This window comes from Schistocerca piceifrons, chromosome 2 (assembly GCF_021461385.2).
Source record: "Schistocerca piceifrons isolate TAMUIC-IGC-003096 chromosome 2, iqSchPice1.1, whole genome shotgun sequence".
Taxonomy (NCBI): domain Eukaryota; kingdom Metazoa; phylum Arthropoda; class Insecta; order Orthoptera; family Acrididae; genus Schistocerca; species Schistocerca piceifrons.
Genome location: NC_060139.1, coordinates 467168524 through 467312702, shown reverse-complemented (window position 1 = coordinate 467312702; position 144179 = coordinate 467168524). Strand labels below are relative to the sequence as shown.

At 43.5% G+C, this 144179-nt stretch overlaps 1 protein-coding gene across 1 annotated transcript; it reads left to right on the top strand.

The window, feature by feature from the left end:
• The first annotated feature begins 36000 nt into the window (after nucleotides 1–36000).
• Nucleotides 36001–143928, top strand: LOC124775491 (homeobox protein OTX1). The gene is made up of 9 exons (XM_047250324.1): nucleotides 36001–36572; nucleotides 65233–65518; nucleotides 76860–76962; nucleotides 95790–95989; nucleotides 101004–101069; nucleotides 101133–101341; nucleotides 116281–116397; nucleotides 116458–116610; nucleotides 140488–143928. The coding sequence occupies exons 1-9, from the start codon at nucleotides 36450–36452 to the stop codon at nucleotides 140839–140841; spliced, it is 1611 nt and encodes a 536-aa protein (XP_047106280.1). The 5' UTR covers nucleotides 36001–36449; the 3' UTR covers nucleotides 140842–143928.
• The last annotated feature ends 251 nt before the right edge of the window (nucleotides 143929–144179 follow it).

The window sequence follows — 144179 nt, the reverse complement described above, 5'->3', positions numbered from 1 at the left end:
GCTTGTAGAGGTGAACACGGGCCCCAAGGCGAGATGCTCCACTGTGCCTTCCACAATCACGAGATCACCCAGGGAATGCCTCGAAAACATTCCACTGACCATAACGCTCCCTCCTCCAGCCTCGCCCATGTCCGACGACTGTTGCAGGGTGTTTAATTTCAGACGTTTCGCACCATACTCGCCAAAGGCTATCCGTCCGAAGCCGTACATATCTCTGGAGCCGTCGTTCGACGCTGTCATCTATAGCCCATGATGCACCACAGATGACTTGGCGCCGGTTTTCGATAGCATCATTTTGCTACGCTTACTATGCTTTAACCCCGGCGGCTGGCAAACTGTTTACAAACTTAGCCGTTTCGGAAATTCTTCTAACCTTGGCCGGAAAGCCAATGTTCATGACCTTTTGGACGTCAGACAGATCGCTTTGTTTCCTCATTACAATGACGACTGTACTGTTTTTCCGAGTCTCGTCTCCCCCTCCCCCTCCCCCCCCCCCCCCCACACACACAAATACCCTCCGATGTTATTGCACGCTGACGTCGATGACTGGATAGTGTACAAATAGTGCACAAATTTCAGAAGGCCTGTCTATATTACTCCATGATCAACATTTCGTTTTATTTATTTGATCATCAGCCCTACAAACGGAACCAAAATATTCCGTGATCCTCAGTGCCCCAAATTCTTCGCAGTTTGGAAACATATAGATCTAAAAGTAATGGTTTTTTCGTTTCACTTATAGGTACGCAGGAGGTATGAGACAAAAACTGAGTGCGTCGCACAAGGCCTGAATTACGAGGATGACGGCAGTGGATATATCTTGGCGACTGTTTCAGAGGCAGACTATCAGATGCATTAAAAGTACATTGCATTGTTAAGGTCTATTTTGTGCTTTTGTTATCTACAAACAATTGGAGTATCGTTTTCTGATGATCCTCATAAATAAGTGTACAAAAAGGAGGGTGGGGACTGAAGCTTTCACCTCCGAAACGTCACACAATTGTTCAAATACTTCTATTTCAGGCACCTTTCCTTCTTATTGATAGGTAAAGATTTCGACGATACGTCCTTCAGTGTAAGGCCATTGGAACTGTCTGCCAGAATTATCGATGATATTATAAATAATCTTTTCGACAGAACAGCGGGAATATTCTGTCTGAATGAATAAGGAAAGTAACGAAGTTATTTTAAAAAAATGTTGTGAACGCTACTGATGCGTCAGCTCAGTCGGTTCAAGGATGAATGATGAGTGTGGGTGTGGGAACGTTCCCATACCGTCGACATGACTGGACTGTCGCACTGCTACGAATCGGCCCACGGCGTGGTTCCATGGAAGAGCGAGTAGGCCTGCGCTGCTGGTGCAGTGATTAATGGCCGGCCAGCTTTAGTTTAGTCACCGGCTGCGCACAAAGGCGGAAGCTGGCCGCTGACACCACCGGCTGCTCCGTACTCTGTCTTAATAGAAGCTGTTGCGCTTCACCACGCGGTTCTCCAACGCAGGCCTTCTTTTTCCACTGTAATGGCCTCTGTACCTCCACCAAGAATAATAATCCACGCCCCCTTTCATGCGTAGGGAGTCTAACTAATCGTACTTCCCGCCGTATTAGTTGCTTCAACGCTGAGGACAGATGGTAGGTCGTAGCCTAACAGTTTCCGCTAAGTTAATACACGAAATATTAATCACGCTTTTTCTCGGCTACATACTTGTACCATGTCAAAAACATAACACGTGGAGCGCTGGCTTGTTACATGGGGAGGAACACCAGACTCGGACCGAATCTTCAAAAATGGTTCAAATGGCTCTGAGCACTATGGGACTTAACATCTCAGGTCATCAGTCCCCTAGAACCTAGAACTACTTAAACCTAACTAACCTAAGGACATCACACACATCCATGCCCGAAGCAGGATTGGAACCTGCGACCGTAGCGATCGCGCGGTTCCAGACTGAAGCGCCTAGAACCGCTCGGCCACTCCGGCCGTCGGACCGAATGCTGCGACCGATTAGTGACGTATCTGTTGTGAAGCCGTAGTGCAACTATATCACGAAGTCGCAACGGAAATTATGACGCACACGTTGTCAGAATGTCTCGTTTATTTAATATGAGAAACACAACATATTTCGAGATGACATGATCCCTTAGTTCCATAAACAGGAAAACATTTTTCATTATTTCGCATTATTTCACGTGTCTGTCTACATTGTACATTAATAGTATTACGCTATTAGACAAAGTCAAACATTTGTAAGGTGCAAAAATGTGTTGTCAAACTCAACAAGACACTCCAGTTTTACTTGTAACATGGTATAACGATCTGAATTAATGGTGGCATTTAACATACAAAAACTCTGTCCACGGACACGAAAATGTGTTTCCAGTCACCTACCAAAGATTGTAACACCCTGTTTGATATATAAGGGGTGTTCAAAGAGAAAAGAGCCAGAGGCATAATTACAGAAACCAGGAGTTGTACGCTAGAAGTATTGACCCTGGCTGTTGAGACGCTTATCCCAGTGTGACACAAGGCGGTGAATGGCTGTCTCACAAAATTCTCGGAACTGCGATGTTAACCAGTTCGCACGTCCGAGGTGTGTGTGTATTCATATATAGCCAAAATTACGACACGTACTTCACGAGATATGATGTCATAAACAATGAGATGCGTGAAAAACTACCAGATTCTCCATGACGTTTAAATTTATTCGCAATAAATTTCACAGACGATGTCTACAGATGCCGCTGAATGTACCTGTGATATTATATCATTGTATGACACATATTTCAGGAGATATAACGCCATAAGGATGAATCTCAAGGCCAGACGATGCATGGTACGGGAGTGAACGCACATCTATAAATAAATACCTGGGCAACGTCGGGTTTCTCCGCTGGTTACACACACTGATCAGCCAAAACATTACGATCACCGACCTGCTGTCGATATAAACCCGTCCAGGCGCTAAAATTGCCACCTGGTGAGGAATGACCGCTAGTCAGGCACACGCACAGTACACGTAGTATCAGTGAGTGTGCTGTCCGTGTGCAGAATGGGGAAGGCGCGCGATCTGTCTGAGTTTGACCGAGGGCAGATCGTGGTGTCCCGGAGGCTCGGGACGAGCATTTCGGAAACTGCACTTGTCCGGTGTTCGAGGAGTGCTGTGATGAGTGTCTCCAGTACGTGACGAAACCACATCCAGACATGGGAGGGGGCGAATCCATCGTCTTCCAGGGGTACAGTTTCTTGGCAGCTGTACTGCAGGACGGAGACAAGTTGGCGGCCGCTCCATTATGCTCTGGAGAACATTCAAGTGATCATCCGCGGGTGCAGTGGAGCTCGTGCAAGGCACTATGACGGCCAAGGAATATCGTACATTATTTGTAGACCACGTACACCCTTTCATGACGATCGAGTTTCCCGACGGCAGTGGCATTTTTCAGCAAGACAATGCGCCATATCACAAGGGCAGGGGTTTGATGGAGAGGTTCGAGGAACACAGTGGCGAGTTCCAATTGATGTGCTGGACCCCCCAACTTGCCAGATCTGAACCCAATCGAATACATATGGGATGCGATTGAGCATGCCGTCAGAGCTCATCACCTCCCTCCCAGGAATTAACGGGAATTAGGTGACTTGTGCGTGCAGATGTGGTGCCAACTCCCTCCAGTGACCTACCAAGACCTCACACCTTCCATGCTATGACGCGTCGCCGCTGTTATCCGTACGAAAGGTGGACATACCGGCTATTAGGTAGGTGGTCGTAATGTTCTGGCTGATCAGTGTATTAGTGTAGCTGTTATGGTCGAATTTATAAGATAAATTTTTTATAAAAGCTCTAAAAATTTTTAAGCAACTTATTTTACAAAACTATGATTTAATGACTAACTGGTTAATTTTTCGCGTACTTCATTCGAGGGATCGTGAGAGTTATGTTGCATACGAACGAGTACTGTCTGTTTCCTTGAAATCTGCATCGCCCTGTAGTCGTTACTGAATGACCAGTCGAGGCTTACGAGTAACAGAAAGGAAAACCATGGCGGACGCTTTGATAGGCTCGACAGACAGCGAGCAGTTGTGAAGGAAAGGAAGAAATATTACGGTTTAAAGTCCTGTCGACGAGGAGGTCATTAGAGACGCAGTACACACTGGGATTGATGAAGGACGATGAAGAGAATTGGCCGTACTCTTTTCAAAGGAACCATCGCTACATTCGCCTTAAGCGATTTAGGGATGACCGGGCTGAAATGTGAACCGCTGTTCCCTCACTTGCGAGCCCAGTGTGTGACTAGTGCGTCACCTCGCTCGGTACCTATCAACAGCGACGCTAGGGGTAATGTCTGCACGTCTGATGTGTAACTCTCGGAAACAATAGTGCGCAAATGCCATTTTATTTGTGGCGAGATTTAGAGATAACCTGATTGCTTTTTCCTCAGTGTGCTTATTCTACAGGATATCCCAAACCTATATGCTCAAAATCGTACAGATGGTACACGATGCTAAACTGAGTATTTTTAAATGAGGAAGGTAATGGTCGGAAATGATTAATTTCGTCGGCACGAAGTCTCGAATGAACAACGCGTATCGAGCACTTCACGCGGTAAGTGTATAAGCGGAGCAGAGAAGAATGTGGAAGCATCCACCTACCGTCCTCAACTCTCATACTGTACCAACTCATCCAGTTTCCAGACCTCCTTCTCTTCTTCTAGCACCTACTGATGCGATACATTTATCGCAAAACCCAGTCCCGGCACCCGATTTCCCACCCACTAGTCATCCACCCAGGTACCCTGACGCACCGTTAGATCCCTATTCCAGTTTCCATGCGCCTTCGCGCCTTATGCATCCTCTCCCACCAGACTTTCAACCGACTCCTAGTCCCGCTCTCGAGATACAGTCCTCTCTCCAACCCTAGACACTACGGTACACCTCACACCATCCATTTCTTTTCCTCTCTCCACCTGCCTCCTCGTTGCTGACTTTTAGTCACTACCTGCAGTTCCACAGGGCCCCTTAGTCATACTCGTTATTCCGCCTTCGTTATAACCATGAGCATTTTCATGGACGACCAGTATCACCATCGCATCATAACATCACTCACATTGTTAGCCGTGATTTATTTAAAAATGTAATATAAAGTCATCTATAAAGTTTTAAACATGATCAATATTGACAACCAATGTGGTTTTAAATCTTCATTTTGTCATCCGTTTTTCAGTAAAAATCGTAAATACTGGCCACGTGTGCTTTTTATTAAACCATCACTTATTGGCCGGCCGGAGTGGCCGAGCGGTTCTAGGGGCTACAGCCTGGAACAGCGCCACCGCTACGGACGCAGGTTCGAATCCTGCCTCGGGCTTGGATGTGTGTGATGTCCTTAGGTTAGTTAGGTTTAATTAGTTCTAAGTTCTAGGGGACTGATGACCTCAGAAGTTAAGTCTCATAGTGCTCAGAGCCATCTGAACCATTTGAAATGGCTCTGAGCACTATGAGACTTAACTTCTGAGGTCATCAGTCCCCTAGAACTTAGAACTACTTAAACCTAACATAACCTAAGGACATCACACACATCCAAGCCCGAGTCAGGATTCGAACCTGCGACCGTAGCGGACGCTCGGCTCCAGACTGTAGCGCCTAGAACCGCTCGGCCACTCCGGCCGGCGAACCATTTGAACCATCACTTATTGTCATCTGTTTTTATGTATATGAGACCATGTTTTCATTTTGTGTAGACTATGGCTGAAAAGTGGTTTTATCCGCTTCTAGTCCGTCGCCTCGTGCGGAACTGAAATAAAAATAAAGGGAAAATATTAATGATATGGGCTGCATACTGGGAACGTGGAGGTCGGACGATTATCCACTCTGTACAGTGACGACTGTGGTAGATATGACGACAAAATACAGTGCTGATGCATTCACCGTTCAGTGCACATTGTTCAACATGGAGCTTTGCAGCAAACGACCCCCATGCGAACCCATATTGACTCAACGATAACATCACTTACGATTGCGGTGGGTCTGGAAGCAGAAGCATCGAAACTGGACCGTGAATCAATGGAAACGTGCGACCTGGTCGGATGACTCGCTACTCTTGTTTCACCGGGTTGATATTCGTTTCCAGATACGCCGTCATTCAGGAGACCGGCTGCTCGAAAAATGCACCGCGCCACGGACGCCTGGCGGTGGAAGCAGTATTACGTTATGGGGAACATTCACGTGGGCTCCGTCGCACCTGCGATAGTAATCTAAGCCACCATGACAGCTCTGGTCTACGTGAGCACTATCATGCTTGGTGATTTCCCCGACGGCGCTGGCATCTTTCAACAGGATAAATGCGTGTGTTACAAGGCCTGAACCACGTTACAGTGGTTTGTGGAGCACGATAGTGAACTGACATTGATATCTTTGCCACACAGTACGAGACGAAAGGAACACCTCTGGGACGTTATCGAAAAAAATGGTTCAGATGGCTCTGAGCACTATGGAACTTAACTTCTGCTCGCGCGGTTCCAGACTGTAGCGCCTAGAACCGCTCGGCCACCCCGGCCGACGACGTTATCGAGCGCCAGCTCTTCCGCCACAGGCCACCGGCCCTTATCTAACGAGAATTTTAAGACCTGTGCTTAGATACTGGTGCCACATACCCCTTCAAACGTGCCAAGGACTTTTCGAATCCATGCCTAGCAGAATCGCTAGTGTATTGCGTTCCAAAAGTGGACCATAACACTATTAAGCAAGTGGGCACAGTGGTTTGCGTATCAGTGTACAATGCTGACCATTAAAATTCCAACATCCAAAAAGGGAAGAAAATAACGAAATTTTACTTATTGTGTGCGTATAGTGGGACGAATAAGTGATTAGATTTGTAGGTGATTTGGGGTATACAGAGTACGGAGCTCAGTTGGCAGAGTTGCCGCCTGTGGCAGCAACAATGGCTATAACCTGGCTGGCATCGAGTCGAACTGAGCTTTGATGTCGGGATACGAGTACGTCATCACATGTCGCTTAAACCATGTGACAGGGTTCACCAGTAGAGATAGCTGGCGATTCCATTACCTCTTAATGAAATGTATAAACTCTATGCCAGCGTTCATCACTCGAGATAGCTGGCGATTCCATTATCTCTTAATAACACATCGGCATGTTTTCTGTGGGTGACAGTTTTCGAAACGTTCTGGTGAAGGCCACAGCCGAAAACTCCCTTATCCAGATAGGACTGGACGTTTTGGATAACAAGCGTTCTTGCGTGTGCTCGTTGAAAGGTAACGTCAGAGTTAGGCCTTGAAGACAGGGCACAGCCACCGCCCTTTACACATCAGAAATGTAAAGGCAGCTTGTAGTGCCTAGGAAGCCTGCATGCTCGGTTCGCTAGACAAACAATCAAACAAGTCGTATTAATGAGTTTTATTACAATAAGAAAAGATACAATACTTAACTTTGGCGATTAGACAGATGTGTCGCAAGCAAAGGACGACGTGCAAAATAATCAGTCTTCTTCAGTATAGACAGCCCCAAGTCTGTGCTACACAGAGAGTGCAAGCGAAGTGGTCTATCGTTGACGCCGCTATTGACGTTGCTAATGGCTCTGAGCACTATGGGACTTAACATCTGAGGTCATCAATCCCCTAGAACTTAGAACTACTTAAACTTAACTAACCTAAGGACATCACACATATCCATGCCCGAGGCAGGATTCGAACCTGCGACCGTAGCAGTCGCGCGGTTCCGGACTGAGCGCCTAGATGACGTTGCTAATCTTGAAGCGGCTACTGAACTGGGTATCACCAGTCGGTCGCGGCACTTAAGTCCTCTTCACACAGAGGCCGCTGCTGTCACGTTGTCCTCCTAGAGGGAGGTCCGGTCAGTGTGCGATTGGCTGACTTGTTCTCACAGCCTTCTCCTCTCTGTCGTCCCCGAATGGCGTGCCGGCACTTGACTTTACGCCGTAACACAACTGTTCAGTTATCGGCTAAGCGAACCATACATTACCGTTTTGTCTACCCAGTGGCACTGCATACCACCACGCCAGGTTTTGAGCCACTATCATGATTACGAAATCAATCGTAATGTTCGTCGTCCTCGGAGCCTCGGCACATGCACATACGAGGGTGAGTCAAATGAAAACCTTAAATTTCTTAAAAATATTATCTATTGTGCAGAAGTGGTACAAAGCTGTATCACTTTTCAACATAATCTCCCCCAAGCTCAATGCTAGTCCTCCAGCGCTTACAAAGTGCATAAATTCCTTTAGAAAAAAATTCTTTTGGCAGTCCGCGCAACAACTCATGCACCGCGTGGCGTACCTCCTCATCAGAACGGAACTTCTTTCCTCCCATTGCGTCTTTGAGTGGTCCAAACGTATGGAAATCACTTGATTGCAAAGTCTGGTGAGTATGGTGGATGAGGAAGACACTCAAAATGCGGGTCTGTGATTGTTGAAACTGTTGTACGGGCAGTGTGGGGCCTTGCATTGTCATGTTGCAAATGGACACCTGCTGGCAGCAATCCACGTCGCTTTGATTTGATTGCAGGCCGCAGATGATATTTTAGGAGATCTGTGTATGTTGCACTGGTGACAGTGGTCCCTCTAGGCATGTAATGCTCCAAAATGACGCCTTTTTCGTCCCAAAAGAGAGTCAGCATAACCTTCCCGGCTGATGGTCCTGTTCGAAATTTATTTGGTTATGGTGATGAGGAATGACGCCATTCCTTGCTCGCTCTCTTCGTTTCCGGTTGGTGGAAGTAAACCCAGGTTTCGTCCCCAGTAACGATTCTTGCAAGGAAGCCATCACCTTCTCGTTCAAAGCGCCGAAGAAGTTCTTCACAAGCATCAACACGTCGTTCTCTCATTTCAGGAGTCAGCTGCCGCGGCACCCATCTTGCAGACACTTTGTGAAACTGGAGCACATCATGCACAGTGTGGTGTGCTGACCCATGACTAATCTGTAAACGTGCTGCAGCGTCATTCAGTATCACTCGGCGGTTTTCCTCCACTATGGCTTCAACTGCTGTAGTGTTCTGTGGAGTCACAACTCGTTGTGCCTGACCTGGACGAGCAGCATCTTCCACTGAAGTCACACCATTTCCGAACTTGTTACTGCATTCGCAGACTTGCTGCTGTGACAAACATGCATCATCGTACTGAACCTTCATTCGTCGATGAATTTCAATAGGTTTCACGCCTTCACTATGCAAAAATCGAATAACAGAACGCTGTTCTTCCCTGGTGCAAGTCGCAGGTGGGGCGACCATCTTTATACTGATACTGCGACGGTATGTGTTCATTTGTACTATGCTGCCACCTACACGCTATTCTGCACGCTGTTTGTAGCACGCTTACCACCTTACAGGATAATGGCGCGATATTTCGATTTGTTATTACAAATTTAATGTTTTCATTTGACTCACTCTCGTACATTCATCGAGATGCGGTACCCAGAAAGAGAATTCTTCTGAATAGACGATGCGGTGGCATTCCCGTGTCCAGAGCTATAGTTGGACGCACCACTACCTGCACGCCCCTCTCCGCTACGACGTCAAATGAAACAGCATCAATTGTCACCGTCCTGATTGTCTATGGCTCCTCGGAGGTCGTTGCACGTCCGAGAGATGGTAAGATCAGTACCAACGTGAAAGACTATGTACCAATTACAAAGAGATTACTATTCAGTTTTACTATTCAGTTTTTACTATTCAGTTTTTGGCTACTGGTGATGCATAAGCAAGTTTAAAGAGCACTGCTCATCGATATGCCTCTTTGTATCAGACGTTTACAACGCTCTGACAGAAGGTTGCGAGGAATTCTTTAAGCCAATTTGAAATAAAAATCAGATGTTTACCTCAATACCTTATTACGGTTGACTAGTACAGTGAAAGAACTATGAATTTTATTTAGTTCTAAGCGTTTCATTTTACAACAACGATGACTTAATTATTGATTAATAAGTTAATTATTCGCATAATTATTTAGAGAGGTAACTGAGAGCTGTGTTGCAAATAAACAGTTAGTGTCTGTTTCGTTGAAATTTGCACCGTCCTGTAGTCGCTAGCGAATGATCCAGCTGAGTCTTAGCAGGAGGTGGCGGACGCTTTGAGTGGCTCGACAGACGGCGACCAACTGAGAAGGAAAGGAAGCAGGATCAGGGTTCAAAGTCCTGACTAAAGGTACGTGACGTGGCTGAACGATACTGCGTACTGGAGCGAACAGTATGTCCTTTCGAGCGCTATTCGTGTTGGTACATTGAGATCCAGCATGATGTTGAGAATGGCCCTCCTGAACGCATCAGTTCCGTACTTGCTTGACAATCGTCGGATGCCGAACAAAGCTAACAGCAATATCGCTGAACGATAAGCCACAGTCTCTATAAGCTACGACCATGTCACTGCCGACTTACGAGACATCCTGGTAGTTGTTTCTTTCTTCATTCACCAGCCGTAACACCGTCATATTACAAAATCCAACACTCAAATGCGATTTCTGATTGAAAAATCCGCTGCGTGATCTTTTCTTACATATGAGGATTTTTTCATTTTTTTTTCACCACGGTGAACATAAAATTGCTTTACTCAAATAAAAATATGTGGTTCCAAAACCTTTTCAAGTCTCAAACGTGTATGATGTGCATATGCAGACTGAAGCGACAAATGAAATTTGTACCAAGACCGGAATTCGAGTCCAGTTCTCCTGCTCACTACGCAAATACGCTAACCACTACTCCAGCCTAGCACAGTGGCTTTCCACAACTGCACAGACTATCCTAGCATGCCTGCCTCCTCAGTCATATTCCCATTTTTGAGATTTGAAACTCGTCTGCTACTTCTCTAATTAGTCGCCACTCCGACCTGGACATTTGTTGTAACGTTCTACTAACTTTCCAATACCGTCATCACACAAGGTAGCCACCTGTCATTTACTCCAATTCTCTACATTCGTCTGCAGCTGGTTGTCTGTGCCAAAATGCTCCCAACTGCAGTGCGCGGCCGAGTGTTGTCATGAAGAGGGACACTGTTTCCTCGTCGCTTGTTCTGAATTTGCTCTTCGGGGACTATCTTCCGGAATCGCCTGATCCACTTGTTGAACAAGATCATCTGTTGACACGCGCTTCCTTCCCTGACTGCCTGCGTGATAAACGTCTGTATGTCCTGCTTCGAAGTTCCTGCACCATTGCCGCACTTCATTGTCACGCATGACAGTTACGTTATATGGGTTGCATGAAATCAGGGGGAAACCCTCATCTTGAAGGACTAGAGTGGCAACACGCGCTTCACACTTGGCGGGAGACTGTTGTTCCTTAGGTGTTAAACCACTTTTAGTTCCGCTTCAGTATGGTCATAACTTGTGTTGCATGTGCGTAAGCTGGGCAGTGTTTCACGTAAGTGGTCGCAAAAAAAGATCATCATTACAGATAAAAATGAAATGATCGAATGGCATTAGGCCCCATTCGGCGAGTTCGGCCGCCGTATTGCAAGTCCTTTTTAGTTGACGCCACTTCGTTGACTTGCGAGTCAATGATGATGAAGGACATACAACACCCAGTCCCCTGCCAGGAATCGAACCCGGGCCCCTTGCGTAGTAGGCGGTAACGCTACCGCTACGCTACGGAGGCGGACATCATTACAAGTGTTTGGCTGATTACGCAGTTGATATTGTCGTGAGGAGAGACCATATTTACGACTTACTGACAGAAGGAAATCTTGTCGAGCAATTCCGATATGTTTTTGAAGAAGCAGCATCGCGGGTACAGAGCATGTGCCCAGCGGGCTCTGCACGGTCACAGATCAGTGACCTGGCTGGGGGCGGGGATGCGCACCGGCGAACATTTGGTAATAACCGAGCCGAAGGGCCACGTGGGCAGCGGCCAGAGTAGATGAAGGATCGTAGCGGCACAGGCGGTGCCGTGAACGGACTGTCGTCACGTCCGTACCGTAACAGCTGAATACTTTCTTCTTGATCAAATACCTTCCGGTCCTCACAGTGACTGAATGAGGCGCTATGGTTTCGCAAACAGTTACGTAAGATTTTTATTTAGCGTGAACTGCAGTAAAAACCGCAAGTAGTCACTGTGTTGTTTCATTGTTTGATTATTCCGAATGATCTCCAGTTTAGTGTGATTAACCTTTCTTACTCAGATAGCTATAAATGGGTCTTCATCGTCACCTAAATCATGGATTGGGTCCTTTGGTCTGTCTGTCTCATCCAAAATTGGTCAAGTCGTCTCTTTATTGGTTTTCCTGAAGATCTGGGTTTCTATTGTTTTGATAACTCTTGCATTTCGAATATAGTTTATGCGAACTTTCCATCTTGTCCGATACTTTTTTTATTGTGCCAGTTACGTTTTGCATATTCAGTTTATCACGAATGCCATCATTAACCTATTTCTCCATTAAAACATACACAGCCATGTATCTCAGGAACTTGAGGGTGCAGTTTTCACATCCGTAGAGTAGCCCAGGTATAGCCATAGCCTTGTACAACTTCAGTAGAGTATCTCTGTCTACTTTCTTTCCCAACTTTCTGCGTGTTGTTCCGCAGAAATACTTAAATAGGTCTAACTTATTTTATTTTTCGTCATTTGCCCCATAGCTAATATTGCACCCCGAATATTTCATTATAGCAATTTTCTCTATGATCTGCTTGTCAATTTCGATCTTAACTCACGTAGGCTGGTATCTTAAAAATGCCAATGATTTTGTCTTCGCAATGGAGATATTCAGTCTATATTCTCTGGCTATTTAAATTAAAATAAAAACAATTTCTTGTAGGTCATTTCATGAGTCTTTCCACAGCATATTTTTTAAATAGATCGTTATGAATACAGTTCCCATTGGTGTGAGAAGACACATTATTAAAACGACGATTCAATTTCGCTGAAAAGATGTAAAAGAACCAACTCACGTAAGTGCACTTACATGTCCCAGTTTGGCACAATTGTGGCTTGAAGTAATTATCATGTAGTCGTTTTCCTCCTGGGAACATTGCGGAATGCGTAGTACACTTCTTAGACGCAATCAGCAGAGCCTACAATTAGAAAAAAAAAAAAAAAAAAAAAAAAAAAGCGTGGTTATTCTTTTTTTTTCTTTCTTTCTTTTTTTTTTAAGGCCTTCGGTCTTCTGACCGGTTTGATGCGCTCCGCCACGAATTTCTCTCCTGTGCCAACCTCTTCACCTCAAAGTAGCACTTCCAAACTACATCCTCAACTATTTCTGGATGTATTCCAATCTATGTCTTCCTCTACAGTTTTTGCCCTCTACAGCACCCTCTAGTACCATGGAAGTCATTCCTTGATGTCTTAACAGATGTCCTATCATCCTGTCCCTTCTCCTTGTCAGTGTTTTCCACATATTCCTTTCCTCTCCGATTCTGCGCAGAATCCCCTCATTCGTTACCTTATCGGTCCACCTAATTACCGACATTCGCCTGTAGCTCCGCATCCCAAATGCTTCGATTCTCCTCTTCTCTGATTTTCCCACAGTACATGTTTCACTACCATACAATGCTATGTTCCAGACCTACATTCTCATAAACTTCTTCCTCAAATCAAGTCTCCTCTTGGCCAGGAATACCCTTTTGGCCAGTGCTAGTCTGCTTTTGATGTCCTTCTTTTTCCGTCCGTCATTGGTTATTTTACTCCTTAGTACCAAAATTCCTTAACTTTATCTACTTCGTGAACCTCGATCCTAAGTTTCTCACTGTTCTCGTTTCTGCTACTTCTCATTCATTTCGTCTTTCTTCGATTTATTCTCAGTCCATATTATGTACTCATTAGATTGTTCATTCCATTCAGCGTGTCATGTAATTCTCCTTCACTTTCACTCAGGATAGCAATGTCATCAGCGAATCGTATCATTGATACCTTTTCACCTTGAATTTTAATTCCACTCCTGAACCTTTCTTTTATTTTCATCACTGCTTCTTCGATGTACAGATTGAACAGTAAGGGTGAAAGACTACATTCCTGTCTTACACCCTCTTTAATCCGAGCATTTCGGTCTTGGTCGTTCACTCGTATTATTCCCTCTTGGTTCTTGTACATATTGTATATTACCCGTCTCTCCCATAGCTTACCGCTATTTTTCTCAGAATTTCGAACATCTTGCACCATTTTACATTGTTGAACGCTTCTTCTAGGCCGGCAAATCCTATGAACGTGTCTTGATTTTTCTTTAGTCTTGCTTCCATTATCAACCACAACGTCAGAATTTCATCTCTGGTGCCTTTACCTTTCCTAAAGCCAAACTGATCGTCACCTAACACATCCTCAATGTTATTTTCCATTCTACACTAGTGTAGTAGCATATTAAGAAAATTAAATAATGAGCTCCAACTACACAAGGTATTTACAATAAACAGACAGGCAAATCTTGAACGCTAGACAGTGCGGTTAGCCCGGCGGAGGTTCGAGTCCTCCCTCGGGCATGGGTCTGTGTGTTTGTCCTTAGGATAATTTTGGTTAAGTAGTGTGTAAGCTTAGGAACTGATGACCTTAGCAGTTAAGTCCCATAAGATTTCACACACATTTGAACAAATCTTGAAAGCACAGGCTAATTGTTGAACCAAGATGTTTGAATATAAACTTGATTTCAGCATTAGAAAAAAAGATCAATCTATTTAAGAAAATCATCATTCTATTTTTTTTTAATACGACAGGATATGTCCTGTAACGCTGTTCATCCATATTGGGTTTGAGGTATAAAATAACAGATAATGCATTCCTTTTTGCGTTGATTAAATGGCGATAAAGAAACAAATATTACTTCTTAATTGAACGCCAACGACCGTAGGTTGTGAATATTGAAGCATACACTACCAATATAACTACTAAAATTAACATTTAATCTTAATTGGTTTCTATAATTACTACTCATATTTTCCCTCAGAATCATTATGAAGTCAGTGCAGCTTAGCTGAGATAAGAGAATATACAGCTAGAAATATTTAACAAGAACCTCCTAATATAATAATTGTGGCAGACAACAAGCGATCAGCACCGAGGTTATTCAATGCCCGTGTTTTATTTTATAAAATTAGTTAGCATTAAACGAACGAAAGCACAGTTTCAGATAAGTAACTTCTTCAAACGACTAATACTGTCAATCAAAGAAAAATATAGATAACATACACTCCTGGAAATTGAAATAAGAACACCGTGAATTCATTGTCCCAGGAAGGGGAAACTTTATTGACACATTCCTGGGGTCAGATACATCACATGATCACACTGACAGAACCACAGGCACATAGACACAGGCAACAGAGCATGCACAATGTCGGCACTAGTACAGTGTATATCCCACCTTTCGCAGCAATGCAGGCTGCTATTCTCCCATGGAGACGATCGTAGAGATGCTGGATGTAGTCCTGTGGAACGGCTTGCCATGCCATTTCCACCTGGCGCCTCAGTTGGACCAGCGTTCGTGCTGGACGTGCAGACCGCGTGAGACGACGCTTCGTCCAGTCCCAAACATGCTCAATGGGGGACAGATCCGGAGATCTTGCTGGCCAGGGTAGTTGACTTACACCTTCTAGAGCACGTTGGGTGGCACGGGATACATGCGGACGTGCATTGTCCTGTTGGAACAGCAAGTTCCCTTGCCGGTCTAGGAATGGTAGAACGATGGGTTCGATGACGGTTTGGATGTACCGTGCACTATTCAGTGTCCCCTCGACGATCACCAGTGGTGTACGGCCAGTGTAGGAGATCGCTCCCCACACCATGATGCCGGGTGTTGGCCCTGTGTGCCTCGGTCGTATGCAGTCCTGATTGTGGCGCTCACCTGCATGGCGCCAAACACGCATACGACAATCATTGGCACCAAGGCAGAAGCGACTCTCATCGCTGAAGACGACACGTCTCCATTCGTCCCTCCATTCACGCCTGTCGCGACACCACTGGAGGCGGGCTGCACGATGTTGGGGCGTGAGCGGAAGACGGCCTAACGGTGTGCGGGACCGTAGCCCAGCTTCATGGAGACGGTTGCGAATGGTCCTCGCCGATACCCCAGGAGCAACAGTGTCCCTAATTTGCTGGGAAGTGGCGGTGCGGTCCCCTACGGCACTGCGTAGGATCCTACGGTCTTGGCGTCCATCCGTGCGTCGCTGCGGTCCGGTCCCAGGTCGACGGGCACGTGCACCTTCCGCCGACCACTGGCGACAACATCGATGTACTGTGGAGACCTCACGCCCCACGTGTTGAGCAATTCGGCGGTACGTCCACCCGGCCTCCCGCATGCCCACTATACGCCTTCGCTCAAAGTCCGTCAACTGCACATACGGTTCACGTCCACGCTGTAGCGGCATGCTACCAGTGTTAAAGACTGCGATGGAGCTCCGTATGCCACGGCAAACTGGCTGACACTGACGGCGGCGGTGCACAAATGCTGCGCAGCTAGCGCCATTCGACGGCCAACACCGCGGTTCCTGGTGTGTCCGCTGTGCCGTGCGTGTGATCATTGCTTGTACAGCCCTCTCGCAGTGTCCGGAGCAAGTATGGTGGGTTCTGACACACCGGTGCCAATGTGTTCTTTTTTCCATTTCCAGGAGTGTATATGAAGTAGTCGTTCGGATATCATACTACAATCTCCGCCAGAAATATCAGGAACATCCCACTTAAATAAATAGTTGTCCCGTAGTGACGAGTGAAGCACAGTCTATGATAAAAAATGATTTGACGTTGTCATAGTGTCTGAAATGAAGTAAGCAAGCCAAAGCTGACTAGAGAAGTACATTTCTATTCTTTCGCACACTTCTGGAGCTTATAAACAAGAAAATGACACATCAATTTACATTGCCCATGATTTAGATAAATCGAATCAAGCGCTTCCTTAAACATAGGACAATTACTCCCCTCCCATCTTCTCCTTACCTGAGCTACGTTCTGTCTGTGACGATTTCCTGATAGACGGGTGCTAAATATTACCCTCTCTTATTTCTAACCTTCTCGACAACATCAATGTCAAGGAACGACAGCTAAATTTTCCCAAAGATGACCAGAAGTGTTCTGGAACCAAAAACAGGGAAGACTAACAACTACAGATATTGCTTGCAAATATTAAAAATCGTGATGACCTACTTAGAAACCACGTGGAAGAAGATTACGTCAACTGTTTCGCTGGCAATGTCAGGAATGATATTCTCACTTATCTTCTTTAGTTCTTGACAAATGCAGTTGCCGGCCGGTGTGGCCGAGCGGTTCTAGGCTCTTCAGTCTGGAACTGCGCGACCGCTACGGTCGCAGATTCGAATCCTGCCTCGGGCATGGATGTGTGTGATGTCCTTAGGTTAGTTAGGTTTACGTAGTTCTAAGTTCTAGGGGACTGATGACCTAAGTCCCATAGTGTTCAGAGCCATTTGAATCATTTTTGAACAAATGCAGTTAAATGCCATAACACACTAGAGCCATTACCGAATTAAGTACAAAAGGAAAAGAATTACGTATTGGCCACTATTGACGAATTAGCTCCACTTCAACCTTGTAGAACATTAATTTCTTCTCGGTGATATCAAACTGCCAGTAACTATTTTAATAACACAAGTAAACTAAATTGGGGAAAAAGTCCGTTTTTCTCTTGATTTCTTGGGCAACCAAAGGGGCCCAATCATCAAAATGAGTGTTGTTTCAAACAATATGCGTACTATATACTTTGTTTAAAGAATACATCTTGAAATGTAGATCAATATGCATTAATGCTCTAGCAACTGTAAAGGCTTCCATCAGTTCAGTAAATTTAAAAGTCTATCTTACATCGATTTCTCTGTTTATTGTAATATCTCAGAAGGTTCGTAAAGAAAACCAATCAATCGTCTTCAGTGTATTACTTTCTACATCTCTATGAAACGGATTCCAATAGTTCCACATTATTAGAATACTCTAGCTCAAGAACCATAATAATTTTTTTTCATGAAGTTTCATCGTTAATATGAAGCTTCCTGGCAGATTAAAACTGCGCGTCGGATCGGAACTCGAACCGAGGACCCTTGCCTTTCGCAGGCCAGTGGAAGTGAACGGGTGGTGAGTCGTGCTCGGATAGTTCAGTTGGTAGAGCACTTCCCCGCGAAAAACGAAGTTCCTGGATTCGAGCCCCAGTCCGGCAGAAGTTTTAATCTGCCAGGAAAATTTACGAGTATATGAGCTCACACTCCATTGTGGAATGAAAAATTCATTGTTCATCATTAGTAAATATCATAAGAAACGTAAATACTACAGTCTGCTAACGAGACTAACATTTGTGACGTAAAATTTTTGCATGAAGCATTTGAATAAAACGAGACTGTTCACAGCTTCGATGTCTAACTTTTCGATGAAGTATCTCAATGACCATCTTTGGGTTTGCTGTTTGGTAGTCTTGTCTTTGCAAATTTTGTCCAGCACGTCCAAGCTACCTTTTTTTAGGTTATAGAATCCAACAATTTCTGGCTTACTTGACTCCTTGCTTATTACAAAATTGTTAAGGCTTTCGTGAACACTTGTTGACAAACTGCCTTTTGGCTTCTGTCTCGGGTTCTTCGACCGACGTTCGTCTGATGATCATCAGACGAGCGTTGGCCGAAGAACCCGAGACAGAAGCCAATAGGCAGTTTGTCATCACTTACTGTTCCACTGTGGTGCATCGTTGAAACTAGGATAACTTTTTTATTCTTTTTACGGATGAAAGAAACTAACATATTGTTGTTTTGGTAGATGAACTTTACAGTACTAGCTGGGGCTATTGACAACATGGATAGTGGTATCTCATGCTTATTTTTACGTAGTGTACAGATTAACGTAAATTTTTTCTCAGCCGGTTTCTGTGCCAACTCAGATGAAGTGAACAAGTTATCAGTTACTCCCTGTCATCACTGAGTCAGTAAGTCTAAGAGTATAGTCAGTGTGGATAAATCATCCTTCTTACTTGTTTGTTCTTTTCCAATATATGGTATGCCTGAAATAAAATAGAACGTTCTGGCATCACACAGTGAAACTATTTTTACACTATACTTATCAGGTTTCGATAGTATAAACATTCTGAAGGGACGCCGACCACGGACACTCAGTAATACTTCATCCACCGTTAAATACTCTGATGGACAATAATACTGCAAACAATTACTTACAAAAGTATCCTATATTTTATGAAACGCAGCAAATTTACCTGTAGCCTTCCTCAAGTCTTTAGTATTTTTACCATCGAATCTCCAATTTCGTGTATAGAATGTAAATCTTTTCTGCGACATACGACAACGGAAGTTCGGTGATCCATACGTCTCGGAAAACATATCATCTTGGTATAAGCCTGAATTTTTCATGACACCATTTATGAACAAAAGACCAATGAAATCTTTTATCTCAGTTACGTCTGTCGGAGGTAAAAATGAATTGCTAGGGACACTGTACTTAAGCTTTGAGTGTTCTATGTTGTTATTAGTATGACGAACAATGTTTTCTATCATTTCATCGGCCATAAAAAGTGAAAATAATGTTATTTCATCTGCAATCCCTCGCGCCTTCCCTTCGGATCCAGGCAGGGAAGTAATCACATTTGAAGATGAGGTTCGTGAATATTTTGAACGTAAAGGTTTGTCGGCGCGGACTGTTGCTCGTCCATACCTAATTCAGAATTTCTATCTTCTGTTCCTTCTTCTTCACTCCTGTACCTCTCACCTAGGTCATTACAGCCGAAAACATCTTCTCCTACACTCCTGGAAATGGAAAAAAGAACACATTGACACCGGTGTGTCAGACCCACCATACTTGCTCCGGACACTGCGAGAGGGCTGTACAAGCAATGGTCACACGCACGGCACAGCGGACACACCAGGAACCGCGGTGTTGGCCGTCGAATGGCGCTAGCTGCGCAGCATTTGTGCACCGCCACCGTCAGTGTCAGCCAGTTTGCCGTGGCATACGGAGCTCCATCGCAGTCTTTAACACTGGTAGCATGCCGCGACAGCGTGGACGTGAACCGTATGTGCAGTTGACGGACTTTGAGCGAAGGCGTATAGTGGGCATGCGGGAGGCCGGGTGGACGTACCACCGAATTGCTCAATACGTGGGGCGTGAGGTGGTCTCCACAGTACATCGATGTTGTCGCCAGTGGTCGGCGGAAGGTGCACGTGCCCGTCGACCTGGGACCGGACCGCAGCGACGCACGGATGCACGCCAAGACCGTAGGATCCTACGCAGTGCCGTAGGGGACCGCACCACCACTTCCCAGCAAATTAGGGACACTGTTGCTCCTGGGGTATCGGCGAGGACCAATTCGCAACCGTCTCCATGAAGCTGGGCTACGGTCCCGCACACCGTTAGGCCGTCTTCCGCTCACGCCCCAACATCGTGCAGCCCGCCTCCAGTGGTGTCGCGACAGGCGTGAATGGAGGGACGAATGGAGACGTGTCGTCTTCAGCGATGAGAGTCGCTTCTGCCTTGGTGCCAATGATGGTCGTATGCGTGTTTGGCGCCGTGCAGGTGAGCGCCACAATCAGGACTGCATACGACCGAGGCACACAGGGCCAACACCCGGCATCATGGTGTGGGGAGCGATCTCCTACACTGGCCGTACACCACTGGTGATCGTCGAGGGGACACTGAATAGTGCACGGTACATCCAAACCGTCATCGAACCAACCCATCGTTCTACCATTCCTAGACCGGCAAGGGAACTTGCTGTTCCAACAGGACAATGCACGTCCGCATGTATCCCGTGCCACCCAACGTGTTCTAGAAGGTGTAAGTCAACTACCCTGGCCAGCAAGATCTCCGGATCTGTCCCCGATTGAGCATGTTTGGGACTGGATGAAGCGTCGTCTCACGCGGTCTGCGCGTCCAGCACGAACGCTGGTCCAACTGAGGCGCCAGGTGGAAATGGCATGGCAAGCCGTTCCACAGGACTACATCCAGCATCTCTACGATCGTCTCCATGGGAGAATAGCAGCCTGCATTGCTGCGAAAGGTGGATATACACTGTACTAGTGCCGACATTGTGCATGCTCTGTTGCCTGTGTCTATGTGCCTGTGGTTCTGTCAGTGTGATCATGTGATGTATCTGACCCCAGGAATGTGTCAATAAAGTTTCCCCTTCCTGGGACAATGAATTCACGGTGTTCTTATTTCAATTTTCAGGAGTGTATATATCACTGTTCATAAAGCTTCTATCGTCAGATTCTGAGGCAGATTCTTTGAGGTCAGGGGTCACTGTCCTCTTAGTCTGCAGGATCCTCCTGGCAATAAAATTCAGCTAGAACTGCCTCAGGTGTGTGCAACAGTTATTTCCAAGCCATTTTCATGTCAAAACTGTGAAAAAGATTCATAGTAAAATTAGTAACATTACTGGTACGGTCGGGTCGGATACGAACCGGAATACACGTAGCAAGTCAGGGTCACTCGTTCGATAATTACAGTTACGCCAATAGCCATCGGACGACTGGCTAGCAGGGATCCTAGCAGGCTAGACTTCCTGCACTGAGCGGGTACGGTGGTGTAGAGGAAAAATTAACCGTTGGGTCGGATCCGACCCGCACCGTACCGTTTGAGGGATAAGACTTGGTTTAGGTCTCAGTAGAGCGTTATTTTCTCCAAGACTTAACAGAATGTTTAGAAGTTTTCCATCTACACTTTTCCTCAACGAGTTACGTCAAGGCTATTAGATCAAGGCTATTAGATAAGTGACGTGACCTGAATTGTGGAAAAATAGCCGCAGAAACCCTACATGACCTACCTACGGGATCCACTATGTCCTTGAAGTCATTTGTTTTGCGGAAGCAAGCCGGCCTCGCTGGTCTTTGGTTAGCATCATTGGTTACAGCCACGCCTGGGGCGTGTGTGCTTTTTAAATGTGCCGTCACTGTAAGTGACCTCTGCAGTCCAAGGATTCAAGATATGTGCGATGATTTGAAATTAAATGGCAAGGAAAATACATGGATGAATTAAAATAAGAATGGCTTAGTGGAAGAAGGGCCCATCGTAAGTGACAACAGAAAATAAGTTACATACGACATTCATCTTGGTTCCATTTCTCATAAGTTTACACAATGTAATGTTACAGCTGACGTTTCATTTGAAGCGCGCGAATCCAATGTTCCGATGCTTGAGTGAAAGAAGACCCAGAGCACGTATTCGCACTGTTGCAGCAGTGACAGGCAGCTTTTGTAGATTTGACAGTGGCCTAAGTGTGGCTGATTTACCAAGTGTTCAAGCTGATGTAATAGTGATGATTGTAATGGAAATAAATCCAACAAGAGAAAACAGAATTTCTATGAATGTAACAAATTTAAGAATAAAATTTTTCACAATGGCGAAAAGGAAAATATTTTCCTCCCTGGAAAAGTGATTCTTACGAGGAAGCTCGGGGACACTGGGCAATATCGAAAGGTGAATAGCCAAACTAAAAAATTCACGGTGATACAGCTATGTCTGCAGATGATTGATGCGAATGATTTGAAAGTTTCTTGTGACAGAACATATACATCTTCAGTGTGGTGCAGAGTTCGCTGTATTAAAAAACTGAAAAATGAACTAACTCATAAAGAAAAGCAGATTAAAAATTTATACAGAGTCATTGAAATGAGGTCTGAAGGTTTTAAAGATTTGGCAAGAGCAGGTATTGCCCTCAGGAGTGACTTTAGAAACTAAGTTTTTCAAAACTTGTATATTCAAACTACAACTTGTGGCTGTTTTCAGAGATTTAATTTAAAAAAATTTATCAGTGTAAACTAAATTCCAGTAAAAAGAAGTGTGGCGGTAGACAGCCAGAAAGTGCGCATTAGGCAAACGTTGCAGTAACTATTTTACACAGATGAGTGTGATGTGTATCAAAAATTTTCTTTCAGTAATATAGTTAAAGAAGAAACATTAGTTTGCCAAAATGAGATTGGACAATATCATGTGCCGTATGATACTACCTCCCTAACGAAATAGTTAAAAAATCATAACACGGTGATATTATGTTTCTCGTGAAATTTATACATCGAGGGTATCAGATGTTCTACTGAAAGCTCAAAGCAGAAACTGAACACACTTGTAGCTTTGAGAATTTTGGTAGAGACAAAGACCTAAAAACTATCGTTTGAAACAAATACATGTTTCCTAGTTTTCATTTTCATAATGTCCTTATCTCATGTGCCTTCTTTGTGTAATAAATTCATGAGGAAAAGTTTTTAGTCGATAAATCATCGTTTATGGTTTGTGTCCATTTACCCCAGAGAGATTTAAAAGGTCAATACAATAAATAATGAGTAATTTCACAAATAACTCACGTAGCCTCTTGTACATTTGTAAGAAGAGGCCTGTTTAATTTTGTCGTAGTGTGGCAAAAAGTAATACTCTAAAACGTACGAGACTGCCAAAAACTCGAATTTCGTAAAACTCAGTTTCTCCCGTAACTAACTAACGTCATTTAGGGTGGGCTTTTCTTCTGCTGAGCTATTTGTATCTGTTACGACACCTGCATCTGTATTCCACAAAGAGCCTTAAAGTGTGTGGTGTAGAGTACTTCGTGGGTCACTGTCACCTCCCCCTCTCCTTTCCCTGTCGCGAATGGGCCACTCGAAGAACGATTGTTGGTAAACCTCTGCGTGAGCTCGAATCTCTCTCATTTTACCTTCATGGCGTTTTTGTGAGATATGAGTAAATGCAAGCAATACAGAGAACGCTCACGGAATACTGATGTTTGCCGCGTTCGCATGTCCCCGAACAAGACCACGACCCTAGGACAAATGGAGTAACGGCACTTGGGCCTGAAAGCGTCCCGATGGAGGAGAACAGGGTCGGTACATAGCGACACCGACGGAAAGAGATCTGTAATATGAGGTATGTCTATTTTCTGCATTCCTTTTAGGTTACGTGTAGTCATCTTCTGAAATCCCAGAGGTACTTAACAATAACCACCTATTGTGAACAGCAATGGTACTTGTAACGCTCCCTTGGATTATGACCGAACTTACTTTGTGTTACAGGACTTCTTACCATTAAGAGTGAGACGCTGTATTCTATTTGCCAGGAACTCTTCAGTCCAAACACATAGCTGGTCTACCTACAGTAGACCGCTAATAGAAGGTGAGCAAGTTCTTTCAGATACTCTATGTAGAATCGTACTAGTACCTCATCGAGTCCAATTGCCTGTTCTATGATGAACGATTTTTAACTGATTTTCTGTCTCGTAGTCACTTATTTCGGTATACAGCGTATGTCAAACGTTTTGCATAAAACCGAAACAGGTGATTGTGGATCCACAACCGATTATATTGAGACAGGGAACTAATGGTCGGAAATGCATGTTTATTGTGTTATGAACATACACTGGGTACACCTTGTTACTACAATGTAGCTCATACTAACTGTTCAAAGTGACGACCACCAATCCCAATGGATGAATGGCAACGGTGCATGAAGTTCTGCCGTACTCTCTCGAAGATCCCTGGTGTCTGTTGTAGCAGGAAACAGGCAGCTTGGACCCTAGCAAGCAAGTCTTCATCTGTTTCTACGGGATTTCATACACCAACAGTTTGACGTAAACCGAGAGGAAAAAATAGAGATGTTTGAGATCCGGCGATCGCGCTTGGTCATGGGACAGGCCTCCCCTTCCAGTCCAGTGATGAAGGTACTTGTTGAAGCCACATCCTGTCGTGGACAACAAGCGGTAGTCTCCGAGAACTGTGGTACCACATGTCGCCATTGCAGTACATGCGCTGAGACTTGCAATCGTCGCTTTGAATAATTACTATGAGCTAAGTTGTTTTTAAGCGGTATACGGTGTGTATATCCGTAACACAATAAATACGCATTTCCCGCCATTCGTTCCCTAACTGAATATAATCGGTTGTGACCCCACTATCACCTGTTCAATTTGACCCAAAATGTTTCAGACAACATGCATGTGATTTCGACGTTCGGGTGATGATTGAAAGGAACAACCACAGTATGATGTGGCAATAACAGTTGGTGTGCGACTTCAAAATACACTGAAGAGCCAAAGGAACTGATACACCTGCCTAATATCGTGTAGGGCCCCCGCGAGCACGCAGAAGTGCCGCAGTGCGACGTGGCATGGACTCGACTAATGTCTGAAGTAGTGCTGGAGGGAACTGTCACCATAAATCCTGCATGGCTGTCTGTAAATCCGTGAGAGTACGAGGGGTGGAGATCTCTTCTGAACAGCACGTTGCAAGGCATCACAGATATACTCAATAGTGTTCATGTCTGGGGAGTTTAGTGGCCAGCGGAAGTGTTTAAACTCAGAAGAGCGTTCCTGGAGCCAGTCTGTAGCAATTCTGGACGCATTGTCCTGCTGAAATTGCCCAAGTCCGTCGGAATGCACTATGAACATGAATGGATGCAAGTGCTCATACAGTATGCTTACGTACGTGTCACATGTCAGATTCGTATCTAGACATATCAGGGGTCCCATATCACTCCACCTGCACACGTCCCACACTATTACACAGCCTCCATCAGTTTGAACATACCCCTGCTGAAATTCAGGGTCCATCCGCTCGATACAATTCGAATAAAGACTCTTCCGACTAGGCAACATATTTCCAGTCATCAACAATCCAATGTTGGTGTTGACGAGCCCAGGCGAGGCGTAAAGCTTCGTGTCGTGCAGTCATCAAGGGTACACGAGTGGGCCTTCAACTCCGAAAGCCCATATCGATTAAATTTCGTTGAATGGTTTACACGCTGACACTTGTTGATGTTCCAGCACTGAAATCTGCTGCAATTTACAGAAGGGTTGCACTTCTGACACGTCGAACGATTCTCTGCAGTCGTCATTGGTCCCGTTCTTGCAGGATATTTTTCCGGCGGCAGCGATGTCGGAGATTTGATATTTTTCCGGATTCCTGATATTCACAGTACACTCGTGGAATGGTCGTACGGGAAAATCTCCACTTCATCGCTACCTCGGAGATGCTGTGCGCCGGCTATAACACCACTTTCAAACTCACTTAAATCTTGATAACCTGGCACTGTAGCAGCAGTAACCGATCTAACAACTCCGCCGAACACCTGTTGTCGTACATAGGCGTTGCCGAACGCAGCGCCGTATTCTGCCTGTTTGAATACGCATGCCTATACCAGTTTCTTTGGCTCTACAGTGTAAATGACCTGGACGTAAAACCTAGCAGCAATATTCCATTGCAAAACAAACCAAAATAATTAGAGAAGCGCCGGAAAGTCTATACCAGGAAGGCCGAATAGGGATTTTACGGGCACTACTAGTGAACAGGAGTGTAGTGGCCCACTTGGCCACGGGAAGCAGTCTGTGTAGGCAGCAGGTGGGCTAGGTCACCGTCACCCTGCAGATGGCAGTGTGTGACCGGTGTGGACAAACGCTGACATTCGAACCGAACACTCGTAAACCATTTAACGCAGCCACTGCCTTCTCTAAACTGAAACGAATGGGCGCAGGGGTTAAGCCGCTGAACGAGCATCCGGGAGCAGAGGCGTACAAACTACTGATTTAGGTTTTTGTGCGGTTTCCCTGTTTCACTTACAAGGGGATCATACGAACTTCCCCTCACTAATCTGTATCATATTGACAGGGTCTGTGCGGCACTAAATAGGACATCATAATATGTAAATAGGGAGAAAAATGGTTCAAATGGCTCTGAGCACTACGGGACTTCACTTCTGCGGTCATCAGTCCCCTAGAACTTAGAACTAATTAAACCTAACTAACCTAAGGATTCGGACCTGCGACCGTAGCGGTCACGCGGTTCCGGACTGTAGCGCCTAGAACAGCTCGGCCACCCCGGCCGGCAAAATAGGGAGACGCAACTCACAACCGTTAACGAGAAAATCGAGTTTGAACATTTTAAGCGTGCTTATGCATTTAGTTTGATGTTTACTATTACTCAAGGCGTTCGTAGACGAGCGAGTAAAAGCTTAATTTCGCAATCGCTAGGTCTCTGTGTGGAATCTCTTCGGTATTTTTTTTATTCTAACAACAGATATGCGTGACGTGACGAAATTGTGTGATGACTGAGAACCGTTTATGAATGGAAACCAAGTTTGCTTTGCAATAAACACGTTGAAAAAAAACATGCACATGCAAAAATTCGGCTTTTATTAAATGTGCTGTATATCACAATAATTATTGTTTTGCATGTTTCTATGAGCATTATCATCCTGATACTTGCTCCATATGTTACACATTATTTTTTTCACAAATGTATATACGATAATATAAAAAAATTGCTATACTGATTTGACGGAAAGTTCTTCTGACCCGATTTTTTTGTCCAATCTCCTTCCAAAAACAAATTGTCCTATTTTCAAGATAAAGAGTATGAAAAAAGTAAATGTATCATTAAATATTGATAGTTTATGCAGTCAAAAAATCTGTCGTTAGAATTACGGGGGGATTACAAAAAGATGTATCTACAGTGAGATTCGATCCAGAGATTTCGCGCTTATGAACCTAAGCGCTTACTCTTTTTTTTTTTTTTAAATCATGAGCTGTCCTCTTATCTTTTTTTCAGAATAACATCATTTTTATTGGAAATAATTATTCGAAATTTGTCTGTTATAATTTCCATTTGAAAAAAAAGTATATAGTTTAAATGAAAGTAAAAAAGAAAAAATTGCTCTTAAAAGGATACGAAACACACTTTTTCATTACCAAACTACGGCGCTAAGCATTTTTTTTGTGACAATACTGTATTTTATTAGCAAACTGAGGCCACACTTCCAGTAGTACAATATAAGAATCACGACCACTCTAAAATATCATAAAATAAACGCTGTTTCGTCCAACTCTTCACAATGGGGACTCGGGTATGTCTTCTCAGAATACATCTCCTTCAATTGTCCAAGACTGACCAGAAAAAGATAGTGCACAGAAAGACTTTTGGGCCAGTTTATCGCACGTATCTTTGATTTGGGGAAAGGAGGTCTTACCCGGGAGAAGAAGCATTCCGGGCTCGATCGTCTGCGACGGGCCTCAGAGATAGAATTTGAATTTTGAATTAGAAGTCACACATCCGCAGGAAGTCCACATTCCAGGAGCTATTTATCCATGTCTATCACACGACACCGCCTGCACACTCGGGAGTCAGCTAGAGCAATGTTGGACAGTTGTCGGAAACTTATCGTTGACAACGATGTACCAGGTAGTGGGGGTCTCCGTCATAAAGTATCTTTGGTGCATCGATCGCCACACCGCAGGCCACGCGTCTTTCAACCAACACATTCGTCATCAGCTAACCGTACATACCACGCGCCCGTACAGGGGAGATTCGCATGCACATAGCAATAATCGAGGAAGCATGTTTTGATGTGGGGGAGTGCAGGTGCGATGTGAGCTTCAATATGTTGAAGTGCTGCACACCCTGTGAATATTAATCAAATGTGTGAGGGGATGTTCGTACCGTCCTTTTATTAGCATGAACTGCGGGATGGCTCCTACAACGAAGGCAGAGCAGATTTCCTTCCCGTCTCCATCCAGTTCAAACATTTGTTCCGACTCTGAAAACCTGATCTTCGATGTCACGTTCAATTCTATTTTTTCTTTCGCCTTCCACCAAAAAAGGAACAGCGTGATTCGTCACGAGTTCGTTTGATTATCACGATAACATTACGGAAATAGTCACAGAGTTCCAGAGGCAGGAACCTGAAACAGGAACGCCATGCATCACGGATAGGTTTACTGCTAAAATCCCGAGACTGTGTAGTCCAATAACAGTTGGGCAACATAATACTTCATCACAAATTTATCTCGCAAATCTCTCTTGACAGAAAAACCACAGAAATTCGATCTCTAGCGGAGACTAAACGACAACTATTCTAGCAAATAACCGCATTCGCAAATGGAACAAGGAGAGGGGGAATTCCAGTGATACACGTATTATCCTCCACCACAGACAATAAGGTGACATGTGGATTACAGATGTAGATGTAGATTATGAAGAGACATTGCTCTTCCGGAACGTGAATCCACTATTTAACTACCACACAATCGCGGCCCACAGATACAATTACATCCTCGCGCGGAGGTGTATATCTAAATGGGTCTCAGAGAAGCTGCACCATGATTTTTTGGTTAGTTTGTAGGGATGTGTTGGTTTTGGAATTCCTTTAGTGATGACGTCTCACTAACTAAAAAAGAAGATCCTATACTTCTGTGGGGAATTTCTGAGTCTGTAACGCCTGACATGAGAGTGACTGGTGAATGTGCTAGCAGAAGAATCGATTGTAAATCGAGGATGCTGTAAGGCGACTTTAAAAACCTAAGGTCGTGGACTGATGCTGAGTTTCATTTATTCGCTTAGTACCCTCACACCAGCTCATTTCTATGCTCTGTCTGACCGAGCGAGGTGGAGCAGTAGTCAGCACAGTGGACTCATACTTGGGTGAAAGGTGGTCCAGATCCTTGTTCCACACACAGACTTCTGATGGTCTTCCTAAATCGCTTAATGCTTGTTTTAAAAAGGAGGCGGCCGATTTCTTTTCCTACTGCTTTCTCATCCCAAGCTCGTGGTCCGTCTCTAACAGCCACGCCATAGACGTGGTCATTAAACTCTAATCTTCCTGCCTTTCTTAGACATCTATGTTTTCAATAACATGACTCATGTCTTCCTGTCTGTGACGTTGCTGATGCTTAGATACTGCCCTCAGACTTTTATATTCATCGTTCTACAGTACTGGCCATTACAATTGCTACACCATGAAGAAATGCAGATGATAAACGGGTGTTCATTAGACAAATATATTATACTAGAACTGACATGTAATTACATTTGCACGCAATTTGGGTGCATAGATCCTGAGAAATCAGTACCCAGAACAACCAACTCTGGCCGTAGTAACGGCCTTGATACGCCTGGGTATTGAGTCAAACAGAGCTTGGATGGCGTGTACAGGTACAGCTGCCCATGCAGCTTCAACACGATACCACAGTTCATCAAGAGTAGTGACTGGCGTATTGTGACGAGCCAGTTGCTCGGCCACCATTGACCAGACGTTTTCAATTGGTGAGAGATTTGGAGAATGTGCTGGCCAGGGCAGCAGTCGAACATTTTCGCAGATATTTGCCAAGTGTGGATGCAATTCCGTACTTAATATGGTTCGATTCAGTCCATTATCATCGATAAGGTTACGACGTGTAGCTTACATCTACAAATAGAAATAGATCCCACTGTAGACCAGCGAACTAGCGGTTCACATAAGTAGCTTACAACTTTCTCAAGTCGCGGCGACTCTCTCTTTTCAGCTGCAGTGAGAAGTACTGTTGATAAAGTTCATAGGGATATTTCAAGTGGTATCTTGTGCCACCTAATTGGAAACGTTTTGTTGCATCGAGAAAATTGTGTTTTCGTGCAGATAATTTAGGCGACCGTGAGGGGCATGAAACATGGACGCAGGCACGTCCTCTCGGATAGCGCCAAAGAGAACGCCAGGTTTAACATTTCTCCAAAGAATAGGTTGCCATCAACAGTTTCACATACCGTCGCTCCACGAGACAAACCGGATTTAACCCAGGACATATGGAGCTTTTCTCTACAGAAGAGGAACACTATCACCGGCATGAGTGTAGGCGCACTGCCGTGCTTTGGCGACCTTGGCTACTTAAAAAACGCGGACGGCAGCGCCGTTCGTAAGTAGATTTGTGCTTGCACTACAAGTCATCTCTCTTGGCAATTTTCTGTAGAATTTAAACTTAAGCACTGATTCTTTTATAAAATGCTATCAATTTACTATTTCCCGTGGAGTCACTTGAAAGGTAATTAAAATGAAGCAACTAAATTATTCTCTAATAAGTTCTAATGATATTATTCTTTGTAATACTTTCGCTTATTTTCGATTATAATTCTAGAAACTGCGGTACCCCGAATTAAACAGACAGCAACTGTCGCCAAATAAACAGTTACGCTTAACCGACGTTTCCCATTTTCTGCACGTCGGTCAGTTAGCATACCTGACGCAGCCCACCAGCTGGTTACTTCGGGGATGATGAATTTCGAATTTCTTACGACGAAAATGAAACTGACAGAAAATTGCGCAAGTCAGCTGAAGTAAGAAAAGGTGAAAACTCTGCGTAACTGAAAAAGAATGAAACATCCCGTAATCAGAGCGTCGAAAGCTCCGTAAGGCTGTTCTCGGAAGATGAAGTTGTCTACAGGGAGGTTGCAACGTAAGAGGAATCCAGCGAAATGGGGGAACCCCTACACAGTATCGACGATTGGTGCGGTAGTTGGCAGCTGTCATCATTGACAAAACAATCCTCACTTTCATACTCTGTTTTTAAGTGATCGATGATTTCTTTCTAGGGCTGGCCGGAATGGCCGAGCGGTTCTAGGCGCTACAGTCTGGAACCGCGCGACCGCTACGGTCGCAGGTTCGAATCCTGCCTCGGGCATGGATGTGTGTGATGTCCTTAGGTTAGTTAGGTTTAAGTAGTTCTAAGCTCTAGGCGACTGATGACCTGAGCAGTTAAGTCCCATAGTGCTCAGAGCCATTTGAACCATTTCTTTCTAGGTGAAAACAATGCCTTGTTAAATGCCGTCCATCTGCATCAAAGCAAGCCTTGTCATAACAACTGCTTTGCAACACGGAGAGATACGTGACAAATAATAACAGTGTGCTGTGTCTGTGCACGCTTATGATTTACACGGCAAATCGACCGCGTCAGTTACGTAGTATTGTTTCTTCAGCGACGAAATGTCGCGAGAAGGAAATATAACAATTGGTGCAATAAAAAGTACCTACTGTCTCTGGCGTGTTTCGTACCTACGAGCTGAAATTTCTGCAACAGGCATCTTGTCACTTACGTACAATGCACTAATATCCTCATTCCATCACCTTCTCTTCGGTACTGGCAGGTAGGAGCGAAAGCAGATTTTTCATTTACTTACTTCAATGCCAATGATACCTTCATCGCTGGCTGCGTCAGCAAAAGGACAAGTTCGGCAGATTCTCTTCGTCGAGATCTAGAGCTTACTAATTGGAGCGACCTGAAAGTGTTAACACTTCTTCTCTGGATATCATTAGATAATCCGGTCTTACGGACCACTACTAAAACCCTGGATTCGTATTCGGTTCAAATTCTGGCACGGCTGCCAAGATTTACGTTTGTTCCTCCCTCTTCGAAACGTGGTAAAGTAACGCCGGTGTACTGGGGTAGTGGAATCCACAGTTAAATACGGTAATTTCCCTCGCCTGAAACCTTACCAGAGGAGGCTAAAAATTACGATAGCTAAAGATGTTTAAAGGCGGTGGAAATAGTTTCTGTTTTAGCAGCTGTGTAAACTGAATCGTGAATTACCACAAGCAAAGTTGAGGAAAGGCTAGCAGCTGCTAAAAAAAAAACTTCAATATGTACATAAATGTGTTCCATTCACTGTAAATTATCAATCTGTGTTTGTAATTATAAAAAAAATGACATCTGCTAAGCCAATACTAAGCATCTGAACAGGACAGATTAAACTGTTGAAACAGGTAAAGCGAAATAAATTTTCTAATTGTGCAACTGACGACTGAATTTTATTCTGAAGTATATAGCACAGTCAGTGGAAAAATAAGAGTTATCAAAAAATATACATATTAAATAACTATGTGGGTACAAAAGCACATGAACGAGCTTGCTTCTGGTGGATGTCGCAGGTTGGTGGAGAATCAGAATAATATTCAAACTTTATTTCATCTTTGACGCGTCTGTTGGTGTCAGGTGGGATCAAAGTGACGCCTAAACTACCTCCAGTGTAGCTACTAAGTACGTAGGGTAGTTTCATTGTAGATTATCCACATCCACAATTTCTGTCTCCCCCTTCTGGCTCTATAAATATAACTTGCCATTACCCCAAGTCTTAACGTGGCACAGACTCCTAGGATTTTAATTGTGATAAGAATAAAAATGAGGTATGTAAATTGTTTTAATATAACAGTTTAGTTCCGTTAGTGATTTTTTGCATCGCTATAACATCATTTGAAAAGTGTTCGTACAAAATTTGCAGCATACTTACACAACTTTGGCCATTTCATAATTTGAGCGACATAAAATCGGAATGTACACTCACCGTTATCGACATTTCCCTTAGCACAACGATTCTGAATATAGGTATGTAGACAGTGGCTGTTAAAGGTTCTAAATGCTGTTTGTTTTCGTTATTTCAGCCTATGTTGCCTTGCTCAGCTTCTTTGTGCTGACGAACATATCGGATATGTTGTTGACAGCAGGTACGAACAACCTGTCTACGTGCTCTTTTCAACTCACTGGAATGTTTACTGCAATCGGTCCCGCAAACCCATCCCCATAGGCCAGCAACTAGAAAGGACAATTCTTTACCATTACCAAAACCCTTAGTTTTTATCCTGTGTTATTCTCCATAAGTTATCGAAAAGTTTGAGAATCGCAACATGAATTAGTAAACCGCTCGTTGGACGGGAGTCATAATCGCCATGACCGACGCATTGTAACCGTGCTGTCTGAAGGCATAAACGGCGTCTTTTCGTGCGCATTAAAACAAAATGTTCATGTAATAGCTTCAGTAGCGACAATGAACAAAATAAGTGTCTTAAAACGTTTAAGACAACTATAAAGAAGACAACACTAGAAACTGCGACGAACTGTAGGGCAACGGCGGTTAGTGTGGGGTGTTTGGTCCACTTGCTGTTTCGCTGGTTTTCTGCAAAAAAGCGGACACACGCAGTGCTTGGAATAAAGCAGAGAAATAATTTCGTAATTCGCTAGAACCTGAGTGATGTAACTATTAAGTTTATGTTACAAGCAAATTTTACTTATTTTTGAGGATCGGAGCTGGTGAACGGTGCAATTTTAAGTATCGATTTATACTTTTAAAGGTAAGAAGTAGTAGTATCGTACTGGTACTGATATTTACGTAATCTAATGTAGATTGCATTATAATAATGAAATTCCGATCACTCAAGCCGGTTTCTATTTCCGTCGTGTTTTAATGTGTAATATCAGTTGAGTATGTGGGAGGTGGTATACACCATACAAGTATTTTGTTTCATGTTTTTAGGACACTGTGGCATGGTTGAAGGAGAAGAATGCCAGTGAGGGTCGAGGGGAGTGGTCCGAGACTCCAAGGAAGCAAGCGGTTTCAAGTGTTTTGCAAGACGAAGTGGCCACTGTTGCCGATCGTTTTAATGTTCCTAGAAATGCACTGCGAAGGAGATTAAAATTATCGTAGGGAATCAAGAAACATCTATGACACCTCCATGGTGTTTCAAATCAACTTTTACAGAAAGCCGGTCGGAGTGGCCGAGCGGTTCTAAGCGCTACAGTCTGGGACCACTATGGTCGCAGGTTCGAATCCTGCCTCGGGAATTGATGTGTGTGATGTCCTTAGGTTAGTTATGTTTAAGTAGTTCTAAATGCTAGGGGACTGATGACCTCAGAAGTTAAGTCCCATAGTGCTCAGAGCCATTTGAACCATTTTTGAAGAAAATTACAAACAAATATTTGTAGCACACATCAGAGATGTAGAGTCCAGGTTAATGCCGCTACGTAAAATTCAGTTTCAAAAGTTTGGCTTATGATTTGCCAGAAAACATATTTGACAGAGACAATAAATTTCTAGTTAAAAAAAATGGTTCAAATGGCTCTGAGCACTATGGGACTTAGCTTCTGAGGTCATCAGTCCCCTAGAACTTAGAACTAATTAAACCTAACTAACCTAAGGACATCACACACATCCATGCCCGAGGCAGGATTCGAACCTGCGACCGTAGCGGTCGCGCGGTTCCAGACTGTAGCGCCTAGAACCGCTCGGCCACTCCGGCCGGCTTCTAGTTAAAGATTTATACCAAAACTTTACAAAGAAGCACAAAGACCTCAACTGCACAAAACCTCAGTGCAGAAGTTTAATGCGTTGTGTCAGTTTCAGTACATACAAGTTCAATGGTTTTTTAACCAACTGTTTTGTTGTTATCTTGTATTTTTGAAACATAAACAGATTGATTTATTTGTGAACTACAAATACACCTTTTTTATTTAAAAACCTATATTTTGTTGTATGGCCAATAGTAGCCAACACTTTTCTTGACATTTCGAATGCATGTCTTCGAAAATATTTTTTTCTTTTGTCTGCATGTCGTTTCGGTTTTAAATCTTTTGTTCCCCATTGGCGCCAAAACAAATGTTGAAGTAAAGTTTTATTGCAGTTCCACCTCGTTTCAGAGCAACAACGAGAGTTTTATACAAAGCCGGCCGGGGTGGCCGAGCGGTTCTAGGCCCTACAGTCTGGAACCGCTTGACCGCTACGGTCGCAGGTTCGAATCCTGCCTCAGGCATGGATGCGTGTGATGTCCTTAGATTAGTTAGGTTTGAGTAGTTTTAAGTTCTAGGGGACTGATAACCTCAGAAGTTAAGTCCCGTAGTGCTCAGAGCCATTTGAACCATTTTTTTTATACAAATTTTGGCTAAAGTGAGGCATATTAGCCGCCGTTCTCCCTATTAAATATATTATACTCTACGCTGCCAGCAAAGACTAACTGATAGCGTTACGTGAGGCGTAATAATAAGCAAGTGCTGAAACACGTATGCATAAAAGAAAAATAAATTACTTGTATCATGCATAGGGCGGGAATTCTCTCCAGTTTGTTCGTGATTATTCGCCAACTGGAAAGTGTAAACTGTCGCGGGTCGAGATGTCAAGAACTTGCGGATGACACATTCTTTAGGCTGTCGTGTGTCCACGACACGGTAGTGAGCTCGTGAAACTTTGTGAGAGCGTAAAGTTGCAGGTCACAAAAAAAAAAGAAAAGGAGGAGAGCGTCCGGTTAATTGAGTGCCCGCAGCGCGGCAGAGATGCCGGCTGTGGGGCTGGGGGTGGCTGAGTCACTGGCGGGGCCGGCGGAGCAGACACCCCACGACACACGCGCGCCGCGCATCTCGCGCCCTTCATTTGTTCTTTTTTTACGCCGCCCGCCGCCATTGGTCGACGCGCTCGCCTCGCCACGCCCTGCCGCCCGCCTGCCATTGGCCGAGCCGGTCGCGCGGTGGGGGGAAGGCCCCGAGGCTGGGATTATTACTTAATATAAATTGAGTATGAACTTGGGAGACTAACTTCACTAGAATCACTTTATTAAGCGAGTCAACGTTATATATGTAATCTGCTTTTGTTTAAATTCTGTTAAAAACCGCGCGAAGCCGCCGCCGCCGTTTTCGTGGCCTGGCGCCGACAATTGCGTTCGGGGTTGCGGGCTGCGCGAACCGCTTCTTTTAACCGGCGCCGAGGCTGCTCGTGAAACGGAAAAAAGATTATTTGTCGGGCCGAGTACGGAATATTAGGGCTCATTGTGAACAATCGCGTTTCATCAGTAAAAATCAAGGCTTAACTGCGTCTAATAAGGATCAATTCACGAATAGTTGCCGCCGTAATAGCGGCGCGCGCTCGCCTGCCGGAACGGGCGTAAGTGGCGGGCGGAACGGAGTGTTTTGGCGGTGGGCGGCGGGCAGGTAGCCAGGTAGGCAGGCAGCCAGGTAGGCGCTAATTGGACGACACCTGCGGCACCTGAACCATGGAGGGCGGGCCCTTCGACGACAACCTCTTCTCCGACTTCGGCGGCTGCGTGTCGGGCTCCAGCACGCTGCTCAGCGCGAGGGCGCACGCCGAGTCCCGCGGCAATGTCCACTCCATTCAGGTAAGTCGCACTCACTTCACTAGCGAACGGTTTAACCAATCCTGCGAGATAATACCCTGTATCTACGGTAAGTCACACCTTCTGCTGGATTGCCAGGTATCCCGACTCATGAGGGATTGTACTGAATTTATTGTTGAAATTCCTTGTCGGGAATTTAAAAAAAATCCCAATTACACCAAACCGTATAATTTTTACCTCACGTGGAGCTTTTGGTGAGCTGAGATTACCGTTTGTCAGTGGCCACGTTAGAAGCTGAATTAATTATGAAAACGAAGTGATCATTTACGTACCTAATGTTGTAGTACTGTCGTCAGGAAAGAAGAGAAGGGTTCTACCTAGGTGTTGGAAAGCGAGTAGAAATACCAGTAAGGTAAAATGCAGTGCTTTGCATCAGTTCAAACACGATTATATTGTGTTATCCGTGTCACTGTAAAACTTAAACCATTTAAAATAACAAACCACTAATTGTAGACTATGTAAGTTACATTTGAATTTTGGATGTGGATATGTTAATCCTAGCTTCAGAGATTTAGAAAAAAAATTTAGTTTTAAAGTGCCAGATTCGTAAAGAATTCTGACATTGTGTAGAAAAAAAACTGGAAACCCTTATTTCCTGTGCGGTAAACTGAGTTTATTAGTGAATACGTATAGCGAATGATTAAAGTGATGCTGAGAGGTAATATCTACAGTGCCATTGATGTTTGCTCATGTCTGTAAGTTCAGCCATCAGTGACACGAAACATGCTGTCAGCCACTAATAGAATATTGAGGAAAAGTTCTGTACCTGTTGATATTTCGTCACATGTACAGCAAAAGCTGACATCGTCAGGTGAAGAATACACAATATTATTTATAACAAATTTTCATAATTCTGATTGCGATATAATCAAGTAGTAACTAGATAACCAATTTCGTTTCACAAACAATCATCTTCAGATCGTACTTTCTCAATGTTAACACGCACAAAATTGTGAAAATATCCAAAGACTGACCAGTGCCTGTCTGTCGGTGCGTAGAGCGTCTCGAGATGCACATTAAGCGCTGAAATATGTGTGAAAAAAGGAAAATAAATTACGATAACTGTGTCTTGCATATGGCGGAAAATCTCTCCTTTTTGTCTATGAATATTCGCCAGCTGGGAAATGTAATCAGTGGTTGAGATGTCAGGAACCCGCGGCTGAGGTACGGGTTTCTATCTGGTTATACGTGCAGAGGACATTTTCTGGTCAGATTCTGCATATTTTAACAATTTATTCATAGAAACCATTTGAGGTATTTAATTTTGTCTCTCTCAGCTACAAATCACGATGAAAGTACAAGATGACTGGTCGACAGAAGCTGGATATCTAGTTAGTACTGGACTGTTTTGCGATAAAGACTATTAAAATTTGTAATCAGTTGTATGGCCTTCAGTCATCAAGAGATTCATAAGCTTGTTGGGTGTTGTCAAGCTCTTAATCGTTAAAAACAAAACGTCAGTTTCCTTGTACGTCAGGTTCGTTTTTTCGACTTAAAATATAATCTTGACCGTACGTGATTAATTTGTTCGTATAATGGTGGCTGCGTTCCGTGACTGCGAATTAAATTACTTGAAGAAGTACGGCATGCAGCCACTTTTTATAGAGCTTTATTTATGCCAAAGTGTGTTCTGGTTTTTCCACAGTCTTCAGCATGAGTTATAAATTTATCTCTTCATCAACACTGCTAGTTTGTCGAGTTTCTTTTGGACGCTGCAAGTGCTTTTCATTCTATAACTTGTGTGTTACTTCTTTTCATTATATATATATATATATATATATATATATATATATATATATATATATATATATATGATGTATCGTAATATTCGCCATGCGGCCAATAAATACACCAAGGCGTCTACGCGCAGATACAGTTATATAAAAAATGTCATATTGCTGTATATCTTCAAGAAATGTGTGGGTACGTGTTTCACTCCATTTATTTCTGAACCGTTCTCAGTGACGCGTAATACATAATTGAGGAGTAATATATTCATTATACAAACATGAAAACATAATTGTCTGTCTGGATTTTGACGTCAGCCCCTAATTGTGCCTTAAGCGCACATAGTTCTCGGTTTTTAAATTGCTAAGTCTACTAACAAATTCCCGTGACCTTTTGTCGCATCAGTGATGTATCGGACCTGTTCCTAACTTGTTTTGTCTGTAAGGCTATTTTTGAAGCCTTTTAAGGATCACAGAACAACATTTTGAAAATAAATGAAGACAATTTCACATGCATAACGCTAACACGAAAGGAAAAACACCCGAATAGAATGCTCAGGAATCATAATAACACACATTTCATGTAATATGTTGCACTTTTAATATTAGAAAGCGCGGGACAGCTTCCAAGTTGTTGAAAAACCGTGAGGTTACTCTTTATTAAGAATATTTTTTGCCTTTATAATGACGAGAGAAGAAAAAGTAAAACCAGTGTGGATTCGCCGAATGAATAATTAATTTATGTTAAAGAACTTTCAGACCAGTAATTTTATCTTAAAACGGTGGATTGTAACTTACCTATCCCGGAAATTACACTTAGTTTCTCTTATACAGGCATTTTATATGCACCCTAAAGATAAACTGCATGTTACCTGTAGCGTCTTAAATACTGCTGCGCTCAGAAGGACTGGCATAGTATTGCGAAAATGCTTCCGCTTCTGAGTAGAAAATACTTTCCGATGCTCAGTGCATTTATCGGTACTGTCTCAAACCCTTTTACCAACAAATTTATTTGGCAAATCACTGTTACATTTCGAACGAGCCATGGTTGTACAGTATTAACCACCCTTGCAGTTTAAGAATTGGAGAAGTAGACTGACCGTAATCCTTCGCACGCGCTCTCGCTTACCTTTACTGCTTATCGTTGCGACGCTTACCGGTCAGGAAATATGCTTTGGGTGGAGAATTTCTGGACGTTGTTGAGTATGCTGTACCTTTCAGATGGCTATCGATACCATTTTGCCATTCTTCCTGTTACATTTATCTATGTCTGGTTGAGAATGTTACATGCATCTAGTCTGCGCAGTTACAGACGAATCGTTCCAGCCCTTAATAGTACGTGCATCACTGAAGGAGACTCGCGCAACTCGTAGTTTGTTATGTTATGACATACTTTATTTTTTAAATCATTTTTGTAATAGTTTCCATCCTTCTGGCCATGACAAGAGTGAAACTCAAGTCTAACGTATCATACGCACAATCATTAAGACTCCGCTTGCAAATTAGTGTCTTTAGGACACATTTTTTTGCAAGTGGGCTGTCACTATAAGAAAAACAATATCTAATTTGTTGGACAGAAAGCTGATATGTGCTTGTGTGAAGAAATAGCAACACTACAAACTATAAAAGCACCTCGAAGCTGTAAAGGCAACCTAAGCGAAATTAGTAAAGAGGGTACATAAAAATGTAGAAGCTTGTTTGCACATTAATGACGCGAAACTGAGACCCATGAGGCTGGATGTTCCCGTTGTACGTGGAATCGTTGTTTCAATCGTCAGTAATGCCCCGAACTATCCCTAAGGTACCAACAAAAAGCAGTAGTGACCGACCGGTGTCGACTGGGTGACTAAGCCACACTTTCTGTCCACACTAGGCAGGATGGTTGAGTGCTTCATTTCAACATAGTTCTCTACTCTCCTTGCCTCAAGAAAGCTACAGCGAACTGAGGGGCTCTTCCCTTTGGGTGCTGCAAGGACTGGGCTATAAAGCGAGATGGTTGGTTGGTGGTTGGTTTAGGTGAGGGGACCAAACATCGAGGTCATCGGTCCCATTGGATTAGGGAAGGATGGGGAAGGAAGTCGGTCGTGCCCTTTCAAAGGAACCATCCCGGCATTTGCCTGAAGCGATTTAGGAAAATCTCGGAACACCTAAATCAGGATGGCCGGACCGCGGGTTTGAACCGCCGTCCTCCCGAATGCGAGTCCAGTGTGCTAGCCACTGCGCCACCTCTCTCGGTGTAAAACCAGATATATGCATATTATTCATCTATGTATACTAAAATTTAACGGGAAGTTAGAAATTATTAAAACCTGCTGTCGGTAACTACGAGTTTTGTCAGACCCTACTTTACATCCTGAGTATACCGAATTTGAGTGCGATGGAGACATTACAGAACAGTGCATATTTCACTCAGGTAAATATTATTCATCATTATTCCCTAGCGTTTAGGGAAACTGCCGTCTCGGATGCTCAACACGGCATCGACTGCAGTACGGAAATAATGTTCACACAGAAAGGGACTGCATAGCTTCTCCAGCTTAAAAATGAGGTGTCTTGCGGCGACGGAAAAGACGTCCAGCCACATAGGGGATAACTGCAAAATTGTTATATAGCCCAGATCTAATCAGGTGTGACGCTTCGGAGAATTTTCGGGTAACAGAAGAAAGAGGAACACGCCACCACCCAGTAGAGATACTATTATGAAAGTAACAGTACAACGCAATTCGCTGGAGAAGAACAGGAAAACTGTAGCATATTTTTAAATATCCTGTTATCGACAGTTTTTCTGTGGTTCAGTTTAGAGAGATGGTGGTCCGTGAATGTAGGTCTGTACAAAATATTACCCGCCTCTAACTAGCACGTAATCGCGAGGGCGAATCAACAAATAACTCGCAAACTTGGATAGAGATATCAGAGACGCGTGGACAAGCCTGAAATTTATTTTTCTTCTCAAAATAGTCCCCCTGAGAAACTTAAACAATTATCCCATCGTTCGACAAGACGTTAAAAGTTGCAGCATAATATTCTTGTGGCAGAGTACGCATCTAACAAGTGAGCCCACGGGAGATAATAAATTTACTTGGTTCCTTAAATTGCTGCAATCCACAAGATCGATGTGTCCTGGAGGCATATAAATACCCCTAGACGGGGAAGCAATGTGCCATCACAGGTTAACCAGGGCGGCTAGGACGCTCCTTGTTTGCGACCTTTTCTTGTCACTTGAAGAATTACCGTATCCAATTGAACACAAATTTTCATTAAATTCGATTCTAAGTATATACAGGACAAATTTCGCTTGTGGACAGTCCCCTGGCTCACAAAAATCGCATTGACCTAGTCGGTATACACTTATACATTGATGCGCCAAAGAAACTGGTACAGGCATGCGTATTCAAATACAGAGAGATGTGAACAGGCACAAAGACTACAAGTGCCTGTCGCAGTTGTTAGATAGGTTACTGCTGATACAAGGCAGGTTACCAAGATGAGTTTCAACGTAGTGTTATAGTCGGCGCACGAGCGATGGGACGCAGCATGCCCGGGGTAGCGATGAAGTGAGGATTTTCCAGTACGACCATTTCACGAGTGTACCGTAAATATCAGGAATCCGGTAAATCATCAAATCTCCGACATCGCTGTGGCCGGAAAGAGATCTTGCAAGAACGGGACCAACGACGACTGAAGAGAATCGTTCAACGAGACAGAAGTGCAACTCTTCGGCAAATTGCTGCAGATTTCAATGCTGGTCCATCAACAAGTGTCAGCGTGCGAACCATTCAACGAAACATCGCCGATATGGGCTTTCGGAGCCGAAAGCCCACTCATGTACCCTTGATGACTGCATGACACGACGCTTTAGGCCTCGCCTGGGCCCGTCAACACCGACATTGGACTGTTGATGACTGGGAACATGTTGCCTGGTCGGACGAGTCTCGTTTCAAATTGTATCGAGCAGATGGACGTGTACTGGTATGGAGACAACCTCATGAATCCATGGACCCCGAATGTTAGCAGGGGACTCTTCAAGCTGGTGGACGCTCTGTAATCGTGTGGGGCGTGTGCAGTTGGAGTGATATGGGACGCCTGATACGTCTAGACACAACTCTGACACGTGACACGTACGTAAGCATCCTGTCTGATCACCTGCATCTATTCATGTCCATTGTGCATTCCGACGGACGTGGGCAATTCCAGCAGGACAATGCGACATTCCACACGTCCAGAATTGCTACAGGGTGGCTCCAGGAACACTCTTCTGAGTTTAAACACTTCCGCTGGCCACCGAACTCCCCAGACATGAACGTTCTTGAGCATATTTGAGATGCCTTGCAGCGTGCTGTTCAGAAGAGATCTCCACCCCCTCGTAAACTCGTGGCTTTATGGACAGCCCTGCAGGGTACACGGCGTCAGTTCCCTCCAGCACTGCTTCAGACATTAGTCGTGTCCATGCCACGACGTGTTGCTGCACTTCTGCGTGCTCGCGTGGGCCCTACACGATATTAGGCAGGTATACCAGTTTCTTTGGCTCTTCGGTGTAGCACACCAGCACACCTATCATCTCGGTCTGACTGTATGTCATTCAGCATTGGCCGCGGAATACTGTGTATCTGCTACCTTCGAAGATACATATGGTGCCACCTTCTGGATACGTACTGGCGCGAAACTTAAAACGATATCCGGTATTCTGGCGTTTACAACTTATTTATTGACCACTCTCATACGTAATAAATCTTCAACGAGAGGAGATTTATCGCAGCACATGCGGCGTAACTCTTTTTAGGGTACGCCAAGGAATAACAGGCAGGTTTGAATGCCTTAACGTAGTAGAGAGAAGAAAAGTTAGAAAAGACTTTATTGATTAGCATCGTCACTTACGAGAGTGCAATAAAACAGTAATTTTATATATGGGTTTCAGATACACCAAGAAACGATAAGAAATTCCAGGAAGATTGATAGACTTCGGAAATACCTAATGATTGCTCACATTTTACTGAACTGCCGTCAGTAAGCGCTATTAGATTCTAGAGCTGTCCATGGGGCGCTAAAGGAGTGTCCAATACTATCCCAGTCTATTTACACATCAGTATTTCACGGAGCGCAACAAAACATGAGTATTGTGTCTCCCACCAGTCCCGGTCACAAGTTGGTCCCTGAGCTGGTTGAAATGCACATCTCAAGTTCGGAAACCTTATAACGCAGCTTTTCAAAGGAAGATGTTTTTAGCATTGGTTACGTACGTTGTGAAACATCGTTCACTGTTGGATGATGAAATAACACGTTCTTCTTTCATATGATGGCTGAGACATAGGCGGTTGCAAATTATGCTTTTGATCAGTCCAACACACATGTTGTCCCATCACGAGTGGCCAAAAAAAGTATGTTTTCGGGTGGTTTACAAAGATGACATCCTTACGATACGAATGGTCTTCATATACCCTATATTTTCATCATTTCTGAATCACTGTAACAGATAAATAATTGAAGGGCTCGGAGAGATATAGTCATAAGCCACAACTTTCACAAAATTAAGTTTTTCATGTTGCGGCGTTCTTACCTATGTCTTCTTCACAATGCGTTGAAAAAGTTCCGTGTTACTGCAACAGATGCCAGGCTATGACGGAGTGCAGTTCTATGCTGTGCCATATCGTGGTATTTTCAGAAGATACATAGTCACAAGCCACGGCAAAATGTCAGGTGGGTCAGGAACGTCTGAAGCGTCTTCGGGTCTTCAACGCATATTTGACACAGACAGTAGTGGAAGTGAAGAGCTTTACCCTTTGGATCCTGACAGTGATGAATCTTGGCATCCATCGACCAGCAGTTCCAGCTCAGATGATGTTTCGGTAAGTATATAAAACGGTTTATTCTGGTGATTAATTTCCTGTGGCTTGTGACTTTGTTTCTCTCAACATTGCCAACGCATTTGAAAGCCATCCTGTGTGTTAACGATGAAACTTGATGGGCACATTTATATTACTGCTTAATAGTGCAATAATGTAGTTTCAAAGGCAAAAGACGTGTAAAAAATATTTTCTCATTAATGTGATTTTAGCGGAATTTAATGTTTTGTGTGGCTTATGACTATATCTCACGCAAATTCTTGGACTATTTTGCTCTTCATATTACAGCTTGAAATAAGTAGAATAAATGAAGAATCACCCAGAAAACCAAAGCCTTCACGGAAAAGAAAGCGAAATATTGATCAGTGGAAGAAAAATAAAGCAAAACGTCGACGAAATCTTGGTCAGCAGTATAAATCTTTAAAAACCCACAAGACTGTTTAGGCTGCTACTGTAGGAAGTCCCTGTACTTGTTTAAATAAATGCTTCACAAAACTGCTTGGAGAGGATGAAAACATTTTTCATTCATTTTGGGACATAGGAAACATGGTAGGTATACAGATATTTCTATTAGGAAGTGGATATAAGCTCATCTTTTTTTTCTTTCAGTAAAACATGGAAACTACCCACATAAATTTCAAGACGAAGCTGTACAAAGTGTTAGAGAATTTCTCAACGCCATACCGAAATATAACAGTCATTACAGTAAGCAACAGAACCCCAATAAAATGTATTTGGATTGTGATCTCACAATTGCTTCCTTATTTCGAGATAAATACTCGGAATACTGCAAGGAAAAGCAGGTTCCTGCAGTATCTGAAAGTAAATTCAGAGAAATTTTTGTATCTGAATTTAACACAGGCTTCAAACTACCAAAAAGTGACACCTGTTCAAAATGTGATGGATTTCTAATTGCAATAAATAACCCAGAATTATATGCAGAAGAAGTCACAGAAAAGAAACAACAATATGAACTGCATCTCAATAAGGCTGACAGAGGACACAATATGATTGCGTCTTTAACTGCTCTGGCTAAAGAAAATTCGAAAGAGCATCATTTGATAGCAATGGACATGCAGCAAACGTTCCCCACACCTAAACTAACAGCTGGTCCAGCATTTTACAAGAAGAAAATGTGGACATACAACTATGGTATCCACGACGGTGGATCAAATACGGGTTATATGTTTCTGTGGAGCGAGAAAGATGGAGGACGGGGTTCAGATGAGGTTGGGAGCTGCTTATTAAAGTACTTGGAGATAACTAATCCTCAGACAAAACATCTCCACATAATCACAGACAACTGCAAGGGTCAGGCAAAGAATTGGACTATTATTGCTTTGGAAAGGTCCCTTGGTGCTACCAAAAGATTTGATTATGTCCAGCATTACTTCCCTGTGGTAGGTCACACCATGCTACCTTGCGATCGTGATTTTGGTCGCATTGAACGGTATGCAAGAAACAGACACTCTAGATGAATGGGCAGAAGTAACAAAATCTGTGAGTCCAAATCATTTCATTGTAACTAAACGGAAAGAGAAGACTTCAGAAGTTTGGAAAGCCTGGAGACATTGATCTCAAAACGTACAGAATCGACGTCTGGAGATCCCAACCATTTCCGTGAAGCTACTCAGTTTAAGTTTGAGTCTGAAGATCCCTTCAAGCTAAGTGTAAAGCACTCTTATTCAGACATAGGAGCTTTCATGTCAGTGGATATTCGTGTCAAAAAGAAAGGAAGGCTAGTTGAACCAAATCCATATCAGCTGCCAATAAAGTACAGAAAGCCACTACCAATTAACCAGAAAAAAATTGATGATGTACTGTCTCTTATGATATACATACCTGCAGCAAATCTAGATTTCTTTCCGTCATCTACTGGAAATAACGTGTCCAATGATGAGGTAGAGGAATTTCCTTGATGTAGCTGTATCAATGAAAAAGTAATTTATACATCTCAGATACCTGATATGTGTATAGTAATGTGTAAAAATTATATATTCTGCTTGCTGTGTAAAAGTAGTTAAAATAAATCCTTACAAATTCATACTTTGTGTTTTAAACAATTTTTTGGGAGATATAGTCATAAGCCACCGTTGACTACATCTTAATTAAAATCATTCTAAAATTAATATTTTATAGCATGCAGAGAGTTGACTATTTAACAACATGCTTCGCAAGTATTAAGCGAGTGTTTGCAGTAGAAATAAGGTTTCTATTTTGTATTAAACATTTTCAGACCTCCGTGGAACTTTAAACTCGCTGTATCTCAAAACAAGTTCGATGTGGCTTATGACTGTCTCTCCAACCTCTTCAATTTAAAACATAAAAATCTGTCTTTCTAGGTAATATCTACTGGTCCTGTGAGACGCGAATGTAATTTATTATTCTCCAAGAATAGAAATTTATTTCACGTTTTGCATATGCAGCTTTCGATCATTTTTTCTCCATTTGATTCCGTATCTTGAGGTTAGAGTTATACTATAGGAAGGGAATCAATTTAAATTGTAGACCGTGCAGTTCTGCCACCGCAGTAGTCGAGGTGTCGGCAACTGCACTGCTCTGCTGCAAGCGCACCTCCTTTGTGCTACAACAGTCGTGTTAGAAAGATGCTGTCACAGCAAATAAACCTTCAGCTCACATTTAAACGAACACAAAGCCTTCTTCAGAAACGAAAGCTGAACTAAATGAAAATGAGCGTAGGGAGGGCAATTAGAGAAGCATTCAGTGAATTCGAAAGTAAAACTTTACCGTCAGATATGACGAAAAATCCTAAGAGGCTTAGGTCTTACATAAAATCAGTAAACGGCTCATAATCATGTATACAGTCGCTCGGCGATCGTAGTGGTGTGGAGAATGTCACTGTGGTGCCCAGTATACTGAAATAGGTCTCCTGAAATTGTTTCCTGCTTTCAAGCATCGAATGAATGCCGAAACCGTAGATATTGAGATACGAGAGCATGTAATAGATAACCTATTGGAACAGCTCCAACAAAGGTGAGGGTCTTGTGGGACACCTGTACAAATCTGTTAAAGATGTTTAAAAAAAGTGTCACATACACCCTTAGGAGATCGTATTGGTCAAAAACTGGAAGAAAAGTTGCTACAATTTTATGTCCGCAAACCAGCACCTTTTGAGATATGGGCCAGCCTGTCGGCCCATTCCCGTCTTCCTGTGACGTAGAAGTAGAAACTGTAGGCAGTGCTGCACGTGATTACCACGCGTGCTGACACACTTTCAGTCCTTCTTCGCAGTGAATTACGCACTCTTGGAAAACACCCGGCTCCATTACGATTGAATCCATGCATTAGTCACATGTTCATGTAACGTCTCCACATCGTCGATAGATTGGGCTTACAGCAATTCCAGGCCCGGTAATATGTCCTCGCCGTTCACCGGATGTGAGTCGGTAAAATTTCTGACTACGGGGACATTTAAAGGCATCAGTGTATACCCAAACCATCGACAATGTGCAGACGTTACAGGAGCGTGTGACCATTGTATGTGACGCAGTCCGAAAGGAGCCAGGTGTATTTGAAAGCATACATATTTCACTGCAAAGAAGGGCTGAAGGATGTGTCAGGAGGCGTAGTAGCCACACGCAGCACTGCCTATAGTGTCTACTTCTGCGTCACAGACGGATGTAAATGAGAGGACAGGCTGGCTCACTACGTAACAGGTACTCGTTTTTGGACATATTATTATGGGAGCTTTTCTTCTAGTTCTGACCAATACTTCTTCCTTCAGGAATATGTGACATATATTTTTAAAAAACCCGTATACTTTACATGAAAGAATTTGCTCTCTTCCCAGCAGCTGTTTAAAGTAAATCATTAGAGAATTGAAAGGAACCAAGCAGTTTGAAAAAAGGCGAAAGTTGCATCAGTTTTCAACAAAGGCCGTTGAACAAATGGTCATTAAAACAGATTTACACCGCTTGTCAATCTGTTGTAGGATTATGGAACAAGTTTTATGCTTGTGGGTTATAACGCTTTTTTTTTTTAATAAATCTCCTCTGTATGAATCAACATGGATTCAGCAAACAGAGATCTCGTGAAATTCAGCCCAGCCTGTTCGTCCATGAGATCCAGAGGACATTAGATAACGGCATCCATACTATTACTGCGTTCCTTGATCGCTATCGCCTAGTGAACTTAGACGGAGCGACTTTGTAAGTGGATTCAAGACTTCCCTTTAGATAAAATTCAACGTGATGTTTATAATTTAGACGCAAAGTAGCTTCGGGAGTATTCCATGAATGTGTCATGGGGCCGTCATTATTCCTCGTCTTCCAAGAAGAATCAGGCAACATCTCACTTCCTCACACACATATATAATGAATAATGAGCATGGCGAAAAAATCGAACAAATCCCGGCTCACACGGGGGCTTATCGACAGCCGTTATTTCCTTGCTCAGTGCGCAAAAGAAACAAGCAAGAGGAAAACGACAGTGGTACCTGAAGTATACTCCACTATTCCATAATGTGGCTCGTGGAATTCGTGTGTAGATGCTGTTGTGGTCTTCACTCCGAGGGCTGCTTAGATGCAGCGCTCCACGCTATTCTGTCCTGTACAAGTCTCTTCACCTCTGGGTAACTAAAGCGACCTATATCCATATGAACCTGCTTACTGTGTTCAAGCATCGGTCTAACTCTGCAATTTTTACCTCCCACACTACCTTTCATGTCTCAGGATCGGTCCTACCAAACGATCCCTTCTTTTGCTGAAGTTATACAATAAATTTATTTTATCCCCATTTCTGTTCAGTACCTCATCATTAATTATTCGATATACTCGTCTATTGCTCAGCATTCTCTTGTAGTTTCATATCTCAGAAGCTTCTGTTCTTTTCTTCTCTGAACTCTTTATCCTCCACGTTTCACTTCCGTGCACTTCTCTTGCTCAGAAATCTTTTCTTTCTATTTTCAATTGTCAGTCTGCATTTTGTACCCTCTCTACTTCGACTGTCTTCAGTTACTTTGCTGCCGCAATAACATAATTTATCTACTACTTTATGTTTTCATTTCCTAATCTAATTTCCTCAGAGTCATCTGATTTAATTCGAGTACATTCCATTTGTTGGTATTTATCTTACAACCTCTTTTCAAAACCCTGTTTATTTTATTCAACTGCTCTTCCGAGTCCATTGCCGTTTCTGACAGAATTACAGTATCATCGGCAAGCTTCGATGTTTTTATTTGTTCTCATTGAACTTTTATTCCCTTTTCAAATTTCTGCTTCTTTTTCTTCACAGCTTCATTGATGTACACAATGAATAACATCAGAGATAGGCTATAATCCTGCATCACCCCCTTTTCAACTACTGCTTTATTTCTATGTCCTTCGGCTCCTATATCTGCAATCTGGTTTCGGTACAAGGTGTAGGAACCCTCTCGCTTCCTATGTGTTGCCCCTGCTACATTTAGAATTCCAAAGAATGTATTCCTGTTTAAACTGCCAAATTTTTTTTCTAAGTCTACAAATGTTATAAATGTACGTTAGCCTTTATACAGCCTATCTTCCATGGCAGGTGTCTGGATCAGTAGTGCCTCGCGTGTTCCTGTATTTCTGCGGAATCCAAACTGAATTTACCCAAGATCGGCTTCTACTACTTTTTCTCGTTCTTCTGTAAATAATTCTTGTCATTATTTTGCAACAATGACTTAACAGACTGATGTTTGGTAACATTCACATCTGTGAGCATCTACCTTCTTTGGAGTTGAAATTGTTATCTTTGTCTTGAAGCCTGTTTTTTTTTTGCATGTCTCATATATCTTACACACCAGATCGAATAGTTTTATGACGACGGTGTTCTCCCATGAATATCAATAATTCTGATGGAATATCATCTGCTTCAGCTCCCTTGTTGATGTAAATTTATATAAAATGGCCTGGTGGACGACGTCAGAAGCTCTGTGAGGCTGTTCAACAATGGTCTTGTAGTATAAGAAAAGTAGCAACGCCTGTACACTGTAACGAAGTTCAGGCCTGCAGAGGATCGAAGCATAGTGCGAGGTGTAGCAGTTTACCCAACGGAAACAAATATAGCCTACTGTGAATAAATAGACAAAAACAAGAGTTATTACTCGATTAAATGACTGGCTTTCAATCAGTGGAAACAAGTCACAACCGTAAAATATCGAGAAAAATGCGTCCGGAGCGATGGCAGTCCGAGATTTATTAGAAAAATCCCCTGGAAACGCGATTCGCCAACGAAAGAGGTAGGTTACAACATTCGCGCTCGACTGATTTCTTTGGGTATTACGTGTCAATATGGGCCACTTAATAGTTAGATTTGACAGAGGAGATAGAGAATATCCAAAGAAAAGGGACTCATTTCGTAACGAGATCGTTTAGTAAACGCGAGAGGGTCACGGAGAATTTTTTTTTTTTCAACTCCAGTGGCAGACACTACGAGAGATGCATCGTGAATTACAAAGAGGTTTGCTATTGAAATTCAGAGAGCAGAAGTGTCAACCATCCTTAATACTTTTTCTCATTACCATCTCGCGAAATGGCCATGGGGAAAACAGAAACTCGACCTCATTGGAGGCTTGTCGGCGGTCGTTCTCCCTACGCATTTTGTTCGAGCATGGAACTGGACAGAGGCCAGGGGAAACGGGGGGGGGGGGGGGGGATGGTTACCCGAAATATCCTTCGCCACACATTGCAAGGTACTGAAAATTGCAGACGTAGATGTACGAGTAAATAATCTTAATCGCTTGTGCTTCAACTCACGCTACGAATGATGAGTCCTAAAACACAATCAAAATGACAAACCTATTTTGCTGTTTTCCGCAACCATTACTTTATCTGCAGTCTTGTCTCCGAAATATAATGGTAGGTCTACGCTTCGTGTGTAGTCACGTAAGTCCAGCCTACGACTCAAGTTTTCGCAGCACATATTTGGAATTTTCTTCCACAGGCGTTTTCATTCGAGTCAGCAGAAGCGACACCCCACCACCTATCCCTTCATGCAAGATGCCTATTTTTCAAACGATCCTACAAATCTTCTGTCACGATACGGTGACTGTGACCAATTCCCTAGAAGATACTCAGTTATCCAGTGTTCCCTCGACCAGGCTTAAATTTATTGACCCATTAATGAACAATCTTGATTACTTTTGTAGCGTTCACACGAACTTCAATCAGTTTACTTCGTATGACTACTTCATTTACAAATTTTCTTGCACACGCTTCGTCCGTTTCTACGATTTTTAATTTTTTTCGTGTTCATTCTATTTTCCTAAGCATAGAGCGTGATGTTCGAGTTCTGACCCATTTCACAGAAGGGACCTTTCTAGCCAAATACAAAGTGATTTGGTGTTGTGGTAGACTGAGTCCCAATTCGAATATTTTGGGAGGGGTTTCCAGTTCCTGCAGTTACCTTACGACCAAGGTCAGTCTTCCGAAAACTTTGGTTAGAACTTGGAGTTAGGAAGTATTTTTAACTTAGTTTGTGGAACGTCTGTCACTGCACGCAGCTGACAACAAATAACTGAGAGTTGATGAGTTGTCCCTATTTCAAGGTTTGAAGAACAATATGTATGGATAGTCATATATGTTAATAAAATTTCCTGTTCCTTCGCTAAAAATGACAGTTTAAAAAACTCACTCTCGCAATTTAAAACTTCACCTTATTCACAAAGATGGTGTACTATGATATTACTTGATAATGACTTCACATTTGAAACTGGCCAACAGCAGAAAATAATCGATTAATTTTACAGTCTACAGCTGATAATGTTTTACATTCTTAAAGACTCATTCTGAGACAATCAATAGGCACACATGCTCTGCTTGCCAATAATGGCCGGACATTTCCCGAAGGATCATTCATTCATCATTATCAACATCAGTGCTTAGGCTTTAAGACCTGTTCCCCCTCCTTATTGGCCCTGCAGTTCTTCCAGGAACGTCTCTACCTTCGCCAAATTACTTGTTTGTATGACGAAGCTGTTTTGATCATCCAACATTCACCGTGAAGGATCATATGTCTCAACAATACTCGTTGTAAGTCTATATGTGGCTGTTCTATATGTATATGCATGTTTAGCTCCGACTGCCAGGTTCTGACCAAGTTTTCTCTCGGTTGTCAGGCAAATATCAGAAACGTTGATGGTTACAACGGACAAGGTGGATGTATGACGAGGGCAGATGGTTGTCGATGGAGACGTGTCTGTCGGTGTGTCGATACTTACCAACTGGATATTTCTGCCTGAGGGAAAATAGTCTGAAGTATCTTTAGCGCACTCATGAGAAAATAAATTCTGCTTATTCTTCAGTCGTGATACGCCCGGAGTCGATGTTTGTTTGATCCACCTGCGAAGACGAACCACTAATTAGCGCACAAGTAAATGATGTGATGTCAAATCAAAACATCTGTATTCACAACTGGTTATTATTATTAGCTTTCTATGTTTGGATTTGTATCATTGTATCTCTGATAAATTCTTTTTGGTGTACTTAGAAGGCCGCTAAGACTAGTAATACAGGGATTCGCATCTGAGTTAGGGATAGCTGACATGTTAGAGAAAAACCACACCTACAGCTACCTTGAAATGGCATAGTTAAACGTATCACACGATCGCGGTACCATCAGACCTTGCGCTGGACAGTCATGTACAGGACGGGCAGCACACGAGGTCTCTAGACGTCTGATTAAGGTCAAATCATGTTGGCTCGACGCGTAGGATTCTCCATTTAAAAACTCGCGCAGACGCTGGGCTTGTCAAGATGCTCCGTGACAAAATTCTGTACTGAGTACATTGATCAGAGAAAGGTGTCTTTGCCAAGGTGATCTACTTTGTTGAACAACGTGTGGATGACAGGGATCGTTGAGGGTAGCTAACGTCATAACAGCGAAGCAGGTTATTCGCCAGTTGATTGTAGGGTAAGAATAAAAAGTAGCCGGCCGAAGTGGCCGCGCGGTTCTGGCGCTGCAGTCTGGAACCGCGAAACCGCTACGGTCGCAGGTTCGAATCCTGCCTCGCGCATGGATGTGTGTGATGTCCTTAGGTTAGTTAGGTTTAACTAGTTCTAAGTTCTAGGGGACTAATGACCTCAGCAGTTGAGTCCCATAGTGCTCAGAGCCATTTGAACCATTTGCACCAATAAAAAGTAATCAGCTACACGACCCAGAACTTACTCCATCATAAGCAATATAGGAACCAGACTCCTACACGAGTACCGGTACCTCTGTTAACAGCGTCACAGAGGATGAGATTAGCGCGGGTACAGGAATTCTGTGTTTGACTGGTAGAAGCACCTATTTGGTCACTTGGAGGGACGAGATACCATGAATGTTGGCGTAGGGTGCTAACAAGAAACGAGTCCGTCGAAAAGCAGATACGTTTGAAGCCTATGGTGATCTACTTTAATTTTTGTAATGAGTGAAAAGGGGATCTGCCACCGTTTTTACGGCGCACAATACCTGGAAGAGCTTGTTTGTTTCTGGCACGTGTTTATTTGGGGATCAACTAGAGACGTGCAAACCGAGTAAGACTACGCACCACCTCGTAACTTCCGAATCCACCTCAACATCTGTTGTAAGAGATGACGTGAAGTGGGTGGGGTGCCTCAGACTAATTTTCCGCTTCCTGACCCATTCAGAGACGGTGCTCGCGGAGACAGAATGCCTGTACCTTCTATCCAGCTATAATTTCTCTAATTTTAGAGTCGAGGTCGTGACGAGAGATGTATTTTGCAGCAAGCATTGTGTTTCTCGACTGGTTTTCGGACGCGGAAGCTCGGAATTTTGTGCCGGCCGCGGTGGCCGTGCGGTTCTAGGCGCTGCAGTCCGGAACCGCGGGACTGCTACGGTCGCAGGTTCGAATCCTGCCTCGGGCATGGATGTGTGTGATGTTCTTAGGTTAGTTAGGTTTAAGTAGTTCTAAGTTCTAGGGGACTGATGACCTAAGATGTTAAGTCCCATAGTGCTGAGAGCCATTTGAAGCATTTTTTTTTTCGGAATTTTGTAAGCGAGATTCTTCAGTACGAAAAATGTTATTCTCGCGGCGTCTGCCTTTGTTGCATGTGGAGCATCTCTGCGACTCTTTCACTCTGACTTAACCAAACTGAGAGATGAATCGTGCAGCTCTTCTCTGAATCTTCTGCGCCTACTTCGTTAATTCATGTTGGTAAGAATTCCATACCGATAAACAGCACTCAAGAATTCGTCGACTTCTTTTGTCCGTAACTGCAATTCCTTAGGATGCTACCAATAACTGTGTCTGGGATCTGCCTTTACAAAGCCTAGATTTATTTATCAGTTTCACCTTAAATCGCTACGGACTGATACTCCGGTTAATTTACGACTGATTTAGGTTAAAATCTGTGAATTCCTAAGGGACCAAACTGCTGACGTCATTGGTACCTAGACTTACACACTACTTAAACTAACTTATGCTAAGAACGACACACACACACACACACACACACACACACACACACACACGCACACACACACACACACACACACACACACATACATACACACACATGTCCGAGGGAGGACTCGAACCTCCGGCGGGAGGACCCGCCCAATCCGTGACACGGCGCCGCGAGTCCTCTCAGCGCGTCTCTCTTTCAGTTACTGATCGCCGATCACATGGCCAAGTGATATCGCGGCCTTTCATCTTTCTGATGCATTCTTTTCGGTTTCCAAATGTCCTTATCAGTTCAATATAGCCGCTGCATCCCATATCACCGACTATTTGTCATATATACTATTAATGTCTTGATCTGCCCCACAAGCCTTTTCGTAAATTACCCTATAAACTACAGTTCAACTACTCATGATGTAATATGTGCTTACCCATTCTATCGCTCTCATTCTTATGTTCATTCCTAGACATTTTTTCTTGTTGACTTTTTTATTACTAGTTCGATCAATCTATCTGATTTCAATAGCCTTCTCTATCACTTTAATTAAAATGTTTGCAACACTACTAAGCAGTGGTCCAAATATAGCTCTTCATTAATTTTTTCCGGTATTGAGGTTTACATCGTTCGAATTTAGGAAGTTGAGTTTTTATAGAAAACCGTTTTGCCTTGTTCATTCCTTCCCAACATGTTTCTCTCACGTCTAGGTTTTTTATCGAGTCTAACGAATGAAGACGCAAGAAAGAGATATTACCAAGAACGAAGTACATTATCTACATCTACAAGGATACTCTGCGAATCATATTTAAGTGCCTGGAAGAGGGTTCATCGAATCACCTTCACAATTCTCTATTATTCCAATCTCGTACAGCGCGCGGAAAGAACGAACGCATATATCTTTCCGTACGAGCTCTGATTTCCCTTATTTTATCGTGGTGATCGTTTCTCCCTATGTAGGTCGGTATCAACAAAATATTTTCGCATTCGGAGGAGAAAGTTGGTGATTGGAATTTCGTGAGAAGATTCCGTCGCAACGAAAAACGCCTTTCTTTTAATGATGTCCGGCCCAAATCCTGTATCATTTCAGTGACACTCTCCCCCATATTTCGAGATAATACAAAACGTGCTGCCCTTCTTTGAACTTTTTCGATTTTCTCCGTCAGTCCTATCTGGTAAGGATCCCACACGGCGCAGCAGTATTCTAAAAGAGGACGGACAAGCGTACTGTAGGCAGTCTCCTTAGTAGGTCTGTTACATTTTCTAAGTGTCCTGCCAATAAAAGGCAGTCTTTGGTTAGCCTTCCCCACAACATTTTCTATGTGTTCCTTCCAATGTGAGTTGTTCGTAATTGTAATTCCTAGGTATTTGCTTGAATTTACGGCCTTTAGTGTTGACTGATTTATCGTGTAACCGAAGTTTAACGAATTCCTTTTAGCACTCGTGTGGACGACCTCACACTTTTCGTTATTTAGCGTCAAATACCAATTTATTTTGGTCTTCTGATGACTTTATTAGTCGATAAACGACAGCATCATCTGCAAACAACCTAAGACAGCTGCTCAAAATATAGATAAGGAACAGCAAATTACCTTGGGGAACGCCAGAAATCACTTCTGTTTTACTCGATGACTTTCCGTCAATTTCTACGAACTGTGACCTCTCTGACAGGAAATCACAAATCTAGTCACATAACTGAGACGACGTTCCATAAACATGCAATTTCACTACAAGCCGCTTGTGTGGTTCAGTGTCAAAAGCCTTCCGGAAATTCAGAAATACGGAATCGATCTGAAATCCCTTGTCAACAGCACTCTACACGTCATGTGAATAAAGAGCTAGTTGTGTTTCACAGGAACGACGTTTTCTAAACCCATGTTGACTGTGTGTCAATAGACCATTGTCTTCGAGGTAATTCATAGTGTTCGAACACAATGTATGTTCCAAAATCCTGCTCCATTTTGACATTAATGACATGGGCCAGTAATTTAGTGGATTACTCCTATTACCTTTCTTGAATATTGGTGTGACCTGTGCAACTTTCAAGTCTTTGGGGACGGATCTTTCGTCGAGCGAAAGGTTTTAAATGTTTGTTAAGTATGGAGCTAATGCATAAGCATATTCTGAAAGGAACCTAATTAGTATACAGTCTGGACCAGAAAACTTGCTTTTATTACGTGATTTAAATTGATTCAGTAATCCGAGGATATTTACTTCTATGTTACTCATGTTGGCAGCTGTTCTTATTAGAATTATGGAATATTTACTTCGTCTTCTTTTGTGAAAGCATTGCGGAAGGCTGTGTTTAGTAACTCTGCTTTGGCAGCACTGTCTTCGATAGTATCTCCATTGCTATCCCGCAGAGAAGGCATTGATTGTTTCTTGCCGCTAACATACTTCACTTACGACCAGAATGTCCTTGGGTTTTCTGCCAAGTTTCGAGTCAAAGTTTCATTGTGGAAATTGTTATTAGCATCTCGCATTAAAGTCCGCGCTAAACTTCGAGCTTCTGTAAAAGAACTAAAAGATCGCCAATCTTGGGGATTTTGCGTCTGTTTAAATTTGGCATGTTTGTTTCGTTGTTTCTGCAACAGTGTTCTGACCCGTTTTGTGTACCAAGGAGGATAAGCTTCGTCGTCTGTCAATTTATTTGGTATAAATCTCTCAACTGTTGCCGATACTATTTCTTTGAATTCAAGCCACATCTGGTCTACACTTACATTATTAATTTGGGAGGAGTGGAGATTGTCTCACAGAAAGGCGCGAATTGAATTTGATCTGCTTTCTTGAATAGATACATTTTTCGTTTATTTTTGGATGATTTGGGGGTTACAATATTCAATCTTGCTATGATAGCCCTGTGTTCATTAATCGCTGTATCCGTTTTGATGCTCGTTATTAACTCAAGATTATTTGTTGCTAAGAGGTCAAATGTGTTTTCACAACTGTTTGCAATTCGCGTGGGCTCATGAACTAACTACTCGAAATAATTTGCAGAGAATGCGTTTAGCACAATTTCGGATGATGTTTTATGCGTATCTCCGGAATTAAACATGTATTTTCGCGAACATATAGAGAGTAAATTAAAGTCACCACCAACTATAATCGTATTATTATCAAGAATAAAATAATTGGGTACTTACCTGGTTTCTGTGATCGCAAGGCCTCTACCCATTGTTCCAATATGGGATGCACTTGAGAAGGACGTATGCCTATTCACTTTGTACTCGTCAAATTCCATAAGTTGCGGGGCAGCATGTAACAGCAAGATGCTGCAACTGTTCTGTTGACCCGGCGAATCCACGCCGCAGTGAGTAGCTGCTATCACCGTGGTTTTCACTTTCAATTTCCAGTTGTTGTTTTATTTCTTTTTGTATGAAGAGTGACTTGGTCACTTTAAAGAAAACCCAAAGACTGACAATCTGTAATATCCACAACAGTCTGTGATCGCAAGGACACAGAATAATCTGAAGATGATCATTAAGTGTTACGGTCATTGAATACAACGAACATTTACGATCGTAGAGTGTTGTGGGTTTTACGTATTGTTGTATTTTTTGTTTTGCATGTTTCGTGAATTACATTCTTGATAAATCGCGACGATGTGGTTACGTGTTAGTAGGATGACCAATAAGATACGTGGCTACGTGCTGACAATTTACGTAAATGGATTTTTTTTTTATTTTAATCTTCAACAAAATTTGATCTGTAATTCGGCTATGTATATACTATTTGCACAGAAGTTTGTCTATGAAGTAGAAGGAGTTGTCAAGTTGAAATTATTCAATTTTGTTTTTGTAATTTCCATTATCAGCTTGCACCTATAACTCACAAGGGATGTGGCGAAACATTTTTATGGCTGCAAATTTTACTCCCTTGTGTGCAGAGTAAGGCTAAGTTGTGCCTAGAGGAGGTATACTTGTTTCTGGTGCTATAATTATGACAACCACTGTTATTGTCAGGTAGTGCACGATTCTTCAACACAAAACTCGTAAGAGGGTAAATGCAATTTGAGGTTGCTGTTAGTACGCTAATTTTTTTAAATAGCTGTCTACATGAGACTCAAGAGTAGACACCAAATATTATCCTTGCTTTTAAGCAAGGAATATTTTGTGCTTATGTGTGATATCGTCCCAAAAATTATTCCAAAAGGAGTAAAAGAATGTAAGTGACCAAAGTAAACTAATTTTGTTACGTTTTCATCAACAAAATTACACTTAGAGCAAGTAATTGTGAACTCAAGCGTCTGAGAGGATCTGTAACATGCGTTTTCAGTTCAGGTTCTCTATCAGTATGCAAACCCATGGGTTTTGAAAATTAGTTTTACATACTTTCTTTTCCTCGTGCTCTACTGTTATTGAAAATATCTTGCCTTGTACAGCGCTGAATTAGCTGTTAAATATTTAAGTTAAGTACGAGGGTGAATCAAATGAAAACCTTAAATATTTTTTTAAATATTATTTATTATGCAGAAGCGGCACAAAGCTGTATCACTTTCCAACATAATCTCCCCCACGCTCAATGCAAGTCCTCCAGCGCTTACAAAGTGTATAAATTCCTTTATAAACAATTCTTTTGGTAGTCTGCGCAACCACTCATGCACCGCGTGGCGTACCTCTTCATCAGAACTGAACTTCTTTCCTCCCATTGCGTCTTTGAGTGGTCCAAACGTATGGAAATCACTTGATTGCAAAGTCTGGTGAGTATGGTGGATGAGGAAGATACTCAAAATGCGGGTCTGTGATTGTTGCAACTGTTGTACGGGCAGTGTGGGGCCTTGCATTGTCATGTTGCAAAAGGACACCCGCTGACAGCAATCCACGTCGCTTTGATTTGATTGCAGGCCGCAGATGACTTTTTAGGAGATCTGTGTATGTTGCACTGGTGACAGTGGTCCCTCTAGGCATGTAATGCTCCAAAATGACGCCTTTTTCGTCCCAAAAGAGAGTCAGCATAACCTTCCCTGCTGATGGTTCTGTTCGAAACTTATTTGGTTTTGGTGATGAGGAATGACGTCATTCCTTGCTCGCTCTCTTCGTTTCTGGTTGGTGGAAGTGATCCCAGGTTTCGTCCCCAGTAACGATTCTTGCAAGGAAGCCATCACTTTCTCTTTCAAAGCGCCGAAGAAGTTTTTCACAAGCATCAACACGTCGTTCTCTCATTTCAGGAGTCAGCTGCCGCGGCACCCATCTTGCAGACACTTTGTGAAACTGGAGCACATCATGCACAGTGTGGTGTGCTGACCCATGACTAATCTGTAAACGTGCTGCAGCGTCATTCAGTATCACTCGGTGGTTTTCCTCCACTATGGCTTCAACTGCTGTAGTGTTCTGTGGAGTCACAACTCGTTGTGCCTGACCTGGACGAGGAGCATCTTCCACTGAAGTCATACCATTTGCGAACCTCCTACTCCATTCGAAGACTTGCTGCTGTGACAAACATGTATCGCCGTACTGAACCTTCATTCGTCGATGAATTTCAATAGGTTTCACATCTTCACTACGCAAAAACAGAATAACAGAACGCTGTTCTTCCCTGGTGCAAGTCGCAAGTGGGACGGCCATCTTTATACTGATACTGCGACGGTACGTGTGCATCTGCACTATACTGCCACCTACGGGCCATTGTGCACGCTGCTTGTAGCACGCTTACCAACTTACAAAATAATTTGTTATAACAAATTTAAGGTTTTCATTTGACTCACCCTCGTAGTAGACCATTTACCAGTCGGGGACGGCCCAGCGATTTGCCTTTACACAAATAACCTGTTTCTCGGAACTGTTCATGCCATCGTCTAATGCTCTGTGCTGTAGGACGATCCGTATACCAATCCTAGTACGAAAGTCACGCTGAACAGTTATTACTGACCCGCACTGCGGAAAACGTAGAACACAAAACGCTTTCTGTTGTTCCGACCTTCTTTTACTAGAACTGAAGTGGGCGCACACTTCTGCGGGAACTTTGGAGAGTTTGCTCTTTTCAACATCATGTTGTTCATGAACGTTTCTCAAATGACATAATAGTTATGATTTTTTTACATCGGATAATTCTTCTTGATATACCCTGTATTTAATAGTATACAGGGTGTTACAAAAAGGTACGGCCAAACTTTCAGGAAACATTCCTCACACACAAATAAAGAAAAGATGTTATGTGGACATGTGTCCGTAAACGCTTAACTTCCATGTAAGAGCTCATTTTAGTTTCGTCAGTATGTACTGTACTTCCTCGATTCACCGCCATGATTTCATACCGGATACTCTACCTGTGCTGCTAGAACATGTGCCTTTACAAGTACGACACAATATGTGGTTCATGCACGATGGAGCTCCTGCACATTTCAGTCGAAGTGTTCGTACGCTTCTCAACAACAGATTCGGTGACCGATGGATTGGTAGAGGCGGACCAATTCCATGGCCTCCACGCTCTCCTGACCTCAACCCTCTTGACTTTCATTTATGGGGGCATTTGAAAGCTCTTGCCTATGCAACCCTGGTACCAAATGCAGAGACTCTTCGTGCTCGTATTGTGGACGGATGTGATACAATACGCCATTCTCCAGGGCTGTATCAGCGCATCAGGGATTCCATGCTACGGAGGGTGGATGCATGTATCCTCGCTAACGGAGGACATTTTGAACATTTCCTGTAACAAAGTGTTTGAAGTCATGCTGGTACGTTCTGTTGCTGTGTGTTTCCATTCCATGATTAATCTGATTTGAAGAGAAGTAATAAAATGAGCTCTAACATGGAAAGTAAGCGTTTCCGGACACATGTCCACATAACATATTTTCTTTCTTTGTGTGTGAGGAATGTTTCCTGAAAGTTTGGCCGTACCTTTTTGTAACACCCTGTAATTCTGTCCTCGTTGCAACATACTACAAATAAAAATACGAAATTTTAATTGAATCTTTTCTTCATATATAGTGGTTTTGATGTGATCCGTCTCATCCAGTACACTGGTCCATCTCACCCACACACCTATGGATGAGATGGACCATTCAGGCATTTTTTCATTTTATCATATTTTTCGTATTTTAAGTAGCATTGCCTCAATAATGTATTGCAGTTATGTTTATATGACACGCTATTCGAATGCGCTGGCAGAAGTCAAAAAAGTTTAAAAAACAAAAATATTTTATGCTGAAGAAGAAAAAGTAGTCCAACTCACCAGGGTTTAGCCTAATGGTAGCTGGCGTGTTCAGTGGAGTAGCTCTTCTGCAAGCCAAGTTGTGCAGACGAATGCCGGACATTTGCCACGACGGACATTTGCCACACTTGCCTCTTCGCCAGTTAGCGATCCCTCAGGTAAGGGACGCCATTCCTACTTCTGTCCGCTTTCAAACCGCCGTCTCTACATCTTACTCGATACAACCAGTATACGTAAGGGACCTTCTTCTTCGACATCTTGGCCAAATACAGAGCTTCTTTTCCGAAATACACTCCTGGATATGGAAAAAAGAACACATTGACACCGGTGTGTCAGACCCACCATACTTGCTCCGGACACTGCGAGAGGGCTGTACAAGCAATGATCACACGCACGGCACAGCGGACACACCAGGAACCGCGGTGTTGGCCGTCGAATGGCGCTAGCTGCGCAACATTTGTGCACCGCCGCCGTCAGTGTCAGCCAGTTTGCCGTGGCATACGGAGCTCCATCGCAGTCTTTAACACTGGTAGCATGCCGCGACAGCGTGGACGTGAACCGTATGTGCAGTTGACGGACTTTGAGCGAGGGCGTATAGTGGGCATGCGGGAGGCCGGGTGGACGTACCGCCGAATTGCTCAACACGTGGGGCGTGAGGTCTCCACAGTACATCGATGTTGTCGCCAGTGGTCGGCGGAAGGTGCACGTGCCCGTCGACCTGGGACCGGACCGCAGCGACGCACGGATGCACGCCAAGACCGTAGGATCCTACGCAGTGCCGTAGGGGACCGCACCGCCACTTCCCAGCAAATTAGGGACACTGTTGCTCCTGGGGTATCGGCGAGGACCATTCGCAACCGTCTCCATGAAGCTGGGCTACGGTCCCGCACACCGTTAGGCCGTCTTCCGCTCACGCCCCAACATCGTGCAGCCCGCCTCCAGTGGTGTCGCGACAGGCGTGAATGGAGGGACGAATGGAGACGTGTCGTCTTCAGCGATGAGAGTCGCTTCTGCCTTGGTGCCAATGATGGTCGTATGCGTGTTTGGCGCCGTGCAGGTGAGCGCCACAATCAGGACTGCATACGACCGAGGCACACAGGGCCAACACCCGGCATCATGGTGTGGGGAGCGATCTCCTACACTGGCCGTACACCACTGGTGATCGTCGAGCGGACACTGAATAGTGCACGGTACATCCAAACCGTCATCGAACCCATCGTTCTACCATTCCTAGACCGGCAAGGGAACTTGCTGTTCCAACAGGACAATGCACGTCCGCATGTATCCCGTGCCACCCAACGTGCTCTAGAAGGTGTAAGTCAACTACCCTGGCCAGCAAGATCTCCGGATCTGTCCCCCATTGAGCATGTTTGGGACTGGATGAAGCGTCGTCTCACGCGGTCTGCACGTCCAGCACGAACGCTGGTCCAACTGAGGCGCCAGGTGGAAATGGCATGGCAAGCCGTTCCACAGGACTACATCCAGCATCTCTACAATCGTCTCCATGGGAGAATAGCAGCCTGCATTGCTGCGAAAAGTGGATATACACTGTACTAGTGCCGACATTGTGCATGCTCTGTTGCCTGTGTCTATGTGCCTGTGGTTCTGTCAGTGTGATCATGTGATGTATCTGACCCCAGGAATGTGTCAATAAAGTTTCCCCTTCCTGGGACAATGAATTCACGGTGTTCTTATTTCAATTTCCAGGAGTGTAGATATATGTTGGGAAACGAAAGCAACACCAACGATTATGTCAGTATGTAATTAGTTCTGCCAAATATAAATATAGATCCCTCTGTGTGTACGGTAGCTTCCTTTCACGCTTACTGATTGCGATAGAAACAGTCCATCGCCATGAGAGCAACAAGAAAGGAACGATGTAAAGAGAATGCGAATGTACGCTAATCATTTCTTTTTGATCACTGCATTTGAGCCTACTTTAATTACTACAACTGCATGCCCAAAAGATAATAAGGAAAGAAGAAACGGGTATGTGAATGTTTGAAAAAGGAACGACATCATCCATATTAATTTACCCTCTAAAATGCGATATCCCTTGCGGCGAAACATTAGTTAATAAAGTGTAGCAGGACAATGTTCAAAACATGACTGAAAATACGTTCACTAAGTAGAGATAAGATCATCTATGATTGACATGTCATCTAAAGTCGACGTACAATTTTAAAATGTTGGAAATAAGGAAATGAAGTAATACAAAATGCTATGCTTGTAACGTACGTTGTTGTTCTACGTTGTTTAGCTGTGGTATTTACAGGGTCACAGAGAAAGCGTCCTAGGCTTTGGAGGGAAAAGCTGTAATTGTAATGATCTGCACTACAACAGAAACAAGAAGCAGAACTTAAGGAAAAATAATGTAATGTGTGTTCCAGCTGATAAGCGACATTGAAGCAGATAGTTCCTGTGACTTAGTTTGGGCGGAGGTCAAATTCGACAACCGGAATAAATTAATAACTGGCTCCTTTCACCGACCCCCGGTCTCAGATGAAACAGTGGCTGGACAGTTCCAAGAAAACTTGAGTCTCATCACAAATAGGTACTGTACTCATACAATTAGAGTTGGCACTGACTTCAATTTATCTTCCGTATGTTGACAAAAATAGATTTCAGACCCTATTGTAGATAGAAAACAACTTCCGTAATTGCTCTAAACCCTTTTATAAAAATTATTTTGAACAATTAGTTCACGAGGCCATTCAAATTGTAGATGGTTACGAAAACACACTTGACCTCTTAGCCACAAATAATCCTGAGCATCACGACGGATATAGGGATTAGTGAACACACAGTCGTAGCGAGGCTCAGTTCCGTAACAAAGAAATTCACCAAAACTAAACGCGAAATATATCTATTTATAAAAGCAACTAAAAAATCGGTTGACGTCTTTGTAAGAGACCGTCTCCAATCCCTCCAAACTATGTAAGTGAAGACCATACGTGGCTTAAGTTGAAAGAAATAGTATCAACAGCACTCGAGAGATTCATACCAAATAAATTAATGAGAGACGGAACTGATCCCCCATGGTACACAAAACACGACAGAAAGCTGATGCAGGAGCACCGAAAAAGGCAAGTATAATTTAGACGAACGCAAAATCCCCAAGACTGGCGAAGTTTTACTGAGGCTCGAAATTTGGTGCGGATTTCAATGCGAGATGCATTTGATAGTATCCACAACGAAACTCTGTCTAGAAATGCGGCGGAAAATCCAAAGAGATTCTGGTTCTATGTTAAGTAAACCAGCGGAAAGGCTCAGTAAGCGATGAGGAGGAGGAGGAGGAGGAGGAGGAGGAGGAGGGGGAGACAAGGGATCCAACCCTTAGGGGCAGGTAAAATCGTGGCAAATGTCCGGCGTGGCAAATGTCCGCACACCGTGCAGACGTGTTGAACTATTCTTAAAAGCAGTATATTTTCCAAAACTTTTGAGAAGGAAGTTAAAAGTGAAAGTAGACGCTGCTCGCCATCATGGAGATGTGTCAGGTTTGCGGACTGCAATTTGAGCAGCTTACAGCGGTGACCGGTCTGTGCAGGTGATGCTGGGTCTCCAGCACTCGGACATTCTGCTGGGCAAGATGGACGGCGGCGCCGGCGCCGGCTCCGGCGGGGGCGGGCAGGGCCAGGACGGCGGCACAGGAGGCAGCGGAGGCGGCGGGGGCGGCGGGGGCGGGCTGTTCAGCGCGGCTGGTGACGCGGGCCCCGGGCCCACGCCGCCGCTCGTCACGCAGCCTGCCGCCAAGCGCAAGGATGACCCGCTGTTGCAGCACGCCGACTCACAGCAGCAACAGCAGCAGCAGCAGCAGACCTTCATCGTCTCCGGTGTGTACGCCGTGCACTCACATGCAGCCCGTATTGTGATGTAACTACGAAATCCATCTGTCCTGGGTTGTTATTCTTGAAGACTGGTCTCACGCAGCTCTCAACCCCACTCTATGCTGCACAAGTACTGCAACATCAATCCATTTCAGGATCCTTACTGTAGTCAACCTTTATATCCCACTATAATTTCTACCCCTCTGTCACCAAACTAACTTCTCTTTGATGTCCCAGGACCAGTCCTCAATTGCTGATAAGCACGATGTATTGAATGAACTGTCGGCCGCTGTGGCTGTGCGGTTCTAGGCGCTTCAGTCCGGAACTGTGCTGCTGCTCCAGTCGCATGTTCGAATCCTGCCTCGGGCAGGTTAGTTTTTTTGTTCAGTACCCCATCATTAAATATTCGACCTACCCTATAAACTTCAGCATTCCTCTGTAGCGTCATATTTCAAACCCTGCTCTTCTCGTCTGCGTCGTTAATCGTTCACGTTTCTCTTCTATGTAAGGCTACACCCCAAACAAGATATCTTAATATCTGGCACGTTATTGGCAGACACCACACGTAATTTCACTAATTTTGTCTACAAAGTTTACATCATTCAGTGCTCTCACAAATATTATTTATTGGATATGCCGGTATCGAGTTTTCGGTCAGCCATCGGCCAAGAAGCATTATGGACTATTGACAACGACTGAAAAGGTGAAACTGGTATACTCAATAAATAAAATTTGTGTGACCATTGACTGATGCAAACCTTATACTCCAAACAAATACTTCTAACACAGGACAGGAAGAAGGTCGGCATCCATCGTAATATCATCTGTCTTTTATATTGCATTGCGGATCTAGATTTCGACTGACAGTTCAGCCAACATCAGTGCTATAATTAAAAGTAATACAAGAATCAGACATATAAACAGCAGATCAAAACTGTGTGCCGGGCCGAGACACATAACAGCGCACACTCCGCTGCAGAGTGAAAATCTCATTATACAGTGTGAGTCACCTAACATTACCGCTGGATATATTTCGTACACCACATCAAATACTGACGAATCGATTCCACAGACCGAACGTGAGGACAGGGGCTAGTGTAATTGGTTAATACAAACCATAAAAAAATTCGCGGAAGTATGTTTTTTAACACAAACCTACGTTTTTTTAAATGGAACCCCGTTAGTTTTGTTAGCACATCTGAACATATAAACAAATACGTAATCAGTGCCGTTTGTTGCATTGTAAAATGTTGATTATATCCGGAGATATTGCAACCTAAAGTTGACGCTTGAGTACCACTCCTCCGCTGTTCGATCGTGTGTATCGGAGAGCACCGAATTACCTAGGGACCCAAAGGGAACGGTGATGGACCTTAGGTACAGAAGAGGCTGGAACAGCACATTACGTCCACATGCTAACACCATTTTATTGGTCTTTTTCCCTGACGCACATGTACATTACCATGAGGGGTGAGGTAAACGTACACACGTGGTTTCCGTCTTCAGTTACGGAGTAGAATAGAGTGTGTCCCGACATGTCAGGCTAATAGACGTTCAATGTGGTGGCCATCATTTGCTGCACACAATTGCAATCTCTGGCGTAATGAATGTCGTACACGCCGCAGTACATCTGGTGTAATGTCGCCGCAGGCTGCCACAATACGTTGTTTCATATCCTCTGTGGTTGTAGGCACATCACGGTACACATTCTCCTTTAACGTACCCCACAGAAATAAGTCCAGAGGTGTAAGATCAGGAGAACGGGCTGGACAATTTATGAGTCCTCCACATCCTGTGGAACGCCCGTAGAACATCCTGTCAAAAGTCAGCCTAGTGTTAATTGCGGAATGTGCAGGTGCACCATCTTGCTGATACCACATACGTCGACGCGTTTCCAGTGGGACATTTTCGAGCAACGTTGGCAGATCATTCTGAAGAAACGCGATGTATGTTGCACCTGTTTGGGCCCCTGCAATGAAGTGAGGACCAATGAGGTGGTCGCCAATGATTCCGCACCATTCATTTACAGTCCACGGTCGCTGTCGCTCTACCTGTCTGAGCCAGCGAGGATTGTCCACGGACCAGTAATGCATGTTCCGCAGATTCACTGCCCCGTGGTTTGTGAAACCCGCTTCATCGGTAAACAGGTAGAACTGCAACGCATTCTCTGTTAATGCCCATTGACAGAATTGCACTCGATGATTAAAGTCATCACCATGTAATTGCTGATGTAGCGACACATGAAACGGGTGAAAGCGGTGACGATGCAGTATGCGCATGACACTACTTTGACTCAGTCCACCGGCTATCGCAATGTCCCGTGTACTCATGTGTGGGTTCACGGCAACAGCAGCTAACACACCAACTGCACCCGCTCCTCCTGTGACGGGCCTGTTACGGACCCGTTTGCGTGCTACGACCATACCTGTTGCATACAGTTGGCGGTAGATGTTTTGCAATGTGCGGCACGTTGGATGCTCTCTGTACGGGTACCGTTCTGCACACACCCTGCAGGCTTCAGCTGCATTTCGTCGACACTTGCCATACATGTGTATCATCTCCGCCTTTTCAGAGTTCGAATACACCATGGTCACAGTTCCTACAACACTACACTATCACAGACGTCTGGTAACACGGTGTACTACAGTTGGTCTGCGTGCAGAGACGAATACAGAATAACAATAGCAGCAAGCGCTACATGCGGACACTGCGACAGCTAGACCATACCACAACAGTGCACTACAGCCACACTCGTAAACACGATCGTCATCGTAAACATGTCCCTGCAGATGCTGCTCGCCGACCGTGGCCCGTGTTTGTTACAACACGCGACTGAACGTCGGAGGTTTCAAGCGTCAACTTTAGGTTACAATATCTCCGGATGTAATTAACATTTTACAATGCAACAAGCGGCACTGATTACGTATTTGTTTATATGTTCAGATGTGCTAACAAAACTAACGGGGTCCCATTTAAAAAAACGTAGGTTTGTGTTAAGAAACATACTTCCGTGCATTTTTTTATGGTTTGTATTAACCAATTACATTAGCCCCTCTCCTCACGTTCGGTCTGTGGAATCGGTTCGTCAGTATTTGATGTGGTTTACGAAATATATCCAGCGGTAACGTTAGGTGACTCACCCTATATAAACAGCACATCCATCAAATGCCATGTCACAATTGTAAATAATTACAATTCCACAGCTTCGTACCGTTGTAAGTAATCATGTAAACTGAATGTAATTATAACGACACACATTCTAATGTAACTCTACCACGTACAAGCGTTAGTCCAATTGAGGTCGCTGTTTACAGTTCCACACACCTACCATAGTATTATGTCGTACTGAAAAACCAACGCCCTCTATTTATTTCCCATAAATAAAAGCGTGGTTCAAGCTAAATTGCTTTTTTAATACATAAAAATACACAAATCCAAATAGTAATTATAATAAAATATAATTTTGTCTGGAGGCACACGGATTTAAAAATTCACTATGACGAATGTTACATTTCCTCTTATTTGATATCCAATGCCCTCTACTTTTTATTTCCCATATGTAAATCAATGGGTTAAGCTAAAAAAAATTGTATACGAAGATAGTAACTGTTCTCGAAAGAACAGATACCACTGATGACCGTGCAGCTTCTCTAGAATAAATGATAATCAATTGAAACCCTCAGCTGCCGACAGGTGTTGTTGGTATACCTCGATGTGGACAGCTGAAAATGCGTGCCCCGACCGGAACTCGAACCTGGGATCTCCTGCTTACATGGCAGACGCTCTACCCATCTTTTTTTTCGGTATTGCTCGTTGCGTATGGTCTGGGCGGTGGTCACAATACATCCGTTCAAGTTGATCGTTGATTCCTTTACTCAGTTTTTTTTTTATTACAGAGGGCAAGTAGCCCCCTGACCGAACAAACTGAGCTACCGTGCCGGTGCAACTATATCCACTGCACCAACTGTATACACATCTGAACCACCGAGAACACAGATGCATAACCAGACTGCAGGGACTTATCCCTTGCACGCTTCCCGTGAGACCCACATTCTCAACTGTCCACAATCTACATTCCACAGACGAAGCTCAATGGCTGGGTATCTGTTCTTTCGAGAACAGTTACTATCTTCATATATATATATATATTTAAAGGCTACCCAGTCATTGACCTTCGTCTGTGCGAATGCGCACAGGTTGCCCGAACTCTTACGGGAATCGTCACCTTAGTGTGCGCGAGTAATGAGTGGATGGGCAAATATCTATTAGGTACATTACGTATGTAGATTGTGGACAGTTGAGAATGTGGGTCTCACGGGAAGCGTGCAAGGAATAAGTCCCTGTAGTCGCGGTATTCATCTGTGTCCTCAGTGCCTCAGATGGATAAAGCGTCTGCCATGTGAGCAAGAGATCCCGTGTTCGAGTCCCGGTCGGGGCACACATTTTCAGCTGTCCCCGTCGAGGTATATCAATAACACCTGTCGGCAGCTGAGGGTTTCAATTAATTACCATTCAAAAATTTATGTACCTAAAATACAAAGAGTTCAAAAAGTAACTCTAATAAAATACAATTTTGTCTGGAGGCACAAATGGCTCTAAGCACTATAGGACTTAACATCTGAGGTCATCAGTCCCAGAGACTTAGAACTATTTAAACTTAACTAACCTAAAGACATCACAGGCATCCATGCCCGAGGCAGGATTCGAACCTGCGACCGTAGCAGCTGCACGATTCCGAACTGAATTCGGCCACAGCGACCGGCGTGAAGGCACATAAATTCAAAAAATCATTACGACAAATATTACATCTCGTCCTACCCGACAGCCAATGCTCTTTTTTTTTCACTGCCCATATCTAAAACAATGGGTTAACATAATTTTTTATATAACGGGTGTCCAGGAAGTAAGGACAAACTTGAATTTTGAGCCATTTTGTCATATGACGGTTGGCAGCTATGGTTGTTTCATATTTGTTATCTGGGATCTTTCCCATTAGTAGCCTGATAGCTTTTGTGTGCCGAGCATTGTTGTTTGATGTTTATTTTCGTCAAGGAGCAGATGACAACTGAGCAACATATCGAAATGATAAAAAGTTATTACAAAAACAGTGAAAGTCGCACGGCAACCGTTCGTGAAGTGTGTGTGACACACGAACACAATGCTACTCTAACCGAATCATCAGTTCGGAAGTTGATCCGGAAGTTTGAGGCCATGGGTTGTGTTTCAAACGCTAAGGAAACAGGACCACCGAGTTCTATTTGAATACAAGATCTGAAAATGCATTCACCTTGCACAAGAGCTGAAGCCTACAGGTCTTGGAAAGAGACATCGATTTGCTCAAAGGCTCCTGGCTCGACAAGAGGAGAACGAGAACTTCACAAAAAGAATAATTTTCTCAGATGAGGCGCATTTCCACCTCAATGGGTACGTCAGTAAGCAGAACTGCAGAAATTGCGGTAACGAAAATCCGCGAGTGACCGTTGAAGATGATAGGCATCCACAACGCACGACTGTGCGGTGTGAGTTCTGGGCGGGAGGAGCGATCGGCGCGTACTTTTGTGAAAATGATGAGGAAATTTCCGTCACTGTGAACGGCGACCGTTACCGAAACATGCTTTCTGGTTGCTTTTTTTCTCTTATTGATGAAAATGACAATTTTTGGTCTCGACAAGACGGTGCTACATGTCACACATCCCGTGAAAGGTTGTTCTGCTGAATAAAATGTTTCCTCAAAAAATTATCTCTTTGGGTGGCAACCAGGAATCGATTGCCATATTATGCGATCTTACACCTTGTGATTTTTTGTGGGGCTTCGTGAAATAAAAACTTTATGTGAACAAACCACAAACAATACAACAATTGAAGCTTGAATTTAAAATGGTTATTAACGGCACCCCACCAGATGTTTGTGAAAGCGTCATCGAGAACTTCAGTGAACGCATTGCTCGTTGCCGCGCGGCCTTGGGTGGTCGTCTGGTGGATACAATTTTTCTTAGATAAATGGAAGAAGTTATTCAATGTGTATGGAGAAAAATTACATTTTCAATAAATTTTGTATGTTCTATAGCACTTTAATATTCGTCCCTTCTTCCCGGACACCCTCTAAATAAAAATACAATGAATTCAAATAACAATTATAATAAAATACAATTTTGTCTGGAGACACATAAATTCAAAAAATCACTACAACAAGTTTTACATTCTAGAAGAGTTAATGAGACTAAAACAGGAAAACATACACTGCCTGTCAAAAAAAAAAAAAAAAGAAAAGAAAAGAAAAGATAGTGAGGTAGCCGCAAGGGATTCACAGTAATGCGAAATTTTTTGAAAGACAATATGTTTACGCCAGTGACTGTTAAACTTTTTATTTCCACTATTGCAATTTCGGCCTTAGGCCAATATCAAGTGCAGATGTTTTGGCTTTAAGCCATGTCAACTTTATACAGGCTGACACATTTATATGTCGTTGTCATTTGCTGTTATATACATTCGTAACGCTGGTAAGTAGTGCGAGCACACTCGTCTGTGCTGTTTTACGATATATGGACATATAAATGTGTCAGCCTGTATAAAGTTGACATGGCTTAAAGCCAAAACATCTGCACTTGATATTGGCCTAAGGCCGAAATTGCAATAGTGAAAATAAAAAGTTTAACAGTCACTGACGTAAACATGATGTCTTTCAAAAAAAAAAAAAAAAAAAAAAAAAAAAAGAAAAGGTGTCTGATGTTACTGCAGTGATGCGAAATAGTCAAATTTATGAAGAGTTTGAAGGATGAGCCCACTTATCAGTACGACGTTGCATCCCCTCAAGCCTGAATGCGTGGACTAATTCGGTTGCGAAGGGTGTAAATACCATCTATCCTCTCATGACGCAAGCTGGCCCACAAATGTTGTAAACTGGTTCTAGACGGCCGATCAGGTTCCACACGCGATCCATCGGGGACAGATTTGCGCACCTTGCTGGCCACGGGAGTACATCAACACCAAGCAGTCAGTTCATAGAGACAAGTGCCTTGTGTGGACGAGCATTGTCCTGTTGAAAAGTCGCACCACGATGATGTCGCATGAGAGCTAACACATGATGACGCAGGAGGTCCGTGACGTATCGTTGTGTCGTCAGAGTTCCCTCAGTCCCTACCAGACGTGAAGTCATAGGTGATGGCTCCTCACACCACGACACCATCTACATCTACATCCGTGCTCCGCAAACCACATGACAGTGTGTGGCGGAGGGTATCTTGAGTCCCTCTATCGGTTCTCCCCTCTATTCCAGTCTCGTATTGTTCGTGGAAAGAAGGATTGTCGGTATGCTTCTGTGTGGGCTCTAATCTCTCTGATTTTATCCTCATGGTCTCTTCGCGAGATATACGTAGGAGGGAGCAATATACTGCTTGACTCCTCAGTGAAGGTATGTTCTCGAAACTTCAACAAAAGCCCGTACCGAGCTACTGAGCGTCTCTCCTGCAGAGTCTTCCACTGGAGTTTATCTATCATCTCCGTAATGCTTTCACAATTACTACACGATTCTGTAACGAAGTGCGCTGCTCTCTGTTGGATCTTCTCTATCTCTTCTATCAACCCTATCTGGTACGGATCCCACACTACTGAGCAGTACTCAAGCAGTGGGAGAACAAGCGTACTGTAACCTACTGCCTTTGTTTTCGGATTCTTCCAATGAATCTCAGTCTGGCATCTGCTTTACCAACGATCAACTTTATATGATCATTCCATTTTAAATCACTCCTAATGCGTACTCCCAGATAATGTATGGAATTAACTGCTTCCAGTTGATGACCTGCTATTTTGTAGCTAAATGATACGGGATCTATCTTTCTATGTATTCGCAGCACATTACACTTGTCTACATTGAGGTTCAATTGCCATTCCCTGCACCATGCCTCAATTCGCTGCAGATTCTCCTGCATTTCAGTACAATTTTCCATTGTTACAACCTCTCGATACACCACAGCATCATCTGCAAAAAGCCTCAGTGAACTTCTGATGTCATCCACAAGGTCATTTATGTATATTGTGAATAGCAACGGTCCTACAACACTCACCTGCGGCACTTCAGAAGACTTCTCTCCACTGAGAATGACATGCTGCGTTCTGTTGTCTAGGAACTCTTCAATCCAATCACACAATTGGTATGATAGTCCATATGCTCTTACTTTGTTCATTAAATGACTGTGGGGAACTGTATTGAACGCCTTGCGGAAGTCAAGAAACACAGCATCTACCTGGGAACCCGTGTCTGTGGCCCTCTGAGTCTCGTGGACGAATAGCGCGAGCTGGGTTTCACATGACCGCCTTTTTCGAAACCCATGCTGATTCCTACAGAGTAGATTTCTAGACTACAGAAAAGTCATTATACTCGAACATAATACGTGTTCCAAAATTCTACAACTGATCGACGTTAGAGATATAGGTCTATAGTTCTGCGCATCTGTTCGACGTCCCTTCTTGTAAACGGGGATGACCTGTGCCAGAAGTAACATCGTTCTGCCCTACCAAAATATTGGAAGAATGGTGGCCGCCTTGCTCGCCGACGATTGTCGTCCAGGGTAGTGCATCGCTGAACACAATGCGAAGCCATTCATCAACGGTCCATGCTTTCCGGTCACGGAATCATTCCAAACGCGTAGATGTGTAACGATTCTCATGCGCTCAATGCACAATACGCGATCCTCCCTTGTGCTGGTCAGAAGTGGTCGACCGGAATTTTAATGACCGGTATGGCTGCCCTCAAGTTCCCATGCAGTCCACCACCGAGCCACTGTCACTTCCGAATGCCCCTAAAAAACTAATCGACCGGCCGGTCAGACGGAAGACCGACAATTTAGCGCCCCCCCCCCCCACCCCCCACCCGCCCACCAAACTCTGTCAGGTTCCGAAAACGCAGTCACACACGAGGACGTTACATCTTCGTGTCCTTCACAGCTATCACCCAACGTAAGATGCTGTCCTCTCTCCTTTACACGCTACCAGGCCTGGTAGCTACACTAAACACGATCAGCATTAATGAACTCTGCTGACCGTTCTACCTGTGATAGACTCTATTCATTTACATGCGCTCCAATGGCGAGTACGTGAGCGAAGTGACATTGACATCCGACCATACATTTGCATGCTTTACTTTTTTTATCAGGCCGTGTATATTTCCAATTTTCAGTATATCGTTTCTGTTTATTGCAAAAATGGTTCAAATGGCTCTGGGCACTATGGGACTTAACATCTGTGGTCATCAGTCTCCTAGAACTTAGAACTACTTAAACCTAACTAACCTAAGGCCATCACACACATCCATGCCCGAGGCAGGATTCGAACCTGCGACCGTAGTAGTCGCGCGGTTCCGGACTGAGTGCCTAGAACCGCTAGACCACCGCGGCCGACTGTTTATTGCACTCTACATCTTATATCCTCTTCACTTCTGCCGTCGTCAGTTTTTTCGCTAGGCAAGTAGCAAAACTCGCCTACTACTTTCAGCATCACGTTTCCTAACCGAATTCCTTCATTATCACCTGACCTCATTACACTTGTTTTATTTACACTATGTTCATTCCTTGCATAAAAAACCTTCAAATTGGAAAATAAGCTCACAAATGAGCATATATTAATATTAAACGGCACAAATTTCGACTCTGATAGCGCTTTAAGCCAGAAGTAACGGCTTACAGCCACCACTTTGAACGGTCTTTATTTTCTGGAATTGTAAATCGTGCACGTGTCTCATCTTAAGTACCAAATTTGCTCATAAAACCAACTGATTTCATTGTGAAATTCTCTTTCACATTTAGTTTTAGTCAACCTTCAACAAATACGACTCCTACTAGCACAAAGGTGTCTCATAGTTAATTCTTCCAAATTCCTACGATGTCACGTATTTAATGTTAACTTTCATTTGCGATAGCAAGTTTGGGATATCTTTCACGTCAACGACTTTCAGGAGAAGTAATCCCCGTTTGAATTCAGTCACCCATATCATACCACAAATGGAAGGACAGACGTCCTGTTAACGTCCCCTAACTTTGGATGGGTAATCGCACTCTATAAGCTATCCGAATCAAAGAATTTTATAGTTGCCCGGTATTTCAGTTATCCACCGAAACGAAGTCACGCTAAACTTTTGTATTAACAGACTATTCCAAAAATTAAGTTCACACTAGAGTTGCGTTATTGCGTAACGTAACGACATAACAAAAGGAAACTCTCATTTAACCCTGTGTTACATGGTGTTACCATTTGGCAACAAACCATAAATTTACGTATAACGATAGGGAAACCACTCGTTTGATGTTGGCCGCGCGGGATTAGCCGAGCGGTATTGGGCGCTGAAGTCATGGACTGTGCGGCTGGTCCCGGCGGAGGTTCGAGTCCTCCCTCGCGCATGGGTGTGTGTGTTTGCCCTTAGGATAATTTAGGTTAAGTAGTGTGTAAGCTTAGGAACTGATGACCTTAGCAGTTAAGTCCCATAAGATTTCACACACATTTGAACATTTTCGTTTAATGTTGCCGTCTGGTAACACACACAGTCTGGTTACATCCAGCTAGACTGTCTAGCGTCATTAAGTTGGCAGAAACAGTTCAAAATCGATAATCTTTTCTCTGAAGGTCGAGTGTATGTAAACAAACACGAAATCAGATAAAAAGGGAATTATTTCTTATGTTAAATGATAGTACAGACTATGTTTCATTGTCTCTGTAACTGAACAATTAATAATCAATCAATGTATTGAAGAAATCGAAATTAAATAAAAGTTTCTTTTTCGACCTGTATTTTGTGTGTCAAGCTCTATCCCCTGATTTTTTCACTGATAATGGTTTCGTAAAGAAAGTCACGCAATAGAGGATCAAATTAACTTAGTCGGTATGCCAGGGTACAGACATATTTGCTTGCTTCAGTGATAGGATACCCCCACATTTAAACAGGATGGGACATGAAACCGACAGTTTCCTTTTTTAAATGAATCAGCCTAGCATTCGCCTTAAGTTACTTTGGATTCCGGCCGAGTATTTCGACACTGCTCTTCGAGAAGGCATGTCTTGTGGTTGTATCAATGCGTCACTTAGTTGCACTTAGTTCATAGCTCTACGTCCGTGTCTCGATGCAATCATTTGTCAAGAACTCTCCAAGATGTGTGTATGTAGTGTAACAGGTACTTTGCAAAAATTTCTGAGAGTGTAAACACGAGTTGATAAAACTATTCAAATGTTTTAGAATTCATTCCTATACAAAGAACCTACTTTTTTATTTCTTTAAGATTTGTAACAGCGATAGTAGACAGATGATACAACTTTTATAATTTTGTAATGAATTTATGTGTGACATGCTACAATGTTTCAGCAGCCATGGAGACTCCTACCCAGACGCCGACGACGACGTCCAAGAAGTCAGAGTCGAAGAGCAAAAAGAGTGACAATAACGGAGTGAAGAAGAAGAAAACGAGGTAATTATACACTAACACGCAGGTTTCACATCGAGCTTGGATCACAAATGCAGATACCTGATTCCATGCCGCCGAACCGAAGAGTTTCCTGTACCAAGAGGCACCGTATCGAAAATTTAAAACGCGTACAGGTAAAGCGGGAAAACATCATCCGCTAAGTCACAACGCGGACGAAAGTGTGTGTTGAGTGATCGTCACGAGCGGTCATTGACGAGGATTGTCATGAAAAATAAGAGGTCGACAGGGGCAAAAGTAACTGCAGAATTAAATGTCGCACTCACTTCAAAACCAAGGAATTGCAGGGTAAGCTGGAAATCGAAAACCACACGTAAGTGATGTAAATTCCCATAACAGAAAAACGTGGTACCGAAGCCATAGAACCTGGACTGTGGAGGAATGGAAGAAAGTCAGTTGGTCGGATGAGTCTTCCTTCACACTGATCCCAACATCTGCCCAAGTCTACCTCCCAAAAGTGAAATACGGTGGGGGTTCGTTGATGATCTCTGCCGCCATATGGTGGTATTCCATGGGTCCCATGGTTACTCTGAAAAGTTGCATAACTGCCAAGGATTGTCTGGCCATTCTGGCTGATCAGGTCCTTTCCATGATACAATGTTTGTTCCCCAGTGGTTATGCTGTGTTCCAAGACAACAGGGCCCATGTTCACCAAGCTCCCATCGTCCAGGAATGGTTCTGTGGGCGCGATGATGAATTATCACGTTGCCCCTGGCCACGACAGTCACCAGGTCTCAGTATTATCGAGCGTTTGTGATCTACTTTGGAGAGGAGGGTGGGTGATCGCTTACACCTTGATCATCGTTGCCACTATTTTTGAGGAAGAATGGTATATGAGTCCCTTGAAAAGCACACAAGACCTGTATTTATCTGTATAAGATGACTGGAACATAATCTACGAAGTGCGGTGCAACCCGGCATTTTTCACTGACATGAAACTTATTTGCAGTTGCAAATATGGATAACAATCAGCTGTACGAGTAACTGAATCGTGACAATGAAAATTTGTGTTGGACTGGGACTCGAACACGGTTTTCTCGCTCATGGCGAGCGGCCGCCTTACCATTAGGCTATCTCAGCACGCTTCAGCGCTAGATCTAAACTTCCATACATTGGCAATATGTGTGGTTGTGTATTCATTAGAAATGTTTCCGTACAGGTGAGCCGGCCGTTGTGGCCGAGCGGTTCTAGGCGCTCCAGTCCGGAACCGCGCGACCGCTACGGTCGCAGGTTCGAATCCTGCCTCGGGCTTGGATGTGTGTGATGTCCTTAGGTTAGTTAGGTGTAAGTAGTTCTAAGTCCTAGGGGACTGATGACCTCAGAAGTTAAGTCGCATAGTGCTCAGGGCCATTTGAACCATTTTTTTTACTCATAAAAAAATAGGAGACCTTACTATTGGGATTACCCTCGTACTTGCTGAGTCACCGCGGCTCGTTGTCACAGATTATGTTGCAATAAATATTGTGCCAGCCATCAAAATTGCTACTTCATAAATATAAGCGTCCAGTTGACACGAAGTATACTACGGTAATGATTAGCATTTCATTCCAACCACACAGACTGGGTTCGAACTTTTCGCATTGATATGTACCCCACGCCTGTGCTGCAATATGGAGCCGATAGGTTCTGAAGGAGCGCACTCAATAACATTCAGGATCTCAACTTCTCCATGCGGTTATTCGTCACTTGGACAGACGTATTGTTCGTTCGAGAGTGCATGAGCGTACAGCTACGTCACGTACCTCGAATCAGGAAAAGAACTTATTAGCAGTATGAGAATGATCCAGACGGGCAGTCCGACAACGTTTGAAGCACCACGGTCTGTCACTACGGCGACTGTTGTTGCGGCTTACCTCGACACGGCAGCAGAGAGACAATCGCCGGCAGTGGTGCGTCTTACAACAACACCGGCCACGGGTGTGGCAACCTGGTAACATACCGTCTTTTCAGACGTGTCCCGCTTCTGCGTACAGCACCACGGTTTGCGTATCGGTGTCTGCAGGCTCCGACGAGAACGAACGTTGCCAGATCGCATAAGTTATTGTCATACGGGTCCAGTACCTGGCGTGGTGGTATAGGGAGAGAGTGTGTGCGTGTTGCGCGTGCTGTCATGGCCTAAATCGAGACGCAGGGGTTTCGACTGTTGCCTTGCCTAGATTGCACATCCATTGAAAATATTTGATCATGGGTTGCCGAGAGACGACCGCCAGCACTGGTCAGCCGTTACGATTGATGACTCTAGCATAGTGGTGAATCATCATGGAATCAGGTATCCGTATTTGTGATCCAAGCTCGATGTGAAGCCAGGCTATAGTCATTGTTTCTGCCAGAGGTGATAGCTCTGCGAATTAAATTTCACACCCTGTAACCCCAAATTCACGTACAAATCTAATCATGTATTCTTCCTACTATAATAAGTAAAACTCTGTTATTGGCTATGCACCCTACTGCTGTAATTTTAATGGCCAACAGTGCAGACTGAATTCTGTAAAACTCCACATTATTACTAAAAATTTGTTTCAAACGTGTTTCCTGTAACTTCAACGACAACAGTAAATTTGTCTAACCGAACCTGAATATTTGTAGCGAAAGTGCAAGTTTTCTCATTGAAGATTCCTACGTGCATTTAGGGATACCGCATTTAGACTTACGGTGATACCCACCATTCGAGCACCAACAATTTGGCCATGTTCGAATGCACTAAGCTCCGACATAATGCAGTCACAAATTCCCAGAAATCTGTTCCGACTGCGACTAAGACTGAGACATTTCTGAGGTGCCGTTGGTGGCCAAATGGAACATTGCAACCTGCAGTCTTGGCTAGCGTCTAGTTTTATGTTCAAGCAAGCATTTCTTGCAGTGTTTCCGTATTTTCGCCCACCTCACCGTAGGTCCCCCTATAACTGGACGGGTATGTCAGAAAGTCAGAGGAAGTCAAGGCCATTCTAGTTGCATCAGGACCACACCTGGTAAGGCACAGTGATGTTCAAATGAATCTTGGGGGAGAAGACAGCTCTACCTTAATCAGCAACGAGGTGTTGTGGTGGTTAGATACTTGATTTCTCTTCGAATGGAGTTAGTTCCAAACCTCTTTTCCGTGTCACAGAAGGACTAGTACTCCATTTATAACGATCCCGATCTGAACGCGGCAATAAACTCTTATCTCCCATCAACAACCATGAGGGCTCCCCCTCTTATGCAACAGTACAGTGCAGTTCGGGCACCCTCCAGGATGACGTGGCGTCAGATGGCTTAAGCGCTGTTAACAGGTTGCAGCTTACAGGGGCAGCCATGTGTGAGCCCCGCCGCACCACACCTAACAATAAGTGACGGCGCGCACGCGACGCTCAATTGCCGACGCGAAATTGGTTCCGAGCGCGGGGCGTGAAAATTGTCGGCGGCCAGGCGAGGCGAGGTGCGAGCCGTGACAGCGCCTGTAGGCGGCAACCCGCAGCGCGTGCCGGGCCCACAGCGCGCTCGCGCTGCCAGGTGCTGCGCGCAGATGACGCCCGCTAGGGTCCGCGGTGCGTGAAGGGAGCCAACAGATGACGCCAGAGTCAGGCGCGGATCCAGGCCGGCGAGTTGGCGTTAGGACCGTGACTCCCAAAAACCTTTTCAGTATAAGCGTTTATATTTCCACAAGTATCAATTTCCAATCCATCTACGACAAAGAGGATTGGCCGGAGGATTCTTTTGTATTCATAGTAACCCAAAGAGGGTGAATAGTGAAAGTGTGAAGAACACGGGACTGTCTGCTTAATACAGCACACAGCAAAAGTTCTTCTTAGAGTTCTGAACTGAAGGCTACACGGAACGCTGGAAGAAGCACTTGGAGAGGAGCAGCATGGTTTCAGAAGGGGAAAAGGGACAAGAGATGCCACTGGACTTCTAGAAACTATTGGTTAAAGAGGTACAGAAATGTGCAAAGCATCTGCGGCCTTCAGAGACATCGAACAGGCCTTTGACACAGTGCACTGGGATAAGCTGATGGATATCTTAAAGAGAAAGGGAGTAAAGTAGAAGGAGCGAAGACATATTGCACATCTGTGCTTGAAGCAAAAGGCAAGGCATGAGACCTCGGAAGGCCGGAAGATCGAGAGAGGGGTCAGACAGAGCTGCTGCCTCTCGCCAATTCTATATAACATTTATTTGGAGGAAATATTGAAAAGTTGTTTGGATGGGAAAAAAGGCGACAGGATTGTCATGTTAAATAACCTGAACGAAACTTTCGTAGAATACTGTATAAAAATAATTAAAAAGAAAACAAAATTCATGGTTGTAGACTTAACGAAAAGAAGAATGACGTATACAGTGAGTTGACAAGTCATGGGATAGCGATGGCGGTACCATCACGTACACAAGGTATAAAAGGGCATTGAATTGGTGGAGCTGTCATTTGTACACAGGTTGTTCATGTGAAAATGTTTCCAAAGTGATTATGGCCGCACGACAGGAGGTAACAGACTCTGAACACGGAATGGTATTTGGAGCTAGACACATGCGACATACCATTTCGGAAATCGTTAGGGAATTCAGTATTTCGAAATTCATAGTGTCAAGAGTGTGTCAAGAACACCAAATTTCAGGCACTACCTCTACCACGGAGAACGCAGTGGCCGACGGCCTTCACTTAACGACCGAGAGCAGCGGCGTTTGCGGAGGGTTGTGAGTGCTAACAGACAACAAAACTGCTTAAAATAATCGCAAAAATCAATGCGGGACGTACGATGAACACATCCGTTAGGACAATGCGGCGTAATTTGGCGTTAATGAGCTATGGCATCAGAAAATCAACGCCAGTGCCTCTGCTAACAGCATGACATCGCCCGCAGCGCCTCTCCTGGACTCGTGACCATATAGTCTCTAGACGATTGGAAAACCGTAGCCTGGTCAGACAAGTCCCTATTTCAGTTGGTAAGAACTGATGGTAGGGTACGAGGGTGGCTCAGACCCCACTAAGTCATGGGCCCAAGCTGTCAAGAAGGCGCTGTGTGAGCTCGTGGTGGCTCAGTAATGGTGTAGGCTGTACTTACATGTAATGTACTGGGTCCTCTGGTCCAACTTAACCGATCATTGAGACCATTTGCAGCCATTCATGGACTTCAATTCCCAAACAATGATGTCATGTCGGTGGGTAACAGTTGTTCGCAACTGGTTTGACTAACATTCTAGACAATTCGAGCCAATGAATTGGCCTCCTAGATCGCCCGAGATGATTCCCATCGAACATTTCTGGGACATTCAGTTCCTGCATAAAATCCTGCACCGCCAATACTTTCGCCATGGTGGACGACTTTAGAGGCAGCATGGCTCGATGTTTCTGCTGGAGACTTCCAACGACTTGTTGAGTCCGTGCCACGTCGAGTTGCTGCACTACGCCGGACAAAAGGAGTTCCGACACGATATTATGAGGTATCCCCTGACTTTTGTCAACTCAGTGTAACTTAAGGAGTGAAACAGTAGAACAGGTGAGAGCATTCAGGTGTTTGGGAAGTTGAATTAGGGAAGATATGCATAGTGAACAGAATATCAAAGTAAGAATGGCACTGGCGAAACAGGCATTTCAAAAGCAGAAAAGGCTCTTAGCCAATGGTATGAACACAGAATTAAGAAATCAGCAGTGAAATGCTGGTATGGGGCGTGATCTTGGATGGAGCATAAACATGGACATTTAGATACCTGGACTAGAGGAGAATTGAAGCTTGTGAAATGCGGATATGACGCAGACTGGAGAAGATCAGTCGGACTGATAAAGTCAGGAATAAGGAGCTACTGAGAAGAATTGGGTAAGATCAGAGGACGTTACTGACAGTGAAGAAGAGGAAACTAATTTGGACAGGACATAATCTGAGGCGAGGTTGTCTTTGGGTGGAGGTAATTGAAGATTTTATTCCAGAGAAGAGTGGTAAGGGCAAAATAAATTACCAGATGCTGGATGACATCAGCAGATCGCAAGGAGAGTACCAAAGATCGAAGAGGAAAGCAGAGGACAGAGTAACATGGAGGGTTATGAAGTCTAAAGGAAGAGAAACCAAATGATGATGAATTTCAAATTTTTTCTTCAGAGAATAAAGTAGCACGAAAACCAATAATCTCGAAAATGACAAGGAGTTTTAGAAATTACGAGCTATTTTTGACACGGGATATTTTTCAATTGCTTGCTTCAAGACCTGTCGACTTAAATGTGCTCGTGGCCTTCCGGCGAGGAAGAAGCGTACATTCGCAGGCTGACCACACTTGCTGCCAAAGCAGAGTTCGTCACACTTCGTGAGACCACAGATTAAACAAGCAGACAGCAGGAAGTTGAAGTAGGCAAGACAGAACGGGAAAGACCCTCCACCAAGAAAAAATAACAGAAAGGCTGACTCTTCGCATGTAGGTCAAAATGACTGATAGCAAAAGTATACCCCTCATCCACATAGCCATAGACCGAAGACCTGTTTTCACAATGATTGTGTCAAATGATGTACTGATAAAAGCAAGTGCACACTTTGTAAATAACGACCTAGTCAATAGGTGAGAGTTTGTTATCATTATTCTTCCCAGAGAAGTTACATGATACATGCACTTCTCTAATTTTCTGACGAATACTTTTTAAATGCTGTGTTTCTCTGCACTGTTATTTCTTACAAGTTATTCTGAAGCGATATACTGAGGATTGATGTACAGAAAGTATTATTGTTACCGTATTACAACAGTTATATATTATATTGTTATTAAACAATTTATTATTTCAGTATTAAACATTTTATATATTTTGTTGTTAGTATTATGAAATGTGATCAAGAAATAAAAACAAGGATAGTGTTATTGTGATCTACAGTCTGAAGACTGGTTTCAAGCAGTTCCCCACATTACACTATTCCTTGCAAGCCTCTTCATCTCTGAATAACTACTGCAGCCTACGTCCGTTTGAACCTGGTTAATGCATTCGCGCCTTCCTCTAGAATTTTTACCCCCACACTTCCTTTCACTACCAAGTTGACGATTCTTTTATTACCTCGGGATATGTTACATCAAGCGATTCCTTCTTTTGGTCAAGTTGTGGCATAAATTTCCTTTTTCCCCAGTACGATTCATTAAACGCTCATTAGTTATTCTATCTATCCGTGAAACATTCAGTATTCTGCTGTAGCCCCACATTTGAAAAACTGCTACTCTTTTCATTTCTGAACTACTTATCGTTCACTTTTCACTTGCGTACGAGATTACCCTCCAGTTAACAACCTCTAGAATATGCTTCCAGTGTAAAACCGAATGGCATCTGTTACATGCAGAGCAGAGGCTGAGTAGACTTCCGTTCAAAATATAATTGATACCATTCGGTATTTGGAGCGTATGTCGCCGTCGCTTTAAACGTTATATGATGATGGTCTTCTACCCAAAGTGCAAACAACATTAACGTTAAATAAACACGACTGACACTGTTATTTAGGGTTCTGTACCTCAATCGGTCAAAATTAAACGCTTAACACTGAAGAGCGAAAGAAACTGGTACACCTGCCTAATATCATGTTGGGCCTCCGCGAGCACGCAGAGGTGCTGCAACACGACGTGGCATGGACTCGACTAATATCTGAAGTAGCGCTGGAGGGAATTGACACCACGAATCCTGCAAGGCTGTCCATACATCCGTGAGAGCACGAGGGGATGGAGATCACTTCTGAACAGCACTTTGCTAGGCATCCCGGATATGCTTAATAATGTTCATGTCTGGGAGTTTGGTGACCAGAGGAAGTGTTGAAATTCAGAAGACTGTTCCTGGAGCCACTCTGTAGCAATTCTGGACGTGTAGGGTGTCGCATTGTCCTGCTGGACTTGCATAAGTCTGTCGGAATGCACAATGGACATGAATGGATGCAGGTGATCAGACAGGATGCTTACGTACGTGTCACCTGTCAGAGTCGTATCTAGACGTATCAGGGGTCCCATATCACTCCAATAGCACACCCCCCCCCCCACACACAAACCATTACAGAGCCCCCACCAGTCTGAACAGTCCCCTGCTGACATGCAGAATCCGTGGATTCATGAGGTAGTCTCCGTACCTGTACACGTCCATCCGCTCGATACAATTTGAAACGAGACTCGTCCGACCAGGCAACATGTTCCCAGTCATCAATAGTCCAGTGGTGTTGATGGCCACAGGCGAGGAGTAACCCTTTGTGTCATGCAGTCATCAAGGATACACTAGTGGGCCTTCGGCTCAAAAAGCCCATAACGATGATGTTTCGTTGAATGGTTTGCACGCTGATACTTGTTAATGGCCCATCATTGAAATCTGCAGAAATTTGCGGAAGGGTTGCACTTCTGTCACATTGAACGAGTTTCTTCAGTCTTCGTTGGTCCTGTTCTTACAGGATTTTTTTCAAGCAGCAGCGATGACGGAGATTTGATGTTTTACCAGATTCCTGATATTCACGGTATACTCGTGAAATAGTTGTACGGAGAGATCCGCACTTCATCGCTACCTCGGAGATGCTGTGTCCCATCGCTCGTGCGCCGACTATAACACCAAACTGAAACTCAATTAAATCTTGATAAGCTCCCATTGTAGCAGAATAAACCGACATAACAGCTGCGCCAGACACTTGTCTTAGATAGGCGTTGCTGACGGCAATGCCGTGTTCTGCCTGTTTACATATCTCTGTATTTGAATGTGCATACCTACACCAGTTTCTTTGGCGCTTCAGTGCAGGATCACTTTGTGGTCCGTCTGCCTATCCGACTGTTCGAAATCCTTTTTCTCGGGAACGGGTAGATGTATCAAGTCGAAATTTATGCCACACACTAAGATCTATGGTCCCTTGGTGGTATAACAAATGTTGGCTTCAAACGAGGCGGTCATTTATGTCACATATTTTGTACTCGCAAACCCACTCATCAAAACATAGTACTTTCCTTTAGTCTAGAAAGATGAAATTTGGCGAGAAAAAAGGTTTCATAGTACAAGTGAAGGAAAAAATCTGAAGTTGTTGATTTTTAATTACTTCACACAAAAAATTTCTTTTGCCATCCGATTATTTATCTGTCCCTCTGTTTGTTGAGACACCTTTTTCTCCCCGAGCGAGTTGGCGCAGTGGCTAGCACACTGGACTCATATTCGGGAGGATGACAGTTCAATCCCGCGTCCGGCGATCCTGATTTATGTTTTCCGTGATTTCCCTAAATCGCTCCAGGCAAATGTCGGGATCGTTCCTTTGAAAGAGCACTGCCTACTTCCTTCCCCGTCCTTCCCTAATCCGATGAGAGCAATGACCTCTCTGTCTGGTCTCCTCCCCCGAAGAATCCAACCCAACACCTTTTTCTCATGAACGGGAAGACGTATCAAGTTAAAATTTGTGTCATATTTAGAAGTCTCCAGTTCTTTGGTAGTGTAAAAATATTAAGCTTCTACGTCATTGCAATCAAAAGATGCAACCATTTATGTCATATACACTCCTGGAAATTGAAATAAGAACACCGTGAATTCATTGTCCCAGGAAGGGGAAACTTTATTGACACATTCCTGGGGTCAGATACATCACATGATCACACTGACAGAACCACAGGCACATAGACACAGGCAACAGAGCATGCACAATGTCGGCACTAGTACAGTGTATATCCACCTTTCGCAGCAATGCAGGCTGCTATTCTCCCATGGAGACGATCGTAGAGATGCTGGATGTAGTCCTGTGGAACGGCTTGCCATGCCATTTCCACCTGGCGCCTCAGTTGGACCAGCGTTCGTGCTGGACGTGCAGACCGCGTGAGACGACGCTTCATCCAGTCCCAAACATGCTCAATGGGGGACAGATCCGGAGATCTTGCTGGCCAGGGTAGTTGACTTACACCTTCTAGAGCACGTTGGGTGGCACGGGATACATGCGGACGTGCATTGTCCTGTTGGAACAGCAAGTTCCCTTGCCGGTCTAGGAATGGTAGAACGATGGGTTCGATGACGGTTTGGATGTACCGTGCACTATTCAGTGTCCCCTCGACGATCACCAGTGGTGTACGGCCAGTGTAGGAGATCGCTCCCTACACCATGATGGCGGGTGTTGGCCCTGTGTGCCTCGGTCGTATGCAGTCCTGATTGTGGCGCTCACCTGCACGGCGCCAAACACGCATACGACCATCATTGGCACCAAGGCAGAAGCGACTCTCATCGCTGAAGACGACACGTCTCCATTCGTCCCTCCATTCACGCCTGTCGCGACACCACTGGAGGCGGGCTGCACGATGCTGGGGCGTGAGCGGAAGACGGCCTAACGGTGTGCGGGACCGTAGCCCAGCTTCATGGAGACGGTTGCGAATGGTCCTCGCCGATACCCCAGGAGCAACAGTGTCCCTAATTTGCTGGGAAGTGGCGGTGCGGTCCCCTACGGCACTGCGTAGGATCCTACGGTCTTGGCGTGCATCCGTGCGTCGCTGCGGTCCGGTCCCAGGTCGACGGGCACGTGCACCTTCCGCCGACCACTGGCGACAACATCGATGTACTGTGGAGACCTCACGCCCCACGTGTTGAGCAATTCGGCGGTACGTCCACCCGGCCTCCCGCATGCCCACTATACGCCCTCGCTCAAAGTCCGTCAACTGCACATACGGTTCACGTCCACGCTGTCGCGGCATGCTACCAGTGTTAAAGACTGCGATGGAGCTCGGTATGCCACGGCAAACTGGCTGACACTGACGGCGGCGGTGCACAAATGCTGCACAGCTAGCGCCATTCGACGGCCAACACCGCGGTTCCTGGTGTGTCCGCTGTGCCGTGCGTGTGATCATTGCTTGTACAGCCCTCTCGCAGTGTCCGGAGCAAGTATGGTGGGTCTGACACACCGGTGTCAATGTGTTCTTTTTTCCATTTCCAGGAGTGTATTTTGATACTGGTAAACTCACTCATTCCAGCCTATGGGGTACTTCCCCTTGACGTAGAAACATAAAATTTGCCAAGAAGAAAGATTTCACGGTACAAGTAAAGGCAAAAATTTGGAAATTGTTAATTTGTTATTATATCATATGAAAAATATTTCTTTTGTCATTTACTATCTGACTTCGAAGTTGAAATTAAAACATTCTGGAAAGTGTTGGATATCCTGGGAGCGGTATCCTGCTAGTATCAATGTCGGTGACCGGCAAGAATCGCAGAGATCCGCGATTCCCAGAATGGATGAACTGTCTATATACGTAATTAAGTTTGTGCGGAATCTTTAGTGTGCGAGTCCTACTCGCAGCTGTCAATTTTTTATAATTCAGTCATTTATTTTACTGCCGAAATAGCATAACTCACCTATTTTTAGTATCTTATTTTCTAATCTAATGTCTGTCTCTGTAGCTGAGTGACCAACGTGTCTCACTACTCCGCGGAGGACGTGGGTTCAATTCCCGGTAGCGTCAGGCATTTTCCTTTAGTGAGAGGACTGGGACGGGATGCACTCACACCCTGACGCCAAATGAGGAGCTACTTGAGTTAGAAGCAGCCTGGAGAGCTCATACTGGTCGGGGGAGTGAAGTGTTGACCTTATCCCCGCCATACAAAATTCAAATGATGGCACTGGCAGATAATAACCGACGAACGGTCGGCTGGAATGGGAAAATGTCAGCACTGAATGGTCAGTCAGTACTGGAATGTGGAACTGGAATTTTCCAATTTATTTTCGTCAGCATCGCTTGACTTAATTCCCCTATATTCCAGTTGTTTTCTTTTTTTTCTTTACTGCCTCTTTTTCCACAGTCGACTACATTCCGTTACACCGTGATTTGTTCATATGTATCTCATGGTCTCGTCTCTAGCCAATATCCGTTAGGTTCTACATCTACATCTATATCATTACTCTGCAAAGTTCCTGGCAGAGGGTTCACCGAACCACCCTTAAGCTACTTCTCTACCGTTGCACTGTAACAGCGAGCGGGAGAAACGAAAATTTAAATCTTTCCACGCGAACTTTGATTTCTCTTATTTCGTTATGATGATCATTTCTCCCTGTGTAGGTGGGCACCAACAAAATATTTTCACACTCTGAGTTGGTGATTGAAATTTCATGAGAAGGCCCTGCCGCAGCGAAAAACGCCTTTGTTTTAATGACTGCTACGCCAATGCGTGTATCACATTCCCTATTTCAGGATAGTACAAAACGAGTTGCCCTTCTTCGAACTTTTTCGATGCCGTCCATCTGGTGCGGTTCCCACGCGCCCTATTCCAGAGGAGAATGGAGAAGAATAGTGTAAGCAGTTTGTTTAGCAACCTGTTACATTTTCCAACTGTTCTGCCAATAAGTCGCAGTCTTTGGTTGGCTTTCCCCACAACATTATTTGTGTGATCTCTCCAATTTAGGTTATTCGTAATTGTACTCTTTAAGTACTCGTATTTCGTTGAGTTTACAACCTTTAGATTTGCGTGATTTATTGTGTAACTGAAATTTAGCGGATTCCTTTTAGTGCTCATATGGATGACTTCACACTTTTCGTGACGTAGAGTCAATTGCCGTTTTTTGCACCATAATGTATCTTGCCTAAATCATTTTGCAATTCGATTTGTTCCTCTGATGATATTACATGACGGCAAATGACAGCACCATTGCAAGCAGTCTAAGAGGAGTTCTCAGATTGCCTCCTAAATCGTTTATGTAGCTTAGGAACAAAAGAGGGCCTATAACATTTTTTGGGGGAACGCCAGATATTATACTTCTGTGTTGCTCGATGACTCTCCGTCAATTATTAGGAACTGTGACCTTTATGACAAGAAATCACGAATCCAGTCACAGTCCGTTCAAGTGCTCTTCCAAGTCTTTTGGCGTCTCTCACAGAATTACAAACCATATCAATCCCTACATGTTGTTGTTGTGGTCTTCAGTCCAGAGACTGGTTTGATGCAGCTCTCCATGTTACTCTATCCTGTGAAAGCTTCTTGATCTCCCAGTACCTACTGCAGCCTACATCCTTCTGAATCTGTTTAGTGTATTCATCTCTTGGTCTCCCTCTACGATTTTTACCCTCCATGCTGCCCTCCAATACTAAATTGGTGATCCCTTGTTGCCTCAGAATATGTCCTACCAACCGATCCCTTCTTCTAGTTAAGTTGTGCCACAAATTTCTCTTCTCCCCAATTCTGTTCAGTACCTCCTCATTAGTTATGTGATCTACCCATCTAATCTTCAGTATTTTTCTGTAGCACCACATTTCGAAAGCTTCTATTCTCTTCTTGTCTAAACTATTTATCGTCCATGTTTCACTTCCATACATGGCTACACTCCATACAAATACTTTCAGAAAAGACTTCCTGACACTTAAATCTATACTCGATGTTAACAAATTTCTCTTCTTCAGAAACGCTTTCCTTACTATTGCCAGTCTACATTTTGTATCCTCTCTACTTCGACCATCGTGAGTTATTTTGCTCTCCAAATACCAAAACTCCTACTTTAAGCGTCTCATTTCCTAATCTAATACCCCCAGCATCACCCGATTTAATTTTACTACATTCCATTATCCTCGTTTTGCTTTTGTTGATGTTTATCTTATATCCTGCTTTGAAGACACTGTCCATTCCGTTCAACTGCTCTTCCAGGTCCTTTGCTGTCTCTGACAGAATTACAATGTCATCGGTGAACCTCAAAGCTTTTATTTCTTCTCCATGGACTTTCATTCCTACTCCGAATTTTTCTTTTGTTTCCTTTACTGCTTGCTCAATATACAGATTGAATAACATCGGGGATAGGCTACAACCCTGTCTCACTCCCTTCCCGACCACTGCTTCACGTTCATGCCCCCTTCATCTCTACATAATCCAAGCAAAAACCTAGTGAAGTGAGAGCGCCTGCTGTGCTGCTGACGGGGTGGGGTCCATCTGGTGGCGGGGCGCCGGCCGCCAGGTGGGCGCTTCCCTGCGCACACCGCCAGCCGCTGGGCCCTCGCCTCGGGAGGCGCAGTTTGCCTGGCTGCGTGTGCAGCGGCCTCAAACTAGCTCCAATTACACACGGGCTGCGGAAGACATCAGTATAGCAGGATAATCAGTACAGCAGATTAAAAAAAAATCTGAATTTCATTACCCAGCTTGAATCACATCAGCGCGTTCGAAGCTCTTATCAGGAGCTGCCATGGAACTGTGGAAAACATTACGAAAGTGTGATCGTCGCCCACGACGGTTGGCGTTCGCTTCGGCCACAACTGCAATCTGCTTTAATTTTTAAAAAAGTAAATCAGTCATCACCCCAAAAGTTGGTTTGAACGTCACAACCAAGGTCCTATTGTTGGTGATATGCCCCTACCTCTCTCCGACCTCTGAACTGACTTACTCATCAGTTACACTGGCATCTACAGCTTAAGTGGTCTCCGAACCAAGCTTAGCTCAACAATTTTCACGTAAACAGACACTGACAGAGGTTAAAGAAGCGGTAAGTGCAGGAACAGTTCGTAATACAGACCAGAAACGAACCCCTTTCCATTAATAGTGTGGCACTTTACCAAATGGGTATAGGCTTCCATTACTCTAAAAATACTTGAATAGGCACCGAAACGTTTCTATCTCAAAACTTGCTATTTTCTGGGAAATTCTTTCAAAGTAAGTATGTTGTGAATCGCAACAGTTCAATGATAATGCTTTGGACACGGCTCTTCGTAGGGCACCTCAAGAGATATCCCGGAACGACACTTGATCGTTTTCATTTGTGTATTTACTACACATATTCATCTATTTCTTTAGTCATTTTAATGTAGTACACGCGCTGCATCTTTATTCATTTAATTTATTTACTTCTCTCCATCGTTGTACTTTTTTAAATACGAAGGTTCCCCAGAAAGTAATGCACCGAATTTTTTTTCTTCAACAATTCTTTATTGAACGTAATGGAAATTACACACACAAAAGAGGACGTTTTATCTACACACCCCATTCTTCCTCGTAATCTCCATCCCGTCCTGTGGCCTTCCTCCAGTGCGAATCAAGGGCGTGTATGTCCTGTCGGTACCCATCCTTGTTCTGGTGGCGGAGACACTGCCTCACTGTGTGAATCGCCTCCTTATCGTCCCCATCCGACGGGCGGATCCATCATCAACAGCGTCACATACCCTCACTTCGAAGGACACTGCACAGGGGTTTGGAATCTAATCCAGGACATTGGCGCTAAGACTTGAACTTCACACCACCAACTCTCCTCCTCTTGTCGGCCAAATACTGGCAGTGAAAATTTTATCCGCCACCAGGATTCGAACCAGCGTACCTCCGACTCGGCAGCAACCACAAAGGCGTGTGTTAGCAACCTTCTCTTTACGAGGGTAGACCTTTTTTAACATCCGATCGGTCGTGAAATAGAAACCACAGCGAAATTCAATCCTTTTTATTTTCAGGAGTTAGGTACGCCTTCCAACTACTTCTCTACACAGTCGTCACCACTACTTAGACATTTCTCGCAGCGTGGTACCAACTTTCCTATACCTTCGGCATAGAAGGCAGCTGCCTGTGATTTCCGTTAATTCCCTACGCTGCTCTGAGCTCGTTGTCAGTGCCAAAATACTGTCCTCATAGCCAGCGGCCCATGTGAATAAAAAGATGAAAATTAGAGGCACCCTATTCCGGGCTGCAAGGTGGGTGATCTAACATTTCCCATATAAAACGCTCCATGAGCATCTTCGTTGCACGTGCAGTGTGCGGCCGAGAATTGTCATGAAGAATGAAACGCATGATAGTTGCGTGATATGGGCTGCATGAAATCGTGCAAAATACCTCGACAGGCAGTTCACACTAGGCGGAAGACACTATTGTTGTAGGTATCTGTAGATGCTCACTTTTTGCTCATGACTGATAAGTTCGACGCGACGCGATAGACGGGCATACTAAAGACACTGCGTAACACATCTACGCGGAGCATCAACGCATTTACACTGTGGTTTTTATTTCGCTACTAATCTGAGGTTTAAAACAAAATAGCCCTCGAACATTGTTCGAGATTTTCCACGTTTTTCCTTTATTTCTTTTTAAATGTCCAAGTCTCTAACAAGGAAGTTTCGCCTTGGCTACGGAGGAGGCTTAATTGTTCAGTCTCTTACCCTTGTGTTGGCCAGATAGCTTCTTGCAGCCTCAGAGTCTACTCGTCTCCCCAGCTATTTCTCTTTTCTCCCTACCCATGAACACACCTGACCAGCGCCACTTTTCATGTCCCGTTCCTTCTTCCCCTTCCTTGCACAGTCGCCTACTTCCCACCCCTACTGCAAAACCACCCAATTGATTGCCTCGGAATTCGTAATACCAACTTTCTATCAGTAATGTAAAAATTCTCCGCCATACTCTGAAGACACTATCCTTGGTTCACGCCTTACCACTGTATTGTTTAGCTCATCCCGACCGTGGCACATAAGCAGCGACAAAAAAATACAAACGCAATGGTAAGCGTGTATGACAGGCTATTTGCCGTCATGCGGCAGCCCCAGGACTCGCCAAGCCGATACACTATGTTGGCTGGAACAACCCCAGTCTCTTTCGTCGAGCTTATCTGCGAGTTCCTTCAGACATTCACACAACTGCACACAACACCAACGCCACCACGTTTACACTTCTCGCTAATCGTTCTCTTTAGAAGCCTGCATTGTTATTTTGTGAAACGTACTTTCGCTCGATATTTTCCAGCGCTGCTGGTTGAAACGGCCGCGTATATGTAATAAACAAAATGTCGTATTCCAAGCATTGCTCAAATTCAAACCTCCGTGGCAGTTTCTTAGGTTCGCCGTGATATTTATTTCCATACTCTCTTTAATTACGCTGTCCCAGAAAGCTGACGTTTGTACCATGGTACTTATCTTGACGTGCTTCATTTCATGATTATATTCGTGGCAGTGCTTATAGTCAGCTGATTTACTTAGTTGCTTCAGTCGGATTGTCGCTGATATTCCATGCAACCACCCTCCCCACCCACCCCCTTTTCTTAAGACACACTACAAATTCATGAAATGAAGTAGACATCCGGCTTTCGGTTACCTAGGTCGTCTACAATATTACAAAGAAGTTTTTTTTTATCTTTGCTGACACATCCAACTAAACCAGCAAAGCAAATCAGCTGTTGCCAATGACTGACTTGAGAATAATCATCAATTGAAATACGACGAGACCATTGCTATGGTGCAAACGCCAACGTTCTGGGACAGCGCAATAATAAAGAATTCTGCTGAAATAAAATGTAGGAAAACCGAACAAACTGGAACGGAGATTTCAATTTAAATGAGGTTTGCGGTCAAGCAGTCAGTTTGTTAAGATCTCGAAGGCTACCTCATCCACCATAGCTGGGAAACGCTGAGAGACTGTGCGTTTCGTAGTGTGGGCTCTGAAAAACAATTGAACAGTAAAGGACGCAGCAGGCGCTGGGAGTGGAGCTCTGGAATAAATAGGCACGCGACACCGACAGCACTTCATAGCATGAGTGCAGTCCAGGCAGCGAGTAAAACGTAATAACATAGCTCGCAGCACCTGAAGAAGATGACTAGATCGGTCATCGAAATACCGTGCAGAAATGTGGAACAGCATATCAACTCAACATCCGCAAGCAAACCATCAACGAGTCACATCGAAAAAAAATTATGAGTTCACAACAGAGGCACGATACTTGCCAGCAGGCGTAATTTTTGACTTGTCCTTAACAATGTTAGCCACTCCTGTTGTCAAAGAGTTAGGTCAGTCTACACCAGTCCACATCAGGCTGAAATCCATTTCATATTAATCGTTCTATGCGTGACTGGGTATACGCCGTACGGTCTACGCGAGAACGTCTGTGAAACGATTCAGACTGTTTTACAATTTGTTATCTATTCAAGTCATAAAACAAATACAATACATGGTAATTACCATTACAAACAAATGAAAGATAGAATTACAAAGCTACATTACTCTTGACCAGAATCTTGCAACTTCAACTGCATCCGGTGGCGGCAGCAGAAGATCATCTTCTGTGCAAGATGCAGGGCATAGCTGAAAATCAAGTATGTGCTCCAAGGCGCGTGGTTCTCTGCAATCACAGTTGGTGGTATTCACAGTGAAGTGCCATTTCTGGAGGTTACTCCTGGATCTTCCGACTCCAGAACGAAGAGGGCTGAGTGACCTCCACACGATCCATTTTCGTTATTGCCCCGGTGGTAAAGTTTCCAAAGTAAAGGGCCAGACAGGGTGATTCTCAGATCGACATATCCACAATTGTTTTCTTGCTGTAGCTGCTGTTGTTTCCAAGATTGAAGTGGTCTTGAGGAAACTTGGGGTTACTGATATGTGCCCACGCTGTGAATGGTTTTCCTGATGAGCCTGATTTCTTCTCTCCGCATTGGCAGCTACTTCACGATGACTATCTGGTGGCGATGTACCAGAGGGTTGGTAGAGTTTTAGAAGTGACATAGCTTTAATACAACCTTTAATAAGCCTTCACTTTTCGTTTAGCGCCTTGTCGACTGTTTGGGTGGGTGTACTTGTACCAGATTGGGCACGCATACTCAGTAGCACTGTAACACGTTGCCGTCGTTCTCAGGGTTTGTGGTCGAGAGCCTCACGTGCTACCATTGATCTTTCACCTTTATCCTCTTATTCTCGCGAGGCGGTTTGTTGGTCAGAATACGATGCAGAATGGCTCCCAGATATTTTTGGATGGGTCGTATTTACTAACTCTATCCCTTGCCGTGAGATGTCAAGCTTGCCTGATTGTGCTTAAGATGAAATGCATACAGTTGTGTTTTATCTGGATTGAGTAGAAGTTGGTAATGTGTACTGATAGATAACAGTGGACGCGCTGTGTGAGCACTGCTCTGGTAAGTATGCGCAGATTATTCGGTACTGAAATGGTGCCTCGCACTGCTTCCAGGACGACGTTCACGGCGTACCAGCTGGAGGAGCTGGAGCGCGCGTTCGAGCGGGCGCCGTACCCCGACGTGTTCGCGCGCGAGGAGCTGGCGCTCAAGCTGAGTCTCAGCGAGTCGCGCGTCCAGGTGTGGTTCCAGAACCGGCGCGCCAAGTGGCGCAAGCGGGAGCCGCCGCGCAAGACCGGCTACCTCGCCACCGGAGGTCAGTCGCCCCCTCTCCAACACGCTCCAGACATCTCACTTATAGCTGGCTCCTCACTGTACGGTGAACTTACATCAGTTAGAGGGTCTACTGTGAGCTGTTTCTGACGGTCTGTTTGCCTTAGGTCCCACCCCAGTTCTCATCTAGATAAGTTTTATATGGAATATCCCCGCGAATAAGTGGTTGGTTCGAATAATGTTTCCTTCACGGAATCCAGTAAGTTGCACTTGACAGAGAATGTTCCATAGAAACGAGAGCAATATCGGGTATACTCCAAGAAAGCGTAATAGGACATCTAGTGCAGAATATTTTAATTTTTCTGCAGAGCCCGATACATTTCAGGTGCTTTTTTGCTTTTATTCTTTGCCTTAGCCATCGCACGACCAACCTGCCAACTACCAACCTACACTACTGGATATTAAAATTGCAACACCACGAAGATGACGTGCTACAGACACGAAATTTAACCAACAGGAAGAAGATGCTGTGATATGCAAATGATTAGCTTTTCAGACCATTCACACAAGGCTGGCGCCGCTGGTGACACCTACAACATGCTGACTTCAGGAAAGTTTCCAACCGATTTCTTATGCACAAACAGCAGTTGACCGGCGTTGCCTGGTCAAACGTTGTTGTGATGCCTTGATGCCTTGTGTAAGGAGGAGAAATGCGTACCATCACGTTTCCGACTTTGATAAAGGTCGGATTGTAGCCTATCGCGATTGCGGTTTATCGTATCGCGACATTGCTGCTCGCGTTGGTCGAGATCCAATGACTGTTAACACAATATGGAATCGGTGGGTTCAGGAGGGTAATACGGAACGCCCTGTTGGATCCCAACGGCTTCATATCACTAGCAGTCGAGATGACAGGCATCTTATCCGCATGGCTGTAACGGATCGTGCATCACGTCTCGATCCCTGAGTCAAACAGATGGGGGCGTTTTCAAGACAACAACCATCTGCACGAACAGTTCGACGACGTTTGTAGCAGCATGGACTATCAGCTCGGACACCATGGCTGCGGTTACCCTTGACGCTGCATCACAGACAGGAGAGCCTGCGATGGTGTACTCAACGACGAACCTGGGTGCACGAATGGCAAAACGTCATTTATTCGGATGAATCCAGGTTCTGTTTACAGCATCATGATGGTCGCATCCGTGATTGGCGACATCGCGGTGAACGCACATTGGAAGCGCGTATTCGTCGTCGACATACTGGCGTATAACCCGGCGTGATGGTATGGGGTTCCATTGGTTACACGTCTCGGTCACCTCTTGTTCGCATTGACGGCACTTTGAACGGTGGGCGTTACATTTCAGATGTGTTACGACCCGTGGCTCTACCCTTCATTCGATCCCTGCGAAACCCTACATTTCAGCAGGATAATGCACGCGCATGTTGCAGGTCCTGTACGGGCCTTTCTGGATACAGAAAATGTTCGACTGCTGCCCTAGCCAGCACATTCTCCAGATCCCTCACCAATTGAAAACATGGTGGCCGAGCAACTGGCTCGTCACAATACGCCAGTCACTACTCTTGATGAACTGTAGTAGCGTGTTGAAGCTGCATGGACAGCTGTACCTGTGCACGCCATCCAAGCGTATAAGGCCGTTATTACGGCCAGAGGTGGTTGTTCTGGATACTGATTTCTCAGGATCTATGCACCCAAATTGCGTGAAAATGTAATCACATGTCAGTTATAGTATAATATACTTGTCCAATGAATACCCGTTTATCATCTGCATTTCTTGTTGGTTTAGCAATTTTAATGGACAGTAGTGTAGATCTCATGCTAAGCTACTGATTTGTCTGTCACACTCATTGGCTTTGGCATCTCACAATCAAACTATCTCCTTATAACCTACCCTAGAATTCTGACTAAGCTACAAATCAGTCTGACACCACAACCAAGTTTTTTGCTTTCACATTCGTTGGCTTCACCATCTCCAGTCAGACTTCCATCTTCCAACCTGATCTAGAGCTCGGGCTAAGCTACACATCAGTTGATACCCGGGACTTAGGACGTCGATTGTGTACTCTGATTGTTTACGTGACCCAATTGCTCGTTCACTAGCGCTCATCAACTAATAATCAGAGCTGAAACCATAAAACAAAAAAGTAAAAAACAGAGATGAAAACGCAGTAGTATGCAAATGTACACTAAATTAAATAAGAATAAGATATTAATGTTACCTAAGTTAATTTAATTTTAATCATTCTGGGAATAAAGTCCTCAGTTGAGTATGCAGCTACAGCTCAGCTTTGGAAGACTTGCGAAGACGACGTTCTCAAACTGATTAATAACCGCGGTAGGAGTGGCTACCTGATGATGACTTGAACGTTTAAATTGGTCATAGATCTAAAAGTTTGCGATTTAGACATAAAAAATAAGTTAGTTAGTTATTTATGCATTCACAGATGACTTTAAAATAATATTCAACTTATCAGCTGTCCGCCCCCGGTAGCTGAGTGGTCAGCGCGACAGAATGTCAGTCCTAAGGGCCCGGGTTGGATTCCCGGCTGGGTCGGAGATTTTCTCCGCTCAGGGACTGGGTGTTGTGATGTCCTAATCATCATCGTTTCGTCCTCATCGACGCGCAAGTCACCGAAGTGGCGTCAAATCGAAAGACTTGCACCCGGCGAAAGGTCTGCCCGACGGGAGGTCCTAGTCACACGACATTATTATTATTATAACTTATCAGCTTATTACAACAACAACAAACAATTAAAAATTGACAAACATGCAAGTGAATAATTAACTAATGTCTCATTAATTCCTATCGTAATGTTCCACTATTCATTCAGATCTCATCATATCAGTGCATACATTGCACTCGCTACACTCACTGCAAACACATCCTCTCGACTGAGGTCAGAACTATGATAACACCGCTGCACTTCCTTACGTTTATTGTGCACTGCCATGCATCAGTCTGTAAAACTGAGCCAGCATCCTTCCATAAAGAAGAAGCCGTTGAGCTTAGGAAGATGAAACGACGCTACAATTTTCCATCAGACAACTTGGGACATTAGTCTTTGAAAGTTTCAGATTTTTATTTTTTACAAACCCTAATATTTTCTGCTATCCCTTGCTTATGTTAAGTAATCTTCCACTGCATATTACGTACTATTCAAAAGGTATGCTTTAATTGATTTCCAAATATGTTGCTTTTAGTTACCTATTTTATTACACCGAGGAATTTGTTGTACGGTTTGATATGAACCGCTCCTCAGTCCTCAGACAGCTTCTCTTGCTCGTGGCGCGCAGTCCCACGAATAACAAAGAGTCAACGTCTGCGTCACTACACATGACAGACAGTTTATCATCAGCAGTCCCACCAATAACTTTTCAATTCTGTCGACTCGCAGAAGACTCAGTCTTCATCTACATACATACTCCGCAAGCAGAGAGTTTCTTGTATCACTATCAGTTCTTTCCTGTCCCACTCACAAACTGATCGCCGGCCGAAGTGGCCGAGCGGTTAAAGGCGCTACAGTCTGGAACCGCACGACCGCTACGGTCGCAGGTTCGAATCCTGCCTCGGGCATGGATGTGTGTGATGTCCTTAGATTAGTTAGGTTTAAGTAGTTTTAAGTTCTAGGGGACTTATGACCACAGCAGTTGAGTCCCATAGTGCTCAGAGCCATAGCCACAAACTGATGCAGGAAAAAAAGACTGTCTAAACCCTCCGATCGAGCTCCAATTTCTCGCATCTTATCTTCGTGGCCCTTACGCGAAATGTACGTTGGCGGCAGTAGAATCGTTCTGCAGTCGTCCTCAAATCCCAGCACTCTAAATTCTCGCGGAAAGAGCGTCGTCTTCCCTCCAGCGATTCCCATTTGGGTTCACGAAGCATCTCCGTAATAGTTGCGTGATGATCGAAATTACCGGTAACACATGCAGCAGCACACCTCTGAATTGCTTCGACATTTTGCATCAACCCGACATGGTGGGGATCCCAAACACTCCAACAGTAGTGAAGAGTGAGGCGCACTAGCGTTCTATACGCTGTCTGCTTTATAGATGAACTATATTTTCGCAAAATTCTTCCAATGAAACGAAGTCGAGCATTCGCCTTCCCTACTACCAACCAGACGTGCTCATTCTATTTCATATATCTTCGCAACATTACGCCTAGATATTTAATCGATGTGATTGTCTCAAACAGCACCCTACTAGTGCTATATTCGAACGTTATAGGATTGTTATTCATATTCATCCGCATTAACTTACATTTCTCCTACGTTTAGAGGAAGCTATCATTCATGACACCAACTAGAAATTCTGTCTAAGCCATCGTATGAGCCGGCATGTGTGGCCGCGCGGTTCTAGGCGCTTCAGTCTGGAACCGCGTCACCGCTACGGTCGCAGGTTCGTATCCTGCCTCGGGCATGGATGTGTGTGATGTCCTTAGGTTAGTTAGGTTTAAGTAGTTCTAAGTTCTAGGGGACTGATGACCACAGAAGTTAAGTCCCATAGTGCTCAGAACCATTTGAATCATTTTGAACCATCGTATGTACTCCTGCAATCATTCGAAGACGACACCTTCCTGTGAGCCGGAGCGTCATCAGGAAACAGGCGTACACTGCTGCTCACTCTGTCCAACAGATCATTTATGTATATAAAGAATAAGAGCTGTTCTGCCGCACTTCACTCGGGCATTTCTCAAACGCCGGCCTGTCACTGTTTTATCTGGGTCACATGACAAACGGCCAGTGACGGCTACCTGAAACAAGCATTCCATCACAACTAGCTTGTTCACTTGTCCGATGCTCATAGCTTGAGGAGAGGGACAAACTGACGACTCACTATCGCTGGCAGGCTTACTCGTTAGTGCTCCTTCTCGGATTATCAGAGGGAGCGTCGAACACACTCAGTCGTTTCTGTGACCATTCTGTTTTCTTACACATTAACATGGATCGTCAGTTGTCTCGTGCGATAATACTCGCAGTTGTTATTATTACAGCCGTGCAGGGAACACTGTTGAGACGCCGCCGATTGTCCGTAGGCTCGGCGAGCGCGTCACTGTCGTCGTTCGGCTCGCTGAACAGCTCGCTTGGCCCGTTCTCCGGGGGCGGCGCCGGAGGCGGCGGGGGCGGCGTGTCAGTGGGCGGGGGCGGCGTGCCGGTGGGTGGAGGCGGCGTGGGCGTCGGCGTGGGCGTGTCGGCGCCGGGCGACTCGTGGGCCGCCTACTCGCCGGCGGCGTACGAGCTGTCGCCGCACCTCAACCTGCTCAACGCGCCCTACTCCAGCTCGCCCTTCGGCGCGCCCTCCACAGGACCCTACTCGTACGCCTCCATGCTGCAGCCGCAGCACGACGCCTCGCTCTTCCGGTCACAGCACCAGGTGGGTAGACGTCTGCAATGTTGATATTCTCCGCACACCGTGATTCCGAGCGCATCCCATGCTTGCTCTACAGAATTCAGTTGCTTCAGACGTACACTATCTTATCAAAGGTCTCCGAACGCCTCTATGGAATATGGGATGGACCACTTGATGATACGAGCAACGAACCTGCTATAGTGCGCGTCATTTACGACGGCGGCCGAGTTTAGGTTCGTTCTGTGCATCTGACGTCACAAAACACAGTCAGCCAATGAACAGAGAACGACGTTGCCAGAGCTCGACTGCAGTGCAGAGCACCGACGAGTGTCTTCAGTTTTAGAAACGTTCAGTCACAAATAAAGTAATTGAACAAAAGCAATGTCTTGATAGCAGACTTTCTATAAAAGAAAGTTTGGAAAAGCATTCTTTATATCAACTGCTTAATATTCTATTAATTAATTAAACCAAACAAGCAATAAGCCTCCTAATTCAGGCGATAGAAACGAAATTCATTCTCACTAACCGCTTTTTCGCAATAAAGAACAGCGGTAATTGTTTATCTCCTATTGTACTTCGACGAAACGTGAGTAATTCATAGTCATACCAACAGTGTTTGTAGGTATTTTGCGTGATTGTTTAAAGTACTCCAGAAAATATCTTGAACGATGCGCTTCGTTAGTGTAATGGTTAAGGTGTTTGGCTGCTACTCAAGAGGTTCAAAGTTCAAATCTTGTTCAGTGCATAATATTTTCTTTATTTAAAAACAATTTCTAGTGGCGACTGAAATCAACCATACGGAAAGTATACGCTATGGACTTTTACCTCTACAAACTCTTCAGAATTTCGTGCAATGGTTTACTACATTTAATGCTGCACAATAACTGCGTTGAACATCGAAACAAAATTAAGTCATTTATGGGGGGACGGTATCAGTCAAGAAGATGTGTAAAAATCAAATTTTTGGGCCAAATAGCTTTTGTGAAATCCAATGATAAGTGTGTCAAAGCAGTCGGAACACCATGTGTCTGCACAGGCGAGCAATGCATTGACGACAAAATCGCGCGGTGAGCACGTCTCTGAAGCAGCGAAAGGGTTAATGCGGCCGTGATGGCTTTACTTCATAAACTGCGCGCTTCCCTCTAAACGTAAGTGTGCGAACTATACTATACTATGGCGCTGCTTCTCTTGGCGCGTGCAACTGGCAACGCAGCACTCTCCCGCGTCTGGGCGGGCATGCGCGAGCCGCCAAGATAAAAGAATTGAACTTATAGTATAAGAGGAAGCGGGGAGTACTGTGTTGTCGGTAGAGAAGTAGTAACAGCGAAATGGATCGGTCAGGGCAGCTCACTGTCTTCGGACGTGGGCCAATCATTCGATGCCACTTGAGTAACAAAGCCATCAAGCACATTTCAGCCCTTCTACAGTTGCCCAAATCAACTACTGGTGATATGACTGTGAAGTGGAAAGGTGAACGAACAACCGCAGCTAAACCAAAACCAGGTAGACCTCACGTACTGACAGACAGGAATCTTCGAGTATTAGGGCTGACGGCTGTAAAAAATCGCAAGGAATCACTCGTCAGTTACCAAAGTGCTTCCAGCAGTGCAGCTAGCACAATGAGTCTTCCTACGGAGTTAAAGAGAATGGGGTACATACAGTGGTCGACCAGCTCCTCATAATCCAAACATTTCTGTAGTCATTGCTTAGTGACACTTGAGATGGTGTAAAGAGCGTCGCCGCAGGGCAGTGGTCAAATGTTCAAATGTGTGTGAAAACTTATGGGACTTAACTGCTAAGAACACAGTCCCTAAGCTTACACACTACTTAATCCAAATTATCCTAAGGACAAACACACACACCCATGCCCGAGGGAGGACTGGAACCTCCGCCGGGACCAGCCGTACAGTCCATGGCTGCAGCGCCTTAAGCCGCTCGGCGCAGGGCAGTGGATTTCTGGTAAAGAGCGATTTGGGGTGACAAATCACGCTGTACCATGCGGCGATCCGACAGAAGGGTTTGGATTTGGCGATTTCCAGGCGAACGTTACCTGAATGACATGTAGTGACAACAGTGAAATACGAAGGAAGTGGTGTTATGGTATGGGGGTGTTTTTCGTAGTTATGGTGTGGTTCCCTCGTTACGCTTAAGTAAATGCTAAATGCGGAAGGATATTAGCACATCTTACAGCACTTTGTACTGTGTACAGTAGAGAAACAATTCTGAGACGTTGATTGTTTCAGCATGACAAAGTACCCTATCACAAAGCAGCATCTATGAGGCAGAGGTTTGTGGACAGTAACATTCCTGAAATGGACTGGCCTCCCCAGAGTCCTGACCTCAACCTATCTGAACGCCTCTTGGATGAGTTACAACGTCTGCTTCGCTCCACACCCCAGCGTTCAATATCAGTGTCTTCTGTTGTTTCGGATCCTGAGGAAGAGTGGGCTACCACTCCTCCAAAGACATTCAGACACCTCATTCAAGATGTTACCAGCAGAGTTCAAGCCGTCATAATGGCGAAGGGTGGGCACACCCCATATTAATGTCCGTTAATAGTGCCCGGATGCTTTTGGTAGACGGTATACATGCGACTCCATTCGCTCCATGTGTTCACTAGTCAGTACCCCAGTACCACAGGACCTATCCGTATGGACAGACGCCACGCGGAATTAGCCGAGCGGTCTGGGGCGCTGCAGTCATGGACTGTGCGGCTGGTCCCGGCGGAGGTTCGAGTCCTCCCTCGGGCATGGGTGTGTGTGTTTGCCCTTAGGGTAATTTAGCTTAAGTAGTGTGTAAGCTTAGGGACTGATGACCTTAGCAGTTAAGTCCCATAAGATTTCACACACATTTTTTGGACAGACGCTATTAGCACGGACCACTGAACCACAGAAAAATTTAACTTCGTAGTAGGCGTAAATATAGGTTGCACCCAATTGATTCTGCCTTCGACGGTAACCCTAGGATGTAACTTACACACGGAATGGAAAATATGTTATCTGCTACGTGAACTACGACTGCTTCAAGTCGCGTACTGCACAGACAGGCTGCTTGTCACTGACATCCACCAATAACTTCGTAGAGATGCATTAATACAGCGCAGGTAACGATTTACAACTTCATTCTTCCCTTCTGATTGTGAAGCAGTGTAGTACTACGGAGTATTCCTGTTTTCTCACCTAAGGATTCACCACCTACAAATAACTTCTAAATGCGCGTTCATGACACACTTGAGACGCTATACTAAAATTTGAACAGCGTGCAGGAGATCGTCCCTCATACCTACGAATGGAGAGCAGTTCGACCACACTGGTGGTCAGATACAAAGAAGTTCCAATTGGTCTCGTTTGAAAACCAAAGTAGAAGAAACTCGCCATCTAACTCCACCTAAAGCTTCATTAATAAGGATCTAGCTTTCAGTCTGTAAGCGATTTGGGTCAAAAGATGCCCTAACAAGCTGTAATCAACACGATTCTCGTCACAACGAGAAAACACTAGATTTTCCCTTATTTAATCTGACGTAGACGGGGAGTTAATTACAGCATGGGTATCAAACGTGGTAGGAAAAAGATCCATCTTATGCGACACAAGATTTTTATGGTTTTTCCCAACAGATACCTGGGATTGTTATTGCACACAAATATAGATACACTTACAGATCAGTAATAGAGCAGCGCAGGGAAATTCAACATCGGACTGAACAAGAAAATCTTGACATTATTTGTGAAGCAGTCCCATCACAATAACGGCAATACTGCGGCAGAGGAAAGGATTGTGAATATATCATCTCTTCACGACTTCTACTGTGCTGGTTTGAGCCTCACGGAGAGCCTGGCAACCGATTACGCCATATGTGGCAAACGAAACTGCTGTTGATGAATGGTCAACGCTCTCCACTTGCCAACTGTTAATCAGTGCGCGAAATGCTTCAAGGAAGCTGAACAATTCTTGGTCCCCTCTTCGGTAGATACTTTAGAATGTTTTGAAATACGATTTATACTAAATTCACGCCAGAAAGTAGTTCACACAATACAAAGCAGAAAATTATCTTTCATGAATGCGCTAAAAACACAAACTATGGATTTGGGAATCCTCGTCTCTAACCAACGTGCGTTAAATTGTCCTGTTTAGTGGCCGTTCATTGTGTTGTGTAGCCTCTTTTCTAGTTTCAGTATTCATCTATATTTCTATTAGAGATTGGTTCTCAAGCTCCAAATAGGAGTAACATGAGATTCTGACCTTATTGCAGCTTGTTTGTTAATATTTGCTCTCATTCCAACCAGAGAGAGAGAAAGAAAGAGAGAGAGAGAGAGAGAGAGAGAGAGAGAGAGATTTGTTCAACGCAACAGGTTTCATGCAAGGTTCGATTCAAATGTAGATCTCTTCTCCGTCCCATGTTTGGTGACGATCTAAATCTTGGTTGGTTAGCCATCTTAATTACCCTACCTCGGCACCTATGATTTCAGTCGGTGGGATCACGAGAAGCGCAACACAAATAAGCCGATCTGAAGAGAGGCATGTCAAGAGAAGAACGAAGTACACTCATGCAAATGCCTCGTGCCACAGATTGCCTGCGAATTGATATGGGGATATGGACAATGACGGCAATCGGACGGATGCTACGTTCAAAATCACTAGGCATATTATTTCGCGTAGCAACGCACTGTAACATATTTCAGAGGAATTTGCTTATTCATCATTTATATGTCTCGTGTGCTTGACGATATACATACGACGGTTCGTCTTCATGCAATTACTTTCTATCCGCTGAGATACTGTTACGTAGAAGTAGGAACAAAGGTGGGGACATTACCAAGTAAGGCAGATATGCTAATACTGGGAACGAATGAAGCGGCAGGGGTTAAAATCTAGAAATACGCTGAGATTAAAATGTAATGGATATTATTGATGAGGCTCAGTTTAGTAGACAAAGATCGATAAATTAGCTTAGGGCAAAAAATGCGCACATAAAGACACAATGTCATTTGGAATATCGTTACAAAAGGAAAGCTTGATCGCCACCTACGCAATGCAGTTGAATCATCTTATTTTCACAAAAGGTGTTTGCTGTTGGACTTTTCAGTCTCGATACTGAGTTTTTCTTAATAGTCAGTCATGACGCGTCAACGAATCTGTACTGTTGCTTACTGCACACATGTGTATTGCAATCGTGCTTCTTCCAGAAATTTGAATGAATCAATCTACTATGTTAAAGTTGCATGTAATGGAAAGTCGGGACGGATCTGGGAAACTGTTTAGAGATTACGGGCTGCCAGTACAGAAATGAACTGCAAGCAGATTGAGCACTGAAGCGGTACGTATTCATCAGGTAACACTTACGTGAAACAGTCTCATAGTAGTAATTACGTCGCATGTGTGTCAGACTGTACTCTAGAAGCAAGCTGAATAGCTGCAATGACAACAGCAGATTGTCCCCAAGGAAAAGAACCTATTTCCTGTTGCTCATGAAAAGGTGTAACATAATACGAACGAGAAGAGCTACAACAATCGAACATTAACGAAGTGCTATATATCTGTGAGATCTGAATGGAGCTGGGTGTGGGATGTTATGACGTGCAATACATAGTTTAAGTTCACTACAAAAAAATTAATCACTCCCTACAGAATTCATTACTGCATCATTTAATACCGTATAATACGGCCCCTGTATTTGACAACCGCCTGGATTCAATTAAGAAGTGAGTCCGCAAGATTGTGGAGGTACTTCGCATCCAAGTTAAGCCACTCGCTAAATATTTGATTGCGCAATTTCACCAAATTCCGGGGATGTTGATTTCGCAATTTTACCCGCCATTCCAACATGTCCAACAGATTTTCTGGGGGATTCAAGTCAGGTGATTTTGCAGGCTAATAGAGATGTAATAGGGTGGGGAAGTGTTCAGAAAACCAGTCACGTCTTCTTCCAGCCGATGAACTTTGCTGTTGTCTTCTCGGAAAATAGTGGTATCAAAGCATACCCGTGCATATGTTGATTGAAAGGCAACACCCGACCATTCAGAATGTTTAAGTAAACATAGTGCTTCGTGTTAGCAAAAACCATGACAGACCCATGTCCGGCTTGGACCTGACCTTGCACACACTCTGGATGAAATGCTACAATTGGCCTTCGGTGCATTTGACGACGTGCATCATTTGAACCAGAATGAAAAATAGTCATACAATAGCACTAAAAAGGCAAATACGTCCTGGGCGGGGCTACAGATGTAAAAGAAGGCAACTACCTTTTCGACTTACGTGGCAGCTTCAAACACATTTAAATCAAAATATTTTGACATATTCACTCTGTTTTACTTGTTAGTATTAGTACCCATGTCATGCAATATAATGCATCGTATCAAATAAAGTAACATGATACATGATGTCATGTCGTATAAAATGACACATGCCATCATGTCGCCCAACGTAGCAGTTGTTGTGTTACCCAGTATGACATAACGTGTCATTAGAATTTAGGATGCATGCACCCCCACTCAGGGGTACTATCTATTACAGACGCACCCCCACTCTCGGATACTTCCTATTGTAGATGCAATCCACTCTGCAGAAACACATAAGTTTGTGTCTATCTTTTCTTACAATCCTCACTATATTTGTAACAGGGAGTGGGTTTTGGGCAGGAATTATACCCTCCTCTCCACCCAGAAATTAATAAATTGTTTTAGCGTCCCTCCGGGACAAATCCACCAACAGAAATTTTAACCCCCCAGAAAAACATTTTTAGCTATTCATCGGCCATATTATACTATACATTGATGATCCAAAACATTATGACCAACTGCGTAATAGCTTATTTGTCCGTCTTTGGAACAAAATACATCATCGATTCTCCGTACCAAGGAACCGACAGTTTGTTGGTAGGTTTGTAGAGGTATGTAGCAGTAGATGTCTACGCACAGTTCATGTAATTTGCGTAAATAACGAGCCGCTGATTTGCGTACGCGGTGATGGGCTCCATAGGATTTACATCAAGCGAATTTGGTCGCCGAGACATCAACCATTTTAGCGCGGTTCTGGCTCCGAGACACGGACAATTATACTGCTGAAAAATGACATCGCGTTTGTGGAAGACATCAAGCGTGAAGGGATGCAGGTGGTTTACAGCTGTCAGCGTGTCTTCGATTACTACCACAGGTCCCATGCAAGCGCAGGAGAATGTTTCCCATAGCATAATACTACTCCCTCCAGCTTGCGTCCGTGGCGTGATGCACGTTTCGAGCCGCCGTTCACCTCGATGACGGTGTTTCTGGAGCCGACCATCGATCTAGAGTAGCAAAAATGTGATTCACCCCAATAGCCGACACATTTTCTTTGATCGACCGTCGAATTCCGATGATCCGGTACCCACTGATATCGTAATTGACGATGTCGTTGGGTCAACATGTGAACACGGAGGGGTGGTCTTCTGCTGAGCTCCATGTTCAACAATCTACGATGAACGGTGTGCTCTGAAACACTTGTGTGAGCACCAGCGTTGTGCTCTTTCGGCACAGATGCCACAGATCACCATCTATCCTACATTACAGATTAGACAAGCCTCCGAATCCCACGTGCTGAAAAGAGTCGTGAACGTCCAATAATTAGCGTCTAGTTGTACGAAGGTCACTCCAAAATAAATGCACACTATTTGTTTAAAAATCCATCTTTTATTCTACATGTTTGGAAGTTTTACAGTGTGTAGGTACATCCTTTAGGAACAATATTTTCATTTATCCACATAATTTCCATCCCTCTCAACTGCCTTACGCCATCTTGGAAGCAGCGCCTGTATACCCGCACAGTAAAATTCTGGACCAACCTGTTGGAGCCACTGTTTGGCAGCATGCACAAGGGAGTCACTATCTTCAAACCTTGTTCCACGAAGAGAGTCTTTCAGTTTCCCAAAGAGATGGTAGTCACATTGAGCCAGGTCAGGACTGTAATGGGGGTGTTTCAGTATTGTCCATCTGAGTTTTGTGATCGCTTCCATGGTTTTTTGACTGAAATGTGGCCATGCATTGTCGTGCAACAGCAAAACATCCTGCTTTTGCCGATGTGGTCGAACACGACTCAGTCGAGCTTGAAGTTTCTTCAGTGTCGTCACATATGCATCAGAATTTATGGTGGTTCCACTTGGCATGATGTCCATAAGCAAGAGTCCTTTCGGAATCGAAAAACACCGTAGCCATAACTTTTTCAGCAGAAGATGTGGTTTTGAATTTTTTTTCTTGGGTGAATTTGCATGATGCCACTCCATTGACTGCGTCTTCGTCTCTGGTGAAAAATGATGGAGCCATGTTTCATCACCTGTCACAATTCTTCCAAGACATTTATCTCCACCATTCTCGTACTGTTCCAAAAGTTCGCTGCATACCGTTTTTCTTGTTTCTTTGTGAGCCACTGTCAACTCCTGGGAACCCACCTGGCACAAACCATTTTTAACGCCAACTCTTTCACTATTATGAAAACACTTCCTCCTCCTATCCCAATGTAGCGAGATAATTCGTTCACTGTGATGCGTCTGTCAGCAGTCACCAATTCGTTAACTCTTTGCACATTGTCTGGAGTGTGTGCAGTACGAGGCCTGCCGCTGCGAGGACAATCCTCAATATTGCCGAGCTCGCTTTCATCATGTAACGTGCTTGCCCACCTACTAACTGTACTGCGATCGACAGCAGCATCTCCACACACCTTTTTCAACCGCTTGTGGATGTTTGCCACTGTCTCGTTTTCACAGCACAGGAATTCTGTGTCAGCACGTTGCTTCTTACGAACGTCAAGTGTAGCAGCCATTTTGAAGACATGTTGTGACGGCGCCACTCACGGGAACAGGTTGAACTAAGTTTGAAAACAAGCGGGAAGGATGTATCTACACACTGTGAAACTTTCACATGTGCAGAATGAAAACTGTATTTTCACAAAAATAGTTTGCGTTTCTTTTGGAGTGACCCTCGTAGTTTCACTGTCCTCCTACCTCTTTCCGTAGATGCTCACGGCAGGAACACGTGAACATTCGACCGGCTTCGCCCTTTTCCAGGTACACGGGCTCTGCGTACCCTTTGTCAAAGTTGCGTATCTCAATGGATTTCTCCATTTTCAGCCCTTATCTTCGCTAGGGTGATCCCGCGTCCGTGTATGCTCCGCTTACATACTTCTGTTAGCGCGTCACGAGCCCGCAACGCCACCAGGCTGCAGCCAACTTCGCGGTGGGCAGTGGTCATAGTAATTTGGCTGATCAGTGTTTATTGTTTACTATGGCTGGCGAATCTTCTGGATTTTGGGCACACGATCAGGGACTAGCTTATAAATTGCAAGATGCACCTTGTGGCTAAGAGAGTTAACTATGCTGGGGAAGTAGGGTTAACTTGTAAAAAAAGGGCGAATGTGTCCTCATGTCTAGATTCAAATGTCTTTGAAGCTGCCAGATAAGTCGAAAAGCTAGTTACCTTCTTTTAGATCCCTAGGACGTATTTGCCTTATGTGACATGATAGGAACATTTTTCGTTCTGGTTCTCAAGTTTTATTACTCTCCCATAACTTCGACATTGAACCGCGATAACTTGGCAGCCGATTGTTGACTCGGGCGACGACTGATCTGGCACAGGTTTTTTTATGGTGTTTTGAACCATTTTTCGACGACGTAGTAAAACATTTTCCGTTGGTTCGAAATAAGATGATCTTATTCTGACAATTATTTTTATGGCAACTTCAGGTTAGTTAAATTTTCTGCGAGGTCATCAAATGGCTCAAATGGCTCTGAGCACTATGGGACTTAACTGCTGAAGTCATCAGTCCCCTAGAACTTAGAACTACTTAAACCCAACTAACCTAAGGACATCACACACATCCATGCCCGAGGCAGGATTCGAACCTGCGACCGTAGCGGTCGCGCGGTTCCAGACTGCAGCGCCTAGAACCGCTCGGCCACTCCGGCCGGCCGAGGTCATCAATAAAGCTTTAAGTGCTCGATCAAACAGTATATCATTTCGTGCAGGGGTGGACATAATTCTGATTTCGTACATGCGTTGTTTTGCACATCGAAAGATGTTTTGATGATTTTACGCCAATTGTGAATAATATCTTTAACGTATAAACAACGAAATGGCAATCATCTGTAATAACCAGTTCTTCACGTTATATCCAAGTGCAGCACCCTAAATGCAACGCATTTCTACGAGACCCAGTTTCGTGTGCAAAACGCGTGATTTTTCGCACGTGAAACCCGAATGATGAAAGATTTTTGTAAACACTTCTTAAAATTACTGTAAGAATATGCATTTTTTTATTATCATCTGTATCACCTTACACCGTCTCAGCACTTGCAATTCGCGTAAAACCGGGTTTTACGTGCGTTTTTTGTGCAAATTTAGACCACTATATCATGGCAACGGATAAAGCTTTCACAAAACAACAGGACGACCATTAATTACATGAATTTGTGCACCTTCTTACAATATTTGAACCGATTCGCACAAGTCTGAAACATACAAGTGCCGCGCGTAAAAAGACTTACCAAAAAGAAAAATGTTTTTTAAATGTAAAATCCGAATGATGCAAGATTTTTGAAATCGACTGTTCAATTTTATCTTAAGAATACGTGTTTTATTTATTTGATTCACTTTAAACCGTTTCTGCACATTCAGTTTACGTAAGTACGAATTTTACGTGCTACATTTAACTCTAGTTTAAACCATCGTATCTCAACAACGGATACAGATCTTTGGAGAGCTTACTTTTACTTTAGCCATTTATGTACCTTCGTGCAAAGTTTCAAATGATTCGCACAAATTTACAGTACAGAATTGGCACGTTGCAAATACGTCCCAGGAAAATGTGTTTCTTAACCCGAAAAATCCAGATGAGGCAAGATGTTTTCAAACGGCTGTAACTCATCTTCGAACAAGGTCCAATAGCCCAGTGTACCAAATTTGAACCATCAATCTCGCTCCACTCCGGAGTAATTTAATTTCAGCCCAATTAAAATATCTTGCAAAAAGGAATTAATAGATTCGTACAACTTTCCTGGGCGCCAGCTCCGGTGCGTCGTTCAAACCTTTTTGCAAAAAGGAATTAATAGATTCGTACAACTTTCCTGGGCGCCAGCTCCGGTGCTTCGTTCAAACCTTTCTTAATATACTGTTACATGGCTATACAAATGCCCGCTGGTCCGGGCTAAACTAAAAATTTTTTACCTCGCCTTCCTTGCTCAAGTAAGAACCGAGTACCGTGATCCTCCCCCCCCCTCCCCCTTCTAACAACCCTACCAAACAAAGGTCAAAATTTAATAATGATTGTGGTGTTGCTCACGCTGCTAAATACTGCATGTGACAGGTGTCATTAGAGCACAGTTAATAAAGTCATTTCATGTAATAAGGAATAAACTAGGCACTCATCTTTTCGTGTTTCCCACGCTGGTCTCGTTGTACAATCATGGCTCAATCGTCGAAAATCTAGGTGGTGATGACCCCAAGCTCGGATGCAAAGAGGCCTAGGTTTTATTCTGCTATATTCAAACTTTTATAGATGTGTTTCACAAACCATTCTTGAAGATTAAACCTTAGAACGTTAGCACAATGGTGATGTAAAAAAATAATCAGCACTCCGAATTTAAGTTACACTTCCTTTTTATTGCTTTTGTTGCAATATCACGTAACACACAAAACATCACTTCACAATACAAAACATACTTGAAAACATCTTCCTCACTGTTAAAGTTCACATTTTATAAGCTGACTACAATATGCGTCTTTCCAACATGACGTCCAAGACTTGACTTTTTCAAGGTCCGACTCTCTAACAAACTACTTGCGCGCCCAAAAAATCAGAGTTACAAGTACATCAAAGATCATAGTGACAAAAGAAAGAATACACACAAGAATAATATCATTGCAATATAAACATATCGATGAATCAAAGTACTTCTACATTAATGAAATCAAACCTGAATGTTGTCTCAGAAATATGTCAACTACTTTACAGAAACACAGTAGAATATTGCTGGTAACGAGAGGTTCAGGTGAGCTGCCGTAATGGTTACGTAATTCAAGTACCATTACACCCTCCAACCACGATTTTGCGCGGGACCTTTTCGCAACTGTGATTCGTGAGACCACATTATGTTCCGGCAGTCATCTGTTGTTCACTTTCGATGATTTCCAGGCTACTGAAGACGCGCAGCTTTATGTGTCTGTGTGTTCATTGCATGCAGTCCTCGTCACAACGTTCTCTCGCTAACAGGCTAGGACGGACCTTCATTTACTGCCTGTAGCAATTCCTGTCTGGTTTATAAGCGGTTTTGGTTCACAAGCCGTCGTGTTTCGTGGCCACGGGTGTTACACCACTGATTGTAGTCACGATGAACAGTACGCCGCGGAAAAATCAACCAATCCAGCAAATTCACACACCGCATGGCCACGGGCACGGCCAAACGCGATTGCCCCTTTTGTCCATTCTGTCACGTCCTTGCATTTACCCACGTTTACGTACAATGTCAGCTTGAAACATAAATGTCTCACTGATCGCTATTTCATTATGCTCACGTACAGGCAGTGCGTGTGCGGTCACTGAATAGAGAATATTCTGTGGAGATTATACTGTGGTACGGTTGGACGAGCGACTCGGTCGCTGCGCCATCTATAAAGGTTTAACAATTCATCTGTTCGTGCGCACTGGGATGACTAATTATTTGTCCAGTAAGCTTAAAACGAAGACAAGGGTGACATAATTTTGTCTGAACTCTAACCTTGCCATGACCCGTACCAAAACAATTTTAAAGACGTTTCATGTTCAGCTCAGTGTTGCTTTTCGACAGCTTAGTATATATGAAGATAGTAAACTTGACTCGTAACAAAATACGAAAGTGAAAAAGAATTAGTTAGTTTTGCAGAATTAACTTATTTTCCTGAACTATTGTTGTTGTTTTGTGGTCTTCAGTCCTGAGACTGGTTTGATACAGCTCTCCATGCTACTCTATCCTGTGAAAGCTTCTTCATCTCCCAGTACCTACTGCAGCCTACATCCTTCTGAATCTGCTTAGTGTATTCATCTCTTGGTCTCCCTCTACGATTTTTACCCTCCACGCTGCCCTCCAGTACTAAATTGGTGATCCCTTGATGCCTCAGAGCATGTCCTACCAACTGATCCCTTCTTCTGGTCAAGTTGTGCCACAAACTCATCTTCTCCCCAATTCTATTCAATATCTCCTCATTAGTTATGTGATCTACCCATCTAATCTTCAGTATTCTTCTGTAGCACCACATTTCGAAAGCGTCTACTCTCTTCTTGTCTAAACTATTTATCGTCCATGTTTCACTTCCATACATGGCTACACTCCATACAAATACTTTCAGAAACGACTTCCTGACACTTAAATCTATACTCGATGTCAACAAATTTCTCTTCTTCAGAAACGCTTTCCTTACTATTGCCAGTCTACATTTTGTATCCTCTCTACTTCGACCATCATCAGTTATTTTGCTCCCCAAATAGCAAAACTCCTTTATTACTTTAAGTGTCTCATTTCCTAATCTAATTCCCTCAGCATCACCCGACTTAATTCGACTACATTCCATTATCCTCGTTTTGCTTTTGTTGATGTTCATCTTATACCCTCCTTTAAAAACACTGTCCATTCCGTTCAGCTGCTCTTCCAAATCCTTTGCTGTCTCTGACAGAATTACAATGTCATCGGCGAACCTCAAAGCTTTTATTTCTTCTCCATGGATTTTAATAACTATTCCGAACTTTTCTTTTGTTTCCTTTACTGCTTGCTCAATATACAGATTGAATAGCATTGGGGATAGGCTACAACCCTGTCTCACTCCCTTCCCAACCAGTGCTTCCCTTTCATGTACCTCGGCTCTTATAACTACCATCTGCTTTCTGTACAAATTGTAAATAGCCTTTCGCTCCCTGTATTTTACCCCTGCCACCTTCAGAATTTGAAAGAGAGTATCCCAGTCAATATTATCAAAAGCTTTCTCTAAGTCTACAAATGCTAGAAACGTAGGTTTGCCTTTCCTTAATCTTTCTTCTAAGATAAGTCGTAGGGTCAGTATTGCCTCACGCGTTCCAACATTTCTACGGAATCCAAATTGATCTTCCTCCTGGTTGGCTTCTACCAGCTTTTCCATTCGTCTGTAAAGAATTCGCGTTAGTATTTTGCAGCTGTGACCTATGGAACTGATAGTTCGGTAATTGTCACATCTGTGAACACCCGCTTTCTTTGGGATTAGAATTATTATATTCTTCTTGAAGTCTGAGGGAATTTCGCCTGTCTCATACATCTTCTTCTCCTGATGGTAGAGTTTTGTTAGGACTGGCTCTCCCAAGGCTGTCAGTAATTCTAATGGAATGTTGTCTACTCCCGGGGCCTTGTTTCGACTTAGGTCTTTCAGTGCTCTATCAAACTCTTTACGCAGTATCATATCTCCCATTTCATCTTCATCTACCTCCTCTTCCATTTCCATAATATTGTCCTCAAGAACTTCGGCCCTGTATATACCCTCTATATACTCCTTCCACCTTTCTCTTTCCCTTCTTTGCTTAGAACTGGGTTTCCATCTTAGCTCTTGATATTCTTACAAGTGGTTCTCTTTTCTCCAAAGGTCTCTTTAATTTTGCTGTAGGCAGTACCTATCTTACCGCTAGTGAGATAAGCCTCTACATCCTTACATTTGTCCTCTAGCCATCCCTGCTTAGCCATTTTGCACTTCCTGTTGATCTCATTTTTGAGACGTTTGTATTCCTTTTTGCCTGCTTCACTTACTGCATTTCCTGAACTATAGGTGTACTTAAGTCCTTGAAAGCAGCTCGTGTCATGGTATCTCGTGATGATAATGGAGAAGTTATCATGTATGGATTGCAGCGAAACGTGATTCATTCGTGTTGCTGTCATCATCAGAGGCCTTTGTCCGTAGTAAAAATGTCGCTTTAGCGGACTGTAAGGGAGGGTGGTGTGCCCGCAGCTGGACGAGTCGGGTGCGGTGCTGGGCCAGCACCAGGACTACGACGACAGCCCGGGGGTGGCGCTGCGCCACCAGGACTACGTGGGCGGCGGCGGGGGCGGCAGCCCGCGGCACGGCGACTACGACGGCTGCGGCTCGCCCGGCGCTGGCAACGGCAACGGCAGCGTGCTGCGCCAGCACCACGACTACGGCGCGCCGCCCCCGCCGCCCCCGGGGGCCGGCTCTCCTGCCTCCGTGCGCCAGCATCACGACTACGTCACAGCCACTGGTGAGTACCTGCACGACTTGACTCGACAGTCGAAATCTCGTTCTCAGCTGCCATTGCTGGGCGTAGACCTCCTGCAGACATCCTCATACCTTAGACCGTAGATGACACAGACCGCGCATGTCTTTATTACACTGAAACCGACACCTCGATCAGCTGACTGGTGGCGGCATTCACTTCAAGGTGGCTCTTGGAATATCGTTCAGTTTATCTTAACTGTACTATTTTCAGTAAAGATTTTTTTATTACAGTGTTGGAATATTGTGCAGTGTTTTGTTGCAACGAAAGACATGAAAGGAAGTAATAATTCGTTCCACACGTAAAGTTGTTTCAAATACACAAACAAATTTGCAACCACATTTTTCCACATTAAGTCAGTGAATTTTCAGGCTGAAGATAAGGGGCGATATCGTTACTAAGCACAGTCGTGGACAAAACGAGCGAGACCCCTCGCCTTTTCGTTTTGCTGATCCGCACAGCTTTAAAATCTGCTACACAGCATAACAGGCAAGGCGGCGAAGAGCTACCAACATCCTATGCACAGGCATGAAATTGACAAACTGCCAGGCACGGAAGTCTGGATTGCAAAGAAATCCTGTAGATCTAGTCATGTTGATGTAACAACGAAATTATGTTGTAATTGCGACATCTGAGTTACATTTGACTTGAACATCGAAGTTGTTTGTTATTTATTTATTTTTTGTACATTATTTTCAGCCATAAACAAACATCTAGGTGCGTTAAATTGATACTGAAATATAGTATCATGCACGGACCAATAACAATAAATTCTTAACTACTTGTTATGGTACTGCAGTATCTGCCAGCGTCTTCAGATGTGGATATCGCATACGACGTTCCTAGAGTGTTTATAAGTGGATATTGCAGACGACTTCGAACAAAATTTGAATGTAGCTTAGTAAAAGTTCCGTGATCAAACGATCTGAGTTGCTTGCGAATACAGTTTATCCTCACTGGACAGTATGTATTATCATTATACGTGAGGGGAAAAGGGTTTCGCCGGGTGCGTTGACCGAGTGGTTCTAGGCGCTTCAGTCACCAACATGCGGCTCCTTCAGTCGCATAGTTGGAATCCTACCTCGGGCATGGACGTGTGGGTTGTCCTTAGGTTTGGTAGGTTTAAGTAGTTCTAGGTCTAGGGGACTGATGACCTAAGCAGTTTCGTCGCATAGTTCTTAGAGCCATTTTTTGACCTTCCGCGTAAATTTTCTTTACATAAACGGCCGTATGTTTAGATTGAGTTGACATAGAAGCTCACTTTTTTACATCACCAAGGGATCGTATACTGTAGGAAGTGCGATACATTTCCGCTTATTATGTCTACCCGTACTCGAGGTAAACGGGTTTTAAGGGTTGGGTAGACAGATAGACGGTCAAGAAAGTGAGACTAGTAGGGTTCCATTTTTACCGATTTGGATGACGAAATCCTAACAACAAAAATAGCTGCGACAGTTACTGAAGATGAGGGTCGCGTAAATAATTCCCCCTACTCATTACTCGAAATGTTCTACTTGCAGTCGATACATCAGCATATTAATGGTAGCTACGCTTTCTATCCAAATTACGTTTACAGGAATGCAAATAAAATTGTCTATACATGTGGTAATTCAGATCCCAGTATTAATGCCACCGCGTCTTATAAGTGCGAGTATTCCCATTACTAGCTGACCGAGCGAGGTGGCGCAGTGGTGAGCACACTGGACTCGCATTCGGGAGGACGACGGTTCAATCCCGCCTCCAGCCATCCTGATTTAGGTTTTCCGTGATTTCCCTAAATCGTTTCAGACAAATGCCAGGATGGTTCCTTTCAAAGGGCGCGGCCGATTTCCTTCCTCATCCTTCCCTAACCCGAGCTAGCGCTCCGTCTCTAATGACCTCGTTGTCGACGGGACGTTAAACAACACTAACCTAACCTAACCCCATTGCTAGCTAGCTTAAGAAACACTTCAGCCAATGAACGTTTTCTGGCTGTGGCGAGTCTAATGGAGAATTCGAAACATTGTAGAATACGTTTGGCAGCTAGGTCTCCATTTATTTTCTGGGGTGGTGCAGAGTTATCCTACTAAATTTACTAGCTAATGACAGTATTTTGTTATTTCGATAAACACCCTGAATGATTGTCACGTAAGCGGTGACATAAAGCTAGAAAATTCATGTTTTTGAGTCCGAAAAGCTCTATGCAACAGGAACTGCAGATCATTTTGCCATTTTCATTGCTAAATTGCCGGCTTATTCATGTCTGGGGCAATAATAGAGGGCTGTTTGCCTGGGTTGTCTGCTGGTGTAGTGAAAGGTGTTTGCTACTGCAAGAGAGGTCTGGTTTGTTTACGGTTCTAATCTCGATGGAGGCAGATAGACTATCAGTAAAGCAATTTTAAGACATTCTCGCGCCCCCAATACGTTTTATTGCAGCCTTCATGCTGTACCGGCGCCCTGTGGATGTCAATATGAAACTCTTGTAGAATTTCATACTTGTTGTTGCCTACTTTTGCCGCTTCTGTCAATAACTGAATTGACTTAAGTGTGGCACTGAATGTTTTTTAACTGAACTTCGTTATGAATCTTCACGCATTGCTAAATTCGCACACTTTCATGGTAGGTCAGCAACGGTTATCCAGAATGACTGGTCTGAACGTTGACACAGACCATTACGCGGCCGAATGCGCATAATATTTTGCTAATTCGTAACGATCTGGGTACTTTGTCTTACTAAAACAGTTATGTTATTTCGATAAGCTGAAATTCATTTTTATTAGTACAGTTCATACTAATTAGCTTTTCTTCTTTCATTTATATCTTATATTTACGTGCTGTGTTTAACACACTAATCAGCATTAATATGAGTTACAGCATTAATATAGTCTTACACATGATTGAAAATAGTCTGAGAAAATTCGGGTAGTTTTCCAATTTCAAGCCTGTGCATAGTTTGTTGCTAGCACTTCGTCGCCATGCCTGTTATGCTGTGTAGCAGACTTTAAAGCTGTGCGGATCAGTATAACGAAAAGGCGAGGGGTACCGCTCGTTTTGTCCACGACTGTACATGCGAACAGTCTTCTATTTCAGAGCATTTATTCATACATCACATTACAAACTGGATGATAGCGTCATTACATATCTATCTAGAAATAATACGTTAACCGTCATATCTAAAACTCTATGAACGGCAAAGATTTGAGACGATACATTATTAATGTCAGACTCATTACAAGAGTTTTATACATAATCAACTTTTCTAATATAATATAATATACTTGTTACCTTTATATTGTTTCGGTATCTGTACTAGATTAAGCAAAATTCGTAAAACATAAACGCTTATTTTGGGTAAAAACCGGACGTTATGAATAGAAACAAACGTCATTTCTTGTAAAAGTATTATAAAACAGTTCACACGAATTATTCAGGAATCACCAGAAAACTAAATAGTCCATGTCAAACTGACGTTTTGTCTTCTACTCCTGTGGAAGCGATAAGCTATTTTAAATGACTGGCAGTGCAACAAATACAGAAATTAACTGTACAGTAATAATTCTGTCGCTTGTAAAAAGAAACATTTGCAGTACAGTGTTTCAAACCGTTTTCTACCCATTCAAGGCGGCGAAACTAAAACCATCGCATAAATATTGGGAATTTCGGAAAAATTAAGTAAACTGTATTGCTACATGTGTAAATTGATACAACAAGTCGTTCAGTTGTTAAAAACAACGCTTGATTTCAGTTATAAATAAGAAAAATAGTAAATATCGGCTCCACTTTGCGTAATACGAAATGACAGAATCCTGGCTTATTGCCCTCCATCAAGTGACTGTGATGCTGGTTTGAAATATTAACGCGGCAGAAATTGGGGCGTGCGTGGTCCATATTTGTCAGTAGTCTAAGCCTCATAAACTACTATCATCAGTTTTTCGCATCCAAGTTTGCCGTGCTTGTTTCTTTATACCGTCATTCTCAAGGCCCATTCACATTTTTGTGACCATCGCCTTTGTTCGACATCGACGGGCAATAACCACTCACAGAAGGCTGGTGGGAGCACTAGCAGTGGAAGCGTGTCGGGGAACGCAGAAAACACAGCAGTCGCTATCGTAATGCGGAAACGGAGCGATTTACCTGACGTCCCTAAGGGCATGATCACTGGCTTTCAGGTCAAGAGTGAAAGCGCTTCCAAAACGCCTAAGTGCGTTAACTGTTCGCGTGCCGCCGTGGTTAAAGTATACCGTGCGTGGCAAAATGCCGCTATCCAAAACAGGCGTCAAGTCAACTGCGGTGCCCCATGGGCCAGAGACGATAGGGGAGAACGACGACTGCGGAGATGTGTACGGGCGAACATACGTGCAACTGTTGAGCAGCTGACCGCCCTGATCAACCAAGGGGCTACCAACAGCGTCTCCTCAACGACCGTTCAGCGAACGTTGCTGCGTGTGGGCCTCCGCAGCAGGCGCCTGGTTGATGTGCCCGTGCTGACTGCTGTTCATCGGCGAGGAAGGCTGGAATTTGCACGCCAGTACCGCAAGTTGACGCTCACTAAAGGCAACAGGTGGACTCCCATTGGACAGATTGTTGCTGGCGTGTACGGCGTGAAACACCCTACAATAATAGTCGGAAGGGTCCAGGGGGCCTATTCTGTATCTTTCCGCTACTGTGCCGATCGTTTCGGTACTCAAGAGCACCGAACGGTCTAGTACTCGAATTAAGAGTCCCTGCATTATTCAGTATGCATTTCGGTAGCGATACCGTTCGGGTCTAGAGAACTGAAGCGTTGTTGTCGGTTTGTGTCGTGCAATCCAATCAAAAGCAAGCTGCCGCAGATCCGCATATGCGCACTGCAGTGCGTACAGCGCCACGAACACAAAGCGGCTAGCAGACGACACAGGCGCGCTATTCTTCCAAGTACCGAAAATTGTGTTTACGTTGCCATAACGCATGACGCTGCATTCCATCGAGTTGACGTGCCTGCCTTCCTCGCCCTTGCCTCCTCCTTAACAATATCAGGCGCAGTATATTCATTTCCATGATTCTCAGCTGAAATGCATAAAAATTTTTACAGTTTCTCTGACTGCATGTTTCCATGCATGCATAATAACGATAGCGTATTTGACTGTATTCTGAAGATTGTCGTAAATGCCGCATCATGTCATCTTATTCTCATTCACACTGACATCGTGTTTTGGATTTTACGTTTCGGAAAATGAGTTAGGAATAATGTGTAGTACCACATTGTACTAATACATCTATAAAAACACCCGAAAAATTGATTCTGAGAGTTTCAAAGAATAAGAAGATAAAGAGAATGTGGTTATAACTCGCTCCTAGAGATCCAGATGATTAAGTAGTCCACTTGCTTGACGCAAACCGACAACAGCGCTTCGGTTCTCTAGACCCGAACGGTGTCGCTTCCGAAATGCATACTGAATAATGCTGGGGCTCTAATTCGAGTACTAGACCGTTCGGTGCTCTTGAGTACCGAAACGATCGGCACAATGGCGGAAAGATACAGAATAGGCACCCAGGCCGGAGGGCATTCCCTGGATAATCTCGCCATTCTGGAAGGCACAATGCATCAACACAATCATGCATCTATCCTTGGGGACCATGTCAGTCCCTACGTGCAGTTTGTTTTACGCCACACAATGGCATCTACCAGCAGGTCAATGCAACATATCACGCAGCTCGCATGTACGTGCATGGTTCGAGGAGCATTGAGATGAGTTTACCATACTGCCCTGGCTACCAGACTACCCGGATGTAAACACAGTCGAGAATCTGTGGGACCGCCTCGATCAGCCTGTTCGCGCCACTGTGCAATGTACCTTCCATTTGGTAGTCCTCCTGGTTCCTTTCTTATTATGGAGATCCAAATCAGGATCTCCTCTATCCATCCCAATTATTTTGTCTTGCCATATGCAAATCCCATCTCCATTTCAGTTTTGTGACAGCCACTATCACGTCCTCAAAGCCAGTCTTTCCGCTCAACCATTTGCTTGTTTTTCTCTCCCATATTGTTATATCAAACATGCATCTTTCCATTGCTAGTATGGCAACCCAATTTTTGAACTTTTGGATGTTCACTGTCCATATTCCACTTCCCTAGATTTCCCGTTTAAGAAACTGAAAGATTTGCCATTTGATATTTTCAAATACTGTCATAGCTTAATCGTACCTTCTGCATTATATGTCCGTAAACATCGATAAATAGTTGTCAGTAACTCACTTCTTTATCATTGTGGGTCACGGATATTAGGCTGACATTTCGGATATGACAGTTCCTCCTCTGGTCTTTATTGCATGACTTAAATGTCCTCAAACATATTACGTTCTTAAACGTGCGACACTGCTGAAGAAACTCTTCTGATATTACCTTCTCTGAATTATTACATCATGTTCTTTTTCGGATGCCCTGTAAACTATTCTACAGTGAATAGAGATGTTGTGTAAGGCCTGAAACTGCGTCCATTGAGCGTCGTGCAGCCAAAAGAGAAGCGGTTTGTGTAAACAACTAGTAAGATAGTCACATAAACAACCTAAGTTGCGTGAGATAGAATGGCATGCACTAGGCTATAAGCTGGATAATCGTTTTATATCATTCGAAGACATACCTCTCATTGTTTTACCCTATCTTTTCACATTCTCCTCCTCCACCGTATATCAACCTGTGACAATAGTGTTTTATGAAACTAGTTTAATTATAAATTTGACAGATCTCTGTTTCTACTGAATTTACGGCTTCTCGTCGTGCTACTTTATTCACATGGTCAATTTCATCGAGTATTCTTATGGAGAATCATCGTTTGAAGTTTCTACCTTTATTTTGCTTTATATCACTAACGATTTTAGTACGTAACCTCAATTGCTGGTAAGCACGATGTACTGAATGAACTGCCGGCCACTGTGGCCGAGCGGTTATAGGCGCTTCAGTCCGGGACCGCGCTCCTGCTGCGGTCGCAGATTCGAATCCTGCCTCGGGCATGGATGTGTGTGATAGCCTTAGGTTAGTAAAGTTTAAGTAGTTCTAAGTCTAGGGGACTGATGACCTCAGGTAAGTCCCATAGTCCTTAGAGCCATTTGAACCATTTTTATTGAATGAACTAGTGCTTATCTGAAATACAGTAAGGGATTGCTCGTTCTCTGAGTTGTTGAAGTCACATGTGGCTATTTTTGTTATCCTTCGTAACTGTTCATATGTCACCTGCCAGTGTTGTTGTTTACTGGATGAGATAGCTACAACTAAAATAGCTGTTGCTTTAGGTATTCTCGGGTCTTTCCGACGTCAGTAGTTCTTACAGTTGCAGAACGAGTATTCAAGTTCGGTTTGGCATTAATGTGTATGAGTCGTGGTTTTTACAATTTCGCACAGACTTGTCATTTTTGATAGCAGGTGTCATCTGCTGACACAGGTATTTCAAGTAATACGCATTTTAGAATATTAATAGGCCCGAAGTATTTGTAGGAAATCAGCAAGGTTGACTCAGAGAATTTAGAGCAGTTAGCTACAACTGTTTATGAAAAAGAGAGATATTTTAACATCGCATATAAATTTAAGTGATAGGAAGTCTTCTATGAAAGTATTTGAATGGAGTAGAACCTTGTGCGAAAGTGAAACGTACACGTTAAACAGTACAGACAAGAAGAGAATGTAAGATTTTTCAAAAGTGTTAGTTTGGATTTTAGAAGAATGCTAAAAATGCGATGGATTGATCAGTCATATAATGAAGTACTGAGTCGAAATGCACAGAAAAGAAACTTCTGGTACAACTGGACTAAAAGAAGAGATATGTTGATAAAACACATCCTGAGACGTCAATGAAGTGTTAAATTGGTTGCGGAGAGAAGTGTCGGAGGGGATGGCGGGAGAGTAGGGGAAGGTGAGTGGCAGATGAAATTGCTAGAGTTAGAACATGGCTTCACTACAGTAAGACCGTTCAAGTGGATTAGGTTACAATAGCTTTACAGTTATGAAGATACTTGTGCAATATGTACCAGCGTGAAAAGCTACATCAAATCAGCATTAGGACTGAAGACCACAGAAAATGCCTACTTACCACGTTAAAAAAAAAAAAAAAAAAAAAAAAAAAAAAAAAAAAAAAAAATTGATTCATTTCCAGGAAGCTTTTAGGTCAGTCCTTTGGAATGTGAATCGATTGAATTCCTAAAGGGAGTTGATGTTGTTACAGGTAACCGTAGCCGAATGGAATTTGTTGAAGAAAAAAGAGGTGAGTGCCAAAGAGAGACAGGCTGTAGCCTAGCAGCAAGGCTCCCGCACATCTTACCAGCTGTGGCCGTGACCCGAGTGCAAGAATGCGTTGTTGCCCCTGCTTTCGCCGGATCTGGTTCAAATGGTTCAAATGGCTCTGAGCACTATGGGACTCAACTGCTGAGGTCATTAGTCCCCTAGAACTTAGAACTAGTTAAACCCAACTAAACTAAGGACATCACAAACATCCATGCCCGAGGCAGGATTCGAACCTGCGACCGTAGCGGTCTTGCGGTTCCAGACTACAGCGCCTTTAACCGCACGGCCACTTCGGCCGGCCCGGATCTGGCTGTCTCGCGTTTCTGCCAATTTCTCACCTCAAAGCTCACCTTGAAAATAAGTATCTGTGAAAGGAGAGAAGTGATTTTATGTGACATTCACATTACTACAAGGACTACTACAGCTCTATTTGTAGTAAAGCTAATAGGTTACTACAAGGAAAAATTGGTCCCAATTTACTATAATCGACTTACTACGTTTCAAAATGCTTACTTACAGAACACCCATAGAGAAATAGCAAAGCGCCAGAAATACGATGTAATTTTGTCAGTCATCCTACACATAAAATTATTTAATATCCCTGAACATATAATGAGAATAAATTAAATATAACTAGGATCAAATTATGTGTTTACATACTAATTACAGTAACTGTTTCTCTAACAAAATGAGGAATTTACACCGACTTGAGATTGTCATGAATAGATCAAACAAATAAGTTTTTAGGTAGTCCCCGTTTGTCGGTTTCGATGAACTTCGCTCCTCGATTCTCACATCAAGGATACCCACTATAGCACTCCCTGACAACTTCACAACCAAGGATATGCACCTTATGTATTAAACAATATGGAAGGTTTCTGCTCCGAGACTGAGCAGTCAATGTACGAGTACAAAGTAATGTATCAGTTACGGCAGTGAAAAATGCCATACTATTCCCTGATTTGCAGAACCACATTAAACTTATAGGTAAAGCAATACATCTTTCCTACGTGTCCATGATCACTTTACTTAGCACTGAAGTGGGGATAGTTGCGTACTATGAAGTCCATTTGATTGAGCATATCAAGATGAATAGATTACATGCTGCACTGATTTTCAAATGGCTCTGAGCACTATGGGACTCAACTGCTGAGGTCATTAGTCCCCTAGAACTAAGAACTAGTTAAACCTAACTAACCTAAGGACATCACAAACATCCATGCCCGAGGCAAGATTCGAACCTGCGACCGTAGCGGTCTTGCGGTTCCAGACTGCAGCGCCTTTAACCGCACAGCCACTTCGCCGGCGCACTGATTTTCACTGGCAATACCTGTGCTAGGTTAAATTGCTGAGGACAGCGCAAAATGTGGATATACTGAAACGATTTACTCGGCAATAGCATTGAGAGATTACGTGAAGATATGTGAATTCAGCTCCTAGAAGATAGTTACTTGCACAGCGGCGAGCCATTTATGGTTGCTGCCTTCTCAAGGGTAATGTGCAAAAACTAGAGACGCGCTCTGACTCGAGAGAGTAAGTTTTTAAGCGCTTAACGTACGTCGTCGCTGCCGTCCAGAAGAAAGCCTAGAACTGGAAGTATGTCAGTTACAGCTCAGATCCTTGCGTTTGTAATAGGCTACTTTGTTATCAGCCTCCTACCAGATGAAGTAACAAGCGATATTTTTCCTGCGAAGATGTTACCAATAAAACATCGAGAGGTAGTCTTCAGTGGACTTTCGAAATCAGTCAGTTGTGTGTCTCACGTGTCTCATACATCAGAAGTAATACGACTACTAAGAAATCACAGTTTTACTAGGCTAAGAAAGTAGCAGTTGTGTACAACGACCTATGTGATTGCTAAGAATATATGCCTATAGAGTAATGTAACTGAGTCGCCAGTTTCGCCTCACAATCAGTGTTTTCGCATATGAGAGGTCACTGACGAAATTCTCCAAGAATGCTTATGTTACACCCGATCTTACTCCATTAGATTACTGTTTGTGGAGTTGGCGTAAGAGCGAAGTCTAGAAGGGCTGTATGGACACAGAGAAGCAACTTCTCGTTCGTGGTTTATATGCTTTGCTCAAGTAAAGGACCGCATGAATGAGCTCAGATCAGCAACAAAGCAGCCGCCTACAAGAGTTGCAAAAATGCATTGCAGTTGATGGTAGATAGTTTGAACATTTTCTGTGAGGAAATGTATACATTAAACTAAACATTAAATTACAATGTTTCATTTACTATCACCTGCATTTATTCCGTTCCTATTCATTTTCATTAGCTTCCTCGGAGACTGTTAATTACAAGACATATGTTCATATGACTTTTTTTATACAGAATCGCTAATACTATCACCCCTCAACGCATGTACCTTCCCTTCTGACTCACCCTGTATCGTCTTTACTCCTGACGTCAACAGTTACTTTGCTCTCCAAATGTCAGAATACCCCTATTACTTTCAGCGTCTCATTTATTAATTTAATTCTTTCAGCATCAGCTGATTTAATTCATATGCTTTCCATTACTTTTGTTTCTCTTTTATTAATGTTCATCTTTTAATCTCTTTCCAAGATACTGCCCATTTCGTTCAGCTGCTCTTCAAAGTCTTTTTCTGTCTCTGCCAAAATTAAAGTGTTGTCGGCAAACCTTAAGGTTTTATTTCTTCTCCCAGAACTTTCTCAGCCCAAAGTAATCTTTGGTTTTCTTTAATGCTTGGTTTATGTACAAATTGAATAAATAAGGGATAGGCTAAAATCCTTTCTTACTCTCTTCTCAAATAAAGTGACTCTTTCATGTATATCGACTCTTACAACGACAGTCTGGTTTCTGTTTCTGTTGCTTCCTGTATTTCATACCAGCTACCTACAGAGTTTCAAAGAGAGTGGTCCATTGAACATGGTCAAAAAATTTCTCTAAGTACACAAATGCTATGAATGGAGGTTCACCTTTCTTCATTGTATGCTCTAAGACACGTCATAAGGCCAGCATTACCTCGCGTGTTTCTGCATTTCCTACAGTTTTTCATTCTTCCTTAAGTAATTCGTATCAATATTTTGCAAACATGACTTATTAAGTTGATGATTCAGTAATAGTCACACCCGCCAACGCCTGTCTTCTTTGGAATTGAAATTATTACATTTTTCTTGAAGTTTGAGAGTATTTCATGTCTCATATTTCTTGCTTACCAGGTGGAATAGTTTTGTCATGGTTGGTGCTTCCAAGGATCTCAATAATTTTAAGAGAACGCCGTCTACTCCTGATCCTTCTTTCGACTAAGGTCTTCCACTGCTCTGTCAAATTCGTCTCATTGTATCACATCTCTCATCTCATCTTCATATACCTCCTGTCCGCTTTCCATAATATTGATTAAGTTTCTTTCGTTTGCATAGCTATTCTGAAAATTTCTTACACATTCCAGCTTTACCTTCTTTAATTAGTACGGGTTTGCCACCTGAACTCTTGATATTCAAGCATCTGCTTCTCTTTCTTTAAACGTTTCTTTTATTTTCCTGTAGGTGACGTCTATCTTTCCCACGCTTCCACAGTTTTGCATTTTTCTTCTAGCCATTCTTGCTTTGCCATTCTGCACTTCTGTCACTCATTTTTTTAGACCTCTATATTCATATTTGGATGCTCCATTTACTGGATTTTTAGATTTTCTCCTCTTGTCGATTTTATTCACTATCGCGTGTCTTATCCAAGGATTTGTACTGGGCCAGTTTGATCCTCTGCTGCCTTCACTATTTCATTATCAAAGTTATCCATTCACTGTTTAAGCGTAGTTTTCTAGCTAACTATTTCCATCTACTGCACCAGCTGTTTTTTTTTTTTTTTTTTTTTATTCAAGCCCCCACCTTAATTTCCTTTCTTTCTGTAATTTCTTCAGTTTTAATCTGCAGTTCATAACCAATAAATTATAGGCAGAGTCCACATGTACCACGGGAAATACTTTATAGTTTAAAATTTGTTTTTTAAATCCTTGAGTAACCCTAGTCTGACCCTCTGAAATCTCCGGGTCTCTTTCACGTATACAGCCAGTTTGATCCTCTGCTGCCTTCACTATTTCATTATCAAAGTTATCCATTCACTGTTTAAGCAAAATTTTCTAGCTAACTATTTCCATCTACTGCACCAGCTGGTTTTTTTTTTTTTTTTTTTTTTTTTTTTGTATATTCAAGCCCCCACCTTAATTTCCTTTTTTCTGTAATTTCTTCAGTTTTAATCTGCAGTTCATAACCAATAAATTATAGGCAGAGTCCACATGTACCATGGGAAATACTTTATAGTTTAAAATTTGTTTTTTAAATCCTTGAGTAACCCTAGTCTGACCCTCTGAAATCTCCGGGTCTCTTTCACGTATGCAGCCTTCTTTCATGACTCCTAAACCAAGTATTAAAATACGCACTACCGGGAGCTTACCGCTCCATTCTATTCTACCAGTTTATATTCACCTAGTTTTCTTCTCGTCCTTTCGCTACAGTCGAGCTCCAGTCCCTTTCAGTATCAAATTTTCGTCTCCCTTAACAATCTGAGTAATTTCTTTGTCTCATCATACGTTCGTTCAATCTTTTCATTGTCTTCGGAGGGGGATGACATATAAAATTGTAGTACTGTGGTGGGTGCTGGCTTCATGTCTGTCTTGGATAAGGTAATGCATTCATTCATTGTCTTCGGAGGGGGATGACATATAAAATTGTAGTACTGTGGTGGGTGCTGGCTTCATGTCTGTCTTGGATAAGGTAATGCATTCATTATGCTACTCGTAATACCGTTCCCGCATTCTTATTTTCTTATTCATGCATTACCTCTTCTTTGTTTTGTGTTGATAAACTTGAACTAGCCTGCTGTTCATGTTCTTCTTGCCACCTCACTTCGCTAATTTCCGTTATATCTAACTTTCAATCGTCAATTTTACTTGAGAAGTTATCTATCCTGCCTAAGCGATTAGGGGATTTAACATTTTACACGCAAACGAGTAGAATACCACGTTAGTTTTTTTCATATGACAATACCCTCCCCTGTAGTCCTCTCCCGGAGATCCGCATTGGGGACTCCTGAATAGTTTATCTAATAGGACGCCATCATCATTAATACCTTACAATAGAGCTCCATGTGCTCGGAAAACGTAATGGTTGTAGTTTCCTCTTGCTTTCAGCCGTTCGCAGTAGTAATATAGCAAGGCCATGTTGTCTGATGTTGCAAGGCCAGCCTAGTCAATTGTTTTCCAGACTGTTGCCCCTAGAATTGTTGAAAATGCTCCTGTCCCTCTTCAGGAATGAAATATTGAACTGACCTCTTTGCAGGTATCCTTCCGAAAAAAAATGGTTCAAATAGCTCTGAGCACTATGGGACTTAGCATCTGTGGTCATCAGTCCCCTAGACTTGGAACTACTTAAACCTAACTAACCTAAGGACATCACACACATTCATGCCCGAGGCAGGATTCGAACCTGCGACCGTAGCAGCTGCGCGGTTCCGGAATGAAGCGCCTAGAGCCGCTCGGCCACAACGGCCGGCGATATCCTTCCGATAGGACCTGCACCTACAGTAAGGCTATCGGTATCGTTGAGACAAGCAAGACGCCCCAGCGGGCAAGGTCCATGTTTCATAGCGGGGAGATATATCCATTTAAAAGACAGACCACAATTATAATGATGAACTCAAATTTTTTCCACAGCGGAAAAGCAGCTTAAAGCTAAAGTTTGAATTCATTTCAAACAATTTCATGTTTTTTGTGAGAGGATGCGTCTGTATGCGTCTCTGATTGGGTAACAACTACCTAGGAAACCTGCGAGAAGACTGGGTGTAGTTAGAATGGAGTCACAGTTCTATCGCTCTGAAAAACAGCTGAACACATTCATCCGAGCAAAAACCACCGGCCGCACCTGACGGGAAACCGGCTGATTCTATAACGAAAGAGCAGAATAGCTTGTCTCTCTCTTCTACCAACTGTCTATCGTACGTCGCAGGAACAACGGGCCGTCCCAAAAAGGCGCCGATTGTTAACGTAATTCTGAAACGTGGCAGGGCAGATGCGAAGAACTACTAACCTCTCTCACTGACGTCTATTTTCTGTACAACCATGGATGATGTTTTGTATTCGCGCATGATGATTTTCTTCTTGGACAGCGGAACCCAGGCTAATAGTTTATCCGTAGTTTTCCGGAAAACATTTATTATAGTCCGTTCACCATAAGAATAAACCTGATGTAAACATTGCTTTACGTATTCTTTCGCGTTTGCTGGAACCTCATTGGATTTCCGTTTCACGTGGAACTGCAGCCAAACTGTCTCGGTACTGTCAAGTACGATAATAATGGTACGTTTTGTGGTCTGTTTTACTCGCACATCGACTTAGCGATAATACGGAACAGCTTTACCGGCGCAATTAACTTGGACAGCACTGGCTTTCAGCTGGTACAGCTAGCCTGCACTGACGTGACCAGGTGCAGTTCACATGTAAAAAGAGACGAGCAGAGGAGCAATACAGTTTCGAATGTCATTTAATTTTTAAGCAGAATGGAATAATACACTGAAAATCTCCCACAATACGCTCCTTAGACGACTAGACGAAAACGGTAACACGTTACTGGTTTTAGCTAACGTACTATTGTAATTAAAAAAAAGAATGATGAAAATTCCTGACTTAACCACATTTTTCTGCATAAGCTGTGTGTAACGTAAGAGTACTGAAGGCTTTCACCGTATAGTTAAATATTGAAGCCACTGAAGGTATTACTTACAGTCAGTCGTCGGTAATCTCTTAGCTCCTTCCTTATCCGAAACAGAGAAATACATTTCAGTTCTGGAAGTGTCACCTGATACGTTGTTAATGAGCCTATAACAACAGAATCTACGAAGCCAACCAGGCGCAGCATTTTCTCTTCTTTTACGACGAGTCGTTCTATATCCCGCCAGCGTTCGGCAGTGATGTGTGAAAAAGCTGCGAGCGTTAGTTCCAGTACATCTGGCAGCTTAACAGTCTTGTTACTTCTCGGTCCTAATCCCGCAGCCTGGCTCCAGATCAGTTCTGTTGGGTTCATATTGTAATGCAGCGTTTGTATGATGTGTTCGATGCTGTGAAAATGATTGTTTCTCATGTTTCTACGATACCTATCTACCTCTGTGGTATAAACGATGGGTATAGTCCAAATAAAGGGGATTTGGTTTTTCATTTTTGCTTTAAAAATTAAATGTTATGTTTACTTAATTTCAATAACTTTTATGAACAGTCTTTCACAAAACATCGAAAATTAAGAATTTTTATTGGAAATGGAGACAGGAATTTCGCGTCGAATATTTAATTAGAAACAAGAAGTCGTGCATTATTCATAAAAAAATGATGATGAGTTTTATAATTACGAGATGTAGGTATTTCAAACTGAACGAGAAAAAAAATTACACGGTGGAGTTTTGAACCACAGCAATCAACCGCATTTGGTCCCCATTCCATTACGCTACCGACTACTTCCGGTTTGAGTTCGTTTATCAACTGCAGTATGTACAACACTGAGAAAACTTCAAAGCCGATTATCTTCGTAAATTGATAAAAAACATTAAGAACAGCCTATTTCTCGGCACTTTTTAACCGTGTTCCACGCACGTGTTTCACTACGGAACAGAAAGCAGCCTCAGCCATTTTCATACTGCGCATTATCAGCACGATAAGCAGAGCACAACGCTGCAGAGGCTGTTACTGTACACGATTTTTGAAATAAAAACTACGCAGCCAAAGCGTGATTAAGAAAAACGTTGATGGCTGTAATACATTTGAATATCTTGAAGTTTCATTTAATGTAACTTGGTAATATGATATGTAATATATAAGTAGGACCTACTTCCAAGAGCGTAAGAACACCAGTGTACGTGTGATACGGCTTCTGACCAATCATCGCGTTTGTGTTTGTTTACATCAGGTTTATTCTTATGGTGAACGGATCATTAAGTTCTGTACTGCCATTTAGAAAACAAATCACTAACAGATCCCAGTTGCCATATCGTTCAGAAACACCTCACCTCCTCCCTACGGAATACAAAGCCGCCGTCTCAAATGTGCACATCTCCTCACTGCACGTCACTGATCAAACAGGCACAGCTACTAGCATGAGTCCAGAAACACCAACTTTACGCGCTCTAAGCACTGAAATACAAATGTTGATTAACATATATTAAATCATACTTTTTAATAAAATAACATCTTTTTATTCTTAGTTATTCATGGCATGAAAATAAATTAATATTTGAAATATATATATGAAATAAAGCAGTTATATACATCAATAATACGGTTCGATATTTAGAAATAAAAGAAGTATTTTACTTTGTGCTTGACGTTTCACATTTTTGTACCAAATTTTAATTTATTCTGTATATTCATATTATCACGTAATTAGCAATTCAAAATAAAAATCTTAGTTTTAATAAAATATATTGCATATATCAAGTGATTAGTAATTCAAAATAAAAATCTTAGTTTTAATAAAATATATTGCATACAAAATTAAGTACAAAATGTCATGTTTTATACTCTACTGTAATCGTAAGTTTTACTACGATTTAGTAATCTAGGGTTAAAGTTTCCATAATATAATAAACAAAAAATTTAAATAAGAGTTAGAACAAATACTAATAGCTAGAATCGAACTAGGGACATCTACATCTACATGGATACTCAGCAAATCACATTTAAGTGCCTGGCAGAGGGACGGCACAGATACAAGTTTTATACACGCATTCAGCTGCTAATGACTGTTAAATGTACTCAAATGTTTCGTATTGAAAAGGGCTCGTATATTTTCAGATCTTCGAAGGCGCTATACTATATGGCGTTCCAGGAGCAATGGCCAATATTAACGGATATGACAGCAACGATCATTCGAAGCAGAAAAACCTAGTAAATATGGGCTCAGAAATGCGTACCTTAAGAGCTGTGAGTACTTCTTCATCTTAGATATTGTGCAACAAATCTCTCCTATTGCACGCTCTTTGCTTTCCATTATTTTGGGAGGAAGTAGTATGGACCAAAACAAGAAATACTACCTAGTAAACTTGGACTGTGAAGTGTATAGCTTAAGAGCTATGTGCAATTGTTCACTAGAAGAGATATGTTTCACAGTAGCAAATATGGACAAGTGCTCATAGTTCTTAAGGTACGCACTTCAGAATCCACGCTTACTACATAATTTTTTCTTGTTTTGGTCCCTATTATTTCCTCCTAAAATAATGGAAAACAAAGAGCATATAGTAGAAGAGATTTGTTTCGCAGAGTCTAAGATGAAGAAATGCTCATAGTTCTTAAGGTAAGCATTTTAAGGCCCATGTTTACTAGACGTTTTTGCGTCGAATAATCGTTCCTCTCATATCCTTGAACTCTGACGATTCCTCCTGGGACACTATGTGTGCGTACATACCGGGTGTTCACCATAAGAGTCGTCAGACGCATTTTCTCTTACGTTTCGTCACATATCTGAAATTTCGTTTTTGCAATGAGTAGTTGGAGTCATCGCAAACAAATACTGCATGTGGCGTCTTTCATTCGACACCTAGTGCCGGCGGGAAGCGTCCGTTTATTCCCCGTCACAAAAAAGTTATTTTTAAAGCAGAATCTTACGTGCCAAGTCGATAGGGTGATCCTAAGTTAGTCTATTGGCAGGTTTGTTTTATTTATATGTATTAACAGAGACAGTGCACGAAGAATAAACAGCTCACCAGCAGCGACTGAGCAGCGCTGCTGCATCGCGGAAGCGTGCCAGAGCGGTGCTATCGCTGCTGCAGCACTGATTATTCTTCGTGTTTTGTTGTCCCTATAAATATATATCGATGAAACAAATACCGTACTAGACTAGTTTGGCACCGGTCTAACGGATGGGCTTTAAAAACAATTTTGTTTGTAATGGAAAACAAACCGATACACTCTGTCGGCGCTGTGCGTCGCATCAAAGACGTGACAAGCAGTTTTTATTTTGGCTGACTCTAACTACACATTGCAAATATCTGCCGAAACACCAGATAAAATGCGCCTGACGACTCTTAGGAGAGAGACCATATATATAGAAAAGAATGATCAGAATGGGACGGAAATCGATAGATGTGGGGTGCATGTGAAGACAAACGAAGTTTCTCAGTTTGGCATTGATTGACAGAGTTGTTGGATGTCATCCTAAGGAATATCGTCCCGAAGTCTATCCAATTGGCACGTTAGATCGTCAAAATCCCGAGATGGTTGGAGGGCACTGTCCATAATGCTCCAAATGTTCTCAATTGGGGAGAGATCTGGCGACCTTGCTGGCCAAGGGCCAAGGTAGCGTTTGGCAAGCACGAAGAGAAGCAGCAGAAACTCTCGCCATGTGCGTGTGGACATTATCTTGTTGAAATGTAAGCCCAGGATCGCTTGACTTGAAGGGAAACAAACCGGGGAGTAGAATGTCCACGTACCGCTGTGCTGTAATGGTGCAGCGGCTGACAAGACAACCAAGGGAGTCTTGCTATGAAATGAAATGCACCCTAGACCATCGCTCTTGGTTCTTGGGCCATATCATGGGCGACAATCAAGTTTATATCCCACCGCTGTCAAAGTCGAGAGTTTCTACTGTGTCTCTTCGTGCTTGTCAAACCTTACCTTGGCCAGCAAGGACGCCAGACCTCTCCCCAGTTGAGAACGCTTAGAGCACTATGGGCAGGACCCTCCAAGCATCTTGGGATTTTGACGATCTAACGCGCCAATTGGACACAATTTGGGAAGATATTCCTCAGGCTGACATCCAACAACTCTACCAATCAGTGCCAAGCCAAATAACTGCTTGCATAATGGCCAGAGGTGAACCAACGTGTTACTGACTTGCTCAATACATGAAGCCCTTTCTCTTGAATAAATCATCCAATTTTTTTGAAACTGTAATCATTTGATCGTCTGTGCATGTACATCACATATACGGATTTCTGTCCCATTAGGACAATGTCTTCCTGTTGAGTGCTTTCTTTTGTCTTAGAACATAGCATTAAAAATTACCACTGTAAAAATTCGTGTTTTATCTGAAAACATTTGCAATACTTCTTATACAGTACGTATGGAAGTACAAACATTTATGGTGAGTTTTTGAACAGTGTTTTTGAAAAATGTTGTCCTTCAAAAAATATTGCTTGATTGTGAACCCAGAATAATAATTTATTTGGCTATTAGATACTGTGACTATATAGGAAGTGGATGATTCTAGATGGGAATCGATCCCTGTGAATAATGAGTAAAAAGCTTACCAGACTGAAAACAAGATGTAAAATGTTCAGATGAAACAAGGAAGGAAATTATTTACAAATTAAATTACTGATGAATGTGTAAATCATATTAAACTGACTGTAATTGCCATCACAAGACTAAATTACAACGTGTTCACTGTAAGTTGGCCTTTAGCTAGAGGGGATTACGCGGAGCGGAGGAAGCGAACCCTGCCCCCACACAGACCGCCACGAGTGACGAGCCGTGTGCTGGGGGGGGTTCGTGAACAAGCCATGCCTGTCTCCTGAAGTGCAGGCACCTCATACTCAGCTTTATACTTCAGAGAAAGCAGAAGTCACGCATGGAGATAAAGACTGCTTAAATTTTGTTGATAATCTAAACTGAAATCATCTTGTGTATCGACAAGTTTTATAAACATCCTAACTGTAACAATTACCGCAAGGAAATTAAATAGTACGAAAAAGAGAGCTACAGCACAGTAACATGCCAGACAACAATTGCTACTTCACACAGTACAGCAGCAAGTTATGAAGATAGTCCCAAAGGCATCATTAGATTGTAAAATGAGCGAGAGCTCGAAATTTGACTGAGTCGTAATAACGATCTTTTATTTGTTTATGAGTTGCTCTAGAAGATATTGCAATCCGTGTTTCAATTACTGCACTGACGATGCTAAGACATGTCACGGGGACAGTACCAACGGAAGTCGTCAGACCACAAGACATCTAAAGGTCAAGCGGAGTCCGAGATTTCCCCAAGTTGTGACGTAGACTGTCCGAGTCCAAGCACGGTACTAGCTCGGTACGCCATCTTCAGAACCACCACAAACCAAAAGAGTACTTTCCTTTCTTGGTCCATAAGCACATTATATACGTGTATGGATATGGTGTCTGTTCTTTCGACTACAGGGACTATCCCGCGCACGCCTCCCGCGAGACCCACATTCTCACCATATATGTCCACACACTACATTCGTAGTGTCCCCACCCAACATACTCATTACTCATGGAAGACATTCTTACCAATTCCCGTCTTTCGGAAAGAACAGACGCCATATCCATATAAGTATATAGTTCTGGCAATACCATGACCTTCCTCTTCTGTGCGGATGCACACATATTACCCCAACTCTTACGGGAATTGGTAAGAATGTCTTCCACGGGTAATGAGTATGTTGGGTAGGTACACTACGAATGTAGTGTGTGGACATATATGGTGAGAATGTGGGCCTCGAGGGAGGCGTGCGCGGGATAGTCCCTGCAGTCGCACTGTCCTCTGTGCTCTCGATGGCTCCGATGGATAGAGCGTCTGGCATTGTAAGCAGGAGATCCTGGGTTCGAGTCCCGGTCGGGGCACACATTTTCACCTGTCCCCGTTGATATATATCAACGCCCGTCAGCAGCTGAAGGTATTAATATATAATTCTAATAAGCACATTATAGGCCGGCCGAGGTGGCCGAGCGGTTCTAGGCACTACAGTCTGGAACCGCGCGACCGCTACGGTCGCAGGTTCGAATCCTGCCTCGGGCATGGATGTGTGTGATATCCTTAGGTTAGTTAGGTTTAAGTAGTTCTAAGTTGTAGGAGACTGATGACCTTAGAAGTTAAGTCCCATAGTGCTCAGAGCCATTTGAACCATTAAGCACATTATAGTCCGTGAGACGAGTGATTGGTACTGACAGTTCCGGCGGGCAGACGGCGCTGTTGCCGAACGTGGCTCACAGCACGTGGCGCCCTGTCTGCTACACACATTCTCTAGCAACAGAAATAAAAGCGAGACAAAATAAAAGTCGTATTGGTACGCGTGAATTTATTTAAAGTTGATGCTTGAAATATATTAACTCGAAAACTGATAAGAGCTATTTAGTACAAGTATCTAAGATGCTGAAACATAATAAAGTTATTTGTTAAACTTCACAACTGAAATGAAAACTATTTTCGCAAGTTGTTGAACATTAGCAGTTTTGGTTTCCATTGTTAAGTATTAGCATTATTAATTTGTTCTACTACAAGCTACAGAATAATTGATCAGTGTATTAAGAGTTATAATCTGAAGAAAGTACTCACAATATGATGATCTGGTTGTAGATCGATAGCAAACTCCCTCCTTACATTCCTGAACACGTTTTAGTTACTGTAATGGAAAAACACCACTCACATCACTGTCAGAATCTGATTTGACATTGTCTTCCTCAGCACTACTCGAACTATCACTGCTCTCTCCCAGATGTATAATTAAATTTTCGATGCATTCTTCCACAACCCCTTCGGTTTTGGCCGCCTCTCTGATGGCACTTACAGTGCTGTTTACAATTTTAGCCCACGTCTCGCTTGTCACTTTACTGATAGCTGCTGGAAGGAGAGTTTCCACTTCAGAGATCGTGAATTTTTTATTGTTTGCAGCAATGTAATATTTTATCTGCGCCCACACTCCTTCAATTGCATTGAAGTAACAGTGGTATGGAGGAAGCCGAACGATTTCATGCCCGTGCCTTTTAGCAATCTCGTCAATTACATATGTTGGAAATTGAGGTTTCTTTTGTGCCACAATTTCGAGCAGTTCCGCCTTTCTTAAATCTTCTCTGAAATCTACATTTCGCCGTTTCAACCACTGAATGATATCGTCTTTTTTTGTTGCCAAGGTTGGTGCCTTATCGTGAACAACGGAATGATAAGGCGCATTGTCCATAACAATCACTGATGGACTTGTCAGATTCGTCATAAGCGATGTCTCGAACCAGTCTTGAAATACTACACTGTTCATTTCTTCACGGTAATCTCCCGTCTTTTTTGACCGAAACATTTTCAAGCAGTTTGGCACAAAACCTTTCGATGTTCCTGCATGTAAGACAATAATACGCCCTCCTTTGCCAACAGGCACTGCCATTGTCCCCTCGGGCGTTCCATCATTCCAGAATGGCTGGCATTGACCCAAGTTTCATCTAACCACACTATACTTTCGAATTCCACACCCATGATCCTGCGCAGAAATCTGCACCGCCATGCAACTACATCTGTCCTTTCCATTAATATTTTGCGTCCGTTAAACAGTGAATAGCTGAAGCCTATGTCTTTCAACACTGTACTCAATGAAAATTTGCTTCCTTTAAAAAGATCGTCTTTCTGAAGCGACACCAGTAATTTAGATAGAGTGGGATGTTCCCTTCCCTTATAACAGCTGTATATATGACGACGAATAGCGTCTTTCCGAAAATCGTCCAAAGCTGTCACCTGCTTATTTCTCGGTCGCTTCTTTCCTGGTGTGTGCAGCTTTGTTGTGCCACTCTCGTCACAATCTACACTATACTGTTCTTTCCCTATCTTTACAACAGTGTTCTTACCTATTTTCAATGCTGCTGCAGTTCTCTTCACAACCTGAACAACAGGAATTAAGGGCCCACCTTTGTCCTTTTCTTTCTCAAAGTAATCCTTCACAGAGCACACGAATTCACGGGCCTGGGTGTGTAGCACACTTTTCTTCCTCCGTTTCAATTCTTGTGTTGGGCTGGTACTACCCGCCGCACTAGACATTGTTTACAACGAAACATAAACAAACACTAAAAACAACAAAAACGAAATAAACTGCGAATTCAACTTCAGACAAACGACGAACGACCGCACCGCCTGCACACTGGTAAGTTTCATAAGCGCGCGCGACCGGGTTTCAGAGCGGCAACGTGGCCCTTGCTACCCGCTCAAAGTCAGGCTGTCATTGGCTGCCTGCCTGCGGTCGCTAGACAACGGAAAGAGGTCACAGGTTGACAAAACGTTGTTTAGCATTTACTCCAGATGAAACTTCCTGGCAGATTAAAAGTGTGTGCCCGACCGAGACTCGAACTCGGGACCTTTGTCTTTCGCGGGCAAGTGCTCTACCATCTGAGCTACCGAAGCACGACTCATGCCCAGTCCTCACAGCTTTACTTCTGCCAGTATCTCTTCTGCCAGAGCACTTGCCCGCGAAAGGCAAAGGTCCCGAGTTCGAGTCTCGGTCGGCCACACAGTTTTAATTTGCCAGGAAGTTTCATATCAGCGCACACTCCGCTGCAGAGTGAAAATCTCATTCTGGATTTACTCCAGATGTACGACAGCAGTCCACCACAACTAGCGTTATATGGGTTGTACGATACATGGGTCAAAGAATGAAAGTACTCTTTCCGTTTATGGTGGACCTGAAAGTGGCGTAAGTGTTGCGCCGAAACTAGTCGTTTGAAATTAATTTCTTTGATGATACGACTCTGGTGTTTCGTTTTCTTTACTTTATATCATAGTCCAGTGCCCTACGTCTACGAGAAAGAAGGACTTACACAAGTTGAACGAGCATTCTTATTCAGCTTTGTGTCGACCGCAGTTGACCTCTTGGTGTCGGCAGGCGCGGGCTCCCCGGGCGGCGGGCTGCGGCAGCACGGCGACTACGTGGGCGGCGGGGGCGGCGCGTCGCCGCTGCGCGCGCACCACGAGTACGGCGGCGGCTCGCCCGGCGGGCTGCGCCACCAGCAGCCGCAGCACCACGAGTACGCCGACGGCGGCAGCCCGATGCGCGAGTACCAGACCATGGTGGCCGCGCCGCACCACCACATGACCATCGACGGCGCCAAGGGCATCGACTACATCGACGTGGAGGACATGAGCCCGCAGAAGTACCAGGAGGAGCTGCTGGCCCACGAGAAGCGCGCCGCCGACGCGGGCTACATCCTCACCGCCGCCCCCGCCAACGGCAACGGCGGCGGCAACGGGGGGCCCGCCGGCCGCAAGGACGGCGTCTCCGTCAAGACGGAGCAGACCTACGTCACGCTGCCGCCCTTCCTCGGATGACTCCGGGCCAACATCAGTGCTGGCCACTCCATAGAGGACATCGTCTTCGTGTAGAGAACGGTAGCGACCGGCCTGGGAAGCGCCGGCAAACACACGACAGCTAACTACGAGTCTGCCCAACGTTGCGTACAGTACATTCTGCTTTGAGAGCTATGTAGTCGTATCGAGAGCCAAAGGCTAATTTAAGCATATTAATGGTACTAGGAACAAGCGAACCGACAATACCGCAACTGCAAATTATCACAATTTATTGCTTGATAACTCATAAAGTAAGTGCAGTATCGCTGGTTACACAAAAGGCGAGCCCTTCACAAGCGTTAAAATTTTTGCTCACGGTGTGTTACAGTAAGCAGATCAGTCTGCAAAGGCCGACGAACAGAAGGCTGGATAGATCGATGAAATCCTGGTTCCATTCCTTCTTATAATTTACGTCTTCTTTTCCTATGGTGCCGACTTAATCAATAAGTTTACGCCGCTATCACAAACAGTACTTGATGAGCCCTGATATCGTGTTGTCTGAGGGGAAACGAAAATGCTATTGCATGCAGGACTAATTACGTTACCATACATACTTCCACAACACAACGATAAGACGAACATCCAAGCATTTTAAATACAGCCTTGAGGATCGTAATATTTTGCCAGGCATTAGTAATTTTCTACGCCTGGTGTAAATTGTTCTATGATGGTTTGATAACAGTTACTGTAGCCAAGCAGTGTGGCTTTATCGCAGCTGTAAGCACACTTGACCTTCTGGAGTCTGTGTTGCGATCGCTCCATTCTCTTCGCCACTTTTCACGAAGATTTCTATCCAGATAGCGCCCTCAGTTAAGATTTTAGTAATAATTCTGATTCCTTACACCATCTCTATATTTTTCCCCGTCGGGCCTGGTGATCTAGTCGTGCAGCGTATGCCCAGCTTTTACATCTCAATGATGTGAGGATTCGCCAGGAAAGACACATGGCTCGTATTCGACGTTACACCGTAGGTCCTCTTTCCCCGGAAGGGTTACTGTGAACAGACAAGTCGCTGAAATGGCGTCCAATTGAAAAATTTTGCATCAGGCCGTTGAGCCACATGAAATTATTTCTTTAGGTTCTCCAGTGCTTTTAACAATATTAACTGCTGATACTGTGGTGAATCTCTGTGATAGCAGGAAATTTATTACGAACGGCCTTCGTGGGAAAGATGGCACGTCACCTTGATTCCAATTAACCAATATTTCCTTATTATGTTCATCAGTAATATAACATGCACCTTCTTTTCCTCTCATTCTGGCGAGTAAATAATAACGCTGGAAAAGACAAAAGCGGACAGGTCTGAAGGTGCAGCAAATAAGTGAAGTTGCTATTGCAACGAGGCCATTCCCCTACTCACCCTTGAGATTTTCACCTAGCGAGGTGGCGCAGTGGTAGCACACTGGACTCGCATTCGGGAGGACGATGGTTCAATCCCGTCTCCAGCCATCCTGATTTAGGTTTTCCGTGATTTCCCTAAAATCGTTTCAGGCAAATGTCGGGATAGTTCCTTTGAAAGGGCGCGGCCGATTTCCTTCCTAATCCGAGCTTGCGCTCCGTCTCTAATGACCTCGTTGTACACGAGACGTTAAACACTAACCTAACCTAACCTTGAGATTTTCAGTTTAGCTGCAGGCTCCATTCCCTGTTCTTCAAATGGAGAATTACTTCCAGCCTTCACAATAGTCAGCTGTATTCGGGATCTTCTAAACATAGGCTATAGGACCTATCCAACGCTTCGAGAGACTCCAACCTGTTTGCAGGAGTTTAACTCTTCTTACTACCAGTCGAGCCGAAAAGATCACATTTCAAATGTAAACGACAATGTTAACACTGCAGATTGTCACTGTGTTACTTTACATAAGTCACCTGCAGAGGCCATTATTATCTATATATGGCTTATCAGATCCCAATCGCTGTAAACGCATGCCTCGTTAGCATAATGCGAACAGACAGAAACTATAATTTCTTGATACGTGTTTGCGCCAATTTAAAAACTAATGACGACTCCAGTACCATTAATGATGCCTTGTTAACACCTTTATATGAAAACAAAAGTAAATAACCTATTTTTGTATCCTTTTTACAGCAAAAATTCTAGGAAAGTCTACTAACGCTACAAAAATCCTTAAAAAAGAAAAGTCTTCCCGAAAAAAGTCCAGTTTAACAGCTTTGCTCAGTGATGTTCTCATTGAACACAAAAACGCAGGCAAGACTTTGCTACTGTGTTAACGTCCAGCGCTGATGTGAAGTTACGTTTGAATCTCTTGTGTCACTACAGAAACTATTCTCCATGAAGAATGTGTAACGTTTGCTCCTTTTTATGAATGGACGAAATAAAAATTGAACGAGTATTAGCTTAGTTTTAGTTATACAGCACCAACCGCTGAGTTTTAGTGCTTCAAGGAACTGAAATATCGAATTCTTCATCTTCTAGACAACGAATTTTCTAACGCGCAGTGCGATAAATAATGTTTTGTGTTCGATGTACATGTGTAACACTCATTATAAGTCATTTCTCAATTAAGTATGTAATTCATGAAGTAAGTTCGCTCTTCCTTATTGTTTGCATTTAAGTAACAATGGAACTCAGCCATAGAATTCCAAATTTACATGTGCCAAAGTCTTTTTTCTTAATTCTGGATTGTCGGGCCTAAAATTAATGGAAGTAGATGTCTTGAGATGTAATTGTACAGTAAATAACTTAAACGGTCTTGGAAGGCTGTATCAACTGCTAATAGGGCAGAAAGTGCATTCACGTGCCTTTACAATTTACAGTATCCAACAATGAGTGTTGGTGAACTGCACATGTGTATAATTTTAGGCTGCCTGAGAGGGATCAATAAAATAATTAATGGTTGAAATATGTAATATAAAGCGCTGTTTTAGAGAGAAAGATTAAGTGGACAAACTTTTAGGTGTAACGAGAAGACATTGAAGGTGATAATATTTCTTATTTGCAAATGTACGAGTTGTTTTCTCCATGAAATATGACAAATGAAAATTAATATTTTACTTTACTTAATTTCTCCTGTTGTAAATTTGTGTGACAAAATATTTTGAAATTAATAAAAAGCATTATATGTAAATATACGTCAACTGTTTGTGAAATGCGTAGACAACAAGAAAAGTTACTCTTCATTAGGGACACTACAATTCTAATTTGCATCAGAAATCAGCGATTATAACTCACTAGTTAATGTATTTTCCATTTAGAATTCCATAATTTTGTAAATTTTTGTAGTGTGAACTTCAGCTGTGAAGCACCCAAACGTCAGTGAATTTCAAAAAACGAAATGTCTATCATTTTTAAGTGAATG

Coding starts and splice junctions, on each gene's coding strand:
- LOC124775491 (XM_047250324.1), top strand. CDS start 36,450: ATGGAGGGCGGGCCCTTCGACGACAACCTCTTCTCCGACTTCGGCGGC. Junction 36,573..65,232: donor GCAATGTCCACTCCATTCAG/GTAAGTCGCACT, acceptor CGGTCTGTGCAG/GTGATGCTGGGTCTCCAGCA. Junction 95,990..101,003: donor CGGCTACCTCGCCACCGGAG/GTCAGTCGCCCC, acceptor GATTGTCCGTAG/GCTCGGCGAGCGCGTCACTG.